Source organism: Lissotriton helveticus, chromosome 11 (assembly GCF_964261635.1).
Source record: "Lissotriton helveticus chromosome 11, aLisHel1.1, whole genome shotgun sequence".
NCBI classification, from domain to species: Eukaryota; Metazoa; Chordata; class Amphibia; order Caudata; family Salamandridae; genus Lissotriton; species Lissotriton helveticus.
This window is the reverse complement of record NC_136072.1, coordinates 112,041,371-112,170,869: the sequence shown is the minus strand read 5'-3', so window position 1 is coordinate 112,170,869 and position 129,499 is coordinate 112,041,371. Positions and strand designations below refer to the sequence as shown.

The window sequence follows — 129,499 nt, the reverse complement described above, 5'->3', positions numbered from 1 at the left end:
AGGTTTGCTAGGTTTCCCTTGGTGTCGGCTGAGCTAGGGCCCAAAATCTACAGCTGAGCACATTGCAAATAAAAAGGATCAGCTTTCAGGGGAAAAATATGATGTGTCCACGTTGTGTTTTGGGCCTATACCTGTTGTGGGTACGAGGCCTACCCACACAAGTGAGGTACCAAGTGTGTGTGGACGTTTGTGGCTCCCCTAAAATTCTAGATCTTTCCATCACAGAAATGTGAGGATTTTTTTTTTTTTACACAGTCAACTGCACATGTCGAGAAGCATGAGAACTCACGTGCAAATGATGATATGACCATGGGACACCTCACACTAGGCATTATCTACCAAACTTGATACTATCCTTGCCATAGTGAAAAACCTAGGCTCATCGCTGGACCTAACATGTACCTCACTGGAATAAAAAATAGAGAAGGTCAAGTCTGACTTTACGCTACTAAGAGCAGACCACTACAAACTAACAGACAAGGTCCAGGTCAACGAGCTCGCACTCTCGAATCTACAACCAAGTACTCGTAGCCACTCTACGGCAATACAGGACCTGCTGGATAAAGACGCAGAAGGGCGCTTGTGACGTAATAATGTACGAGTGGTGGGCCTTCCAGAGGGAGAAGAGTGGCAAGACCCAGTATACTATATTGAGCGTTGGTTAAAGCAGCTATTTCCAGAAGATGCCTTATCGCTACAGTTCCTGGTAGAGGGAGCCCATAAACCACTGCCAGGAGCCAGACCAAATTGCTAAATTACAGAGACGCTGTATTGAGGGAAACACATAAACTGTCAGACATCAGAATACAAAACGCGCAAGTAATACTGTTCCCAGACTATAGCACACTGGTTCAAAGATGGCAAGGGTCTTTTGTTGCAGTGAAGTGCCAGCTTCAAGGACAAGACATTCATTACTCTTTGCTTATCCCGACTCGACTGCAGGTAGCTGCAGAAGGTGCAACTCACTTCTTTGACGTACCCTCAGACGTTTGGGACTGGCTTGCAGAATAGGGCCTATTGTCGGGACCCAAGCCTCCCACCAAGCCCATGCCACCCATGAGAGACCAACACAATTGACACAGAGGCGGGGGTAGAGGCCCTAACTGTGGCATGCTGTCGCTAACGGTCTTGGATATGGAACAGTGTTTGGAGAGACAGGAGGCACTTCACGTGGCCGCAGCGATCCGGTCCATAACCTAGGACTCTGACCATAACGCAAGATCCACCCACACGATGAGTGCCGATGACTCGACCCCCGCAAGATCTAAAGATTCGGACTCACTGAACTTTCCAGATATCACCCCGCAAACATCAGACAACATAATCTGAACATTTAACAACAGCCTGATAGTGATCAAAGCTGTGCATTGTATAAAAGCTGTGATGCTCTATTCTTATGTTTGATCCCTCCAAACACACGTGCTGCAGGGGAAGGTCAGAATTTGATATGGAGGCTAAGTAAGACATTGCGTTCCATTTAATCAGATACAGTGAGCATTTCCATCCATTACTTAGAAGGGATTCCTTATGATCCTAACAGAACAGCGAGGGGGTGACATGGTGTTAAAAGCACGTACCGCGCGATCTCTATAGCGAGACACTGGCAACCATAGTAGTTGCCATGGTTGGACAACTTTGTTTGGAAGAACTCCAGTTGCAAACTTATTCTCATATGGTTATTCAGATTATATGTGACTCCCCAGTCCGTTTTTATTTTCGACACCTGGAGGAGCCCTACACCACCAGCTGGTCCCCTACTGCACACTCACACCCCATATCACATTAGGGGCAACATTGTTGACAGATGGCACCAACAAATGTTATCACATGGAATATTAGGAGGATGCACATGCACGCGTGCAGTTACTCCATATATGCATACCTACAATGCAGATCCACTAATATAGCCCTCATGCAGGAAACACATCTGACCCAGGTAGAAGCTGAGCACCTTCACTGGCGGGGCAGGTATACGGCACGGATTACCCGGCCCGAAGTGAAAGGGGCCTTAATATGGATAAAAGCAAGGGTCCCCTATGTGATGGAGGAAACAGTATTTGACACAGAAGGCAGATATGTATTTACAAAGGACAAACTGAACGGCCACACTCTCCTTATAGGTTCTATATATGCCCCCAACGTGGAACAAACCTAGTTTCTCCATAAACTGACCGAAGACCTGGCCCGATGGAGTGGAATCCCTTGGCTGATTGCGCGCGACTTTAACTCGGCATTGGATGTGGAGTTGGACAGGTCGTTTCCACCCTTGGCATGAACTACCGCCGCATCCAATGCTCAAACACTGGCCAGGTGGTTGGCCCACTGGTCCCTGATTGACATTTGGCGCACACTTAACCAGGATGCGCGCATTTACTCATTCTACTTTCCAGTGCATAGCTTGCATGTCAGATTAGACCGTACAGTGGGGTCACACACCCTTTTCCGTCTCATCAAGAGGATTGACTACCTAGGACACACACATTCCGGCCATAACCCTCAGTTGCTACAACTTCAGTGGGAAACAGGCCCTCCGCCAGTTCCAACCTGGCGCCTTCAACCAGCAACACTTGAAGACCAGGCATTTTGCGCTTCCTTAGGTACTGACTTGAGAAAAATGACGGTTCCACAGGTGATACACTTCTAGAATGGGACGCCTTTAAGGTGACCATAAGGGGGCACTGCCTAGAACTTACATGGAACATACGCATGCAGATAAACAAAGTACTCAATAAAATCGAACGTCAGCTGCTGAACTAATAAACTAGGGCAGCAGCGGGTGCAGGGGACACTCAGAGTTTAGAGGAGCTACGTGCATGCAGAACTATTAGAGGCGCTCGGATGTCATAATTATGGAATGGAATGGAATTAGATTTGTAAAGCGCGTGGCTACCCGTAGGCGTCCCAGCGCTATGAATAGACATTTTGGCAGAGGAGACAGATGTTTTAGGGAAAGAGGAAAGTTTTCAAGAGCTTGCGGAACTTCAGAAGATTGGATTCTATCCGGATATTGAGGGGGAGAGAGTTCCAGAGTTTAGTGGCATTAAAAGAGAAGAGGCGTCCGCCTGTTCGTGCTTTCTTTGTTCTGGGAATGTTTGCAAGGTAAAGGGAATACAACCTTAGTGCCCTGTTGGCTTTGTAGGGGGTGATCAGTCCTCTCAGGATGGGAGGGCCCTTGCCCTGAAGTGATTTGTGCATTTTACACAGGGATTTAAATGTAATTCTTTCCCGTATTGGGAGCCAATGGAGGGATCTAAGGGCAGGTTTGGCTGAGAGTCTTCTTGAGGTTCCTGTCAACAATCTCGCTGCAGAGTTCTGTATCAGCTGTAGTTTGTTTACAACAGTCTCCGGGGCACCTAGAAAGGTTCTGTTGTCAATGAAGGATTTTAGCCATGCGAGGGCTGAACCCGAGACTCCCAGATTGCTGAGGCGTTGGATAAGGATACGGTGATCAACCGTATCGAAGGCAGCGCTTAGGTCCAGGAGGATCACGGCTGCTGATCCTCCTGAGTCCAAGATCTGCCTTGCCTCTTCAACCACCGCTATCAGGGCTGTGTCTGTGCCCTGACCTGGACGGAAACCTGTCTGGGAGCTGGGGAGCAGTTCACCAGCTTCCAGGAAGGCGGACAGTTGCTGGTTGGCGAATTTTTCCGCAATTTTGCTAATTTCTGAAAAGCAGAGAGATGGGTCGGTAGTTGGACATCTCTAAGGGGTCTAGCTGTTTGTTTTTTTAATAGGGCCCTTACTATGGCTCTCTTCCAGCTTGGTGGAATGGTGCCTTGGGAGAAAGAGGCGTTAATTAGGTTGGTAGACAATGGTGTGATGGTTGAGGTCACTAATTTCAGGATATTCAGTGGTGCAGGATCAAGAGGGGAGCCACTTTTTACTGATCCAAGAATTGTGAGGAATCCCTCCCTGGTGATTGGAGAGAAGGAGTCAAGGTGAAGCGAGACATTTGAGACACTGGGAAAAGTGGGTTCTGGAGGCTGGACTGAAATTGGGAGACTTTTTAAGATGATTTGAATTTTTGTTGAGAAAAATTCCGCAAGTTGATTACATCTGAGCCCTGAGGTATCGAAGGAAGGGGGCGGGTCTGGGACTTTAAGAAGTTCTTTAACAATACAGAAGGTCTCTCTAGATGAGTTAGTGGAGGCTCGAATTTTCTTCCGTTCCAGTGAAGACATGGCTTGGGAGTTCGGGCTGGACTGTTCCCATGAGGCACAGGGTCAAGACTGATTTGCATATGGCTGTGTCTGAACTGGGTTGGCAAAGTGAGCTAAAGAACGATGATGGATTCAACCCAGATCTGTGACTGGGGGTGAGCGTCTGTAAAGTTTCAGCGCTCCGTCCATCATCTCCTTGTGTTTGCTTTGTTCGCCCTAAGTTGGCAGGGTATGCCCAGACGTGGGTCCCTTGCTCACTTTGCCACTGGATTCAAGCTAGCCTGGCTGATGACGGCTGTTAGCCAGAAACTGGTCCCAGGATGCTTGTTTCCGTTCCAGTGAAGACACGGCTTGGCAGTTCGGGCTGGACTGTTCTCATGAGGCACAGGGTCAAGACTGATTTGCGTATGGCTGTGTCTGGGGTGGCAAAGTGAGCTAAAGAACAATGATGGATTCAACCCAGATCTGTGACTGGGTGTGAGTGTCTGAAAAGTTTCAGCGCTCTGTCCGTCATCTCCTTGTGTTTGCTTTATTATAAAACATATGCCACATCATTGGTACCGCGCCTACACACACTTTACACTAAGGCCTTCGCCGAGCAGATACTCCCCAATCCATACACAAAGCAAGCTTGGTGTCACTGCTTAAGCCTGATAAAATCCCGCGGACCTGGGCTCCTATAGACTGCTAGCCCACATTGATGCGGACTCTAAGATACTGGCTGACCGGCTGGCGCCTGTGGTCCCGGCCTTAGTGCAGGCGGATCAAAATGGATTTGTGCCCTCACGAAGCACCTTACTTAAGTTGGGGTGCTTTTTTTAGAGTTGCAACATAGTCCGCACCCTGATGCCCGCACTCTGGGTGTCTAATACTAGACCTTGAGAAAGCATTTGACTCCCTGGAATGGAAGTACTTATTCACTGTGCTAACAGGTTACAGGATAGGCTGTACATTTATAACCATGGTACGACTTATGTACACTGAGCCGACGGTGCGAGTAAGAGTAGGGACCATATATATCTGACTCTATATCGATTTGAAGAGGAACCAGGCAAGGGCGCCCGCTATCATCTCTCCTATTCTCACTAGCCATAGAACCACTACCAGAAGCCATCCATACCAGGGCAGGCGGGGGCATCCCACTTGGAGATGGCATACACATGATATCATTGTACGCAGATGATCTACTAATATACATCAGAAACATGCCCTCGATTCCCCCAAGATTGACACAAATTTTAGGGAACATTTCCTCCTTATCGGGACTAAAAGTGAACCCATCCAAATTGTGCTTATACCCCTTTGATAAGAGGTGCCAGTACCCGGTATTTGTCCTTAATAGGGTGCGCGTGAAATGGCAAATAGACACTTTCTGCTATCTAGGAATAAGAATATACAGACAGCCAACTGATTTGCTAGATGGCAACATGGGAAGAGCGCTGACTGCCATTCGCTCACAAATGGCATTCTGGAGAACACTTCCCCTTTCGGTCTCAGGCCGCGTGGCCCTCACTAAAATGGTGATCCTCCCAAGATTTTTATATTATTTTATGAATCTGCCAAAATACATTCCTCCCTTCTTTTTTCTCCTCTAGAGAAATTGGTCAGAAACTTTATCTGGGGCGACTCCCGGCACTGAGTGACGATGGGGAAGCTCTACTTGCCCACGAACTAGGGGGGCCTCGTGGCCCCAAACCTAGAACAGCATTACCTAGCGGCGCAACTGCAATGGGTGAAGAGATGGCTGCTGGGTCGCCAACTCTGCGACACAGCGACTACTCAACCACCCTTCTCTTTTGCTGCCCTGATTAGACTATTCCATCCTTGCGTGGTGATAAAGCCTCCTGGATCATTGCTACTCGGTGTGGCGCATAGATGTTACCGTTGGAGCTTATACATTACCAGGCACATGAGGCCATACGCACCTGCAATACCACTAGAGGGAAAGTCCAGAGTGCACCTGACGATCACGGCAGCCAAACTACGGGGCAGGCGGGAGGTGGGGATACAGGATATTTATATTGGGAGGGTGTCCTCATCCCATATGGCATATTAGTAGAAGATGACGGATTACACCCTGATCAATTCTTACTACACCGCTCGCTACTGGGTCCCTTGCCTCCAAATGGGGGTATTTAATCAATGAACCCCAAACTCACCTCACCATACAGTATTTACACATAATGGGACACGGTGGACACCGAACTTGATGGGTCGCAGCTTCACTGAGACACAGCAGTCACATTGGCACCGCTTCGGTGTCACTGGGAGAAGGACTTGCGGTAACCACTCACAGATCCAGATGTGCCTCCGTATTGGAGAGCCGTATATGCATCCCTAAGAATACACGCCTACACCAAATACAATATAACACACAGAGTGTACTGTAGTAAATAGTCCAAGTAGTCCAGATAGAGGTTGATAGGTTTATTGGAAGAGACAGCTTGAACAACCACCTTCAGCAGAATACCAGTAGAGACTGTTATATTCCACACACAGAGAATGTTACAGTGGGAATGTACAATAACAATTCTAACATGGAATACTACACACCTTCCCCCCTAAAAAAACCCAAAAGAAATGCAGAATAAAAGAAAAGAGAGTTTTCATAAGTCTTTGGAAGCCTGAAGCCGCACTGGCTAAGCCGAAAGGCATTCGGCAATATTGAAACATACCTTCCGGCGTGATAAAGGTTGTTAAAATTTTGGATTCTTCATGCAACACCACTTGGTGATATGCACTAGCTAAATCTAGCGTTGGAAATACAGATGCACCTGAAAAGTGGAGATGAGCTCATGAATATGAGGTAGAGGGTGTCTGTCGATCCAGATTTCCTTGTTTAAACTTCGAAGGTCAACACATAGACGAAGTTCGCAATTGCTTTTAAGGGACAAAACTACTGGCGAAACCCATGGGGAGGATTCAACAGGTTCTATGATTTTCTTATCAACCAGATCGGACAAAATTCCCTTCAATTTGTCACGATAAGCCAATGGGACATTTCTTACTTTATGCCGAATGGGAATGGCTGATTCTTTGAGAATGATACGGTGCTTAAAATTTAGAAAAACTCCTAAATCATCAGTAAAAATAGATGAAAACTTGTTCTTCAATTGAACAATAAAATCATTTTCAGGAGGTACCACATATACTGGGGGAGAAGCATTAGGATCAAGTTTAATGCCCAGATCGTGTTGATGAGGCCAACATAATATGGATGCCCCCTTGGTAGCAACATAAACTTTTCCATTGGTGGTCCTGTCTTTAAATTTAATTTCAGCCCACATGTACCCCTCAATATCGATTTTCTTACCAGTATACCCGCCAGGATGTACATCTGGTGGTAATAATTTCGTAGAGTTCCAATATCGGTTAAATACATTTTTGCCAGTGATAGTGTACCATGCACAGGAATCAATGAGCATAGGTATATCCTTTCCATTGATACCAATAATATCAGTGGGAAAGCCTTTGCATTTTGAATCGCCAACACATAACAAGGTATTGATTTCAGAAGGTTGTTCAGTGTCTTCACATTCTTCATAAGACAAGAAATTTACTTTTTGAGAAGATTTACACATTTTGTTGAAATGACCAGGTTTTTTACATTTTATGCAAACCTTGTTCCAAGCAGGACAACCTCTGTAATTACCTACGTGATCGTTTGCACCACATCTATAGCATATAATTTGGGATTTTTTTACAGAAAATTTATTTTCTCTTCCCGAGAAATCCCTTCTGGGAGGGACAGGAGTTTTCTTAAAATTTGTGAAATTTTTTACCAATGACACTTCAGGGATCACTACCTTACTTTTGGCAACCTGACTTCTGATTTCATTCACAAATAGTTCAGATTGTTCAATACCTTTGGCAATGTTTAACACAGCACTGAGGGAAGACTCAGTACCCATCCAAAGACGTTCTTGGATTTTTTTACTTTTTGTGCGCATCATAATTTGATCTCTCAAGACCTGCTCAAAATTTATGGTTTCAAAAGCACAAGACCCAGCCAAAGTGCGCAATGCGGCTACATAGTTTTCTATAGATTCATCCTCTTTTTGCACTCTGGAATAAAATTTTAATCTTTCCATTACAGTATTGATCTTTCTTCCAAATCTAGTGCTTAATTGCTTTATGACAACTTCAAAAATATTTAAATCGCCAGCGCCAATATTTTCAACAGGAGGTAAGTTTTCTAATTCTTTGAGTCCTGCACCACCTAAACAGTTCTTTAGTAAAGCTAATTTTCTCTTTGGAGAACAACCATCTTCCTCAATAACATCTACGTAAGCCAAAAATGTAGGATACCAAAGATCCCATTCAACTTTAGGATCTCCGGCTGTAGGAAGAAAATGTGCAGGTGAAATAATGTTATTTGACATTTTAGATCAAGAAGATTTAGAATTTCTTTTTAAATGCCAAGGTTTAAAATAATAAAAGTAGTCACCGTAGTCTGTGGAGAAGCACAGGAAGGGCAGCAGAGTATCCAAAGAGAAGTCTTTTCCTTTTTTTTTTTTTTTTTATGTACTAAAGTTTATATGTTTAATAAATAGGTAAATAGTACTGTTAAATGTCGTGATCTCCGATGAAAATGAAGGAAAATAAGCGGCATTTCAAGTTAGTTAACCAGGATACGATCGTAGTTGTTGTCATGGAAACGGGGAGCAACAAAGATGGCCGCTGAAACGCACACGCAAGGACGTGATGCGTATGATGACGCTGTGGAGATGACGCGTGTAGTGACACTTCTTTGCAGATAGGCGTTGGCGAGGCACGGGCAGCAGCGCGCGTTTTAAACTTCGGTGGCACGGGCAGCAGCGTGCGTTCTAAACTTCGGTGAGTTTTTTTTTTTTTTTTTAAATGCAAATCAAGGTTGTAGCGCAATGAGCAATGGTGAAAGGCTGAAACCAAACAATAAGCGCCTTCGCCAGGAAAAGGGGCAGTACGTTAGTAAAATCCAATATTCCTCCGTATAAAATAAGTGAGGAGAGATGAAGAAAAAAAAAATGGGTTTGAAGTTCGGCTCCCGCTGGTGCGATCAAAGCACATAAGCAAAGCAGGCTGCCGCTGGTGCAATCTCCATACACATAATAATGAAACAGAAAATACCTTGGACTTTCTTGATCTGTGAAAGTGAACGCTGTCTCTATCTCTTAACTTCTTCCAAGGAAATCCTTAGGAACGCGAGGTTCTTCTCTAGACCTTTTAGATCATAGATCCCGATCGTCGCCAAATTTATGTAGTAAATAGTCCAAGTAGTCCAGATAGAGGTTGATAGGTTTATTGGAAGAGACATCTTGAACAACCACCTTCAGCAGAATACCAGTAGAGACTGTTATATTCCACACACAGAGAATGTTACAGTGGGAATGTACAATAACAATTCTAACATGGAATACTACATGTACCTCACACCTGCAAAAATTAACCAGTATTTTAGCCGAGTGGACGCCGCCTGTCCCTGTTGTTACCTCATAGACACTAAGCTACGACATGTGCTATGGGGCTGCCTCAACCTGCATAGGTATTGGACAGAGGTGGCAGATACTCTCGCACAATGTACAGACCGCTCCCTTCGATTTGAATGGAAAGTATCCATATTGCATTTGTACCGTAGAAGCCGGCACACAAAGTGAGTTCAAGATTTCTTGATCTGGGTATCGCGGTAGTAAAAAATACTAATCACCCGGAGATGGAAGGCTCTGTATCCCTCACACATACTAGCGTGGAGATGCTCCATGCTGTCATGGGCTAAGGTCGAGAGCATTGCGCTGCACAGGGAAGACACCATGGGTATCCACTCGCGGCAAGTTGGAATGTTGTACTAACCGAGTTACAAAACCTTCACAATATCAATATGGAAGATTCACCTTCAGTGAATGCCACTGATTAGGGGTATACACTAAAAATGATTGCCAAAATGTTGATCTGAGAAAATAGGAAACATATATGAGTGTGCGTTGCCCAACATTGCCCCTTAGATACACATTAGATTCCATTGCATGTGCGACATTACAGAAGGTACACGGGGGGGGGGGGCAAAGAACACTCCGATTCACTATCACACAACTATCTGTTGTGATTTAAGTTGCCCCTGTTACAATAGCACCCGTCTCCCCAGTTCACAAACCGCTACACAGAAAAGACTAGTAGAATCGATATGCAACATACATGCATGTGCTGCAGAGCCTACATAAACACCAATGAAAAATATTCAAGACATAAATACACATAGCAGCCACATGTGCACGCCGGCGTTGGAAATGTGAATCTATTTTGCTTAAATCTGCCTTGATGTACACTTGATTTCACTGTACCCATCAAATGATCACTATTAGCAGGAATATATATTCTGTATGTCTGCCCTGTTTAAGAAAACCTAATAAAAAACAGATTTAAAAAAATATATATTTTTTTTTACAAATCTTGAGGTTTGTGAAGGATTCTGGGTAACTGAACCTGGTGAGAGCCATACAAGTCACCCCTCCTGGTTTTCCAAAATATACGTTTGCTAGGTTTCCCTAAGTGCCAGCTGAGCGAGGCCCCAAATTCACAGCTAAGCATTCGAGCCCAACAGACACTGCCCCAATGTCTTGCTGTAAAGTGGCCTTCATGTCAGCTATGGCAGTCAGTACCTTATCGAGGTGAACATGTATTGATTGATTGGCAGCCCCTGGTTCTTCTACCCCAGGCTTCCCGGTTGTTCAAGGGGGTTCCCACCCCTCTGGTGGCATGCTCCCCTGCTTCGGACTCAGCTTGCCTATTGCAGACTCCCACATCTTTCCAGATCTCGATATAGAGGAGGCACCAATTAATTCCAAACCTCCAGGCTCTGAAGTGGCTCCCAACAACCAAGGGAGTAAGCAGAGGACAGGGGCCAGCACTGTACACCAACTCAGCGTCGGTTCCCACTTTCCTATCAGCGTACTCCTCTATGGTGAGAGGTGTGGCGCCGCGGCCAGGGCGACTGACGCTGGAATCTGGGGACCACGGTTCGATCCCCGGCTCCGGCGGCAGGTTAGCCCAGCACCATGTGACTCTGGGCAATAGCTCGCTTAATCTTCCCGACGGCCCCCCAGCGCCTAGAGACCCTTACGGGTGATTGTGCGCTTTACAAATGTGGACTTTACTTTACTTTACAAATGGTCCAACTTGGTCTTTCACACGGCAATTCAGGTCCACTACTGTCCAGACCAGGTCCAGGGGCCAGGGCTTTAAGTGCGTGGGGGGGGGGGGGTCTGTGGGGGTCTGAGCACCCCCAGTTTTTTTGGGGGGCCTCGAAAGGGGTCTCCAAGGGGCTCTACTTTTGGGCCTCGAAGGTCAAAGGTAGGATGACCAGACGTCCCGGTTTTTGTTTGGTGTTACTAGTGTGGGTAACATGTCCTGCTAGTGAAATACTGCCAATTTCATTTTTCACTATTGAAAGGCTATCTTGCCCATAGGATAACATGGGGAATGCTGTGTAACATGTTTACCTGCATATCTTCCCATAACGGCAAGATAGACAATGGAATCTGGTATCCTTGAACTCAGAATATAATAACACATCTTTTAGTGAAGATGGTTTTTAAATTCTAAGTTTTGAAATAGCACTTTTAGAAAGTGGCTATTTTCCTGTTCAACCTTTCTGTGTGCCTCTGCCTGGTTGTGTATTGACTGTCTGGTTTATGAGTGACAGGGGTTGGGGGTGGCTCCAGGAGGCTAGGTGAGTCAGCACTAGGCTGAATAGCCCCATCTACATGTAGAATGGTGGAGAGGAGTAGCACCTGGGTCTCAATAGGGCTGTGCCTGCCTGCCACAATACTGGCTCCACCTCCCGCGGTGCGTCTGATGGCCCTGGCCCACACTCACAAAGGACGAAGAGGTGCACTGCCAAAGTGAATATCTTCAAGGGTTTTGGGAAATCTTGCAACAGATTTCTAAGTAACATAAATAATTTGTACATGTTTTTTAAAGTGTTTGGTATTTTATGGCTTATACTTAATAAATATACCTTTTTGCCTATTTTATTATCCTTTGCTGGATGCAACTTCATGATTTTCTTAAGCACACAATGCTAGTTATCTTGATTTAGACCACGCCCCAACTCGGATAGGTCACACCCCTTTAAGAAATTTGCCACGCCCCTTTTAGAGCGCACCCAGTTGTTTTCCCCACTTAAAGCCCTGCCAGGGACCCACCGCCACTTTACTGCCCGGCACCGCCTCCACAGACACTAGTGCATCCCCACGCAACCTAAATAAACCACCAGGAAGGAGTCTCACACCGGGCCCCGATGCAGGCCCCGAGTGCAGGCCACATCGCAGTCTCCGCCACTCTGTGACCGGGCAGGGTTCTTTCCAGATCCAACCTGGGGCCAGGTGTTACCCTGCCTCTCTTGCTGGCCGATACTTCCACCCTGCTGTGGTCTCAGGCTACCACTTGTGTGCCAGGCAGGCCCCGCTTTCCTCAGCCTCCACTCTACTCCTCTCCTCAGCTCACCTCCACAGCCTCTCTCAATCTGGTCTGGGCAGGCACTGCTTGCACCGCGGCCCTCCATTCCGGTACTGTTGTCGGGCACTTTACCCTGCTCCTCGTGCAGCCGTCCTCTTCAGCACCCACATAACTGGAACCACACAAGGTCTCCACTAACATTCGGGCAGTTCCCCTGCACTGTGTCCTCACATCTGGGCCCGCCACACCCAAGCGAGCAGGCTCCTATGATCATATCAGTCAGACTCGGAGAGGGGGGCGCTACCTCAGCCTGGCCCATCACTGCCTCAGTCTTCAGTCAGAGGCCTTCCCTACGGTGGACCCCTGCCTCCCAGCCGTCTGCTGCCACTGTTCCTCTGCCCTGCTTCTACAATCTTCGCTTAGGCCCCCACCATGGTAGTATATGTATTCTGGGGCAGGGAGCCTCCGTTCTCTGCCAGACCTCCGGCGTCACTTGCAGAGCGGGGATGCAGGCTCGTAGTGGGAGCCCCCTCCAGGGCTCCAACTTCTGCACAGTGGTCAACACCAGCGACCTCACTGTTACACCTGGCATCTTTGGCATGGTTTCCCCCTATCTTTTTGCCTCTATCTCCTGTATTTTTGATGCTGTGCTGGATTTCGTTTTTGCTGGTTTAGATGCTTTGGACACTCTGCCACTGCTGATCAGTGCCAGAGTGTAAGTGCTCCCTATGTAAATTGTTATTATGATTGGATATACATGATTGGCATATTTGTATCACCATGAAGTCCCTAGTAAAATGCACTGGATGTGCCAGGGCTGGTGATGACAAATGCTACTAGTGGGCCTGCAGCACTGATTGTGCCACCCACATGAGTAGCCCTAAAATGGTGTCTCAGGCCTGCCACCGCAGTGCCTGTGTGCAGTTTGTGAACTGCCATGTCCTCCTGGTCAGGCCTAACCCATCCCTTTTTGTGCACATTGGTCACTCCTATGGAAGGCCCAAGGTACCCTCCTGGGCAGGGTGCAGTGTATGTGAAAGGTAGAGCATGTACTGGTGCAGGTGACATGCTCTGGTAGTGAATTACAGCCATTTTCGTTTTTCACTATTGTAAAGCTATCTTGCTCCATAGGTTACCATGGGGGATGCTGGCTACAGTGGCTACCAGCATTTCTTCCCATAGGAACAAGATAGGCCATAAGAGTCTAGTATCCCTGAACTCAGAATTTAATAACACATCTTTTAGGAAAGGTTGTTTTTGAATCCTGTGTTTGAGAACAGCACTTTTAGAAAGTTGCTGTTCTCTTGTCTGACCTTCCTGTGTGCCTTGGCCTGTTTGTGTATTGGCTGTCTGGTTTGAGAGTGACAGGGGCTGGGGATTCCCCTGGAGGCTGGCTGAGTCAGCCATAGGCTGAATGACTGCATTTGCAACTTGAGTGGTGGGAGGAGATAGCACCTGGGCCTGAATAGGGCTGTGCCTGTCTTCCACAATGCTGGCTCCACCTCCTGCTGGGCGGCTGACGGCCCTGCCCCTCACTCTGAAAGGAAAGGAGAAGCCAGGAAAACAGAGTGCTCAAGAAACACCCAGAACTGGTTCAGACTGGGCTCAGGGCCCACTTGCACAAAGAGAACAAAGACTTTTAGGGGTATAAGTACAGGACCCCTGACAACAGAAAATTAGATCATCCTAGAATCAAGAAGGAACCTCTGCCAAGGAGAAAGCTGAAACTGAAGAAGGAAGATTGTCCAGCTATTGCTCTACTGGATTGCCCTGCTGTTGCTTTGCTGCCAAGGAGAGGGGAAAGACTTTGCTTGGTGCTGTGTCCCCTTGCTTGAAGGAATCTCCAAGGGCCTGAGAAGAGCTGGCTCCCTGTTCTGAAGTCCCAGGAACAAAAGGACTTCACCCCCAGCTTGCCCTGAGCTCTAATGAGAGAGTTCTGTCCTTCCTGGAGTGCTTGGCCCATGTGTGGTGCCTCTGGAAGTTGTACCTGTGTTGGGAAGCTGGAAACTAAGCTTGAGAGACTTTGCTACAGAAAAGTTATCGCATCGCTCGCTGCGGAGCGCATCCCCATGTTGTATAGCTCCTATATATCCTTATATCGTGTTAAGTTAGCATAGGTACATTTCGGATTTAAACGCCATTTTTCCTTTCTTGCAACTTCTGCACACGACCCTTAATTGTTGACTTAGCTTTCAACCTAGTGGTTTGCCGTGGTGTATGTGAGAATAATATGTTATTGCTCTGATATCAGTTTTGTTTAATAAACCATGTCTGCACGGAGAGTGCTGAAGTTTCAGGAGCAACACGATATGGAATTGTTATGAGGTCTGATCTCCACGCCTTCATAGTCATAACACAAGTGCAGCCTTTGCCAACTTGGGCTTGAGGCGGGATTGATATTGCTTTGCACGAGAATTGTTAACACACTTGATGCGGTGCACATGCAGAGAGAGCTGGTGTATGCTGATGTGATTCCTTCATGCTAAGACACTAAGGTATGGGCCCGCCCTAAAACAACCCAAAGAGACCTTCTTAGATAATAATATAATATATGTGTTAGGGAGGGTGAGATATAAGTGTTGTTAACTCTTATTCATTACAGCATGTTAACATGCTGTCACCATTCGCTTTTTATGTCTTAGTAACTATGCTGATAATTTTGCTACTGATAATAAGTATACTTGTATTATCAAAGATGCTGCGCCTGAGAAGACGGCATTAGTAAATAAACATTTCAAATGCACATGTGTCTTCTTTACTCCATGTTCTGGTTTGTAATGATAATATAACGAAAGAGTGTTCATGAGTCCCACGTACCCTGAGGTACTGTAAGTTCATGTTCTGGTTTGTCTAAACATTGGGTGTTTGATATGTCCAATGAGACACTGTAGCTAGCTCGGTAAGGGGTGAGTTGGTTGCTAAGGTAAGTTTTGGGACACCCTAATTTGCCGAGGTTCCACTCCTCTGTGCACAGTTCTGTGTGAGTACAGAAACCCTGCAACATGGCGCCCAACGGTTTCGGTGGTCTTATATCATGACACTCGAGTAGTTTATCGTTCATGCCTTAACCCCTTCACGTCCGTTTCCGGAAAACGGGGTGTCGGTGAAACCTACCTATTTTTTGAAATAGGTCTTTATTCAAGCTTGATTCTTTCTTAAACGGTTTCTTTGAATTACTACCCAGTTGTGCTACAAAGTATTCTTTGTGTTTTCTTATTTCCAATTCTGTAATGGCGGCAGCGGTGGCTATTGCGCAGCATAGTCGCGTAGCGGTACGCAACCATCTTCAGACGTACCAGGTCCCAGTAGATGGGATGGCTGTGATTTTCGTGGTATGTGCAGATCCGGCGTTTCCTTACGAGTTGTTTTACTCTTGGGTTACGTTTCCGGCTGTGGACGCTAATTCTGGTTTGTTCCACTCCTACACCGCCTCAGATGTCCCAGCTGAATATACGCCGTACAGGGCATTGGAAATACCTATTGATCATTGGCAGCATCGAGTTTGGTTTGATGGCGCCCTCCCCCACTCTATGTCCCCTGCGAGGTTAGGTCCACTCTCAATTCCAGGTACTAATTGGCCTGCGTTGGGTGGCTTTACCCCGCACCCGAATCACGGGGCTTGCACCCTGGCTGAAATTCGCAGGCTGCATGTAGTTTCCATTTCCGTGATTCGTGCTTTAGTGCAATACATCGGTCGACATCTTCCTGGTGGTCCCCAGGGGGGTGCGGCCGCTCCCATGGAACGAGGCGGTATGCGTCTCAATCCAGTGATGGTAAATTCGGTTTTTGGTGCGCGTCCTGTTGACAACGATGACTTCCCATTCTGGCTAGCAGAGAAGTTTGATCAACTGGAGGCGGTTTTTCCGAATTCTACTCCTGCTGATAAACATAGAATGTTAACGATTACTCTACCGAAGGATATTACTCCTGAACTTGCTGACTGTGACAGCTGGGGAAAAACGTTTGCGGCAGTTTATACAAGGTGTTTCGGCACCCCGTCTATGACTGCCCTGCCTGAAATCGTTAGACGTGTTCAGAATGATCACGGTCCAGAGGCAGCGGTTGAATTGGGTATGCGCCTGTGTGGTTCTTTTGAGATTGTAAGTGATCTCATTCTCTCCAATGTTAAAGGAGATGCAGTTAACTTTCAGGTGTCGAATGCTTTGGCTGCTCTGCCCGATGCCGACAAACCCCGCCAGTTAGCAAAAATTGTGGTGGCCGCTTATAAAACGATTGGCCGCACAAGTAGGGGTCTGAAATATTTTCCAGTGAAGGAGAAAAAACAACCACAGGGACAATCTGCAGTGACAGATGCCCAGCCCAAGTCCAAGAAACAAAATTGGCCTAAAAAACAGACACAGGGGAAGCAGACAACGCAGACTCAGGGTACTTTTCCTGCAATACAAGCTCCTGCGCCACCCGAAAAAGTTTATGATTTGCGCGACCGCGCGATGATTAAATCGCCTGATCGTTTTCAGGGTTCTGATCAACGCTCTCCTCGTTCCTTTCAGGACACATCGGCCCCGAAGACCGGTGGAGGAGGAGGGGGTGGACGTGGACGTGGTGGCCAACAAGGACGTGGCCAGTCCCGCCAGACGGACGGCGCAGTGAAGCAGGAGGATTCTACGCCTAGGCGTCCGCAGTTTGCGAAAAAGAAAGTCGCAGCCTTAACAGCGCATCGATATGCCACAGATAGTGAGAACGCGGCTTCGGAATCTGACGTGGGCTCTGACCTTGCTGGACAGCGCGGCGGAGATAACCATAGTCTGAGAGGCGCTGCGTCCACTACTGAGGGTGACAGCGACTGATGTCTACGTTGTGATAGAAACAGCGGATACGAGACTTGCTCCCCCTGAAAGACTATATGAAATTGTCCTGTTAATTGAAGGTGACATACAGCGTACCGTTAAAGGTGTATTTTGGGAGAATCTGTCTTCTACATATGATATTTTACTTTCGGAGGCTGACTGGCCCCCACCTTTTGTGCTCGCGGCGCCGCGAGGGGAGGAGGTAATCCTACCCAGTTTCGCGAACACTGTCTCGAAAGAGCATGCGCAGCATTTTGCAGAAGAGTGGGCTCGGGCTCTCGCGCCGGCTCTGTACCGTAACCAATGTGGTTGGGATAAATTGTCGCCTTGCCACGAAATTCCGTTGCGGTCTCAGCCGCAGCCTCAACCTCAATATCCCATTCGGCGTGAAGCAAAATCTTCCGTCGCGGAAATCCTTGAACAATTGGAATATCAGGGAGTTATTTAAACGTGTGTGTCACCGATGAATAATCCCCTTTTTACTGTGAATAAACCTGACGGTTCATATCGTTTGGTTTTGGATTACCGGCATTTAAACTCGCATTGCCGTAACTGTGCAGTACAGAATACCCACGGCTCTGCCCTAGTGGATAGTCTCGTGCGTAAGCGTTTCAAGACAACGCTTGACATATCCAATGGTTTTTATGCCCACAGATTGGACAGCTTTAGCTCCCAATGGACCAGTTTTACAAGCGCTGGAGTCCAAAAGCAATTCCGGCGTCTTCCAATGGGCTACAAGAATAGTCCTGGTGTATTTACCGCTCGAATTGTCTCTATTCTGGAGGCACTCGACCCTGATGCTTTTTCGTATGTGGATGACATATATCTCACAGACGACGATATTTGGGAGCATCTGTGTCGAGTAAATTCTCTTGTTTGCAACTTCGCAGACATGGGTTACAAATTCAACTTTGCAAAATCGCACATTGCTGAACACACAGTGTTGTTTTTGGGCTATGAGCTCAACAATGAAGGTAGAGGTTTGGCTCCTCACTTCTTGGAGAAGTGCGCACAATTGCGCGCACCAACAACTCTGAAAAAATTACAATCCTTACTGGGCTTTTTGAATTTCGGCAGAACATACATTCCGGAATATGCCCAGCGTATCAAGCCTTTGTATGCTTTGATACAACCAACTTTCTCAAAATCATGCTGGCTGCCTGAGCATTCAGCCATTTTGCAATCCTTGCAGGCTGATCTGCTCGCTTCTAAATATTTACTGACTCGTGATAACCACACCAACCTGGTCATAAGAATAATTCCTGGGACGGTGGGTTTCACTTACCTCACTTTTAATGAAGGTGACACAGTACCTATTGCTTACAAGTCACACTTGTACACCTCGGCTGAGATGCGGTTTCCCACCATAGAAAAGGTTTTAACTGCTGTACAGATGGCTATTCTAAAGGAACGAGCTCTGTCACAGGGGAAACGCATGCTAGTGGTAACACCCTGTCCTCATTTGGAGGCAGTCACGAAAGCGAGTGTACCAAATTCAAAAGCTTTGCACCCTCGGTGGATTCAGTGGGCTGCGTCATTGTCATCCTCGGATGTCATGTTTATTTTTGACGCTTCCTTACGGTCGCAGGAGTACTTGCAGTATGAATTCGTTCATCCTGCTCCTCTGGCGATGCGACCTTTGGAGGACTTCCATTGCATCATTTACACTGATGGGTCGGCGCAGGTTGCGCATGGCTCTAAACATGCCTACGTTTCCGCATGCGCCATTGTGGTCGGTGCTATGTTGAATGATGAGTTCATTTCCAGGGAGGTACACACGTTGCCCCTGGGCGATTGCACCGCACAATTGGCAGAGCTTCGTGCTCTCTTACTAGCTTTGGAGTACGCAGATCCAAGTGTTACTACTCTAATTGTAAGTGATTCTTACTACTGTGTCCAGTCTTACAATGATAACTTGTTCTTTTGGATTCAAAATGATTTTCATGATTCCAAGGGTAGCACAATAAAACATAAAATGATCTGGGTTCGAGTGGCAGAGCTTAAGGCTATGTTGCCACTCGTTTATGTGATTCATACTCTCGGTCATCAGCGCGTGGGAGTTCACGCTGTTGGCAACTCGCTTGCTGATGAAGCAGCGAAATCAGCAGTATCTACATACTTAGTTGCAGCAGTTACTAGGTCGAAAACCAAGATTGATAGCGACATCTTGGCAGCGATTGCTGCCTCTGAGAAGGGAAGTAAACATCCTTCGGGATTCCCTTCGAAGTATAAATACCACTTAAGTCCCGAAAAGGTTCCTTTTGTGACAATACCTGATGTTGGGGAACGGCTGATTCCCAACTCTGATCGCAGAACAGACTTGATTACAGCGGCTCATGAAGGTGTGGCGTCTGCGCATGCGGGCGTCTCAGCCACTGTAACGCAACTACAACAACGTTTCTGGTGGCGGGGACTGTACAAACAGACGCGTGATTATGTCCTTCTTTGTGACATATGCCAGCAGATTAAACCTTCAACTGCTACGCGTCCGCCTCAGACTCAGTTGTACATTTCTAATAAACCACTAGGCTGTGTTTATTTAGATCACTGCGGTCCATTTTCATCTGATACTGCGTATAAATACATCTTAGTAGCAGTTGACTCATGCACACGCTTTGTGTGGTTATGGCCACATCGCAGCGCTGATTCCCGGACTGTCATCAGAGATTTGCGTATCTTTATAGGGATTTTTGCCTGTGGTACCTTCCATTCGGATCAGGGTCCGGCTTTCGCCTCTAAGGCGTATAAGGATGCCATGACTTCGATGGGGGTCCAAGTCAAGTTTTCGTCACCCTACAGACCCGAGGGTAATAGTGTAGTTGAACGAATGAACCGTGATTTAAAGCAATCTTTGACAGCCCGAGTTATAGGCACTGGCAGAAATTGGCTGGCTCACCTCTATGGCGTGCAGCGTGCTCTTAATAATCTCCCTAGAAGGTCTCTGGGTGGGCGGACCCCATACGAAATGCTCTTTGGCATCAAGATGTTCGTCCCTGACCTTGACGGTCTAGACTCAGTGGTTCGCGCCACTTCCTTTGACGCAGATGGACATTGCAATGTTTTACAGAATCTACAAAAGACGCGAGACACTCTTGCAAAGGAACATTTGCCCTCCACATCGGATGATGCGTTGCAGATCCCGGTAGTTGGCTGGCTACCCCAAGTTGGTGAACTGGTTCGAGAGAAGATCGACAACAAGAAAGAGTTTGGTCCCTCCTATCGAGCTCCGGTCCCAGTGCTTGGAGTGAAGGGCACAAGAACAGTCATTTTACCACCACTTCCAGGTCGTAAGGAAAACAGGTTTATTTCTATTGACAATGTCAAGATACACAGAGTGGCCGATTCTTCTTAGCATGACACCGGCTGTTTCCTGTCCTTCCATTGTGAGAAATTCAATTATGCCCACTGCTTCTAATAATGAACCTGAGGTGGCCATCGATTTACCTGCTGTTTCCACTCCATTATTGACTACTTTACCAGGAACTGACCTTTATGAGACAGACTATACATACCCCACTGATTTGTCCATGCCTGACCTGCAAGCTCGTTTAGCCACGGAATCCAGATTTTCATTTGACTCTGCTTCCCTTGCCTCGAAAAAACCCTCTAAAATTGCATTATATGCTCGCCTGTTTAAAAAACATTTTTTGATACCTCCTTGGATATACATTTGGCTGGTCCTTTTTTCAGTTTACCTTTTTATGTCAATTGGTTTTGTGTTTTATTTTTTTCGGATTATGAATGGACACTATGTCGAGGAGAGAACTTGCATTACTCATTTGAATGGAACTTTGGCCCCACTTTCCTCTTCACATTCTACACACAGATTAAAAAGAGACTTGACTTTGGTTAACATCACAGCGTGGCCTGTTCTGGATGGAATCGCGTGGGATGCAGTTCGTTTTCAGATTCATGGTCCAACGGAAGTCGTTAATGTCCCTAATGTACTAAGAGTTAATATGGGGGATGTGGTGAAACAAAACATTCGTTCTGATGATTGGGATGTTAATGCTGTGGAAAGTTTGTTTTCTGATTTGAAATATTATGCTGCTTTTGATGCTGAGGATTTATATTTAGAATCTGCTAATTATGGTGAATTGTTCTGTTACCAACATTATGGCAATCACTTCTTACACAAGACATCTTCCCGAAGGGATGCGGTTAATTTTACTCAGTGGGAACATTGCCCAGCACCAACACAAGGGAGTTCAGAAACGTTTCTTAAAAAGTATACTTATTTCACTGACTTTAATCAGTCCAATCCCGAGTCCTTTTATTTTAAATTTCACAAACAGCCACTGTCCAAGGTTCGACTTACAAATACAAAATTGTTGTATTCAAAGGCCTTCCTGGATAAATTAGTTACTGGAGGGTATGAGTTATGGAAGGATACCATAGACCTTAAATCTGTTTGGGGCTCAAAGGCCTGGCAGGTACAAGGCACTGAGGCTTTGCACCGTGCATGTCTCATCCCAAATCATATGTGGTTTTTAAATGAAACCATTTCCCAGACCACGTGCTTTGGATTGGCTACATCTAAAAGGTTAAACACCCCGTCTTTCCCGGAGTTGGAGGAATATGAGAATTGGAGTAATTTTACTAAATTGTCCATTAGGGATATACAGGCTCTGCTTCTGAATTCCTCCTTTAACATTTCCAGTATGACTCCCAAGGGTTGGCTGCTTTGGCACCGTAGTGCTGATTCTTGTCAAAAAAGATTTTTAAATATAACTGACGGGTTTAAGACTGTTAGATCTGATCCCCGTTTTGATTTGAGTCATACTGTCACCTCTTACTCTGTTGGCAAGTTGTGTCAAGCTTGGCTGAAACATTCAACTTTACCTGCGGTTAAGTATCACCTTTCCAAACTGAGTGCAGACGTGGATTTGAATGATTTCATTAAGGGCCCAGCTAGTGGCAGGTCGAAAAGGTGGTTATATGGTGTTTACAATGAAATTTGGAAACTCTCACAGATTGAGGCTGCTTCACGCCTTAGGGCTATTGATCAGGCAAATCTTGAGAAAGTGCTTGCAGTGGTTGACAATAGCATTAACGTGCTTTCCTCTAGAATTTACACATTAGATAATATTGTGTCGTCTGTTGTTGATATTGTGCATGATGAAGTGTCTGTATTATACCATGGTCAAAATCAATTACGTTCAATCATGCAGTTTGCATGGACACTACAGACTCTAAAAATGGGTAAAGTTCCCTGGGGATACATGAACGTTTCCTCTTTATTTGCACCATTTAATTTGACAGACAAACAACGCTTGCTTTCAATGCGTGATGCTTCCTTTTCTATGCTCCATATTGAAAGATTGGAATCTTTACCTTTTTCTGTGGCAGAGACGACTGCTGCTACGTGGCTTATCCACGGTTTAATAACGCTGCCTTTTGCTTTATATAAGTTTTCAAATTGTATGAAATATGTGCCAATAGGTCGTTTTGAACCCTTAGGTAGCGGTTTTCTTCATGAGGTCTGGTCACTCCCATACACATACAGATGTTTCAAGGATGAACAAGAGGTTTATCTAACAGGGGATGAGTGTACTGAGACGCCAGATCATTCTTTAATGTGCAGACATATACAGTTACACGGTTCATGTAACAAGGACCGACCGAATATGGCTTGCGTTTTACATGGCACGCCAGTTCCTGCTATCATCCCCACATTTAAATTGTTAGAGAATGGTAGTTATTTAATGCTCAATAATGAAAACTGCTGTGGTTTAATTAAAGGTATAGCTTTCGTAGTAACGGTTAGTGAGCGAGTTATTTGCTGCAGAAATGTTCTTTATCCTCCCACACGTGAACATAGGGAGTCTTCCATTTGGCCACAGATACCGACCTTGGGAGCAGAATTCAGCGGCATGGCTAGAATAAGAGCTCTATTGTCCCAGAAAGAGGTGGCCTTGAGCTCGGCCCGTGAAACTTTCGTGCTTCACATTGCTAACACCCGCACGGAGGTTCAGGCTCTTTTAAACACTGATTTGCCCTTGCATTTCGGAGCCATGGTCCGTTCTATCTTTAACGCATCCTCCACAACGGGCCTAGCACATTTTTTTAAAGTTGTTAGCGGTGGTCTCGTGACTTCCTTTGAGAAGATTTTTGGAGTCATCCCTGCTTTCTTCCATTCTATTTTTTCATCCTTGTTTGGAGGGTTCCCGTTTTTGCTTGCATTAGCGGCTGGCGCATTGGTGGTTTTCTGCCTTTTTAAATATGGATGCCCTTCCTGTGCAAGACCACGCACAGTTACTACTGACGCGGTTTCGCAACCGCATGCTTGATTATTATGGCACACTGCCGTTGGCGACTCTAAGCACGGCGTTTGGATTATCTTTTCGGTTCTCCTATTTCACCTGTGTCCAGCCTGTATTTCACTGCCTGACCTGTGATTTCCTTTGGGCCATTGATTTGTGTCTCTGCGGACCAATATCTTCTGACGTCGATTTTGATCAACTGATGAGTCCTATCATTGCTCACGAGTTGGTTTGTTCTGACGAAAGGATTATGGCCTTGGCGGTGGCACATGGACTAATGGGTCCCTGGGATGTGTTGTCGGCAGCGCAAAATTTCTTGGAACGGAGTTTTCTTGACAGCCCACCGAGCTGTCCTCTGATGGTTATAGAGGATGCGGTGCTGGAAGATCACGTATGTTCCTTTCATCTTTTAAATTGGATGGCTGAACTGTTTTCGGATGAGGACAGTGACTTCCTCCTGGAGGCTGTTGCAGCTTACTTTTCATATACAGTCTTATCATAGACACTGCCTCAAATTGACATGCTGATTGATAGCATTTCCTTGATTTTATTGACTTTTGGTCAAGACATTTTATTTTTTGCTTGCCTATTGGCTTGAGCCACATTATATTTGTGGGCTATTTTTTGGCATTAATTTTTATAATTGAATTTTTATTCATGCTCGTTTATACATGGATTCTGCTCTCATGTGATGGCACTTCTGTTACCTTATTTAGTCCGTTCTCGGATCATGGGGGGGTGTTGTATAGCTCCTATATATCCTTATATCGTGTTAAGTTAGCATAGGTACATTTCGGATTTAAACGCCATTTTTCCTTTCTTGCAACTTCTGCACACGACCCTTAATTGTTGACTTAGCTTTCAACCTAGTGGTTTGCCGTGGTGTATGTGAGAATAATATGTTATTGCTCTGATATCAGTTTTGTTTAATAAACCATGTCTGCACGGAGAGTGCTGAAGTTTCAGGAGCAACACGATATGGAATTGTTATGAGGTCTGATCTCCACGCCTTCATAGTCATAACACAAGTGCAGCCTTTGCCAACTTGGGCTTGAGGCGGGATTGATATTGCTTTGCACGAGAATTGTTAACACACTTGATGCGGTGCACATGCAGAGAGAGCTGGTGTATGCTGATGTGATTCCTTCATGCTAAGACACTAAGGTATGGGCCCGCCCTAAAACAACCCAAAGAGACCTTCTTAGATAATAATATAATATATGTGTTAGGGAGGGTGAGATATAAGTGTTGTTAACTCTTATTCATTACAGCATGTTAACATGCTGTCACCATTCGCTTTTTATGTCTTAGTAACTATGCTGATAATTTTGCTACTGATAATAAGTATACTTGTATTATCAAAGATGCTGCGCCTGAGAAGACGGCATTAGTAAATAAACATTTCAAATGCACATGTGTCTTCTTTACTCCATGTTCTGGTTTGTAATGATAATATAACGAAAGAGTGTTCATGAGTCCCACGTACCCTGAGGTACTGTAAGTTCATGTTCTGGTTTGTCTAAACATTGGGTGTTTGATATGTCCAATGAGACACTGTAGCTAGCTCGGTAAGGGGTGAGTTGGTTGCTAAGGTAAGTTTTGGGACACCCTAATTTGCCGAGGTTCCACTCCTCTGTGCACAGTTCTGTGTGAGTACAGAAACCCTGCAACACCCAACAGTGCGAGGAAATTCCCGCCGCTACGAAGGTCGAGATCCTCGCAGCGCCTGTTGCCGCTGTCAGAGCCGTCGCATCCTTCGTTTGCGGGACGCACCCGATCAGTGCGGGAAGTCGAACATCGCTGCGAGTGTCCTCGCAGAGCCTGTCATCGCTGGGTGAGATCGCCGCACCGCCTGCTTGCGGACCGCATCAAGTCGCTGCGAGAGTCATCGCCGAAGCCATCGCATCGAGGAGCTGCGAGAGAGAAGATCACCGCTGGTCCGCGCATCGTCGCCCCAGAGATCGTCGTAACTCCAAAGATCGTCGCATCGTACCTTTGCGAGAACAAACTTCCTACGGAACCTACGCACCGGAATCCAGACAAGTGGCCTTTCTCCCCATACAGACCGGATGCGTCGCAACACGCCCGCTGCTGCAGCGGGGCTGTCGCAAACGCCTCCCCAGGGTCTCAGGAGCAACGCATCGCTTGTTTTCCACCGCACCAGCTTCTGCTTTTCGAACTTTGTCGCAACTAAAGGTACTGTGAGCTAAACGTGACGCAACTGTGAACTTTTTCACGCAACTGGATTATTTTTATCGCAACTTAAAGAAGTTTATAGCAAACTTAAGAACTCTTTTGAAACCATATTCTTGAACTGTGTATGTTGGATTTTTGTCGTTTTGGTCTTGTGTAGTTTAGATTAAATACCTTTATTTTTCTAAACTGTTGTGGAGTCAGTTTGTGGTGTTTTCACTGTGTTACTGTGAGTGTTGGTACAAATACTTTACACATTGCCTTCTGATTAGCCTTGACTGCTCGTGCCAAGCTACCTAGAGGGTGAGCAGGGGTTATCTCAGAGGGTCTCCTCCTTACCTTGACTAGACGCAAGGGTCCCTATTTGGACAGTGGTACCTACCTCTGCCAACTAGAGACCCCCAGATCTAACACTCACCATGCAAGAGCCCAGGCCGGCCCCCGAGTCGCAGCCTGGCGTTCCCAGGGCTCCACTGCAGTCAGGCCCGTTGTCATCTTCAATAGGGCTCCTCCAGACCTCTGCTACAGTACCGGGTCTTCCCACCAGCAAATGGGAGTCACAGGGCCACCAGCACCCCATCAACAGGACGCTACATTAGGATTTATGGTGGGCAGGAGCGGAGCTACTTGCTCATACAACCAACATCTTCTGCATCCTAGCCACCCCCCCCCCCAACAGATGCTTCCTTCTTCAGTACTTTTCCCCCAAAATTTAGCTGCCTTTTGCCTAATTTCTCGGTCCCCTCCAGGGGAATCCACAATCCCTTGGTACCTTTAGAATCCTCAAGGTGTTGGAAGAAAAGGAAACAAATTTGGTGTGGTTACCTTATGGGGATCAAATTATACTGGGCCTAAGTGCAAACTACCCCAAATAGCCAATGCACCTTTAGTTAGAAAAGACAACACAAAATACACTTTGGCTGTGTCAGTTACAGAGTGTTGAAGACAAGAGAGAAAATGCAACTGACACTGAGCAATAAATGTCTGGAATACAAAAGGGTCTCTGATAGTTATTTGGAGGGGCTAAACTTATGGCGGTTGATAAGTAGGAATTGTTCGCCACGATAACCTTAGAGTTGCTACTTGTTGAAACCCCTGAGCTTGAGATGAGTGTAGTAGCACCACCAGAAGGGCTGGCATGGCGGCAGCTGTTAACTAACTCAGCTATGTTAGTAAATATGCCCCTTTCTGCCTATCTTTGTCAAGCTTTTCTTGTATCTTTGTTATGACTTTTGCCATAATTTGTAAAGGATTCTCATTGGATTTCATCATCAGGCCTGGTAAGTTGTGAAACTTGAACAAAGGCCTATGATTCACATGACAATCCCACTTCTCCATCTCCCAAAGGGGGAAGGGAAGAGAGAAATGCCAATCGTTTGCTTCTTGAATTTAGCAAGTGGGTAGCAGGCTAGGTATGAATCAGAGTAGGACAATACATAAGATGGTGTGTGGCTTACCGGACTCCATGTTGGAAGGCTCCATAAATCAGGGGCGGCTGCCAGGAAACAGGTGTGGCGGGGGACGGACAAACATTTTTTTTTTTTTAAACCAGTTACTTTTTGCTGGCCGCGGTCTCTCCTCCGCTTTGGTCCCTTCCCACGCCGCCTTCTCCTCAGCTTTGGCAGAAGCAGGACGCCCACATGCTCCCTCCCTTAGGACAATCACAATGCTGCAATGCAGCATTGTGATTGGTCTGAGCACCATGGTTCGGTGCTCAGACGGGGAAAGGGAGCCTAGACATTTCCTCACCAGGCTGTGTAATGCAGCCTGGTGGGGAACATGCAAATTGCGTATGACTGTTTGGGCGGCCCTCTTGGGCTGGGTGAACAGTCATGCATACTTAGGGAGTGCAAAGTGCAAACCACTCCTCCCCCTGTAACCCCAGCCCTGCCCTAACCTGGCCACATAGTGAAAAATAAAATAACTGGGTTTTATCATTTTATTTTTCCTTTCCTCTTGCCTTAGCGGAGGAGCCGCCCCTGCCGTAAAGAGCCCCATATCAACAGTCATAGAGGAATGGAATACCAGGATTTCATGTAAGCCAAATAGTTGTAGAAGTAAGTAAATAAGAAATACGTGGAAACTACCCTGCCTAATCTCACTAACATGAGAAAACTAAGAAGGCAAAAAAGGTGCAGGGAATGGTAACAAACTGCTCAGTTTTGGGACGTGGCAATCAAACACACGAGGACTTATGGTGTTTTAAGGCCCCCTGTATATGCTGAAACATTAAGCCTCAATGTATTAGGAATGTTATTCTAATTGTGTTTGGAGTATAAAGTTCCTCCAATTTGTAAGAAGTAGAGGATGTTATTCTTTCACTGTCTGTGTCTCCAAACCTTCAATGGTAGTGGGTAAACTCTTCCCCTACCGCTCGTTAGGGTTTTCTTTCACCATTGGTTGTTGTGGTTAGCACCCACTATTCCCACGATTGTCCTTTAGAGTATGTTCATATGACAGAAAGGAGAAGTGCATTGAGTGGTGCAATGTGGGGTGATTGAATACATATGCAAACATCTGTGGATTTACAGTTTAAGGTTCCAGCCCACTCATAGTCCTTTTATGGGTCCTCAAGAATCACTATACCTCAGTATTAGCATGAGACATTCTCTTGCCATGTTAAACGTTCAGGCTGTCAGGTAGTCCACAAAGTTTCTTCCTTGGAATGGGGAGTTTGTCAGGTTTCACTTTATGAGGCAGCCTATGGTTGGCTCATACCTTCTCTAGTTACTTTACGGAATGTTGTGGGACATTCAGGATGCATACCTTTGCACTCTGGCGAAGTACTACTCTGCAGCTCCAAAGAGTTCATGTCTTCAGAAGAGGATGGAGGATTCGGGCGCAGCGGGGCTGGGCTCCCCACCGTCAGAGGGAGCAGGAGTTGTTTGCATTCCCTCCCTAAGTGCGCATGACGGCTTGGTCGGCCCTCTGGGGTCGGCCAAACAGTCATGCGCACTTGGCAGGTTCTCCACTAGGCTGTGCTGAACAGCCCAGTGGAGAACGTGTTCCTCATCCCAGGTACTGCCTGAGTGGCCAAACAGGCCGCTCAGCGCAATAACAATGATGCTTCTGCAGCGTTGTGATTGGCTTGCAGAGTCTGGGAGCCTGGGTGCTTCCAGTGCTGGCAAGGACGAAGGAGAGACATGCGGCAAAGAAGAAGGTACGTTTAAAAAAAAAAATCCCTTGCCTGGGTGAGAAATACTGAACCTGCATCACTTGAACCCAGAATGACTCCAAGGGTTAGTTGTCTGGCCTGCTGATCTGAAGCTTCAGAGACATAACAGGATTGCAACCACTTTGCATCTGCACCTGGACTCTGCCATCTGTGAATCTTCCCTGCCAAGTGGTGCCAGCCAAGTCCTGGATCCTTGGAGGTGGGCCTAAGGTGCTACCCAGCAGAACCAATGCATCTTCTCTGCTGAGCGGGGCATAACAGCTGGGCTTTGTGTACTGCCCCTAGACAACCGTACACAATGAGAGCTTAGGTGTGCTTTGATGTGCCATCCTGGCAGGGAGGACCTGGACGCAGCCACACACCTGAACAGGCCGTGTCCTGTCCCCACACAAAGGGCTGCATACCCCCTGTAGCTTGTCTGGAGTAAGGAAGGAGGGACCTCTGTGCAATTCAAAGGCCTGTCTTTGAAGTATCCCCCACTACAAAGGCACCACTGGGTATAAGTTTTGGACCTCAGACACCACCACTTCAGTACCTGTGGATACTCTGCCAGGAAGAAACACTGCTGAGCTGCTGAAGGACTGCCATGCTGTTGGACTGCTGTGCTGGAAGAACTGTTGCCCTGCTGTGCTGACCTGCTGCTAGCTACCCCCCTTGCCTGGGTTAGAGGGACTGGACCTGCATCACTTGAACCCAGAGTGACTCCAAGGGCTAGTTTGCTGGCCTCCTGCTCTGAAACCTCAGGGACATAACAGGCTTCCAATCACCTTGCAGCTGCACCTGGACTCTGCCATCTATGATTTTACCCCAAGTGATGCCAACCCAGACCTGGACCCTTGAAAGTGGGCCTAAGGTGATTCCCAGCAGAATCGATGCATTTTCTCTGCTGAGCGGCGCAGCCTCTAGCCGATTCGATGCATCTACTTGGCTGAACGGTGCATCCGCTAGCAGAACCGACTGATCACTGCTGTTGCATGGGGACCGGTGCAGAAGGTCCACATCACTCTTGCATCTTTAGAACTGATGCATCAGCAGCGGCATGGCGCATCACCTACCCAGGTCCTCGCATCTCTTGTTGATGGCAGCTTGACGTCGAAGCTCCACATCACAGCTACACTGCTCATTGGAGCCAACGCATTACCCCAGCTGCGCGCAGCATCCAGCCACCCAGACTTCACATCAGAAGCCCCGTCGAAGGGATCCTCGACAACTCAACAAGACCTTGCACCACAGTATGGCCGCATCTCGGAACAGACGCATTGCTTTAATTACGTAATGCTTCCTCCCCTCCCATCCTCGCAATCAGGATTTAAGGTACTTGTGTTCAGCTGGCCTAACCTGGTCCCTATCACCGACCCGGGCTCCATCGCGGTCAGCTGAACTTGTGACTTTTTCTCAGTCCGGCACAAACAGAAATCCCTTGTTGGCACTTTGTTCTTTTTGGCAATCTTTTCACTTAAAACTTTAAAACTTAATAGCTTTGGTTTCTCGGATTGCATTTTTGTCGTTTTGATCTTGTTTTATCTGTTAAAATATCATCTACTTTTCCAAACCTGGTGTGGGATCTTTTAGTGTGGTATTTTTACTGTTTGAAGTGTTTACACTAAGTTTAGCCTGACTGCTCTGTGCCAAGCTACCAGAGGGAGAGCACAAGTTAATTTAGGGTTAGCCTGCCTCCAACTCTGACTAGGATTGTGGCTATTGCTTGACCAGGACTCATACTCCACTCAACCAGTAACACAATTTCTAACATCCTCCAGTGTCCACGCTATTGCTATATTAGATTAGGTTTAGAAAGCAACACTTCTTTAGTACACATGAAGCCCAGCTGTACAAGGCGATTTGACAGTATCCAGTGTGTTTCACTGGCTAGCTCTATTCCCTTTTCCCTGCATCTACTGCTGATCAACACAGCAACTGAGACTGGCTTTGGCTTCAGCGAAGTGTGGAAACTGCCATCAGTACCGCTGGATTTGGATTGCAAGGCTAGTGCATTTTAATAGGAACTCTACTACAGGGTAGAGGGTCTGCTATCAAACACTACGAGCATCATTGTCTCCCGTCTGGTAGGTTGGAAAAATCAGTACCGACTTTGCTCCAAGGTACTCACATTTTTCCATAGTGATTATGGGCTCAGGCTAGTGGCTTTCACAGGGCTCCACTACTGTTTCTTCAGTGAATTTGGCTTTGTCTGAAAACCGGACCCTCTCTCTCAAATGGGCATTTGTGCGAACTACTCCTTAGTGACCCTGGAGGACTATGTTTTTGCTAGGTGGTCCCCTGGCCCAGAGAGAAAGAGGGTTAGCAGCAGGAAAATATATATGATATTGTTAAGAGCATAACTGATAAGTTGTAAAAGTCTCACTGTTGGTGTTCAGTGCTGTTGATGAAAAAGAAATATCTGCAGACGATACTAGAACAAATGCCGCCACAAACAACTCTGAAGTATGTATAGTCTACAATTTTACAAGCTGCTTTCTGCACAGCTGATGCGGTGATGTGCAATCTTGCGCTTAAAGCTGGGCTGTAACAGACATCTTGAGAAGAACACATATGTTGAGCTTAACATGCTCACTACCAGTATTGAGTTAAATCCACTTTATAGGCTCATGGGTCTAGTTCACTTCAGAATAAGCTCCAAACGAAGCAAGCAGCTTGTAGCCGAAACAATGAATGTGATACTGCGACCATTCATTAATAAGTTAATCAATCACCAAGTATGAAATCGGTCATGCCTGAAAAAACAATGGACGTGAAATATAAGTGTTCTAGAGAGTGATCCTAGATGTGTTATGGAAAGCAGTTCATAGTTCTGGACCCACTTATTGAAGATGGGTAACTAAAACTGCAGGGATGGCGACATAAACTATAGTGTTCATTTCTCCAACACTACAGGCATTTCTGAAGCGCCAATGAGAAGAGCTTGATTAGGCCTGGCTGGTATGGGTGTTTAAACATTCTTGAAGGTCTCACATGAATCGGTCCTGGTATTGTGCTGCTAGGCCTAGGGTGTTGCACCACATGTGGGTCCTCTTGATGCAGAGGTTTGCAAGAGAGAAGGTTCCATTACCTAAGGCAGACACCTTGGAATACACCATAAAGAGTCTTAAATTCTTAACTTCACCACTAACTGCAACAACTACACCATTGCAGCTCGTCTCCATACACCGCTTAGAATGATGAGGGGGAAGAACCCCCCTTATAAAGGTTCGATCAAGTCATACGGTAAGTGTGAATGTGCTGATGACTCACAACTGTATACAAAATTAGCTCTTGAAGGTCTTTTCAAGTCCTCTTGAATCTAGATGAGGTCACAGCACATTAATTCTTGAATATAAATGTATTATAATGAAAAGATTCCATTGGGAAAAGTTGTTGAAGCATCATAGTTTACCAAACTCTAAAGGTAAACCTTAACTTTGCAATCTGCATTAGGTTGAGTGCCTATCGCCTTTCCAGAAGATTTACCTTTCAAGGATCTCCATCACCACACTCCATAAGCTTGTCTATACCCCCCCACACTTTTTCTTTAATACATCACTCATTGTCCTCCATATTGTCATCTTCCATCATCGACAGCAGTGAACTCCGATTTGTCGAGCGTAGCTAATCAGCTGTGAGGGTATTCAGGTGCTGGGTTCTTGCTGGGATCAGTCGAACAGCAAGGTCTTGAGTCCTTTTCTGAATTCAGGGAGAGGATGCTTTTCGGAGGTGCGTGGGGAGGTCGTTGCAGGACTTGGTGGCAAGGTAGGAGAAGGTGCGTCCTCCACTGTTGCTTCAGCGGATGCATGGAGTGCGAGTGAGGGTGGTGGAGCAGTATTTCTCTTATTCGCCGACTATTCAAAACATGGATTCAGGCCTGGGAATCAAACATGAATCTCAATGGTTGTACCACCTAGAGCACACCAAATGTGAAGTCCTTTATATTCTTCTTCAACAAAGACAAGATAGTATCAGTTTGGTCTCTTGAGAAATGTCAAACCCTTGCTAACCAAAATGAAAATGGATGAATTGTGCAAACCTTGGTCTTCCTTCTAGATGATGGTAATGCTCTGATCAACAAGAAGGAAAAGAGTAGAAGGCGGGCATTTTTTCCAAGCACCTACGATCTGGAACTACATTTGCATAAACATCAAAATTGCACCCAACTTCTTAAGTACAGAATAAAACTATTGTTTTCACCCTTCATATTGTTAGCCTTATCCATCAGTCCACAAAGCTTTATTTGAGACTACAGAAAAGCAATGCGAGGATTTGCACACTTGGGTCCACATGGCAACGGTAACAGGAAAAACAGGTCCACTATTGACTTGAAGTACAAAGGTCAAGAGAAGGATCCTTTTAGCTCACTACTAAGGGCCGAATTTAGAGTTTGACGGACATGGTACACTGTTGCAAACATGATGGAGTACCCTCTCCGCTAAATTCTTGATCCACTTGCCTCATTAAGAAATAGGTGGACCACAAGGCTTCCGTCAGCAGAGCCCCCATTAGCTCTGTCAAAAGAAAGTTTACCCGATGACCTGACGGAGTAGGGGGCCATCGGAGTAATGCTATTATCCATCAGCTCTATTTAGAGTAGATGGGATGGGATTTTATTTCTGTTCAGGGCACCACCATCAAAAACCTGGAGGTAAGTAGGCCTGGGCGGAGTTCTGCTCTGTAGGAAATCCGCAAAGTGCTGCACACCATGGAGTTCTACAAGTGGCGGATTATGGTAAGTCGCGCTCCTTCCACTGATTTTTAGCACCAGTAGTTTATCCTGCGCTGTAAAATCAGCACAAACTGCACTACATGTTTCGCCAGAGGGCGCTGCTTCTTTCTGACGCTCAAGTAGATATTCTACTCGAGCAGCAGATTTCTCAACCTAAGCGGTCGCAACCACCTGCGTTGAGAAATCTCGCCGGGAGGAGGTTTAGCGCACAATTTTTCCTCGCTCACCAACTTACCGTTGCCAAGCCACGCAAGAGAAAAATACTTCGCTTTGCATCACGTCACGGGGTTTTGCAGAGCTCCAAGCGAAGTAGGACAAAACCCCACCAGCAGAGTGGAATTATTCACCCACCCTAGTTATGAGGGATTGAAAAAAACAATAACGACCCCCCCCACTCCCAGGATATGGGCGAGGGGGGGATCATTAGTTTTTTGTTTTTCTGAAACAGACTCCCTTTATGGGAGTTTATTGTTGAGAAAAATAAAGGTTAAATATTTGGTGAACAGCCGTCAAAACAGACGGCTGCAGCCCACCAAACTTTTTGTACCTTGAAGGAAGCTGCTGTGATGGAGGTTCCTTTCAAAGTACAGAGATGACTGCTGGGCAATCATTCATCTCTAAATTTGGCAGAGCACCATCTGGATAGCGACCTTAATGTCCTCCACCATCCCACCAGTTGCTAATCTGTCCATCAAACTCTAAATCAGGCCCTAAATCTTACATAGATCTGGCTGCCTCTACTGTTGTGGAATCCGTGAACGGGCTTTTGGCTAACATTTTTTTTTATCAAACATTTAAAAACCCTGCTCTAGATTCAGAGTTTTAGTCTGCTGATCTACATCTAATGAAAGCTGTAGTTGGAGTTCTCGGGTCCAGCTGCTTTAGAGTGCTATATCTCAGCCATCTCACTCCTATTTTGTCCTCTTCCTGTGTAGGCACTTTTCTCATCTACCTTCCTCTCTCCCGTCACTCTTCCCGCTTCCGAACATTTGCAACTCCTTTTTCATCACCTCATCTTTTATTCTCTTCTCTCCATCTGCAGTTCCATCCTCTTTTTATAGTCCTCCATTGATCTGCCCTCCTCCTACTCACCCACCTCCTCAATCTCCCCTTCCATCTCCTCTGTTCTGCTTCCTCTCAAACTCTTGCCTCCTCCTCAACCTTCTCCGCCTCTAGATCCTTTGCCAACATTTCCTTCTCTATCTTCTCCATCCCCTGCTCCCCATCATCTCTTCCACCTCACATTTCTCGTTTACACAATATCTACTCTTGCCACCATAAAGCCTCCTTGTCCTTTTCCATATTCTGCTTTCCCCATGCCTGCTCCCCCTCTTCTCCTGTGACAAACAAAAAACTATTGCAGGAATTAGAGTACACCAAACATCTTGTGTTTGTATTGTTGCAGTTTTTATTGTCTCATAAAATGCCCTTCATACATTTCATGTGCTTTAAGCTTTTAGATTAGAATGAAAAAAGGTATCCCCTGAGGTCAATTTGTACGTCTGGGTGCATATTGGAACAAACCACAAAATAATGAAAAGGACTCTTATACCAAGCCATTTCCTCATAGTCCATTAAATTGAAGTGATCTTAAAGTTAGAGTCCAGCCCATCTGTAGATTTAACCACTTTTGGCGACATTACCACCATACCACAACTTAGCGCTAAAAGTGAGATGCAGTATTTTCCTCCTCACCTCGTGGAGCCATTATCTGTATCCTAAAGAACCATCAGTGATCTTATGATCCCCTACCACTCACCTTTACAGATTTAAAAGGGTGGTCCTGATGAAGGTGGATACAATTTATAATCTCCACTGAAACGTGCATTGACCTGGTTGCTGTGCAGTCCCAGCTGGCAACACAATTGTGGATATCCTATGAAGTGTTCTCTCTGCGACTTCCAATGTATGTATGTGAAGTGTGAAGTGAAGTGTGTTTGTTAGTGTGGTGTTGTGCGAGAGGTCAGGATGGTTGTGTGGTCGATTCAGGGGATATACCATATGTTCCAATACACATGCATTTTTTACAAACTATGATGATTTTTTTAAACAAACGTGACATGTATGTCCAAACTGAATAATTGTATAATGCATACAATTAGCTGTTTGATCTATATGTTCAGCAGTGGGTAGCCCATAGAGCTTTCATAAGCCTACAGAGAAAGTATATATGTCATGTGGGAGTCCTTTTCATTATCTTGAAGCTTTTAGAAACAGAGGCGGAGTGGGTCATTACACTTTTTAAAAACCTCAAAATAGATTCTTTTGTAGGAGTCTGAAAAGATACAAGCCAATATCAGACTAATAGTGTCAGCAAAATAGGTCTGCAGTTGCCAGTGTCATACTTGACCCAGGGTTTGTCTGTTTGTGAGACTTGTTGTGAATTCAATAAAAAAAGTTAACAAAATATAAGGTATGTACACAATGGTTTTGTAGTTCCTCCATAAATGGACACGCAGAAAAAATACTTGTTTGGGCGTAGAAGCCGCCAAAATAGTTTATTATACAACACACAACTGAATCTGTACAGTAGATGAGATTTTATTGTGACTGGTTTCAAGCATCTGGGTAGGCTTTTGGAGATTGATCGATAAGGTTCTTATCAAGAGTTTCATACTGATACCAGGGCCCGTCCCCTCTTTGACGCATCAGCCGGCGGGCCTCCAACTGGGTCAACCTACAGGAAAAGGAAAAACAGAATTGAATTCAACCAAATGAGTTTACTTCAGCTTCAGTTCACAATTCTGCAAGTTCATTTGAATAACCAATATGAATTGCTGTTATATCAAAGGGTATTATATTTGTATTTTGAAACCTTACAAGTGTACTGCTAATGAGGCATTAATCGGTCCTGCGACCTGCTAGGAAGTTGTTCTTTAGCTGTTGTAAACTGCAAATAGTAACTAGGTGCAGTGTGTAACCAAGGGAAGCAACAACAAGAGTACTATTCACTATACAGCGACCTACCCGATAGCCTTTAGGCTGCATTCATTCCATCCAGGGCAGCAGGGCGCTACATATATCACACATATCTGTTCTGAAACTTAATGCCTAGCTGTGTGCCCAGCCACAGAACAGCCTTTCCAGCCATGCCCCATACAGGCTGCCAATACCGCATTCTCCTGAGGCCGGCTCTAGGGTGGGGCAGGTGGGCCCGGCCCACCCAAGACCCATCCACAAGTAGAAAACAATCCTTTGTTCTTTTACTTAATGAAAAAAATAACAAGGGGGGGGATTGCTATTACTATGCAAGTGCAAATAGAAGGTGTACCTGAGACACCCCATTATATCGAGACCACAAACTGAGACAGTATTTAAGAGATTAAAACTGTTTCCTGACAGAAACTGTGTGAAGGAATTTGCCATTTCAAGAAAAGGGAGTGAAAATGCGCATACAAGCAGGATATGTATCTTAGTAGTGGTTTATTTTATTTCTACTGTGACGGTATTGCTAAATTATGCAGCCTGGGAAAACAAAATTATGCTGCAGGGTTGGCCAAATTATGTGGCGAGAAAAGGCATATTACGCTGGGTAATGCAACACATGTTGTGTTAGTATTACTTCTTTCTTTTTTTTTTTTATTTACTTTAATACTGTCTTGGCAAAGATTACACCTCGTTAGTACCAGTTTAACGCCAAAATATAGCAATAGGCAACTGAAAGGTGATTAGTCAAACTTCGAGAAGTGCTTTCCACTGAACAGCAACATGTCACTGCTTTTTAAGAACTTTTGATGCGTTTAAGCTACAACATTTTTTGTTAAAGTCTGAAATTATACAGCAGCTGTATGGATTATTTGACAAAAGGGGCAAATCCATAATCATGCGGAATACCCAGCAGCCACAGAATTGCATAGTTCAGTGGCCCTGCTTATGGAACCATAGTAAGTAAAAAAAAAAACGATGCCAATGGCATAGTTGTGACTCAGTGGAAAGGTGTGTAAAGTTTCACTAACACAATACTGACACAGAATAAGATGGAGCAGTGCAAATGTCTATTGTACAAAGAAAAGCACTGGCAACAATTGCAGTCAGTACTGGCAGCATGTACTGCCCCTGTCCTGCCTACTCTCAATCTCCTGAGGTGCTCACTCAAGGCAGAGCTCCGTAATATAATTAGAAGGCGCTTGAAGAACAGGCACCCCATTTTGGGACATTGGCGCCTGTGCATTTCTACTGTCCCAACAAATTCTCTCCTTTTGTCACATGAATAGTTAGAAATGGATTATAGTCAGGTTCACAGGAATTCTGCAGCTGAAGCATTTTAAACAAATATGGATTTGCCACAGAATCCATCATCTGCTACATAATTTGCACATTTGAACACACAGCCATCTTAAAACGGATCAAACGTTACGCTGCACAGTGGAAGGCCCTTTGCAAAGGTTTACTCGTCACCTTTCGTCTGCTTATTGCTGTACTTGAGTTTTAAACTGGTACCAATGAGGTAAAACCTTTCTCCAGACAGCCTTAACATGTAAAAATTGACAACATGATAAAATACTACCTCGCGTTACGCTGCAAAATTTAGTTAACCGTGCTGCAAAATTTGGCCCTTCGGTGTTGAATAATTCCAGTGGCCCTGATAATAGCGCTTCTATTACTCTTCGGGTCCTAAACTGATAATAGAAGGGTGCGTGGAGAGAGGGGAAGGTCAAGCAGAGGGACGGAAGGGTGATAGGAAGACAGAGGCAGGAGAAAAATAGTGAGAAGAAAGGATGGAGAGAAGGAGTGCGAGTCAGAAAGAGAGCAGGGTGAAGTGAGGGGGAGGAAGGCATAAGGGCGACATAGAGAGAAGGATGTGGTGGAAATAGAAGGGTTAAGTGCAGCGAGTGTAAGTGGATACACAGTATGAGAATGGCATGGTCCGGAGAGGAAAAATAGGATGGTTATAAGACATTACTACGCCTTACTTCACCACCCATATCTTTACATTGCCGATTTTACAACACATACCACTACCACGCCTTTACATTCACTCACATTACAAACACCTTCACCACGCATTCCACTATCACGCATACTTTTACCACGCTTACTGTTTCTGAAAAATCCTGTCACAGTCTAACACTGCCACCTACTGTTCAAAAATGATACATTAACTCTTAATATATTTAATTAATTGCATTTGTCGTTTACAGGTTTGGTACTATGTAAACATTTTATCATTTTGGGGGGAGAACCCCCTTTTTAATTGGCCTCAAATGCGTGGTTTTGTCTTGCATGTCAACAGTCTTTACAATGTAAAAAAAATGTGTGCAAATGTAATGCGAAGTAAAAACTTCAGAGTAAAGGCTGTTTCGCAAATAGGGGAAGGTGGAGTGAGGAAAGCAGGGCACAAGTCCTAAAAAAAAAAAGAAGTGGGGGGGGGGCTAGCCTAATTAATCAGTATGCAAGTGGCATCACGGCACGTGACATCTCGGCGTGTGACATCACAGTGTGTGACATCACAGGAAGTGGCAACACAAGAAATAACATCAGATCTTAAGCCCTCACATATATGTTTAGCAGGTCTATCATGAGTACATTTGCACACATTTCGAGGATACTTGAAAGCCCCTCCTGATTTTGGCAGAAGATTCACACTTTTGCAAGCTTAACATACACCATAGTTACCTTTTGTCAGCGTAAAGCCTCCTCTACCCATAGTGCTTTAAAAGAAAACACCTCCTCTGGGGTAGTAAGTGCTATATAAATGCTATTTATTTTGTGCAAATACTGGGAAAGATCAACATATCTGATGTTCTTACAGTGCATGCAAATCTCCTAAACAGAGCCTGAACAAAGTGAAAAGCTGCCTCTTAAGTATGTGTGAAGTGCTAAACCTTTGTTTCCCAGCTGCTGCATTTGCTTCTAAGTGTGAGGCTCCTGACTGCTGCCAGCCAGGAGACTCGAACAAACGGAGGCCTGATCACCCCTCAAATTCGGCCTTTGTTATGGGCCCAGCACGTGACAGAAATAAGAGAGCACCATCCTGTCCCGCTTACACGTTGTTGCAGATCGAAAACAGTTAACAACGTGCAGGCGCTGCTGAAAGTGTCCCGGTGTTTGGAAATTCAACCTGGATGAATTCAGCATCTTTGTTAGTGGGGCCCAACTTCTTGGCAGGGTGGACGCGTCCACCCAAGTGAAAAAAGTGGGTGGACGCCGTCCACCCGCGTGTACCCCCGACTCGTACCCTGTGGAGGGTGAGGGGAGAGAAAGGAGGGTGAGGGGAGAGAAACAGGAAGGTGAGTCAAGAAAGAGACAACAAATGAGAGCAGACTTGCACAGCTCTATAAGTCTTCAGTCAACCAATATCAAGTTTGTAGCGTGCTGCCAGGATAACGCCGACTGGCCATTCAGCGTGAGTTAAAGGACTAATACACAGCTCCCCCCACTGGAAGGAGACTCCCGGTGCACAGCTTAAAATAGACAATGCTGTCTTGTATGAATTGTTCAACTAATCCAAAGCGTAATCACAGCAAAGGCTTAGAATAGTTCATCAACGATTTATTCCATACATCCAATATTTCAGAAAATCATAAATCTTTCCAGATGCCTAGAATCGACATCAATTCAAAAGTCGTATGTTACACTTGACATAACTCCCAGCATAATTCCCAATGCATTTCGGGCTGAAATAAAGCCCTTCCTCAGGGGACTGCTCTAGAAACATAAAGGAAAGCAACACAGTATCAGAATCATAGGATACCATCATGTACCCATAGTCATAGCCTCATGCGTGCACCATTAATGCAAACGTCTGACGTGAAGATAATAAAAAAGTGCTCGAAAACATATACATGAGCTAGCATCTCCAAATGTGTGCAACTCATAAAAAATCCCCAGGTGCAACCATACAGTGAATACTCAAATGTGCGCGCCAAAGTTCAAAAGTGCTGGCTATAATCCCCCATCACCGGGAGAATATGGACATTTAACTCGCGCGCTGCATGTGCAACGTTCCAGCAACCATGCAAATAAGCTAAAAAAACACCACGTGGACATGCAGATGAACCAAACCTCAAACCACTATCAAAAGTCCTCGCACGGAGGTACTTACATGCCAAAGAGTACGAAAGCCGACTCTGTCAGTCCAAAGCAGGCAGCCTCGGTAAACGGGGCGGCCGGCAAAGTTAAATACGTGCACCACAAGAATGGACACGGGAGTGTGAAAATAAAGGTAGGACCAAACTCGACATATCACCAGTGAACAAAGCAGGAGCGCCATCTTGAAGTGGTGCAAAACAACCACCACCACGTTTTTTTGAAAAAATTGAAAAAGTAAACCATGCATAAAAGTAACAAACATATCGGACACACGATATATAAAGCAAATACAGTAATATATGTAAAAAAATACTCATTAAAGAAAAAATACAATATATCAGGAAACGTGAAGGCTATGCTCATAGTTCATTCAGATGTAACAAAAAATTCAGATGTAACACAAAAATTCCATACGGTCATTCAGACCGTGCGGCTGCATCGTCGCCATGTAGCGGATCCAGAAGTTCTCTCTCTTAAGCAGTGTATGTTTATTGTTATGTGTGGCTTTCACTTGCTCCAATATCAGAAATTTTAACGGAGCTACTGTGTGTTTCTGTTCAACAAAGTGAGCTGCCACGGATGACTTCATGTTGCCTGTCCTGATATTACTCTTATGTTCCAACAGTCGTGTTTTGACTTTCCTTTCGGTATGTCCCACGATGAGGATCTAAAAGTTTTTCTTTTAGAATTGTTGGTATTTACGTTATATCACAGTTATTTCACTGTGTTTGATGAATGGTTCCATCAATTATGTGGGACAGCCATGGGAAATTGCGCAGCTCCTGCGTATGCTAACCTCTTTATGAAATCGTTCGAGGAGACCAATGTTTTGAATCAACCCTTGTGGCTCACTAAAGGTAAACTCTATCTGAGATTTATCGATGACATTTTTATGCTTTGGGCTGGAACTGAAAGTGAACTCTTAGAATTTTTGAACTCTTGGAACCTGGTGAACAACAGAGTACAGTTTACGTGGAACTTTGATAGAGAATGCATACATTTTCTGGATGTCAAAATCGAAAGAAAATCAGGTATAGTGACCACAACCATCTTTCGCAAACCAACGGATCGCAATTCCACCCTGCACTATCAGAGCTTCCATCAACCCCGATTGAAACAGAATTTACCTCGCTCGCAGTTGATGCGTGTCAAACGCATAGTATCTTCAGAGGATGAATGTCAACAAGAGATGGCAAACATGATCAGCAGGTTTCGTGATCGTGGTTATCCACAGGAGACTTTGGATAAAGCTATGGTATCATGTAACAACATGAAACGTGAAGACCTTTTACAGGTCCGATCTAAAGTAGAAAATACACGGATGGTAGTAGTGTCCAAATATTCTGTTTTGAGTGGTTTATTCAGGCGAATCATTATGAATCATTGGTCATTGCTGAGTTTGGAGCCTGACTTCCAAGGATCTTTTGCTATGCCACCATTATTTGCCTTCACGAGGGGACGGAATCTCAAAGAGATTTTGTCCAAACCTAAGCAACAGGATCATCCTACAATCTACAAAGGTTTGCGACCATGCTACAATTGCAGTAACTGCAACAATTGCATACAGGGGAACGTCACCAATCACCCCATGCGGGGTCACCCGATCAAATTGCGAGTGAATGCTACGTGCAATTCGGCGAATGTAATTTATATGCTGAAATGTCCCTGTGGCAAAAGCTACGTGGGACATACCGAAAGGAAAGTCAAAACACGACTGTTGGAACATAAGAGTAATATCAGGACAGGCAACATGAAGTCATCCGTGGCAGCTCACTTTGTTGAACAGAAACACACAGTAGCTCAGTTAAAATTTCTGATATTGGAGCAAGTGAAAGCCACACATAACAATAAACATACACTGCTTAAGAGAGAGAACTTCTGGATCCGCTACATGGCGACGATGCAGCCGCACGGTCTGAATGACCGTATGGAATTTTTGTGTTACATCTGAATTTTTTGTTACATCTGAATGAACTATGAGCATAGCCTTCACGTTTCCTGATATATTGTATTTTTTCTTTAATGAGTATTTTTTTACATATATTACTGTATTTGCTTTATATATCGTGTGTCCGATATGTTTGTTACTTTTATGCATGGTTTACTTTTTCAATTTTTTCAAAAAAACGTGGTGGTGGTTGTTTTGCACCACTTCAAGATGGCGCTCCTGCTTTGTTCACTGGTGATATGTCGAGTTTGGTCCTACCTTTATTTTCACACTCCCGTGTCCATTCTTGTGGTGCACGTATTTAACTTTGCCGGCCGCCCCGTTTACCGAGGCTGCCTGCTTTGGACTGACAGAGTCGGCTTTCGTACTCTTTGGCATGTAAGTACCTCCGTGCGAGGACTTTTGATAGTGGTTTGAGGTTTGGTTCATCTGCATGTCCACGTGGTGTTTTTTTAGCTTATTTGCATGGTTGCTGGAACGTTGCACATGCAGCGCGCGAGTTAAATGTCCATATTCTCCCGGTGATGGGGGATTATAGCCAGCACTTTTGAACTTTGGCGCGCACATTTGAGTATTCACTGTATGGTTGCACCTGGGGATTTTTTATGAGTTGCACACATTTGGAGATGCTAGCTCATGTATATGTTTTCGAGCACTTTTTTATTATCTTCACGTCAGACGTTTGCATTAATGGTGCACGCATGAGGCTATGACTATGGGTACATGATGGTATCCTATGATTCTGATACTGTGTTGCTTTCCTTTATGTTTCTAGAGCAGTCCCCTGAGGAAGGGCTTTATTTCAGCCCGAAATGCATTGGGAATTATGCTGGGAGTTATGTCAAGTGTAACATACGACTTTTGAATTGATGTCGATTCTAGGCATCTGGAAAGATTTATGATTTTCTGAAATATTGGATGTATGGAATAAATCGTTGATGAACTATTCTAAGCCTTTGCTGTGATTACGCTTTGGATTAGTTGAACAATTCATACAAGACAGCATTGTCTATTTTAAGCTGTGCACCGGGAGTCTCCTTCCAGTGGGGGGAGCTGTGTATGAGTCAAGAAAGAGCACAGGTGGCGAGAGAGTAGGATGACGTGAAGAGAGTGAGTTGTAAGGAAGTATAGAGGGTGAGGTGAGTGAGAGCGCAGGGTGGAGCGGAGCGAAAGGAGGATTAGGTCAGGAGCGAGTAATGTGGGACAGAGAGGAGGGAGAGGTGGAGAGTGCAGAAATGATCATGCCCATGATAGGTTTAAACCTCTAGAAATATACATTCTAAACTAGTAGCCAGAACCCATCAGTAGGTAGCGTATGCTCACACCCGTACAAGACAATCCAGCATGCCTAGACCCAGCTCTCAGACTCCGGGGAGACTATGAGAATCCCACTCACCTTTATGGCCCACCTGTGCTTCCTCGAGGCCCTCCCAGATCCCAAAACCTAGAGCCGGCCCCGATCCTCCGCCTTCCATGAGGCACAAAGGCCCCTCGGAAGGAGATCACTACAGGTTCAAGCAGACCTGACACGATTTGCAGCACTGATAAACAAGTGTGCGGCATAGGAAGAGACCATTTGTGCACCAAATAGGTGTAATACAACACTGTCATGTATATGCATTTACTGCTTTTACGTTTTTGTGTCCTCATGTAACGCAACTGGCGCTATGTAAAGGGCTCTGATACCCGATACCTTTGGGTCAAGTTTGTGCTATATAAAACTGTAAAATAAAATGAATAAATAAAAAGGCCAAAAAAATGTGGACGTGACCATGAAGCCTTTGCACACTAACAGCCATACTGTAGCGAAAATGTATGGTTTTTTTGCTGCTTTTCCTTTTTAGGAATCTGAAAAGACCTGCTGATAGGCATTTCATTTGCCTTGTTTGTGAACCATCTCTGGCTAAAGTAAATGACAGGTTGTTAGTACTACTTTTACAATGTCCTTTGTCGTACTCAGCAACAATATAACAAGACCAAAAAGAGCAGGCAACTCAATGCACAAGCGGGCTCCACTTCACCCATAAGACCCTGTGCTTGGCGTCTGCGCCTGTGAAAATGCTCCCGCGTGCCAGATCACACATGGAGGCGGGTGCACGCGTGCCAAACTCGAGCCCAAGTCACTTTCACCGAAGTGAAGGACTTGGATGGAGCTCGTTACCAGAGTGAACAGTACGTTCTAAATAGGGATGACGGCCCACTCGGCCGCCAATCGTTTGAGAAATTTCGATATTTTCCCCCGCCTCTGGCAAATTATCAGCGCCGCCAGCAACGGGAAGACTGCAGTGCTGATCTATTAAACGGCGATCGTATATTGCAGACACTCACTCGCACCTCTGAATCGCCCCTCTTCTGACTATTCAAATCATCTGCCTGCCCCAGCAGTAGAGGTGCACAGAGCGGTCATCATCATGTAGCGACAGCGCCATCTCCTGGAGCTCGGCCAGCACAACAACATAGCTGTCGGCAAACCGAGGCGGTAGGGCAATTTGCGTACTTTTTTCCGGAGGAAAAGAAGAACCCGTGAGGTATTGGGGAAAAAGTGATGAATCTATTTAACAAAAATGCCTAATTAGGTGTCCATATTCCGATGCAGAAACTCACTGCTCCAATGACACAACAAACTAGAGAAACGCGACGACGTGGGATAACTTTTACTGCACACTTTTAACCGTCTGTTTGCTCAACAGTGTGTTGCGTGTTTAGGTTACAGATGGGCTGAACCCATCCTATTATTTCAGGTTTATTTGGGGTAATGTATGCCTGTGGGTGTGTTTCAGGTCTACCTCAATTTCAGCATTCAACTAGACTACCTCAGGACACTACCACTTCCTCTCGAAGACTCCACACTCTTGAAGTGCTTCGGTCTACCGAATTTTAGCACTCCAGAAGATCACTGGACTCTACCCTACCTCTAGAAACCTCAGCACTCTTTGGACTACCTAATTTCTTTGCTGAGGACTGTTCTACTATGTTGGTCTATCCTGAAACTATGTTGTAAAGCGAGCAGATACCCACGGGTCTGGTCAGCGCTATATAAAACTCAAAAAATAAAATAAATTAATAACCACCATATCACCCAGTTGGCCAGTTCTTGATCGTTATGTGAAAGGATCGAGTCGAGGGTAGCATATGTGTACCTTTTCTCGAGAAGTTAGGCCCCCACAGAAATATGCTGAACCCGCCCCAGTGTTATTTTCTAACACCGCGTCACGGGCGAGGGGGGAGAGGAGGTCTTATCTGATTACAGCTTTGTCCATAACAAACACGGAAGTTAAGGGGACATCAGACCTCCTTTTGTTGGAGTATCCTGGCTGGGAGCAACAAGGAGCCTCACCCCTCGATGCAATGAAGGGGAAACAAAGGCTCACATCTTATCACTTCACAGGCACTTGAGAGAAATGCTTTTGACTTTATTTAGTCCCTGTATATAAGAGATATGCAAACACTGGAAACATTTCAGAGTTATTGGTCACCCCAGTATTTACACAAATAATTTAAATACTGCTATTTTGTTATATTTCTTTTCTTGCTTTAGCACCACTCATCCCAATGCAGGGTGTCAGAGCGCTGTACTTCGCATTTGCAGGTAATACATTGACAATAAATCATGTGTGTACATCAATATAAATGATGTGGTACATAAGACCATGAGGGTTACAAGGTGTACGAGGCACATGTCCTTCATACCTCACTGTGCTAATTTAGAAGGATTACAATTTATGAACTGTAAGTAACAAAGGATCTCTTTCTTTAAAGCAGTAACCCACTTGCCCATTTACTTAAAATAAAAATATGTCATCTGCGTGTTACATAATGTGCTTTGCAGGAGACACATTAACCCTCCATGCTACTTTGATTCAAAACTAGGACTAGGCAAAACACAGAACTCTACACCAAATATATTATCTTCCAAAGTCATTTTACCATTATTATTCTCTGAGATTTGGCTGGCATCCAAAGATCTCGGTAGCAGGTGCCTTAACCCCCATAAGATACTTAAAAATACAGACAGTGCAGCCCATTAACCGCTTCCACGCGGGGCTAATTCCCCCGCGGTGCGGGGTAGGCGCGTGCTGCGGTGCTCGTCACGACTCCGCCCACTCCCATGGAACGACCGCACAGGCGGGGAATTAGCCCCGCATGGCCATTCCACTGCCGTTATGACGAGCTCAGCTCAGCGTCGAAGGGGTTAAGCAGGACAGATTTACTGCCACATTTCTCCTTGTTGCCAATTTCCTTGTGGCAGGTTTTTAAAAAAAATGTATAAGTCGAGGCTCAGATTTTGTGTTGGGGTTTTGTCAATATTTTGGCACAACCCCAGTGCAAAATCTAATTTGTTAAATATTGTAATGCGCTAAAATGTACTCATGATATAGACCTGCTAAACATATGTGAGGTCTTAAGATCTGACCTCACTTCCTGTGAGGCAATGGGTTGTGATGCCACTTCCTGTGATGCCACATTTGGTGTTACGCACCGTGAATTCACTTCCTATGAGGTCATGCCCATTTTGCCCAACTTGGAGTCTTCCGCTTCTTTTTTAGGACTTGATCTCTGGTTAGGTACGTTCTGGATTGAAGGTCAGGACAAGGAAACAACTGTTCAGGTCAGTGGACCCGGGGGAGGGAGGGCTTTCCGGTCAGATTTTCTGTGGGAAGAAAACGTTTTAAAACACCTTGTGGGGTACATCCTGCTCAAGACACTACCCAGGGGCCCTCACATGACTATCATGAGGGGTCCCTGGCTCATGACTAAAAAATTACACTGGGTAGAGCCATTCTTTGGGCACCCCCGGCGAGAGGTGAGCCAAAGAAGCCAAGGCACCCAGGAGAGGTGCCAGGATTCTTTGCAACCGTTGATGATAGAAAGGACTGGAGTGTACAATGGCAGTTGTTCCAAGTTAGGTAACAGAGTAAAGTAGTTCCTCTTCACCCCACACTTCGAGGGCGGGTCTCTCAAACAGGCCTGAGGTGCAGGTTAGCTGAGAAACCACCAGAGCTAAAAGGTTGTACTTGCTGTTCTACAGAAATCTATTGTCACAGGTCATATTGAATAAATAGGGTATCACCGCTCCAGAGAAGGATCGCTGACATATGAGAATTACACCCCTGGTCTGTCCGCCCAAGTAGAATGACATTAGAATAAAGAAAGGATGGATCCTATGGTCACAGAGGGCAAACCGAAGGGGTACAGAAACACTTCACATGACACCAGAAATTACAACACAGCATTCAGAATATGTGCGTTTGCAGGTGGTTGTTGAAGGAGACCAGGCTGGTGTTAAGCGAGAGACTTCCAAGCAAACTGTCCCGCAGTTTGGAGGCCTGACAAGACCAGGGTTTGGTGGGCACGTGCAATGTTTTTGCTTTTGGAAAGTCAACCACTCAATTGAATCACCCTAAGTATTTTACAATTGTCCGCACTGGGAGGGGTTTCTCTAACGAGACCGGCTACGAGGTGACGGAGCGGAGTACATCGGGAGATAAACCTTCTGAAACATTTTACATTGGACTTATATATCAAAATGCACCTCCGACCTCTCATTCAGATGCTGGTGAAAACCGATGACGTCACATTAGTGCCTGACACAACACAACATGCCTGTAGTGAAACACTTGCAGATGAAGAAAAGACAGATGCTGCTAAAGGTTGTTGCAGGATCCACGGTCTATAGAATGAGTTTCCGGTTTCTTCTTTTGCAGGTTTTTAAAGTAATCAAAGCGGCCATTGGTACAGAGAATGTCTAACAAATCTACAATACCCCTGGCGTACTCAATGGGGCCCACTCGGTCGAGGTTCATGATATTTTATGAGTTGTGAGGTCTTGTCCTACTAGGAATTCGGACAAACATTTTGGTTTGCTGCTTCTAGGCTCTGTGACCCCCCCACCAACCCGGCACCCGCACTTTTACCCTAAAGCTTCAAACTGTGCCATTTCCAATGTGATTAGGCTACCATAACTTCAACCATTAGGTAAAATCTTCAAAAAGTAAGTAAATAGGGGTTTATAACATAACTATTTAAAAAGGATGCCATCGAATAATGAGAAATACCAATTTAAAAGCACACAGATTAAATCACTTGCAAAAGCTAGCTTCACTGTATTAAGCCACTTGCAAGAGCTAGCTTCACTTTATATTATTAAATTAGAAAACTACGTACTGCATTAATGTGATTAAAGAAACTAACTTAAAACGGAAACTAATGAAGGGTAAGGATTCCCTCTTTTTAATATAATAGCTATAGAGTTAAGGTGTTCACACATGTTAAGGTTCCCTTTTTTAAATGTAATAATAAACGTGATTAAGTATTTAACATTTCTTAGGTTTCCTTATTTATTATTGGAGTTCAAATAAAACAGTATTTAACATTTGTGGTAGGTCTATTTTTTAAACGAATGAATATTATTAAATATTCCCTTTGGATTGTCGATTTAAGGGAATGTGTTACGAGTCACTCAACCCATTCCTAAAACCGGAAAAAAGCTTGAAGAAAACTAGTTTAAATACTCCGAGTCTAACACTGGATGGCAGAGCAGGCACAGCATGTGAATCCACAAAATAAACTGCAAATAGATGGTTACTGTTTTTTTTTATTTAACATATTTTTATTGGCATTTTAATATCACATTGACAGAGTATGCTTGAAAATAGCATGTTGTATTGTTATATTCTCCATTAGTATATGGTACCGTGATATTCAGTCTCTGCTTAGTCCATTGTTCTAGCAACAGTGGGATGTCGCTTCCAGTGGTCGCCATATAAACAGATGGTTACTGGTCAGCACTAATTCTTAGGGTTAGGGCTCCCTGTTGTTTTGCAAGAGGCTAGTTAATATAATTAGACTTGAGGTTAGGTTTAAGGTTGGTTTAGGGTTTGGATGAAAGGTATGGTGTTCAAGTCAAGAATATTTTAATGTTAAGGTATAACAATAAGGAATGAGAATTCTACTGTAAGGGGGTTGTAGACGTGGTAGGTGGACATGAAGGTATATAGAGTAACTGCGGTCGAAGTAATGGCACGCGATCCTAAGTGTCAATGGGTCGAAAGCAATAGCCTGTTTTGCGAATTTCGTATTGGTGGTTTCCTTAAGCTAGAGCACATAATCACTTTCTTAACACATCTCTGCCTGCACATCACTGTAGTTCAGACGAGGATCACCCAGCCATCAGCAATAAACATTTCCAGCAAATAAAGGCCAACAAGCACTGACAAACACACTAGGTCTCACCTATGAGTCCTATTGACTTTGGCAGAGATTTTTTAGGCATACTGTACAGCAGCGCAGCTGCTTGCAGCATGGCTGAAAAAGTTTTAAAAGCACATTTTGTCATTTTCATCCCTGGCAGAAGCATTTTCATGGAAGTAAAAGTAGATCTACAACATAAAATATGGGTATTGGTGGTATTATCTATACTTTAAATGAGGTAATGAATTAAGACCCTAGATCAAGCTGCAAGAGTAGCAATGAGCCTTCTGTAAAACGGAGTTGCTGAAGTCCCCGATCTGCACCTACTAGCAGAGCAGCGGGCACCAAAAACAGTTGCAGGCTCTGCTGCTTACACTCTTATTTTTGGAGTCTTGGTCCGACTTTTAAATAGTAAAATGGACTGACATCTATGAAGAAGTGGCAGTGATCATTGTGCCAAAGGGGCAGAGGTGTATGAGATGTGGGTACAAAGGGACAGTGACACCAGCAGCGGTAACCATGACGCCATTGACAGATGATATGTCAGTGAGACTGTGAATATGATGTTATTGAGGATCATCAAGAAGACAATACGTTTTTTATGTCATGGGGTTATGACGATGTCAGCAAGGGTGAGTATAATATCATTGAGGGTCATTATAATGCCAATAAGGCTATCATTTCATTGAAGGATATTATGATGCCAGTAAGGATGGCTATGATATCACTGAGGATTATTATAATGCCAGTAAGGGGGACTGGAATATCACTGAGGGATATTATGAAGCCAGTAGGGTGACTATGATGTCACTGAGGGTTATTATGATGCCAGAAAGGGGGACTGAGATATCACTGAGGGTTATTTTAATGCCAGTAAGGGTTACTGTGATATCACTGAGGATTATTATAATGCCAGTAAGGGTGACTATGATAACACGGAGGGATAATATGATGCCAGTAAGGGGGACTGAGCTATCACTGAGGGTTATTATAATGCCAGTAGGGTGACTGAGATATCACTGAGGGTTATTATGAAACCAGTAAGGGCGACTATGATGTCACTGAGGATTATTATAATGCCAGTAAGGTTGACTATGATAACACGGAGGGATATTGTGAAGCCAGTAGGGTGACTATGATGTCACCGAGGGTTAATATGATGCCAGAAAGGGGGACTGAGATATCACTGAGGGTTATTTCAATGCCAGTAAGGGTTACTGTGATATCACTGAGGATTAATATAATGCCAGTAAAGGGGACTATGATGTTGCTGAGGGTTATTATGAAACCAGTAAGGGTGACTATGTTTTCACTGAGGATTATTACGATGTCAGTAAGGGGGACTGAGATATCACTGAGGGTTATTATGAAACCAGTAAGGGTGACTATGATGTCACTGAGGATTATTATGATGTCAGTAAGGGGGACTGAAATATCACTGAGGGTTATGAAACCAGTAAGGGTGACTATGAGGTCACTGAGGACTATTATAATGCCAGTAAGGGGGACTGAGATATCACTGAGGGTTATTATGAAACCAGTAAGGGTGACCATGAGGTCACTGAGGATTATTATAATGCCAGTAAGGGTGACTATGATAACACGGAGGGTTATTATTAAGCCAGTAAGGGTGACTATGATGTCACTGAGGATTATGATGATGTCAGTAAGTGTAATTAGGATGTTACTGAGAGCTACTTTGATGCAAGCGAGGGAGATCATGATACCCGTGAGAGTGACTATGATGCAAGGGAAGGTGCCTATGGTGTGGGGGAGGTGATATGATGCCACTGAGTGAGGTTATGATCCTAGCAAGTGTCATGGCTATACCAGCGATGATGACAAAGAAGTCAGTGAGTGTGATGTTACTAAGAGTAATTGGGATGCACGCAAGGGTGTACTTTGTATCACTGAGGGCTGCTAAGATACCAGCGTTGTGGACTACGGTATCAGTAACAACACTGCAATTCTAGAAAGGGTGCGGTGATGGCACTGCGGGTTAAAATAAAAATATGTATTTGTAAAGCGCAAATTACTCACCCTGACGAGTCTCAAGGTGCTGGGGGCCATCGTGGAAATTAAGTAAGCTATTGCCCAGGATCACATGGTGCTGAGCTGAGCTGCCACCGGAGCAAGGGATCAAACCGTGAACCCTGTGCTCTGAAGTCAGCTGCCCTGGCCGCTGCACCACACCTCTCCTTAGGGTTATGATGATGCGAGTATAAGGTCCCCGAGGGGGACAATGAGGACTTTTGGGTTTGCTGTTATGCCGTCAGGGAGTGTGATTTTATGATATCCGTGAATGCAACATCATGAATGGTTTAATGCCATCACTGACGATTATGACGACACCAACAAGGGGGTTATAATGACAGTGATAAAGACAATGACGTTGGTTAGGGTGAGAAACGTTTTCCGACGGGGAGATGGGATGTCAGTGAGCATAGCTCCAATGTCTGTGAGAGGGGAGAGTGACTTTGAAACCAGTGAGGGTCAAAGTAATGTCAGTGAGGGTGATGCTTGAGAGGGTGAACAATGTCTGTTCTCTGCCAGTGGGTCAATGTTTGACACTACAAACCATCGGTCCATAGGCCGTAATGTGTGATAAGGTTGAAAGCAGGATTGGTGCCCCCTTACCTGAGGTTAGAGAAGCATGGTCGTGTAAGAGGAGTGCTGGTGGGCGAGGTGGGTCCTAAGGTGCGGGAGTGAGGTGAGAGGCAGGGAGGGGTGGGAGATGTGGCAAGATCCGAGTGAGGCCTGGAGTGCCCTCCGCATCTGGACTCACCTCTGGAAATGCAGCCGCTAAATGCAAAAGCTCACGGGAGGGGGTGGTAGCAGGTGGCACAGGGGGCAGTAGACGGGGCTGCTCCACTTGCCTCACCTCCACCTCCAGTTGAAATAATGTCTAGTTGGGGTCCTCGGCAAACAAGTTTGACAGCCGTCTGAGAAGTGCAAGTGCCATCACAGTAGTGAGCAGAACAGGGGAAGCAGGAGGGGCAGAAGTTTTGTGTGAAGGAGAGAGAAGCAGGGAAACAGGGGGAGAGACTGAGTCTGAGGGGTAGGAAGAGGGAGGGGAGCACGAGAACAGCAGAGAGAAGAACTGGGAGAAAATTAAACAACCACCAACAAGCATTGGCAAAGTCAATAGGTCTCATCTCAAGGAATTACTGACACTGCTAATGCAAAATGACTTGGTAGTAGTGGCTGAATCATCACGACAATCTGTAGTTTAAAAAAAAGTAAAACAAAAGCACTTATTTTTGTTTTAAAAACATTTTATGTGCAGTGTGGCTGGGGGAAGGACTGACGCAAGAAGAGGGTGTGGAGAAAAACAGACTAAATGGGGGCATATGGAGCATGGAGGCGGTGGGGAAAGAAGTAGACAGGCGACAAAAAGAAATATAGATGTGGGTGGGCGCTGTACAGAAGCACACAGCAACATGGAATGCAGGGGTTGCACAGAATCACATGGTGCCAGAGCGCGGGAGAGTAGAGAAGAATATAAGGGGGCGAGATAAAACTCAGGCACACTCACGGAGTGCTTCACAAAAAAAGAAAGCACTAGTTCCCGGAAGGAAAGCAAACGCTCGTGGAAGAATACTGGGAGCCAATCAGAGACGTGGCAAACAGGCTATGCTCCACGGGAGGGACAAACCCAAGCAAGATGGGCAAAAACAAAGCAAGTTAACAGAAGGTAAGCAAATGTGGATGACAAAAGGCAAAACCAATGGTAAGCAGTGGGTGGAATGCATTCCTAGGTAAGCCTTCAGGAAGTATCCCAGATGTCTTTCGCAACCAGACAGCAGCGCTGTCTCTTAGGCTCCGATCTAAATATGGAGCTACCTAGCTCAAGCAGCAGAGGACACCATCACCTTGAGATACGAGGCTATGCCTTTCATAGAGGTATAAAAAAGATCATTTAGCAATGTGGCCAAATAATCTTGACACCCTGTTTAATAAAGAGGTAGAGGTCATTACAGTAGCCTACTGCTTCGTTCTAAAGTTAGCATTCACTCTCTAAAAGGACATACTTGATCCAGAATTCTCAAAAACACGGCAACGTCGGCCAAAATCCTACCACCCAGTAAATCAGCACATCTTGCACTAGATTCTTCTCAGTCGGCAAAGGATTAAGGTACCCCAATAGGATTCAAATGTGGGGCTCGGTTTCTGATTTGTTAGATTTAGAGACACTAAAGGGACAATCAAAAAGCTCAATAAAGTTGGATTAACCTAACCTGAGGGTGGGGTGGGGAAAGCCCTTAGTTTCAGAATGTTCTAAATTCGTACTTCCAGGCTAGTAGTTCCATCTTTCATATTCCCGATGAACGTTTCGGAGCAGCTTAAACTTTGAAATGTAGTGTCCGTAGGTACGATCTCTTACCCGCAAAGAACCAAAGTTTTGTGAATGAGTAAGACCGTTTCTCTTTTTTCAAGTAATGCACTTTGGGTCTCACAATAATAAGTTTTGGGTAGAACATACACAAGTAAGAGGCATCTGGAGGGTGTCCATTTTCTTCCTCCAAGCATAGCAAAGGCATATTCTTGCACAGTTAAGAGCCTCTACAGATGAAGATATCAAGCCCACTATCAGGCAGAAAAGTGCACAAATTCGGAACTTCTGCTTCTGGGTGTATTTTGTATAAAAAATGTAAATGTTATTTAAATTGTTATACCAATCTCTTAACACTTCTACTATGCTGCCACCCTTGAGACAGTTAATGCGGCTGCGATGTGGCTAGGCATAGCAAGTCACTACACGTAAAGCCTACTTGAGCAAGCCTCTCTTTCATCCTTGGTTTACTTGCTTTTTATTTACCTATTCTATTTAACCATATAAACATAACACAGTAATACATGTGAAGCGTATCAGATAGACATGTCCAAACCTACAATCGGTAGTGTGCTTTGCTAAATAGTTATACAATCAAAGACAAACACAGATAGTGTATGACATTCTAGAACACCCAACCAACCTCCAAACAATCCTCCGTTTTATGACTGTATACTCCTCTAGTTATTGTAACCTTCATACCATGAAGCAGTTAGGTGTCTTTTGTCCGCAGATGCATTAACGTCTCAGCATCTACATGGGTATCTTAATAGATAAATACTAAAGTACAAGTACATGACATGATATCTGCAGAGAGGGCAGCTTTCCAGTTTTTTAGTATCGTTAATGAAGAATGATGGGAGGTAAGTCTGTCTGATGGAGGTAACAAAAGGGGTTAATTTAGAGTTTGGTGGATGGGGTGCTCCGTCAAAGTGCGGTGGATGTCCTGTCCTCTGTATTACAAGTGCATTATACCCTACGGCAGTTGGAATACGATTGACGGGATATCCTCCACATTTTGACGGAGTATTCCATCCACCACACTCTAAATTAGGTCCTACGTTTTATCAATTTGAGACTAGCAAACCTTTAACTTCAAGCTGACTTTACTTCAGGCTCCCATTCCAAATCTGGGGCCAACCCATTTGTAGTCTTTAGAACTGACTGTGCAAGACAAGTTAATAGTGCTCTATATACTACTGATGGGATAAAGCTGTAAGTAATGCTGCTTAAAGGGGCCTTCAAGTGGAGCGTGTGGGAAACTCTTCCACTTTGCTCTTGCAGCTTTCACTGGTATACTTTAGAAATTCCAAGGGAGCAATGCTGTGGAGCACTTCAATCTGTGCAAACATCTCAAATCTATGGTGATTTCCAACTTCACAAACACAAACTTTCTAAACCCCTTATCGAGACACATCGGCAGCATGGAATAGTGGACCCACACACCTGCCCAACTGTCTGTGTCTTATTAGCCAACATTGCTAATCTGTCTCCACTGTTATTACATTTTAAAGAAGAACCTGCTCAGGATAACAGACCAGACTCCTTTTCTCCTCTTCCTGCCACAACAGAGCAGTGAACTGAAGCTGCGATTCCACATACTTCAGTTTCATGTCTGGCAAGCTTCATCACCATTCATATGACAGTTTAATAATTTTAAATTTACACTATTGGTCTGGGTTTACCCCACACCAGAGTTGCGTACAGTGAGTTGGACTTCTTGAAGAAGCTCCTTGTGAGGTAAAGAGGCAGGATTTGGAATACAGCCTGGGCATAGCTGTCATTTTACATAATGTAATCTGCCCAATAGCCAACAGTGGCAGTGTGATCCATAACTGAATAGGGCCCTCCAGTGAGGTCAACCTTCCATCCAGACTTTGACTCGCTATGAAATTTGGCTATGCCCAGGCATCCGAACATGGCACGTACCCATTCTCCAGACTGGCTACTAACTATCAATTATGTCCTCCTTGCCAATCAGGTCAATCGTTTCATACACTGAATGCTTAATCCAGCATTTTTCTTACCTTAGGTCTGCCTTTTCTGCTTCAATATTAAGCACGTGCATCAATTTTTCATATTCCTTCTCGGGTGGCTCAAATACATAGCGAACAATCCATCTTGTCACAGGATGCTGTCAAAAGAAAGAGGTTTTGTGAGCTGGTAGTCACCTATTGAATGGGAAACGGCCACTACAACGAAGCCGTTTCCACGAAATCCTTAACCACGCATGCAGTACAACGCATGCGTGGTTACCACGAAAGCCTTTACCACGCATACCTTTACTACGAGGTTTGTAGTAAAGGCATATGTGGTAAAGGTAAAAAGTAAAAAAAAGGGGGCTTGGGGGGGGGGTCTCCCCCCCCAAAAAAAACTCACCTGAAGTCACGTCGGGAAATGCTGAAAATCAGCGTTGTTTAAGAGAAATCGGAAAATAAACTTCCGCTTTCTCTTAACGACGTATGACGTCACCACGCAAGTATTCGAGGTAAAGGTTATGCGTGCAAAACTAATTCCGTTGTAACGCATGCGTGGTAAAGGCATGCGTTGCAACGGAATTCGTTGTAACGTCATACATTCCTATTGAATACCCTGATGTTAAATACGTTTAAAACTCTGTCACTGAAAGCCAATAATATGAATTCAATATTTACCCTAATGTGGTGAGTTGCAGTGAGAGTGAGTAGGCTGACCAATACATCAAGTGAAAGATCAATCATTAACAAACAGGGCGTGATCACACCTGAGATAGTCATAGGTCATAGGACAGGTTCTCTTTCAGACGTGCATTGTAAAGTCCACAGAAAATTACATGTTAATGCTCCAGTTTTTAAGCTATTATTGCTTTATTAATGTTGAACTCACCCTTCCATGGTTATTTGAAAAAGAAAATTCATTACTACAACACTGTATTTATGGTTTTCCAGAGAATTTATACCAACGTTTAATTGTCTCAGCCTTCTTATGTATCGTATTTCACTTAAGGCACAGGGCTGATTCTAACTGCAGAATACAGATTCTTCCTAAAGTATACTGACAGGACCCACACATGCTGCCCATTTTTTCCTGAAGTTTATAGAAATAGGACTGAAATCTCATTTTAAATAGAATGCAAGCCAATGAAGTGGTATAAAATGGTCTTATGTGGTTTCTAGTCTTCCAGCCTGAAATCAGAAAAGTTGCTGTTATGAACATTTTGGAATACCCCGGTTGGTTTCGGAACATCGGCATATACAATGGTGTGAGGTATTACAGCAGCTTTACCTAATGTGCTCAGGAAAGAGCTAATATTTCTTCAGAATAGGCAGGAGAGAACTGTGCATCTTAAAGCGACTAATTAATTGGTGTTCTAAGGGACACTGATGTAGTCTGAAATTGTTGTGTTGAAATTTCAACTTTTTTTTCCCATTGGGACTGGCCTGATCGCGACAGAGGTTGGCCCTATCAGTAGCAACATTCTCCGAAATGAAAGCCTCAAAAATCATCACTTGTCTTTAGCTCCCGTTCATTAACTGAAGGTTGGACCTATATCTCCTCTGAAGTGTTATGGGGCAAAAATACAGCTGGAAAAAGCTCAACATTGTGCATCAGAGGTACAGTATTTACTAATTTTAATCAATTTCAAGGCTTCTACTTATTGAACAAGCTGAGATAGGTGCAAGGGGCTCACTCTCCTGTGCTGAGGTTTATAGATGCCCTAAATACTGTTGTTTCAGGATATTGGAAGTACCAATGAGGCCTGGGAATGGTCTTAAGTTGCAATTAGGGAATTCATGTTCATCCTTCCACCTAACAAATCAGCAATTTATATGACTTAATTTTGTACATCTATATTGGTGCTGCTCATAAACAATCGATAGAGCTCGGATGTGTTTTACCCAGAGAATGGTCTAAAAGCGACAGGCTGTTCTCTTTGCCAGTTGAAGATTTCATTTCCCTTTCTTTGTGGATCCCATAAATCGAGTGAGGGGCAGTGCTTCCTTTCCATCACCTAAAATATTTACTTTACTGACACATTTTACGCTCTTCCATACATCGTGCGTAAAGCAAGCAGAGTATCCAAGTTCTTTTTTGGTTTTGTAGTTCCCCAAAATAAGGCACTAATTATAGTGACCCCCACAAAGTTGAAAATGGTTTGGTGCCAAATTGTAGAAACACTTACAAACACTGTTTCAAAATTTGTGAAAACACTGAAAAATGGGCACTATAATTCACCAAAAACAAACATTGGAAACAAGAAACCCTATGATTGCCTGAATGCCTCGGATAAGTCTCCACAACTTAAATGTGAGAAGAATCAGGTACCGCATAGGATTTAATTGGGGTACAAGTACACGTGTGTATTTTTGGCAGGGTGTGGCTTGGATGATAAGAGGAGAACTTCGAGTGACCATAGCAAACAAAAGAATTCCTGTACCCATCTAGGTGCATATCTCACTTGGAAAATGTAGTGCAGAACTCTGTCTTTCTAGTGCTATATATCCTTACTCTGGACCTGCTGGCCCCCCTCTCTGAGGAGGGGTTTGATTTACTGAGCCAAAAAATTAAATCTGGCTCCCCAATGGACCCGCTCAAACCGGTCCAGCTTAAGAGCATGCAGGCCTTATGTCGCACACCTATGCTAGCCCTTATCAACTTATCACTGTCCTCGGGAACCGTGCCCACTAGTTGGAAGCATGCGGTAGTAACACCCATTCTAAAAAAGCCTTCCCTAGACCCGGTCAAACCAGAGAACTATCGCCCCATCTCACTGCTGCCGTGGGCCGCCAAAGCAACTGAGGCCCACGTGAATGGGATCCTGGCTGACCATCTCGCCAAAGCTAATATCTTGGATCCCACCCAAAACGGATTTCGCGCAGGCCACAGCACGGAGACTGCCTTGTTGTTTATGACCGAACATCTGCGTTCCGTGCTGGATAGCGGACGAACAGCGGCACTCTTGTTATTAGACTTGAGTGCCGCGTTCGATACGGTGTCCCACGAGATCCTGTTACGGCGGTTAGAGGAAATTGGCGTTAGGGGTTCCGCTCTTCGCTGGTTCCACTCATTCCTCTCAGATAGATCTTTCCAGGTTGCTATCCCTTCCGGGAAATCCACCTCCTACCCGCTCACACTGGGGGTCCCACAGGGATCATCGTTGAGCCCCACCTTATTTAATATCTACGTTAGACCGCTGGCTGATGTAGTCAAACGCTGGGGCCTGACAATGGTTTCCTATGCGGATGACACACAGCTGGCGGTCACGTTAAGTGGGGACTCAGCTGTGGAGGCCCTCAAGTTCTGCAAGGTGCTTAGTGCGGTGGCCAATTGGATGAATCAGAACTGTCTCCAATTGAACACTATGAAAACAGAGGTCATGGTGTTTGGTAAGCAACCTGGATGGTGGAATGACCACTGGTGGCCTCCCGAGCTAGGAATGATCCCTACTCCTGTTACGGAGATAAAAAACCTCGGAGTCTGGCTGGATCCCTCCCTGAGTTTTATCTGCCATACCGAGAGGGTAGCCGCCACCTGTTTTGGTGTCATTAGAGGCATCAGGCCGGTATTGAAATTTTTTGATGCCCCCACCAGACAGCTTGTGGTTCAGGCCTCAGTGCTATCCAGGATAGATTATGCCAGTGCTCTGCTAGCAGGTACCAACCAGGCGGAACTTAAGCGGCTGCAGCGAGTACAGAACGCCGCTGCAAGAGCGGTGGTCGGCCTGCCTAGGAGATGTTCGGTCTCAAGAACACTGCAGGCGCTCCACTGGCTTCCAGTAGCCAGGAGGATCGAGTTTAAGGTGCTCTGTCTGGCTTTTAAAATTTTAAAAGGTACAGCCCCACCCATACTGGTGAATCTTCTGACCCCATATGTTCCTTCCTGACCCTTGAGATCGATGGGTCAGAATCTGTCTGTGGTCCCACGTTTTCTGTTGAGTAGACTGGCGGCCGCTCCTTCCGAGTGGTAGCCGCAAAACTATGGAACTCCCTCCCTGCGGAAATTCGAGCACTGGAAGATCTACTCCAGTTCAGACGTGCCATTAAAACAATACTTTTTAATAAAAACTTCTGATTTGGCAGCTATTTGCAATGTTGCGTTTACCTCTCTGGGCGCCAGGACGGGGCAGCTGTGCGCGGTACAAAAGTAATTAACATAACATAACATAACATATCTATATATCAGATGTACAATGAAGCAAGGAAGGCTAGACTAAAAATACTGAGGGATGAGGCCTGGGAACAACTCCATCAGGTGTACATCACAAACAATTCTATGGATTTCTGGATGGTAATTAATGCCCCTTTTCTGAAAGCATCCTTCGATCCAAATATATACAGTCACATGGACTAAGAATCTTGGGTGGCCCACTTTACAAAAATATTGCCAGTAACGGCGAGGGAACGCATCTGCCCATGAAAGAAAATATAATAAACACAACCTATATGTTTACTTTCAATTACCAAGAGATTAGAGAATCTCTCTCCCAGTGTTCTTATAAGGCCCCGGGCGGACAGCGATAGATTTTTTGACCGAGCATCTGGATCTTTGGGGCCCAGTTCTAACTATTGTTTTTATTGTGGTAGCCAGTTTGATCCGACCGGAGTCATGGTCAAAATCTATTTTAATACCAATTTTTAAAAAGGGCGATCAATCAGAGCCAAGAAAGTATAGGCCTATCACACTTCTGGACAGCACAGCTAAACTTAGGAGTAGAGTATTACTGAATAGACTTGAGGAATGGGCTACTAATAACAATGTTTTGATCTCAGCCCAATATGGTTGTAAGAAGGGAAAAGGCACACCGGATAATGCCTTAATTTGAGCTTGCTGATTTCTAGGTACACTCTAGCGAAACAAGGCAAGCTCTACTTAGATTTTATGGACTTATCCGCAACTTTTGACTGTGTTGCCCATCATCATTTGTGGAGGATTATGAAGGAGATGGGTATCGACGAATCAGTTATATCTTTTATTAGACAGCTATGAGAAGCCAGGGAAATGTACCAGGTGGTTCACCATTATTAGGAGGTTCGTCAGGGCTGGGTCCTCGCCCCTTTTCTTTTTTCAATTTTCACCAACGGAGTGGAGGCTCCCCTGCTAGAATCAACCCGGATGTCCCAATAATGAATAAGATCTGCATACCCATCCTCCTTTATGCTGACGATACGGTCCTAATTGCACACACTGGGCTGGCACTTCATAGCTTTTAGAGCCATACGTGAATTTATGCAAACATTTGATTTACAAACTAACTAAGCAAAATCTTTTATTTTAGTGACGGGTCACAAGGTGAAGAAAGTACCATCTTTTTATATGGCAGGACGGAAAGTATCACAAAGGGATACGTTATCTTGTTTAGGGGTGACATTTGATAAATGACAACACGGTCCCACATGGTAACTACCAGAGGCCCAATGTTGAAAAAAGTATCATCGCTCTATACTCTTATTGAAAAGCTGGGGTTGATACCACTAGATGTTGTAAAAAAAAGTATACCTGGCAAAGTCTACCACAGTAGCTAGCTAAGGAGCTGGTGTTTGGGGACATACTAACTCTGCAGCTATTCAAACGATAGAAGAAACTGGTGGGTGTCCCTAAAAGCTGCTCAAATTTTAATTGCCAACTGGAGCTGAATGTCCCCTATATATCAGACCCCATATGTCTGGCCCAAATACTCCTATGGCACTCCATTTGGGGAAAGGAATCAGTTAACCTTACCCAACAGTTCATCCTAAATTGCCTTGCATTGGAACATGTACAGAGAATCCATTGGATCATGTACATTAAAAACAGCCTCATTTCTTTGGGTTTAAAAACTATCTTTGGCACACTATGCAATTGTTAGAGCATCAAAAAAAAAAGCTATTAAAACTCGCTTTTTAAATTTTATGGTTAAAAATAAGATTCAAAATTAGTAGTTCCAAACATATGGTGCGAGCTTATCGTGAGGGCCCGATCCCTAATGAGGATCAAGTCATATTTGTTGATGGTGACAAATTTCCCCCATAGATTTATATTAACTAGGTTCGGGCTGTACCTCATACCTTGTATGTTGGGATACCCATCAGGAACTTTTTTTACAGAAGCTCTACCGTTTCGTCCATGCAATGGTGTGTCCCCTCAATCTGATTGACATATATTTTTTTCTGGAAGTTTTATTTGGAAGAACGTAAAAGGTTTATATTGCCAATTATGCGCAAACACAAATTCAGACAATGTTGTCCTGTAATGTTTTTCTTACGTACGCGGTCTGATCCTTTCGTCTGTTATTACGTTGAGTCCTTTTTATGTCTTTCTTTAAAAACTAGGAGATTGCACAATATATCGAAATGAACTATAAGTATTTTAACAGTTTTAAATGATTGTTTTAATTGAATATTTTAACATTTTATTCTGGAAAACTGATGAATTATGTATATTCAAACTTTTATGATCTGTATGAATATGGATCGAATAAAAAACATTCTGATTTCTAGTGATATATGTGGAAGCTCCAAATCAAATAACTAGGAACTTTCAAAGGTGTCTGGCTGCAACCGGGGAAACAGCAAGCAAGTACAAGCATGAAACAGGCACATTAAAGTGCTGCTTCTACAGCCCAAACATTAACTGGGTATATTGTGTGGGTGAAATACAGGTTTACAAAAAACAAACAAATGTCCAAAAGTTACCCGATAGTACTCCCAGTGATCTGGAATATATCCTTCTGGAATCTCTGCCAATTCAGCTTCACCTGGTAGAAAAGACAAAAAACATACAATCATCACTACTGCAGTCATAAAGCACTTGCAATGCACACAAATTACAACCAAGTAGCTTTGGAAAGTTTCACCTTGGATGATTCTGCTATATCCTGGATGTTTGGTTTAATTTCTTACCAGTCATACTGGTTTGTAGTACTAAGCACCCTCCTTATTTTATGTGGAAATCTCATGAGGCAAAACCCCTTAGAATTCTGATCTCCATGTCTTGTTCCCTTGTGACTTGCAGGAACAGTCAGACTAGGCCAGCCTCAGTAATGAAATGCACCCATTCATTAACAGTCTTGAAAACCCATACACAAGACTGCAGTTTATGGTCATGTATTTAGGCAGGTTTAACCACAGACAAACCATCTCTATCATCGCTACAAACCAAATCCACACTCTATATTTTCTACACTAAAAAGTGATGGCTGTGGTTTTTGTCTTACGCTAAACGCCAGTTTCACTTAACTAGTCCAGGAAATCTTTCACAACCACACACATATTGAAACACAGAGTCCAATCAAGCAACAGCGAAAACATTAAAAAAAATAAACAAAAGCTCCATTTTAGGCGGGGGTGGAACTGGAACTCACACAGACCCTGGGGTGGACGGTTCCCCATGACCCACTACGCTTGATCCTGGGTGTGTTTGACGGCCTTGATGGTTCTGCTTCCTAGGAACAGCAGTGGCGGCAGCGAAGTGCGATACAGCGGCACTCTGGTCTCAGGCCACACCCCCTACTATACGGAAATGGAGACGGGGAGTGAATTGGTGTGGGACTCAAAAGGAGCCCCACTTTGAGGCCCGGGGTGGTTTCCCCAGGCTTTTTGGCAAGATATGGGGCAAATGGTTCAATCTACTGCCCTAAGGGGCGCCTCTGTGTCTTGTACAGGAATACCCATATGCAAGTGTTTTTATTCATCCCAAAGAGTGCCTTACAAGTCTCTGTCGTCTCTCTTTCAAATGTATTTTATCCAAATAATGTGCTTGATTTACCTGCAAATGTATTTTGTGATTTGTTCTTTAAAAGCAATAAACTTCATTATCAAAAAAAAACAAAACAATAGCTAGGCTATTTCTCGTACAGATTACAGGGGCATATACGGAAAAACTAAACTGTGCAATGCACACCCACCAGAATTACCCTTCTGGTGCCGAAATCCACAATGAGTCAGGCAGTATGGAGTAGAGCTTTCATAATGCTGGGTGGGCAGCTGTATGACTTGGGATCTTTGATGACATTTGCAGATATTCGAGAGGACCATGGGCTACCGCCAGTTCCTGGAACACATACCCTCACATAGGGCGCCTCACAAATAAACAGAGTCTTACAGATATTACTGGCATGAGGGAGAATTCACCACATGGAAATACATCTATATAAAGCCCTTGGAACAGAGCAGGGACAAGACTTCAGCGTACTTAAGTCCAGCTGGGATAAAGACGAGGAATGAGTCAATAGTACATGTCAGCTGCTCACCATCCTGTGTCAAAGGTCCAGTTAAATCATGAACATCAAACATATCTCCCATCGTTATGATTATATATTATGTTTTTGAGTGTCCCAGGTGAAAGCCTAGCTATAGAAGTGACAAAGACACTTTAAGTTGATTCAGGGAAGTAGGCTGCTGTGTTGGAAACGTTCAATATGTATCAGGGAACCTCGCAGGAGGGGCTGGGAGATGCCAATACTGAAGATTATTTTTTAATTCAGGGATCAGATTGAATACCTGCTTGATATTTGTTTCTAAAGAAAAATGGTAACCACTGCACACAAAAAAAGTATAGAATACTTACCAATGAAGACATTGATGTAGGTTAACAATACCGCTGTTGGTATTCCAGTCAACAAAATGTAGTATTTCTATTGGCACAAAAAAAAAAGCCATGTGTAAAAGTTAGACGCAATTCACTTCTAGTAACATAAACAGTGCCTCTACATTCACACCATTGAAATAAAAGTAACTTGTTTACATGTGGATGGTAGCCTAACACAGTAACATCTTTCACCTAACAATTTGAGCAGTCAAGAAAGTATGTCTCAATTATACAGGGTTTTTAATAAACTTCTTGTACCCAGGATAAACACTGCCATTATGAACAGAAAAACTATCCACACTAAACGAGGTGTTAGGACAGCACTGTCGATCTGAAATATTTAAATATGACAGAATATGGTTGTCGTGTCGCTCACAGAACATTAATCTATTTCACATAGGCTCTCCGAAACCACAGAAAAGAAGTCTGGATTAGCAATTCTCAGATCAATGCAACATGGTGCGTGTCTAATGTTTGGCAGATAAGTGACGGACCCCTCCCATAAGCAATATTGCAAGGGTCTTCAAACTGGGGAGCGGGGTCCCTAGGGGGCTTCGAGTGAGCCGGGCGGAGGAGGTGGGGCAGGCTGTAGCCAAAAGAAGCATTATGCTGATAACTGCTTAGTTGTCAGTGGAAAAACATGAGTGGCAGTAAGCCGCTCTGTAATGGGCCATCACTAGCATCTTTTGACTTTTGTCTCCCGGCTGGAAGAAGGTGTCAAAAGGGAAGGGACTCCAAATATTCTTCAAAACCTCCACCCCCATAATTGTGAAAAATTCGAAGGCGGGGGGCCTAACTATCTCCCCGCCAAACAGTGGGCGGGGAGGAAGAGGGGTCACTAAAAAGCTTGAAGTCCACAGCAATATTGTCTAGTCCTCCAAAAATGCCCTTCTACTACAATATACTAACTTCCATGGGATGCTGAATTTATACAGTTGCCTAGTTCTAAAAAGCAATATGAAAGATGGATAAACAGCAGGTATGGCTATAGACATTCAAACAGAGAAGTATTTTCCTTACTTCAGGAGTTTGACCAAATGCTCAGAGCTACGTGTTATTCCCAGAAAGTACCAATTTAGATGTGGAGCGGTTTAGCTCCTGCTTATGTAATTGGGGGATGGGTAAGATGAACAATTCATTAGTATTTAGAGGTGAGGGACAGAGGAAAAACAATACAAGGATGGGAGTAAAAACACCATCTTCCTCAATGCAAAGCAGATGCATTTTTAAGGCTTAAATTGGCAAATCCTTTACATAATCCAAATGCATACATAAATCTACATTTTTTAAATCAATAATGAAAGTAAAGATATGTTTTAACCCCACATCTAAAATTGGAATATAATAACTACCAAGAAAATTGGGTATACATTTTATTTTTTTAACACATACCAGCAAATTTAGAAATCTTGTGTCGTAGTATTGAGCAGCTTTTACGACAAACAGTCTCTTCCCATGGCTCTCATGTCGAATTGGGACTGCAAAATATAAAAACAACACAAAGCCAAGATCGTTAGGCAATGAAATCATGTGGCCCTACTATTTATGTTGCACATGTAAGAGGTCACAAAGCTGGCTCTAAAAAGGTTTCTCACCGATCAAAGTTATTAACTAAAAAAAACAAGACAAATATCCTTCTGGCACAGGACAACGTTCACATGGATAGTAGCCAGAATCATAGACTTTCCACTGGAGTGCATTGAAAACATACATCTTTTTAAGAGAACATACCTTTTACCACGACTGTCCACAGCGGAAAAGACACGGATAGCTTAACAATCTGTACAACATGGCTAAAAGACACTGGCAAAGCCAGTAGCTGTTGCATAGGCGAGACCTACTAGCGTTGTCAATTCTGGTCTTACATGACCCCCAAACTGCAATACTCCATCAGTTCATAATGACATTGATGAACCCCTGTATTCCGAAAACACCTTAAAATATGGCTATTTTCCTCTTATGTATAGTTTCTTTGCCCAGACTGCTGTTCAGTTTCCTGTCAGGGTCAGGATATCCGCTATAAGTAACTGTGCACTAATGAGCATAACAATCGGCGTTAGCCATACAGCATTGGGCAAACATACTATTAAAACTGTCAGATTTAGTAAGAGACGTGTTATGTGGATTTTGCACCTGGAAGTATTTCACTGACAAATAAGAAGTCAATTTAGGGATACTTTAGATTTAAAACATTAATGAATTAATGTGTTTTTCTTTTTTTCGGAAATCTTTTTCATTAGGTTTTAAACAAACACAAACATGGATTTTGTTCTGCATAGCATTTATGCTTTGCTAATACATAAAAGAGCAGACCATCCCATGAACAATAACACACTTTGGGCCATATGTATCAAGCAAATTCGCATTCGCAAAGGCCGAAATTTCGGCCTTTGCGAATGCAAATTTGCTAAATGGTACGTAATAAGCAAAATATGGTGCAAAATAAGGAATCGCAAATTTTGCGATTCCTTATTTTGCAATTGCATTTAAGGAATCGCAAATTTTGCGATTCCTTAAATGCAATGTATGAGGTAAAAAAAAATTGCAAAATGTCCTTAAGGAATCGCAAATTACCACCAACTTTTAGTTGGTGGTAAGTTGCGAATTCCTTGAAAAATGCACATTTTTGCATTTTTCAAAGTGCCATGTGACGCACATACATGCCTGTAGGGCATGTATGTGCGCCACATGTGCACCCATGCATATTTCAGGGGTGCAACAGGGTGTCCTTTGGACACCACTGCACCCTTAAAATTATTCTCAATTTGCAATTAGCGAATTGCAAATTGGGAATAACTTCCCATTCATTCCTATGGGTCTCCTGGCCCATAGAAATGAATGGGAAAGTATTCCTTCATTGCGATTCGCAATTTGCTAATCGCAATTACGGAATTTTAAGAAATCGCAAAAACAATGCGATTTTGTACATACATACCTATTTGCAATTTTCAAATAGCGATTTCTTAAAAATCGGTATTTGAGAATCGCAAATGGGTATCTTGATACATATGGCCCTTAGTGCATGATGTAACGACTAAAAATCGACGTGTAACCAGCACATTTTGAAAACGTTCTAACCAGTGATCCATACCTTTACAGGCTCTTGTGGGTACCCTCAGGCCTTCTAAATGAATTATTTTGCTCTGGCACAATAGTGCACTCATCCTAAAAAGGGGAGAGGGTGCTCTCCAGTATTTTGCTACTTTTGCCTTTGCAACAAGAAGGCCCACTGCCAACATCAAATCGATTTTTCCTTCCTGGGAGGGAGTCTGTCCCTAAAATGTCCCCATCCTGCCAACACTTAAGTGCGGGGGATGGTTCCTGTAGTTTATTAAACAAACCCGTGCAATGCAAAAGGTCTCGCATTTGTTAGAGTTAGAGCTAGAGCTAACATCACAATGTGTTTACCCATGTAGAGTGGATGTGTGGGGTGTGGAGTGGAATTATGTGGGTTGAATTGGTATTGTTAGTTGCGGAATTGTGCGTGGTGGAATTGTGTAGTGTGGAGCGGATTTGTGTAGTGGATTTATGTGGCAATGATGGTAATTATGTGGTATTGAGTAACAGAATTATGTGGAGTGGGACTGTGAGTCATTGAGTGTAATTATGTGGCATGGTATTTTGTGTTGTGGAGTGGTATGTAGTGGAGTGTAATTATGCGGTGTGCTGTTGAATTTTGTGGCATGATGTGGAATTCTGAGGTATGGATTGGATGTATGTGGTGTGTTGTATAATTGCGCTGTTGAGATGAGTGATGTGGTTTGGTGTTGAATTATGTGGTGTGGAATGGAAATGTGTAGAGTTGAATTTTGTGGTGTGAAACTGTGTGGCGGGTGCAATTATGCGGATTGGAATTATGTGGCATGGTCAGGACTATGTATGTGACGTTGGTTTTATGTGTGGTGTATTTATGTGGTATTGAGTAGAGTCTAACTCCCTGAAAACACACAGTTTGAAATCTATTGTACATAGCAGCTTGTGCACTGGAAATCAATTGCCGCTGGAGCGTGAGCCCCTCATTCGAGAATTGAAATTTTGAAAAGAGAGTGTTATTGAAGTGGAGCCCCTTTGTTTTCACGGTAAAGCAAACAGTGGTCGTGAGTGAACGATGCTCGAGTGTAAAGCGCTGCGGCCAGTCGTGAAGAGAGGGAGCATACTTAAAAAAACAGAGCGCAGCATTCATTTCGAGCGAGTAGACACATAAAGTAATTAAAAAGTATTGAGCAGGCCAGCAGTTAACCAGCATAGCGCATGCAGCAGCTGCAGTGTGCAAAAGTAAAGAAAGGCTTGTGGTTGCTTAAAGAAAAAGCAACTACACCGCGATGCAATGAGTTATTACTAATGAAAATATATAGGCGGGCGCCATGCTGAAAGCTACAGCATTGCGCCCAAAGCAGGACAGCAACAGAGAGTTGGAAAGAGGACACTGTTGCAGGAAAGCATGTTGTGCCTGCAGTAGGAGAAACTCATTAAAGAAAATAGTGCTCACATACTGGATAAAACATACTGTAACAACAAATGTAAAAGGGCCAGTCCTCATGGGAGGTTACAAATAAAGACAAATTAGTACTAAGGAAAGACTAACAAACCTATTAACGAATCAGAAGCCATCATTTACAAAACACAATGACACAAGCCAATGAAAAATATGGGCGGAGCTTCAAGTCCATACTCGAACACAGCATGCCTCGCATGCGCTGCCCAGGGTCGACCTAAAACATGGCGGCTGCCAACTAAGAAAACCTCAAGGTGACCAGTCTGCGGGAAACTCCAGTCTCCATTTTCAAAGCGGTCCATTCCCCACGCCAGCACCGTTAAGTGGCACCTGCACCTGTGCTCAGTCTGAGCAGGCTGGTCGTCTCCCACATCAGAGTTTGAGGCCGGTGATCAACTAAGCGGCTCAACACAGTCGCACCTCTTCAGAGATTCGGAACCACCCTCAGGCTCAGGCCCAGGCTGCATTCTACTCACTAGGCTCAAAGGCACATCCACAACTGGCCCCAAGAGCATGAGAGCTGTGGTGTCATCACAGTGATAAGGGCCACATAGGGAGGGCTGGGGAAACGAGAGCTCAGGCAAGTCACATTCATCGCATCAGTGAGCTCACGCCCACAGGGCCATCCTCTCAATAGGCTTCCCATTGCAGTGACAAAGCATCTGTCGACCCACCTTCTCCAGCCATCTGAGGCTTTACAGTAAAGATGATGTCAAGGCTCAATGGCTTTTTAGATGTTTAATGATGGAATTAAAACCCTGGTATACGTTATGAGCAGAGCATCCACACATCTGCTCCAGCTTCTCCCTCAATCCCCACATTCTATCTTAAATTACTATAAGAACTTCCAAGTACGGACACTACCACTGTAGAGTTAAACCATAGGAGCACAGCATTTACTGTAATGGAGGCTAGATTTTTTCTCTAATGCACACCACCAGAAAACAGTACAAAAACTTGAAATAATCACAAAATAAAATAAAAAAATAAGCAAAAATGGGACTGCACTGCCCTGTGATTATTTACAAATAAAAACAAGTAGTTATTTCCACAGGTAGAAACATTTCCAATAAAGGTTGCCCATTGCAAGGGTTTAGTTGAACATAACCAATAAAAGTGGAATAAAGTGGGTGGAAGGAGGAGCAATGCTTACTCACACAGATGATCTTCCAATCTTTTAGCCTTATTTACTACTCTCTTCAATCTTCTTCCATTTCATCCTACAGCTATAAGTCTAGCTTCATTTTGCAACAACTCCATATTGTCACTTTGGTCAGGTACATTGGAACACGATTGGTATTTAGCTGTTAACAAGTTATCACAATTACCACTCTCAAATCAACCAATCACGATTATTCCTCTTTCCTGTAGACCGACCACCAGCAAACTCAACATTAACATGCCCCCTTCTATAAATTGAAAGGCAACTCAAACCCCAAACATTCCCATCACTTAAGAGTGCTGAGCTACAAAATACCTTCTTATACAGTAACGGTTTTGAAAATGTACTGTCGCCTTTCTTTATCATGGCATTTTTCTTTACCTGTTGTTTGTCATCATTATTTTTCTTACAAACAGCTTGTGCACATACCAGTCTTTCCTTTCACATAGCAGGTGACAAATTGACTTTCTTGAACTTCTACATCCAACCCAAATTGTCTCTCGAAAGGTATCATTCCCCTCATCAGATCACGTAGGCTATGACTTGTTGACTCGCACAGAGTAAGGTGCCTTTTATTACTCTATTGAAAGGTTGCACAGCACCATTACCTCCAGGGTGGTAGACTGTAGTCGTCTTATGTGTAACACCATTACATTTTAGGAATGCTTTAAACAAATCAGATTTAAATTGAAATCAGTTGTGGCCCAAAACGACCTTAGGTAAACCTTCCTTCAAAAATACACCATCTAGAAATCTTACTAGAGCAGCAGTCAGCTTTGGGGACAAACTCAATGTCAAATTTACAGAAATGTTCAAAGATCCCGATTAGATACTTCGATTCCTCCTTTTCAAGAATGGGTTCAGTAAGTAATGTCTATGCTTCTCCTTTCCCAAAAGTGCTCTAGGACTACTTATGGGACATTACAATTGTAGCCTCATTGTAATGTGTTTTATCAGTCTCATTGCAACGGGTGCATGGGTTCTCACCTTCCTTTCCATAGCCAAATCCACACCAAGCCACAAATGCAAGTTTTTCATCCTGCTTTCAGCCTTAACAATGTCAAGATGCCCTTCATGACAAATGTCTACAATCCTACTGTTAATTGCTTTTGGTGGAATCATCCAGCCGCCCTCATAATTTTACCTTCCACTTCAGAAAGTTCATGCCTTACCTATACCTTCCCGAAGTATATTCCCATCCTGGTTTAATCATGACTGACTTCTTGTAGTGCAGGGTCTTCTTCCTGACCATCCAACCATTCATGATTAGAATTACATTAATTTACTTCTGCCACACACACCTTTTCCCATTCATCAATTGCTGCATGGTTCAAGGGTACCACATATTAGTAACTTAACAATTTAATAGATAATCGAGCTAAATGAGGACACACATTATACAACCGCTTTTTGACTTGAACTTTGATGAGGTTTATGATCACTTCTAAAAGTTACTGTTGAACCTCAAATGTAACTGCCTAAAATGTTCTAGACCCCATACACATGCAAGTGCATCACGTTTTATTACAGAATATTTTTCTTCTGCAGAGGGTCATAGAGTGCGAGGCAAAAATTATTACATTCTCCTTTCCCAACTCACTAATATGCTCCTATTCCTTTCCCACTGCATCTACGATATCAATACTTTTCAATTTAGGGTCAAACCCTTGTAACGGCGGAGCCTGGCAAACCCCTTTCTTTCCTTGGTATGCATCTTGACACTCTTGCCCATTCAAACATATTAACTTTCGAAACGTGTCTAATAGGATATCTCTTGCTAGAAAATGTACTTACAAATTTTGAATAAAATTGGGCCAGAACCAGTAATGCTCTTACTTTGTCTATGTTTTTTGGGGGAGGCACATTCCTTTTAGTTTGTACTAGTTCTGCTTTAGGTTTAATTCCTCTCTTATTCACCACATGACCTATTAAGTATAAAGGATTTTATTTTAACCTCAGGGTTGTTAAGTCTTAACCCGGTTGTTGCCAATTTTTACTTATGTGATTTTTTTTTAATGTGTTTTGTAGATGGATATCTTTTATGATTATATTTTACAATTGAATAACATCTTTTATTCATTCATTATTAACTTTCAAAGGTTGTCTAATAGGATATCTAATTTGTTCCTATTCCTTTCCCACTGCATCTATGATAACAATACTTTTCAGTTTACGGTCTAACCCTTGTAACGGCGGAGCCTGGCTAACCCCATTCTTTCCTTGGTATGCATCTTGACACTCTTGACCATTCAAACATATTATTAACTTTCGAAACTTTTCTAATAGGATATCTTTTGCTATACATATTACTTACAATTTTGAATAAAATTCAGCCAGACCTGGAAATGCTCTTACGTTGTCCTTGTTTTTTGAGGAAGGCTCATTCCTTATAGTTTCTACTAGTTCTGCTTTAGGTTTAATTCATTCCTCATTCACCACTTGGCCCAAGTACGCAACCGCTTTTCTTGCAGTCTTACACTTGCTATACTGAGCAGCAAGACCCTTCTTACTCAATTTCTAAAACCTGTTCAAGTTTCAAATCATGCTCCTTTTTAGTTTTGACCTTATTTGGGATGTCTTCAAAATAAAAAATGTAGTCTTCCTGCCCTTGAATATTTCACAAATTAATCTCTGAAACACTCCTGCAGCAAACATAAATACACATGGTCCTCTAACATAGTGAAAACAACCAAATGGAGGAATAAAAGCAGTAAGTCTGCTGCTAGTAGAGTGCAGTTGAAACTGATGATAGGCAGCAGTAAGATCAATAGTCGTGAACCACTCAACTCCTTTGGCTACGGTCAGCATTTCATTAATTTTAAGTAGTGGAAACTTATCAACTAGAAAGTTCTTATTCAAATCTCTTAAGTCTATATCAAATCAAATCAACAAATCAACAAATTTGTATAGCCCGCTACTCACCCATTAGGGTCTCAAGGCGCTGGGAGGAGGGGGAGTCGCTACTGCTCGAACAGCCAGGTCTTGAGTTGTTTCCTGAAGGAGAGATGGTCCTGGGTCAGCCGTAGGTGGGTGGGGAGGGAGTTCCATGTCTTGGCCGCCAGGTAGGAGAAGGATCTTCCTCCGGCGGTGGCTTTGCGGATTCGTGGGACGGTGGCGAGGCTGGCGGATCGGAGCTGGCGGGTGGGTGTGTAGAATGTGAGGCGGCTGTTGAGGTATTTGGGGCCCATGTGGTGGAGAGCCTTGTGTGCTTGGGTGAGGAGTCTGAACGTGATCCTCTTGCTGACGGGGAGCCAGTGCAGGTCTTTCAGATGGGCAGAGATGTGGCTGTGACAGGGGATGTTCAGGATGAGTCGTGCCGCGGCGTTCTGTATGCGCTGGAGTCTTTTCTGGAGTTTGGCTGTGGTTCCAGCGTAGAGGGTGTTCCCGTAGTCCAGACGGCTGGTGACGAGGGCCTGGGTGACCGTCTTCCTGGTTTCGGTGGGGATCCACCGGAAGATCTTTCGGAGCATGCGCAGGGTGTTGAAACAGGTTGACGAGACGGCGTTGGCTTGCTTGGTCATCGTGAGGGAGGAGTCCAGGATGAAGCCCAGGTTGCGTGCATGATCAGTTGGCTTGGGGGCGGTGTCCAGGGCAGGGGGCCACCAGGAGTCATCCCATGCAGAGGGGGATGGTCCCAGGATGAGGACTTCCGTCTTGTCTGAGTTCAGTTTCAGACGGCTGAGCTTCATCCATTCTGCGACGTGTTTCATTCCTTCCTGGAGGCTGGCTCTGGCGGTGGCGGGGTCGTTGGTGAGGGAGAGAATCAGCTGGGTGTCGTCAGCGTAGGAGATGATGTTTAGGTTGTGTTGGCGTGCGATGGCTGAGAGGGGGCTCATGTAGACGTTGAAGAGGGTGGGGCTGAGCTAGGATCCTTGCAGAACGCCGCAGATGACTTTGGTGGCCGCGGATCGGAACGGGGGGAGGCGGACTCTCTGGGTTCTTCCGGCGAGGAACGAGATGATCCACTCCAAAGCCGTTCCTTGGATTCAATATATGTAGTACAATTTTTCCATTGGAAAGTCGTGCTAAAATCAAAGGTGCAACATCAGTCAGAAGATTCCATTAACTCAATAATACCAGCTGACTGTAGTTTTTGTAACTCTTCAGGGACTTCACTCCTAATGTTCATAAATACACCCTTTGCTTTATGAAGACAAGGTGTAGCATCCTCCTAAAATGATCTTATGTTGGAAGCCTTGTAGCTTCCCAATTGTTCCTAAAAAACGCCAGGAAACAATTTCATGAGTCGTTCATCCACTTTGTCCTGTAATAGCAGGACCTGTTTGGGACTATTTGGGTCTAAAAAAATTATATCCATATCGCCATGATACTTCCGTCCCAATACTAATGAACCTTCTTTAGATATGTACATTTTACATTCAGCTTCTCTATCTTTAAAGTCAAATATCAATAGTTTCTCCCATAAAGCTCTTAGTTGAGATATCTGTGGGTTCTAAATAGTCACCAATCTTTTCAATTCATTTTTCCTCATATACAGTCTTGCAGATTATAGTGTGTGGTGAGATGGAATCAGCAACAGTGGACATTTTACAGTCCCAAAAAACATTCCACATGAAGTTTTTTCATCAAGCGCTGAACCCTTGATACATGTACATCTATCATACTTTGAGTCACTATTCTCATCCAGGAATTTAAACAGTATTGTCTTTCCTTTTAAGGAATACTTTATAAAATGTTCTCCTATCACAGCCCGAACATTTTTTATTGTGAGCCATACACTTCCTGTCATTAACAAAATGACCTGAGTTACCACATTTATAACATATTCCTGAAGACGAGCTGGTGTTCATCTTCCTCTTAGTGTTGGGCAACTCCATGTTCCTAGTTTTCCAAGTTCTGTAGTTTCCACATTAGCAACCATTTCTTTTTCCTCCCTAACTTTTTCTTCTGATAGTACTGCCTTGGAGCATCTACCAGTTAATACTGCTCTCTTTACAAGGTCAATTATTTCTTGAAGAGAAGATTCCACCCAAGCCCAGAGGTTAATCTTTTATACTAGAATTTGAGCATGCACTACTATATGGCCTTGAATAAGTTCATCATGTAGTGTTTCAAAACAAAAAGTTAAAGCAAGGTTTGTTTTTAATGCAGACACAAACTCTTCAATTGATTCATCCTTGCTTTCTTTGCTATGATAAAATTTAAATCTATCAATTCCTATACACACTCTTGGTGTAAAATAACAGTCAAGGCCTTCCAAAGCATTTATGAATAAATTTCCTTGACCTGGCTGTCTAATCGTCTTTTAAATGGGAATATATATTTTAAGACCTCCAGGTCCTAAACAATGTGGCAAAATCTTTTTCTTTTTTCTGGTGTGAAATCATCATTTGTCGAAATATAGTTTAAATCATGGGTACTCATAGTACGGCCCGCGGGTAGGGTGACCAACTGGCATTGGTGCAAATTCAGGACGGTGAGTGTAAAAATTCAGGACAAAGGGTCAAAATTCAGGACACAAATTCAGGACAGGAGGTAAAAATTCAGGACAAAACTTCAGGACAATAGGTACGTTTTACAGACACATCAGAGGTCGCGCAATAGTATATAAGTAAGCCCAACCATTTCCAAACATATTCAACCGTTTGCAAACCTATCCATCATGTATCCTTCCATCTATCATTTCACTCATCCATCCCTTCATCCATCCCCTCATCCATCCTTTCACTCATCTCCATTATCCATCCATCCATCCACCCTTTCACCCTATCCATCTGTACACTTATCCACCCACTCTTCATCCCATCCATCCATTCACTCATCCATTCAGCCATTTACCCTTTCACCAATCCAGCCATCCTTTCACTTACTAATCCTTCCACCCATCCACTATTTTAGTCATCCATCCATCCTCCCTTTCTCTCTCCATCGACCCTTTCACTTAGCCATCCGTCCTTCCATCCATCCATCCACCCACCCATCCATCCATCCATCTATTCATCCACTCATGAATCCATCCATTGACCCTATCACTCATCCATCTATCATTTCACTCCTTCACACATCTATTCATCCTTTTGTCCATCTACCCTCCCTTTCACTCACTCATCCATCCTTACATCCACCCTTTCACTCATACGTCCATTAATTCACCCTTGCACTTATCAATCCATCAATCCATCCATCATTTCACTCATCCCCCCAACCATCCACCCACCCACCATCCACTCATCCATCCTTTCACCCACCCACTATCCAATCCACTGATCCATCCATTCACCCACCCACTATCCACCCACCCACTCATCCATCCATCCATCCTTTCACCCACCGACTCTCCATCCATCCATCCTTTCACCCACCCATCATCCATCCATCCATCCGTCCTTTTTTCCCCTCATCATCCATCCATCCTTCCCCTCATCATCCATCCTTCCCCTCATCATCCATCCATCCTTTTCCCTCATCATCCATCCATCCTTTTCCCTCATCATCCATCCATCCATCCATCCTTCCCCTCATCATCCATCCATCCTTTCACCCACCCCCTCATCATCCATCCATTCACCCACCTCATCATCCATCCATCCATCCTTCCCCTCATCATCCATCCATCCATCCATCCTTCCCCTCATCATCCATCCATCCTTTCACCCACCCCCTCATCATCCATCCATTCACCCACCCTCTCATCATCCATCCATCCATCCCCTCATCATCCATCCATCCTTCCTCTCATCATCCATCCATCCATCCATCCTTCCCCTCTATCCATCCCCTCATCCATCCATCCATCCATCCCCTCATCCATCCATCCATTCCCCATCCATCCATCCCCTCACCCATCCATCCATCCCCTCACCCATCCATCCCCTCATCCATCCATCCATCCCCTCACCCATCCATCCCCTCACCCATCCATCCCCTCACCCATCCATCCTTCCCCTCATCCATCCATCCTTCCCTTCATCCATCCATCCTTCCATTCATCCATCCATCCCCTCACCCATCCATCCCATCCCTTTATCCTTCCCCCTCATTCACCCTTGCACTTATCAATCCATCAATCCATCCATCATTTCACTCATCCCCCCAACCATCCACCCACCCACCATCCACTCATCCATCCTTTCACCCACCCACTATCCAATCCACTGATCCATCCATTCACCCACCCACTATCCACCCACCCACTCATCCATCCATCCATCCTTTCACCCACCCACACATCATCCATCCATCCTTTCACCCACCGACTCTCCATCCATCCATCCATCCTTTCACCCACCCATCATCCATCCATCCATCCATCCATCCGTCCTTCCTTCCCCTCATCATCCATCCATCCTTCCCCTCATCATCCATCCTTCCCCTCATCATCCATCCATCCATCCTTTCCCCCCATCCTTTTCCCTCATCATCCATCCATCCTTTTCCCTCATCATCCATCCATCCATCCTTCCCCCTCATCATCCATCCATCCATCCATCCTTCCCCTCATCATCCATCCATCCTTTCACCCACCCCCTCATCATCCATCCATTCACCCACCTCATCATCCATCCATCCATCCATCCATCCCCTCATCATCCATCCATCCTTCCTCTCATCATCCATCCATCCATCCATCCTTCCCCTCTATCCATCCCCTCATCCATCCATCCATCCCCTCATCCATCCATCCATCCATCCATCCCCCATCCATCCATCCCCTCACCCATCCATCCATCCATCCCCTCACCCATCCATCCCCTCATCCATCCATCCATCCCCTCACCCATCCATCCCCTCACCCATCCATCCCCTCACCCATCCATCCTTCCCCTCATCCATCCATCCATCCTTCCCCTCATCCATCCATCCTTCCCCTCATCCATCCATCCTTCCATTCATCCATCCATCCCCTCACCCATCCATCCCATCCCTTTATCCTTCCCCCTCATCCATCCATCCATCCTTCTCATCCATCCATCCTTCCCATCCATCCTTCCCATCCATCCATCCATCCCCTCATCCATCCATCCATCCATCCCCTCATCCATCCATCTTTCCCCTCCATCCATCCATCCATCTCATCCATCATCCTTCCCCTCATCCATCTTTCCCCTCATCCAGCTACCCTTCCACCCATACATCCAGCTATTTACATTTTCAATCCATCCTTCCCCTCACTCATCAATCCATCCATCCTCTCTCATTATCCATGTATTCAATCTTTCATTCATCCTTTCACCCTTTCACTAATTCATCCAGCCATTCACCCATCCCTTCACTTACTTACTCGCCCACCTTTCCATATTAATTTTGAGCTGAGCCCTTTTGAGAAGAGGCCCATCAAGAACTTCACCCTCGCTGCAGGACTGGGACAGAAGCCACCCAGGGCGGAGACAGGATCCACCACAGGGGGGGACAAGAGCCATCACAGGTGGGGGGGTGGACTGGAGCCACCACATGGGGGGACAGGAGCCATCACTGAGGGGAGGGCAGGAGCCATCACAGGAGAGGGAACAGGATCCACCAGCGTGGGCACAGGGGTGGGCATGCAGTATTCTAGTATCATCTTGGGCTCCTCGCCACCTCCTGCACAAGACAACGAGAAGACAGGCTCTCTGTCCAAAATGCCATCCCACACTGTGATGTACAGTACTTACAGGAGATACTCTAAGAGAACTGATTGTCCTCCATACTTTGTTAATCAGTGTGGGTGCGATTGTGCCATTTCTTTATCTTCTTACATTATAGACTGCATGTTTGAAGAACCGAAGTTTGCTTACAATTTAGTGACAGTAATTACACTCCGTGAAGAGAACCATGTGCTGCCTCGGTGTAATCAGGGGTGTAATCTGGCCGAGTCTCGGATGTTTGGGGCCCTGGGTAGAAATGGAATGTGTGAGCCCCCTCTAAATAGCAGAGACATGACACATTCTGGGCTGTTTGCATGTGAATAGATGTCGCTGCTCCTGAACCTGCAGCCCCTCCCTCTCAGTCACCTTCGAAGCACCTCTTAACAGGTCATCAAGGGCTAGAGGTGTGAGGGTCGCCATCCCGCTGTGCCTCTCCAGTGCTGCCGAGTATCTGAGGAGCTTTGGTGCAGCATCAGAGTGAAGAAGGGAGGGGGGTGCAAGCTGTGCCGGCTTTAGGGTGGGGCAACCGGTGCCCTGTTAAAATGACGGACAAATGGCGTCCGTTAAAGATTCCTTCACGGACAACGGACAGACGGCCGAAATTACGGACTGTCCGTGAAATTTACGGACGGTTGGTCACCCTACCCGCGGCCGTCAGCGGCCCGGCAAGCCTTCCCTGGCGGCCCGCAGACCTTGCAGACAATTTACCCATGTTAAAAAGAAAAATAATTACATTGTCTGCAAACACTGGGGGCTCGAGACTCTGTTGCTCTGTAGGGGGCCGGGCATTCCGATGGTCAGAGTGGAGCTGCAGGGGCGCTAAGAGGTGAAAGACAAAAGCCTCATTAACATACAAATGGTCTTCTGGGCTGTTTGCATGTGAATAGATGTCCTGTGAAGTCTTCGTGCGGCTGTGTGTGTGTGTGCCCTGAAGCTGTCTCAGCCCGGGCACAGACAGGCAGGGAGAGATGAAGAGGTGACAGAGGGAGGTAGAGCATGGAAGACAGAGGGAGTGAGAGAAAGGGAGGGAGACAGAGGGAGAGCAAGGGAGGGAGGGAAAAGGAGGGAGAGGGAGGGAGAGCGATGGAGGGAGGGAAAGGGAGACAGAGGGAGAGCGAGGGAGAGAGGGAAAGGAGGGAGGGAAAGGGAGACAGACAAGAGGGAGAGCGAGTGAGGGAGGGAAAGGGACGCAGACAGAGGGAGAGCGAGGGAGGGAGGGAGGGAAAGGGAGGGAGAGCGAGGGAGGGAGAGAAAGGGAGGCAGACGGAGGGAGAGAAAGGGAGGCAGACAGAGGGAGAGCGAGGGAAGGAGGGAAAGGGAGGCAGACAGAGGGAGAGCAAGTGAAGGAAGGCAGGAGGAAAAGGGAGGCAGACAGAGGGAGAGCGAGGGAGGGAGGAAAAGGGAGACAGACAGAGGGAGGGAGAGCGAGGGAGGAAGGGAAAGGGAGGCAGAGAGTGGGAGAGCGATGGAGAGAGGGAAAGGGAGGCAGAGAGAGGGAGAGCGAAAGGGGGGCAGACAGAGGGAGAGCGAGGGAGGAAAACGGAGGGCGAGGGAGGGAGGGCGAGGGAGGGAAAGGGAGGCAGGGAGAGCGAGGGAGGGAGTGAAAGGGAGGCGGAGAGAGGGAGAGCGAGGGAGAGAGTGAAAGGGAGGCAGAGAGAGGGAGTGCGAGGGAGAGAGAGAGAAAGGGAGACAGGCAGAGGGAGAGCGAGGGAGGGAGGGAAAGGGAAGCAGACAGAGGGAGAGCGAAGGAAGGAAAGGAGGGAGGAAAAGGGAGGCAGACAGAGGGAGAGTGAGGGAGGGCGGGAAAGGGAGACAGAGAGAGAGACAGAAAGGGAGAAGGAGGGAGACAGACTGAGACAGACAGACAGACAGAGGGAGGGAGACAGACAGATGGAGACAAACAGAGGGAGGGAGACAGACAGCTGGAGACAGATAGAGGGCGACAGACAGAGGGAGGAGGGAGGCAGAGGGAGGAGGGATACAGAGGAAGGGAGACAAAGAGAGGGAGACAGACAGAGGGCGACAAAGAGAGGGAAGGAGATAGAGAAAGCGAGAGGTAGGGAGACAGTGAAAGGTAGAGGGAGGGAGACAAGGAGAGAGAGGGAGGGAGACAGAGGGAGGGAGAGGGAGGGAGACAGAGAAGGGGAGAGGGAGGGAGACAGAGAAAGGGAGACAGAGGGTTACAAACAGAGGGAGGGAGGAGGGTGACAGCCAGAGGGAGAAGGAAGGGAGGAGGGTGACAGACAGAGGGAGGGAGGAGGGTGACAGAGGGAAGGAGGAGAGGGGGTGACAAAGGGAGGGAGGAGGGAGGGGGGTGACAGAGGGAGTGAGGAGGGCCACAGAGTGAAGAGGGCGACAGAGTGGGAGAGGGAAGGAGATAGAGGGAGACAGAGAGGGAGAGGGAAGGAGAGAGAGGGAAGGAGAGAGGGAGACAGAGAGGGAGAGGAAAGGAGAGAGGGAGACAGAGAGGGAGACAGAGAGGGAGTGAGACAGTCAGAGTGAGTGAGACAGAGTGAGTCGGGGAGAGAGAGAAGGGAGAGAGACAGTCTGAGTGAGACAGAGGGAGAAATAGGGAGGGAGAGAGAGGTTGAGAGAGAGGTTGAGAGAGGGAGATAGAGGGCGAGAGAGATGTGTGTATGCCGGGTCTGGTGGCTCAGTGGACGAAGGCGTCCGCTGCAGGGACCTGTGTTTAACAACATGGTCACCGTTTTTTTGTTGCTCTAGCCCCGCCCCCTCCTCCACTGAACCCGCCCCCACCGGTGCGGCCCTCGGACATAAACCACACTGTAAATTTGGCCCGAGAGAAAGTTTGTGAGTACCCATGGTTTAAATAAAACTCACAACATTCCTCCCATTAAAAAGTTAGTTCGCCTGATACTGGGAGAAAAGCTTGTGGTGGAGTGAGATTACAGGAAAAGGGATGACATTTGCACAATGTATAAAGCTGTAATATGAAATAAACAAGAAGTGTTTTAAAAAGTTTTTTGTTTTACTCTCGCACCTACTGATACGTTGCGTATTATCACGTGCATCCTCATCGCCAAATTTGTAAATATGCTGAACTTTTTTTTAGAAGTTTATTGGAGGAAGTTAAACCCTAGTACATATCATGAGCCGAGTACCCACACATCTGCTCCAGCTTCTCCCTCATTCCCCCACATCGTATCTATCTTAGATCACTGTAAGAACTTCCAAGTAGGGAACATCCTGAGGTACAATTAAAATAAAGAAACAAAATATTTACTGTCATGGACGCTGGCTTTCTGCTCCTATGCATCCCACCAGAAAACAGCATACCAACTTGTTTTAATGCAAAGCATCATCAAATACTCACAACAGAAAAATAGAAAATAAGTGGAACACTGGGCAGTATTACCCTGTGTTATTTCCAAATAAGTGACATCAGTGCGGACTTTTAGAAGAAGGTGCTCTACTATTGTTGCAGATGTATCAGAAGAGGGGCTTTAATGCGAAAAATAAATCTTTTCATTTAAGTGAATTTACAGGTACGAAGAATTTTTTTATAATTGTTTTCTTCCAATTAAAATAGTCATTCGTTTTATTAATTTATTCTTACAAAATCATTTTATAACCAACTTCCAAGAGTAGGAAGTAACATACTTCCAGTTTAAAACTGTATTTGGAGCCCTGACCATTTTTGGCTGAACCATTCTCCTTGACCATATAGTCCTTGGTCAGAGGAGTTTGCACACTTTGTGGTTATTTGCCATGGGGACAGTTGGGTCCATCCAAAGTTACTGACATATTCAGGTAATAAGTCACTCAATTCACCATCCGCTGTCATCGTTTCAACTAGCTACAGGGCCATATTTCTTCATTCCAGGTCTCCCCTAGATTACATGTCCTGTGAACTCTCGACAATTAGTGCAGATTTTCTGTACATTCCTTCCCAGAGGTGAACCATGTTTGCATACTGCACGTATTTCACCACTCAGACCCTCTGTCACTCATTGAGGTCTCACATATCGTTTCCATTTTTGTCTTTTCAGCTCTGTCAATGACCCTTTTTCATCTGTGAGTACTTTTTATGTATGTTGCACCCTACGCTGCTTTCTCAATTCGTCCTTTACATGTGGTCTTACTCATTTCTTCAACTTTGTATGTATTGGGAAAGGTTATGCCAAGAGTCCTGATGATTATCTTGGTAATTGATTAATGGGCCGTGCTATTATTGTTAACAGATCCACACACTGATCACCTTGTCACATACATGTGTGTATTATTCATGAGAGCACCGAGCATGTTTTCACGTACACCCACTGCACCATCATTTATGTTTGTTGAAAAAGCTTTTTTGATTATTATTAAAATGTACCATTTGAATGGAAAACATTAATTACTGTGCATGTCTAGGGACCATTTTTCATGTTATACAATGTTCGCCTAAGGTCCCCGGCGACTACCGGTATCCCTTTTTCTTGAAAAAGGCATAAATGTGGTATCTCCATGCACCCACTTCTGAACACACCTGAACATGTGGAAAACAACAAAATGACTTAAACTGCTTTCTGAGATTACTAAGAGGACCTTAGAAGATGTGACCTCCTCTCCCTCTTCTACCCACAGCAAAGAAGTGGTTTCCAAAGATCTTAAGGCAAACTTTCAGTTAAAGCAACACTGACACAACACGCTACAAGAGGCTTTTTTCTGCAACTGGCCAGCTGATCGGTGATAACTGGACCTGGGCTTGACCCTTCCATTGGCCCCTTAAGCTGTGTTGACACGAAAACCCTTCAAACTATCAGTTAGCCAGTCCACAACTAGGAACACAGCGACCCGGGAGCTATACAAACAGCGCGCACATCGCGTATCCTTTCGTTTGCATCATATAGGGGCTGAGAGTCAACCCTCTCCTTTCCCTTCGCTTCGATATAATATTTTTACCGAGATGGTAGATGAGAGTTACTCGCTCCACTACTTATTTCACTGTGAGAAGCTCCGGGGATTCTAGTTGATTCAGATATACACCACAGAGTGTTCATCCTGATTTCTATATTATCATTCGAATTGGTCAAGGGCCCCACCGGGTCGGAAGTATCATCGGCAGAGCGACCTTTTGCATAGATACAGCCATTCAGAGCCCTGAAGATTCGCGAGAGCGATGAAACACGTGTCGGATGGCTGCTGTATATCACATGAAAATTAAAGAACGGATGATTACCTATTCTTTTCTTTTTTTAAACGATTGTTTATTCTGCAGCTTTACCTGTATTTCTTGCCACATGTTACACTATCTACTTAGTTTTGCAAAACTTGATGTGTGTACATAGGGTTGTTTTGTCTTTAATCCTTGTGTTTCACCAGCCAGCTGGTTTGACCGATGAGTGGTTATTTGGTTTTTCCACTCACCCAGTTGCACCACCTAATTTGTTCTTTTGTGCTCATACTATTGGTAGTGCGCTCGCAGCTTTGCTGACACTAAAAACCTTCTTGTAGTATTCACGAAAATCCTTCAAACTATCAGTTAGCCAGTCCTTGACACTTTGCCAAAATAGGCCAGGCAAAGTAGTAACAACGAAGTAGCCTGCAAAAAACATAACAATGGAAGGGTGCACTGGGACAACAGAGTATAGTAATGAAAATGAAATAGAAGAGGGGCTATGATCCAAAAAGCTTAAAAGTGACCAAGGGAGCATGATGAATGGAAACCAGCATACATCTCTTCTAAATGTCTTTATTTTTTTGGTGCTAACTTATCTAGGCGCCTGCGTGCATACACTGTTCCATTATGGAAACAATAGAGGTATGGTAGACTTCTATAGCGTTTTAACGGCTAATAGAAAATGGAATTTATCTGAACGCTTTTCTGAAGAGTCGCATGTCCAAAAGTGTTGTACATGGAAAAAGATGTGTAATAATGTTTAGGTGCAGAAAACTAAAATTACACAAAGCACCACCCTGAACTTTAATGAGAAGTGCTTGAGTCAACTCATGTGTCACTTCAACTCCACTGCACATTAGGTCACATGCAAAGTACCACAAGGACCACTGTTACTGCTACTCGTTTAACATGTATATTATACATTGATGGAGCACTACCGCTCCTGCCCCCTAATCGTCCATTGCCACAAGGTCGAAAAGGATCTCTAACTTAAAGTAAAAGGCTGATCAAACTAATGGGGTTGAGCTGCCTCACCAGGATTCAAGCATGGATGGAAAACAGTAAAACTGAATGTCTCACGAACTGAAATTTTGATGCTAGGCCCAGCATACCTTCTAGTTAACACTTGCTTTTAGTGCGGTAGGAGATGCCGCAGAGTGGTTAAGGACGACAACCTCAGCATGAATCAGCAAGTGGGAGCAGAGGTCAAAACATCACTCCGTCAAATGAAACCCCTGAGAAAGATTCTCCATATTACTCGTAACCAATTTCGCCACAGGGCTGCATGGTCCCTACCGATTCAAGACTTAACTTGACTAATGCAGTCCCAGATCATGTAATACACCTGCAGTGGGCATTTGTCACTTGCTAAGGAACTGCCAGTAGATAGGAATATTGTAGGACTGGGCCACTGACAGATGTGTCCAGTGCACTGAGCTCCAAGTAAAAAAAAAAAAAAAATCCTGCCAACGAGAAATATCCCTTTTCTACTACCAAAAATAAGATGAAAAATGCAGTCACGCTGATGACAAAAGCAAAAAGCACTAGCTAAAACATTTTTTTAATACATAAAAAGAAGTCTCAGCCTGAAGGGCCATATTTGAAATAATTGTCTGAGAGAGGTTGAGGAGTGGGCTATCACTAATGAACAGACCACCGAGATGATCTAGAGCAATGGCAGCTTGAAGAAAAACCTCAAGGACCGGAACATTTTCTTACAACCACTGCACTAACCAGAGGATTTTTTTTTCATCTTTCCTGATTCTGATGAGTTGGCTATAATCACTGTTAGACTGGATAAGGGTTTCCCTACTTTTTGTCAAAAGTCAACCGTCCTGGGACAGTTAATTCCGAAAGCTGAAATGCTTCAGCTGAAGTGTCACTCAGGGAGCCTCCTGTGCTGTGAAAGAAGTGTAAATGTACATAACTAGTCATTCCACAAACGTAAAGGGCGTCTGGAAGCTGGTAGTGCCTTTAATTGATGGATTCACTCAAAGCCTCCTGGTGACACACATTTATTATTTTTGAGAGGATTTGTAAGGGAGCTACCAGATGTGAAGTGTGTGCTTTTAAAAGACTGTTACCCGCCCAAAAAATTCTTCCTGATGACACATATTCATTATTTGTGAGGGGTATTGTACGGGAGCTGCCAGCCTTGCTGGTAAGTGTGTACTTTTAAAAGATAGTTATAAAAAAATCTACACTATGTACAGCCTTCAAAAAAAATCTATATTTTGGAAAAATACTTACCTTAAACCTTTCTGCGCATTCTGTTGCAGCTTATCTTATACTGTGTGTAATGCAATTTTAAAATAACATAACGTATTTGTAAAGCACACGTCACAAAGAAGGGTATCTTGGCGCTAAATAAGAGATGTGTATTGTTACCCAACTCAACGGTACTCATTAATAAATAATAATGACTTAATTGCTCATAGTGCTTTCTGTCACAGACTGGGAACTTGTAGTACTAAACATACACAAGTCACTATTCTCCACTACACCAACCAAGATTTAACTAATAGAAGTTACATAATTAAGGCTCCCCGTTTTCCGTTTTTACAGATAGAGAGAAAAACATCTATTTCCTAGTCTGTATTTATTTTTAAATGTGGATAAAAATGGAAATTGGGTGCTTTTTGAGTGATTCTTAATGCTCTCTGTCATGAATGCCAGGCCAACATCTGTGTGGATTGATAGGTAAGGGGGTAAAAAAGAAAGGAATTTTAGTAAACAGGCTTAAAAAGCAGTAGATATGCACAAGGCTGATACTGAAATGTGCATATTTTCATTTAAGTGTTTATATCACTGAAACCTGGCAGGCATGCAAGCATGAGTGCATATTAATCAATTAAATAAATGTGGAAATATACCAGTTTCAGCTTTATTTTTTTCACAATACCCATAATAAATATGGATAAATACAGATAAAGTTGACAAAAAATAAATATGGATAAATACAGACGGAAATGTAAAAAAAAAAAAAATACCATAACACCAGGAGCCCTATTCCTAATGTACGGTGGTGCATTTCCCATTAACATATTATTTTATTTAAGCTGTGTGTTATTTTATATATAGTCACTAGAACGTGAAAGACCGAAAAGTTACTGAATATTTTGTTTTTAGCCACGCCCACACACACTCTGCCCCTACCCCGTCCCCTTGCGTGCAGCACAGTTCTGAAACTGGTTTTAAATTTCACTATCACTGATTCCTTTACTCTCTCGTTTTTCAATAGAGTATACAACTAGGAGTGATCACTCTTACCAGCATATTCACTTTTTAACTTAAATTTATCTAAACATCAGATCAACCCCATTACAGAGGAAAGCATTCATTCAATTGATCTAAAACGTCTAAAACGGACAAATGATACAAGTGCTCCAAAACAAAGTAAAGGGGCTAATAACAGCAAGGGTTAACGAGGGCCTTAACAAGATACAAGTTTGGGAACATTTTACAACAAAATGATTTACGTTAATGTCTGGGAAACAACAAAAGGTCTTAAAAAATTAAAATAAACTAACGGAAGAGGTCGGACACCTGACACGTGATCTAAAGAAAGCCATCAGGAGACTTAAGAACAACATACCTCGATCAAACAGCTTGGACAACGTACGTCAGTTGAGGAAAGAGTTGAAAAAAAGTTATGGGAAGATAAGAGAAATAGCAATGATGAATTCTGCTCAAAATTACTTTATAGTGCTAGAAAAACCAACTCCAATATCTTCTGGGAAATGATAAATAATCTGAAGAGGCCAGTGAACACACTAAGCTCAAATATACAAGAACATGCGTGGGCTAAATTTCTAACAAACAAGTTTACAGAAATCAGAATTCCAGAACATTCATCTCAGAAGCACCAGGAGGCGCGATATCACCAAGATCTAGTGGCGGCAAATGAAAGAGTTGAAAATATTGCACAAGGAAAAGCTGAAACTATCACACAAGGAGAAGATGGTATGTGCAATATAACAGTAATGACTGATTTAGGTGCCTATTCCACTGATGAAATCGCTAGGCAATATGGCAAACACAGCAACTGTTATCTCAAAGCAAAAACAGAACTGCGCTTCTACTCAGCAGATGAAATAACATGTATAATACGAAAAGGCAGAGGTGATGGTGCCCCAGGACCTAATGGCATTCCCCTAAGCAATCTTTAAGTATGATCCATCCTCCTGGAGTGAACACCTTTACATACTGTTTAGAGAAACAGGGCAACTAAATTATATTCCATCTAATTGGCAAGGATCGATAAAGACACCGATCTACAAGGGAGGAGACTGAGCAAGTCTGTCGAACTCCAGGCTAATTGCCCTACTAGACATAGAAACAAAGTACTACCCCTCACTTATCCTGGAAGATCTGGGGGAATGGTCAAACAACCTTAACCTGATTCCTGTTAAGCAAACAGGTATCAAGAAAGGTATTGGGATGATTACCAATATCCTAGCTCTCTCATTAATAGCAAACAAATGCAAGCGGAGGAAACAACAACAGCACATTTGCTTTATAGATTTTAAAAGCAGCATTAGACAGCAGGGACGACAGCTGTTATAGAAAAAACTGAGAGCCTGGAAAATCCCGAAAGAATTTTAAGAGGAATACTGCAATTATATTCCCAAACATGGATAAGAATAAAGTTGGGCGATGGCTCTAGACTATTCAGGACGCTGATCACAAACAAATAAGCCTAAAACAAGGTTGCGTATTGGCACGCCGCACCTTTTTAACCTATTTATGTCTGACCTGGCAAAAAGGCTCGATCAGATTAACTCACATCCCCAACAATTGGGAAAGCTTCCATTATCACATCTCACGTACGCGGACGATGTGGTGCTAATGAGCCTAACCAAAACCGGTCTTCGAAGAGCTCTTAAGGAAATCACAGTATATATCTCATTCAATAAACTAGAAATTCAGACACTAAAAACCAAAACTATGCTTATCAGTAATCATCGAAGAATTAAGCAGATATATGGCTTGAAGGCCACCAGCTAGAGGAAGTAACTAGCTATAAATATCTGGTGTTCTACATGGACAATAGACAAAACCATCTAGAGGAAAAAAGCTACATGTCTCAGAGAACTAGTGCACCAAAATGTGCCTTGTAAACTCTGGTAAAAAAACTGAAGGGGACGTCATACAAACCTCTGCTCGCAGTGATGTCGGCCAAAATGCTTAAAACTATAACGTATGACAGTATTGCCCTATACGGCAAAGACTCTAATCTTCTAAACAAATTACTAGTCTTCACCTATAAGAAATGTTTCCAGATACATCAATCCGCTTCACCAGCCCAGCTAAGACTCGAATTTGGCCTGTTAAATTAAACAAAAGGGAGAATGTATGCAACAATAATGCCCTGGAATCAACTTAAACAGAACACGGCTAACTCCCCACTTAATAATGCCCTTTGGACAGAACTGGATGAAGATAAAACATTTTTTATAAAAATCGCCATACAACCAATATCTTTATACCTCTCTACTAACTACTTGCACTGCGGAGTTGTGGAACAACAATCTCCTGTATCTGTCCTTAAGCAAGCAATAAACAAAACAGCAACATTTCATTCCATGCAAGATCATGCAGACTCTGCGGTAGCAACAAAGAGGACTTCATTCATATAATTGCTCAAACTTCACACAGCATGAGTCACTTTACTTAGAAAAGCTCTAATCCATAGAGGAATAAGGACATGCAGAGCTGCTATAATAACAGAACTAGACCCCTCCGATTCTCAATTGAACTGCAAATGTATTAAATTTCTTAACTCCTATGAAAAGGCCCTAAACATTGAAATATAAACTTGAGTTAGAAGGTGGAAATCATAAATCCTCAAAGGACATGCAAGTAACTTAAAAATCTTAAACTGAAAAACAGGCCCGCACATTGAACTTTTATCGGCATTACTGATAGCGGAAACCTTCTGATATAGATAGAAATTAACTGTTCAGATTATAATCGACACAATATGCTTATCATTTCTTGCAACAAATTGAGTGTGACTAGCCAAAAATGTTTTTAAAAATATTTATATGCAACAAACTGATAATGTAAATTAATAATGTTTTAAAAATTGGCAGATTTACTGATTCATTTTAGGTGCAATTTTGTTACGGTTAAACAATAAATGTACTTACTTACTCACTGGTTTTAAAGCACTTCGACCACTGAGTATTACTGCATTCTCGATCTGCCTATTACGCCAATCTGTTGATGCATTGCAAAAGGCTACCAAAAACTGGATATTGCCTAACATTGATTTATTGTTTGTAAATGCAAATCAGAACTCACAAACAGCTGCATACTCTGGATAGTGTCCGTAGCACCAACCGCTCTTGAATCATGAAACTTCAACAAGCAGTATAATACAGGAGCCCAGATTAACAACTTGAAACATTTTAAACACAAAAAAACACTCCTTAAAATACCTCTTAATGAAGGAACAGAATAAGAAACCTTACAAGTACAATTTTAAAATGTCCTTACAACAAATCTAAATTCAAGTTCTAATAAGGTAAGCCGCCTTCACCGTAAATACCGCCCCATGAAATCACCCTTGGTAGGGAACCAAACTGCAGGTTAGAAAACAAACACAAACCAGCTTGTTTAGAGAATCCTCATCGCAAATTTGATCGATTTTGAGCTACACAATGTATTTTTTGTTTATTTAATGCATTTCTATAAAGCGCTGACTTTACCCAAAAGTGTCAGGTCGCTGTACAATAGAACCAGTTAAGTTACATGAGAGAAATGTTACAAAATAGAACGTTACAAAAATAGCAGGACACAATATCAAACACAGCCAACAAGCAGATGTAGGGAAAACATAGAAGGCAAGAACACAATATCAAAAACAGCAAGCAAGGGTTAGGAATGTACAAGAAAATATTACAAATTTACAATGTCTAACGAACTTCCTAGGGGGGTCTGAGAATGAAGGTATTTGTTCTGAAAGTGTCTTTGGAATAGAAGAGATTTGAGGTCGGCTTTGAAGATCCGGATAGAGATGGTGCAATGGAGAAAGCGAGTTCCAGAATCTCACCACATAACCTGAGAACGATTGAGCCATTGATTTTTCCCCTTTTGAATGCGGGGGGCTCAAGCAGAAAATGTTCTGCATTCCGAAAAGGTCTAAAGCTTCCAGACATTTTAGTTTATTCGCCAGATAGCAAGGGGAAGAAGTGTGCAAGGTATCAATTTACCCATTTAATTAATGGGTAAAAAATAATAAATTATGTAAATACAGATATATATATATATATATATATATATATATATATATATATATATATATATATATATATATATAATAACAAAAAAAAGTATCTATTGGGGATATTCTAACATGAATTATGTAAATACAGAAAGCATCTCTTCAGACTCACTTCCGAACTAGAGTTGAAGGGTATGTTGATATTACTATTGTACTGTCCAGGGCGTGTGTGCTGAATAATTTAAATCGTAGTACATTCACCCCAAACCACAGCTCCTGTCGAGCGACAAAAGGTGTTATTCTAAAGTGTCGGTGGGCGGGCACGACCCTAATGAATCCTGTCCCCACAAGGTCACATGCCGGTGAAGCAGGTCAATGTGCGAGGAAGCAATAGTACCCCTATTCCTCAAATTCTCATACCGATAGGTATCTTGGATCCACTCCGACCCAGCAGATTTCCCCGGGGTACAGCATTTTTCAGGGGGTTTAGCCTCGTAGCAACCCCCAGAGCTGCCCTAAGCAGGCTCATCCCCGCCATCTTTGTTCAGTGACAGATGCGCGGAGTTCTGGGTAGACGGTAAACTGCATTGAAGTGACTCGGACTCGCCATCTTTGTTGATAAAAGAAAGTGGTTTTGGAGAAAGTCCTACCACTACTTCCATGCCTCCCTCAAACTAGACGTTCCATCGCCGCCATCTTTATTCGGGGCGACGATCAAACAGTCCATCTTGAAAGTGTGTGACCAACAGTATCAGATACGTTTTTTAGGGTAAACTTTCATGAAATGCTCTCGGCAGATAACATTTGGACATCCGCCGGTGTTTTTGTGTCTCTGTTTCCTTCACCTCAGCACTTCCTTGTTTCACCCGGAGGTTGTAATGTAACTGTTGACGGAAGTGGTTTCTAAGCGGATGGAATTGTGGGTGCCGGTGCAATGCTCACACCCCCCAAAATGGCGGCGACCTCAGCGGGTATGGCAGGGACGCTGTGCAAGCGGTTGACGGCTGTCCTGCGGGGCTGGGGAGCTAGAGCTCGTGGACCGTGCGTCGATCCTGGGTAGGAGAACATAACATTCAACTATACTGAAGGCATGTCTGTAGTGGTTACGGATATTAAATACACTTAAATCTACACGCTGTGGTCTTTGTGGATTATTACGACCATCGGTCTTCTACAATGTCATAACAGCGCAACCACTGAGAGGCAATGTGCACCCTTACTTCAATCAGTTTATCATAATGCTGAGAGTGAACCTACCACTCTGTACCAGCGCCTCCCTGCCTTGTCGCTCACTTACTACCGTTAGATGCTACTAGTTTTCTCTCCCTGCCTGATTGCTTCTTACGAACACAATGACTATCCCCGGACTTCCACTATTGATAACTTCATTTAGTGGGTTATGGTGAGATACTATTAACACATTCTGTGAGATGCTGAGTCGGAACACTGGAAATAAAATATTGCTGGTGTGTGTATGCCTTCTAAGTTAATTGAAATATTGAACAGGACCGTGAGAGATTATATAAACCGAAGCAAGCAACTGTTAATTGCCTGTTTTTCCACTGCCCGCCCTGCTTCAAAAGAGTTGGCAAGCTTCTTGATCCTTCTGTTTCACCCTACCCTTTCTTCCTGTCAGGGCGGTCTGGAATAAAAAAAAATTGGGGAATCAGGTCGCTGCTTTCACTGTACTGCTGTCATTGACCCCTGCTATCGGAACTCTGAGATGTCGACTTTGTACAGGTGAAGGAGGTCAGAAGCGTCAGAACAATGCTAAACAAAATAACACTCCAAAGCAATGCGTTAAGGGATAGTTGAAAAATATATATGATTTGAACTCGCGGTGACCTTACTTTGAACCGCATTATTATTGCTTTTTAGGTCTCGCCTCACCCAGCGCTTGCCTCGCGAGACGTTAAGTAAGGGCTTCAAAAAAATGCTACCGCCGGCTGCAGCTTGCAGTGCATGTGCACTTGAGCAGAGGCGCTTTGATCGTGATCACTTTCACGTCGCGCGTTCACCACTCCCATTATACTCTCTTGTTTTTCCAGATGCGGTTTCCGGTTTTGTTTCTTGCAGTATTTTATCCTAACAATGGTTCTAAGTGTACAAGATTTTTTTTTTTTAAAACATAACACAAACATATTCCCACAATAAATAATTAAATCAAACAACCATGCACACCAAGAAGAAAGATTCTAAATTCGGCCCACATACAAAGATTTCTAAAAAAAAACATACACAATGTATTCATTTCAAAATCTTTATTTCGGTTAAGATGTAACCATAAAAGACATACATGCAATATTTAAAACAGAACCAAGTTATCCATTCCGGCCCATTTTCCCACAATTTATTTTAGACCAATTGAAATTCATTCAAAGAGATTTGCGATTATAAAACAATAAATACATTTGTAGATTTAAAACCATAGTGCAATTCATCATTCTTAATAAGATATTTACAGTCCCAGATTAAAAATTGATATTTAATTGGAACGTAGTTTATATATGAATTATTACTCCCTTTTTACTAATAATAGAAAAATGAATAAAAGGACCAAATTTTTATGACAATTGCATTATATAAAACTAACTAGAAGGCATTACAGCTTAAGACCCTGTCTCTTTCGTACTATTGCCACAGAAAAGAGGTATCTGCTCATGCTAAAAACCATTGGTTGTATTGTTTCGGTTCTAAGAATTCTTTCCGCCTCACAATAGGGCCTAAATCCCAGGAGGCGGCAGATAGGTTTTATCCACTTTCTCCTCAGGTATGTATATGCAGGACAGAAGAATAATAAATGTGCTTCATCCTCTCTGGCATTGCTGTTACATAATTCACATCTAGCCAGGTCATCCTTCCCTACATTACCCTCATGACATACCCATCACGCGGTGTTAGCTTTGATTTGCAATATGCCATATCGAAACTTTAAATAAAGTGATTTGGCTAGGCCTGGTAGAATCTCATCCATAAAGGGTTCGAATCTACTCTCTGTCTTCATTCCCAGATACTTGAGAGTTAAGACCCCCAGGTCCGGGTTGTGTAGTTTTGAATTTAAGACAAACGCCCAGTATCAAGTTTCAAGTTTATTGTTTGATTAATTAAAATCATTACAATACCCCCCTACATAAAATAAATGAACTTCATCTAGACAAACAGCTGAGAGTGACGTTATGCAAGCAATTATAATTGCATCTGTGCTCTGATTCCCGTACATTTCGAGTGTGTAAAATTGTATTATTATAAAAATCATTCTAAAACTAATTATCAATCAAGTTACAGCAGAAATGATTAAAAATTGTGTACCATCAAATAAAAGTATGGGGATACGTTACATGCAATATCAATTAGAGATCTTCCACTTGCAATAAGCAGCTGTTCACTAGTCTCATGAATTTGACTCCTCGGCAAGACAAGATACTTGATGAGCCCTCCAGCCATCTTATTACTGCTTGTCTGCTTAAACGAATGTTCTGGTTGACAAAAATCGCTTTTAGATATTGTCTCCTATGGGTTAGCATGGCTGGACAGGCACACAGCAAATGGGCCAAGGTTTCCTTTTGGAATCCGCATAAGCGACAACGTTCTGAGTTAAAATCTGTCGCCCATGAGGGGGATAAATCCTTGGCGACGTGCACCCCCATCCTGAACTTTAGAAAGCACGTCTTTAAAAAGGAACTGAAATGGGCAAATAAATAGGCTTGTGGCTTTAGAGACCTGTATGAATTCATGACTGTCCATCCATGCCGTCTCTTTGTGAGCGCAAGTTTATCTTCCAATAAAGATTTCTTTTTACTTGCGGCGTTCACGGTTTTATTAAAGGATGCTCGATCCATCTTGTTATCCCAAACTGGTTGAAGTTCCAAAGTGGCCAAGGATGTGCTCAGATAACTCCCCCAAGGATTTGGGGATTCTTGCTTGTACTGCAACCTTACTTCATCCCAGCAGAGTCTATTTAGAGTATCCTCTTCGGATAACCGGAGGGTGTGGCAGAATTTAATGAAGTTGCTCATAGCTCTGTATTTAAGATCCATAAGCCCAAATTCCAGTCGTACCTGGGCGGGCGAGGCAGATTTTGGCAAGTCAAAAACTGATTTGTAGATTTTTGACTGCAATTCATTCAGGAAATGCGAATCTTTGCCACACCAGGGGACAAGACCGTATGACAAACTTGGTTGGATTTGGGCAGCCATTACTTTTAACAAGTGCAAATGATTAGGGCAGTCCAATTTTCTGCGCAAGGATCTGTAAGCATAGATCAGGGACTGAGACTTTGCTTTGAGGGACATTTTGTGTTCTTTGTGACTTGTGCCCTGCCCGATTGTCACGCCCAGGTATTTGTATGCACTTTTTTCTTCCACGTGGGCCCCCTTTACCCTCCATTTGAACTTTAATTTCCTTCTGTCAACCAGACGAACAATTTTTGTTTTGTCTTTGTTTATCTCTAGCTGTTCCGAGTCCAGATAGGATGCCAAGTTGTTTATTGATCTTTGTAATCCCACTGGGGTTTGGCTTAACAAGACTATGTCGTCTGCATATTGGAGAATTGCGACTGGCTTACTAGCCAGTTTTGGGGGGTGACAATCTGGGTTATCAATGTGCCGGGCAATGTCCGATAAATACAGATTAAAAAGGCTTGGGGCCAAGACGCAGCCTTGTTTCAGACCATTTTGTGTAGGAATGCTTCCGGTAGTACTCGACCCGTTTCCCAGCTTGACTCTTGCCCAGGTGTCAGTGTGCAGAGTTATGATAGCGGTGAGGAGTGCAGTTGGTATGCCCCATCTTTTAAGTTTGTTCCATAAATGGTTCCTGCTCACTCTGTCAAATGCCGATTTAATATCCACGAAACAGGCTAAGAGGCGGATTTTCCTTCTTTGCGCCTGTTCTGTCAAGAGAGCTAGGGTTGCAAGGTTCGATTGAGTGCCCATGCCTTGCCTGATTCCTGTTTGGAAGTTGGGGATGATGTTTTGTTCCTCCATCCAACATTGCAGGTGGTTCAATAAACACGAGGCGTATAATTTGGCTTCCACGTCAATCAAGGAGGTTAATCTGTAATTTGCTGGGTTACCATGATCTCCCTTTTTAGGTCTCGCCTAGACGAAAGCAAAAAGCGAAGCTTTTTGCTGTCTAGGGAGACTACTTATGTCGCCACTTTCCAGGGATTCCGGGGAATGAGGACAGCAGACTGTCACGAGCGTCTCCTGCCGGAGATTCTACCTCGTGAGCGCGCACGTCGTCACTGACGCATGCGCACAAACAAAGGCATCCACACACTGCATATACACACACGCACCCCCCCTTAAACATACACACGCGCACACAGACAGACAGACGCACGCACAAACACACTCAAACAGACACACACACACGCGTACACCCCACCCCCACTCACCCCTCCTCTCACTCAACTTACCTGTTCTGGCGGTGCACGGCGGCGGCTCCTTCTCCCGGGTGGCGGTAGCGCTTTGCGGGGCTCTCTCACCACATGAGAGCCCCACCTTCCCCATGCGCCCGGCCGCTCTTCACCCGGTCCCCCATCTCGGGACCGGGACTCAATGCGGAGCCTTCGTGGCTCCTCGGGCAGCTCTCTCTGTCTCTCGGCGCGATGGGGCGGGACTTCCGGTTGGGGCCGCGCTGGCATTGGCCGGCTTCCCAACCGCTTCCGGGTCGTCGCGGGCAGCGCGGCGGCCCATCACAGCCATGTTATTGCACGTCGACCACTTCTTTCACTTGATTAGCCTTTAGAGAAATAACAAAAAAGTTCTCTGTAGTGTACTCGAGGGACACATAGTTATTCGAGCAGTGTGTGGGTAGAGCTCATTCCTCTTCCTAGACCTATCTTAATTGTGATGCCGATATTTCTTCGACAGTCTGTGTATTTCTGTCACTTCCGCAGTATTCAATGTCTTTCTGTATCTGTACACGAGAGAAATTCGATGTATTGTTTGTATTTATTTTTAGATCCGCGATGCTCTGATCTTTGTCCCTGCTGCCAACTTCCTGTTCCTTGACTAGTTTTATAATGACAGAATCTTGCCCTGTTCAAATGGAATGACCCTTTCTGAAGGTCAGCCTGACTGAGAAGTAATCATGCTCTCAGGAGGGTTCTCTTGACCTCCACAATGGCATCACACTCCTCTGATGTATTTATCAAACCCCAACGGGCAGAGGTAGTGTTGCGTTACGGGGTGCTCTTGTAGTTCCCAGGGAGGGACGCGACTGATTCTAGAGTCATGCTGACGAGCGTGGGCAGCCCAAGAAACACAACTTTTTACAGACATTTCCATGCACTTTTCTGTTTGTTAACTCTTCTTATCTATTACATGTTGGGTGCAGCGCAGTGCATGCATGTATAGAAAATAGGGCATTGCTTATTTCCACTTTCAGAGGGAACTCATTTACACTCTAATGCTCAAAATGGCCACATTATCTTTCTTTCTTTGTCTTTGCTCTTCTTTTTTCTTCTCTTACTACTTAAATTCTCTTGCTTTTTCTCTTCCCTGTCTTTTGCTCCCGGTCACATTTCCTCCTTCCCGTCTACTTTCACTTGTTCATCCTTTCTTTTGTGGTCATGGATGTGCAGGCTTTCATGTGCTCTTCTCCATTATCAGACCTTCTTCTTTCATGATCTCTTTTGCACTGTTTTCTCTTGCACACTTCAGTGTTGCCCAGCATCCGTGCGTACTGTCTCTTGCTCCTTCTTTTGTATTGTTACACCCTCAAGTCTTTAATTCTTCTCTTCGAGTCTTCCCTCTGCTTTCTTTCCTGTCCCACCAATTTCTTCCTTTCTTTCCCCCTGCTCAAGCTTCTCTTTCCCTTATTGTTGACCCCTGTTCTTTTCTCTCCCTAGTCCCCTTTTTGGTGCATCTTGCTCTCCCACCCTCTTTATCTCGCCCATCATCAACACCTTGCCAATTTTTGCATCTTTCTCTCCCTGTCTCATGTTCTCTTACTGGCGTTCTTTGCCTGAAAGGTCAGAGCTGGAATTCCCCCACCTCCCCTCTGTTGACTCCTGTTCATTTATATGAGGGATGTCTTAGGCAGGTCCAGGAGGACCGAAACCATGTCAGACTTTAAACAAGCATTTGCAATGCAGTATGTCTCACATTTACGCAGATTTAAGCTATTGGCATTTTAAACAACAATACGTTTTATTTATGCTTTAAAAACCAAAACATAAATAAAAGGCATTGTCATTTACAATGCCAATAGCTCAAACTAGTTAATGCGAGACCTGTTGCATTGCAAATGCTTGTTATATATGGGGTGGATGACAGTCCCCCTCCATGAAGCTGGGATGTTAGAATTTACATAAATCTCGTTGAACACTGGTGTTAGGATTTCAGACCATAGCTCTGAGTTATTCCTGAAGACTGCATTTGGAATGCCGTTTGGCCCCGCTGCTCCCTCAGACTTTAATTTCTTTATTAGGATTTTTAGGTCTTTCTCATTTGTCAGAGGAGTTTGCTCTTCGAAGACGGAGTTTAAATGGGCTGAATTAGCCGTTGGTGTCGTATGACTCGATCCGGATTGTGCCTCATTTTGTTCATGATCTTGCCACTGGGGTTGTTGTTCTAAGTCCCTCCTGGGTTGTTTGAACAAGGACTTTACATGGTCTGACCAGATTTCTGCACCGATTCCTGCCTGCTGGTGAAGTGTTGGACCCACTGTTAACGAATTAATGAACTCCCAGAAATCGCTGCTGCTGGGTTTTTTGCTGGCTATTAGTAGTTGCTGCCAGATCGATTCTTTATACTCTATTTTTGCTTTCTCCAACTTCTTTCTATAAGCACTGCTTAGTGTCTGAAGCTTTGTTTTTTCCTGTTTTAGATCCTTTTCTCCCTCTCGGGATAGACGTCTCACTTCTCTCGCGATCTCTCTTTTGCGCATTTTCAGATCATGATTAAACTATGGGTCCCTTTTGGCTGTTTTTAAAGACCTGTGTGGCTTGATAACCGGGAAGGTTTGGAGTAAGAACTCGACCGTTTGCTCCCAATGTTTTACGTGAACCCGTTCTTGGGCCTTACCATGGGTTTCAATAAATGACTTTAGTTTTTTCTCAATAAGTTCTGGAGCCTCTCCTCGCCATTTTACTTTGCGCAAATTAAATGTTTCTGAGTGTTGCAAGATGGCGTTATTCCTCTGAGCGAAGACTGTTCTATTCTTAAGATTCAGTATTAACGGCAGATGATCACTTTCAGCTTGTGTAATTATTCTGAAACTAGCTATTTCTGAGAGCTGTTTAGAACTCATTATGATAAAGTCTATTGGCGAAACGACTTTTCCACTCAGGTATGTTACTGCTTTAGGCGAATCCCACGGGGAGTTACCATTCATAATTTTTAGATCTAGTGCTGCTAGTTTGCGAACAAATTCCGACGCACCATTCGATACTTTACAGTTTCTTTCCCGATTGGGTGCCAAAAGGTTGGTGTTGAAATCGCCAGCAATCACCAGTTGGGCGTTTGAATGGCTTTTCTGTAATGTTTTCAGCAGTTTTATTAAAGTTATGTATTTTCCATTTTGCTTCTTTCTCTCAGGGTGGATGTAGACATTTATTAGGAGGAGAATTATAGTCTGGTCCTTGCCGGTTACCTTGGTCACTTGGATCCAGTTTACCCCTGTAGCTATATCTTCGGTTTCCCACTTCAATTTTTGAGTTATGAAGGTTGATAGGCCCCCTTTCGGATGGCCATACTTTGAGTGTCTTTCTGCCAGGCAGTGATGTTCAATGAAACCAGGTATTGAGGTTGCCCCGGTGTTCCAGGTTTCCTGAAGCATGATTATTTGTTGTTGATTTAGGAAGGTTACTGTATCTTGATCTTGGCCCATATCCCTGAAGCCGTGCACATTCCAAGAACAAAGCGAGATGTTGATTAATTCCTTATTTTCCCTTGCCGTTTCCGATGTTTCTGTTCCTTTGTTAGGGATACTTATCATTCAGTGTTTTTGCGATCCAGGCCCAGTCCTTGAGGTCCTGAGGACTTTCCCCTGTTGTGCCTGAACTGTCGCTTTTAGGGTGCATATTGTTTCGCACTGATGTCATTGGTGAAATAGAACGTGCTCCGCGTAGACATGTGTCCTGATGTCTTTGAGGGCTTTGTTCTTCTTTTGGGTTGTTTAAGAAGGGATACGGGTACCTTGGGCGTTGCACTGCTGAAGCCTGATTCCCCATGTCTCAAATCTTCCCCTCAGAGCTATAATGTTGTCTACCAGGTCCTTGGACGCCCAGGTTGTTAGGGACTCCTCTACCCCCCTTCGCGGTGTTTCCTTAAATTCCACTAAGATGAGATCATGTGAACGGATTCCTTTTAGTTCGGGGATTTCCTGGAACACTCTCAAAAGGTTTCCCCTGTTGAGCGTGTCCTGGGTTCCTTTCGATGAATATTCCGGGATAAAAGACTACTTCAGTTCACACGGATCTATTTCTTCTTGCCTTTCAGAAAGCTGTGGGACGCTGACGTTTCTTCCCCCTAACCCTGTGAGAATTTGCTGGGGTTCTTTACTGCCTCCCTGTTCGTACTCTGCAGGATTTTTAGCTTTCACCTCTAATTTTGCAGTTGGAGGGCCCGTATGTTTTTGGGTCAACGTCTTTTTCTGTGGGTCCGCTTACTCCTGGACTAAGAGCTTGCAGTGACGATCCTTCCCCCTTAAAATTATGGCAATTGATTTCAGTGGGATTTGAGGGATAGTTGACTGTGTTCCCTCTGGACTATTTTGCTTGAGTTCCGCTTGGTTGGGCCCCTCTTGCGACTCTGCTTCTTGCCGTACCGAATGTTGACTATTTTGTACTTTGTCTCCCCTCAGGCTGCTTTGTCCTAACAATTGCAGGTTTTCCATGTGTACTACTTCTTCAAATTCATTTTCATCTTGTTTTGTATTCTTCTGTTGCTGCACTAGCAGAGTTCCTTGACCACTCGCCTTATCTATGCGAACTGGGCTTCTGTCTCTATGTTTGTTTTGAGACTCAGAAAAGGATTTTGCCGTGTGCCTAAGGTCTTGGCTGTCTGCGAGGGAGGACTGTGAAAGGTGAGCTTGGTTCCTTTCTACACTTTCTGCCTCAGGTAAAGGTCGGGGTATTACTTTCAATTCTGGATTCAAATTTGTTGTAAACAGTGGAAAATATTTAACCGGGGCTATGTTTTGTTGTTTGTTATATTTCAGCCTGGCCTTCCTTGCGCGCTTTCTTTCCCGTTTTGTGATTTTAACTTCCGCCTTTGTTTTTGGGTGTGGTGACGCAATTTGATCTTCGCGTTTGATTGGGTTTATCTTAAGATCTGACTTTGATTGAGCGTCGATTTTGTTTTTTGCTTCTTCATTGTTGGCTTTAGATATGTGGGAAGTTTGCTCTTGCGCAATTGGTTTTTGAAGTGATTCTTGGTACTGATGTTTTAATGACTGTTTAGCTGCCCCTAAAACATCTTTTAAAATTTCCGGTAATGTAGCCAATTTCTCTATTATCGGGCTACAGTGGCAATTGGCTTGTTGATTATTTGTGTCACTCTGCTTGTCTAGAGTTTCTTTTTTTATTAATAACACTGTTAATGCGTCCAATTTTTTATTTATTCTGGCAATATGACTAGCCATCAAGTTTATTAGATCAATTTGAACGTCCATTTTGTCAGATTGGAAGTTTAATACCTTTATTGATTGTTCCAAGGTTTGAATCAGATTGTCAGCCCATTTCGTGTTATGGCCATCATCATTGTGTTGTGTCTGTGCTGGCGAACTGGGGTTTTACCCATTTCCAGAAGGGATAGTTATTGCTGAAGACAGGATTCGTTTTTTCTTTGTTATAGGACTATGGCCGTCCTCCTGTGATTCTGTTATATTGACATACTGAATTCTTTGAGAGTTCAGAGGCGTTGATGAAACCAAAATGGCTCTTCTTTGCGGAGTTATGTTCTTTGGGTTCGGGGTGAATTGCTCCCTATCCTGTCCCTTCCCTTCTAGAGACTCCAAGATTTCGATTAGGTTTGCCTCGCTTGTGTTGTAAATCGATTTGCTGATCCGCAATTCCTTTGCTGCTACACTTGCTGCTGATTTTATTAGATCTATTTTTTCCTCCTTAGTCCATTTTGTATTAGCGCGGCACTGTTCCTTGTTTCCTTGGAGGAATTCACCAACATTTCGACTTACTATTGGTGAAGGATCGTTTTCTTCCTGTATTTGGCCTTCAATAAGGGGATAGGATTTTTCACAGTCTCTACTTGTCCCCATAAGAGCCTCTAGGGCCTCTAGGACCTCTAGATCCGAGGGTTCCACGGTGTCTCCAATGTTACTTATATTTGATTTTACTGTGGATTCTATTTGTGCTTCAGGTACGTCTCCAGGTTTAGTTTTGGGAGTTAGTCCCGTCCTTTCAATAGCTGCCTGGTGCACCTGGGCTATTACTGGTATCAAATTCCTGCCGTCTATATGTACCAGCCGCGTCTCTAGAGGTTGTACTTGTGATGATGCACTGTCTAACGTGGCCGTAGCGGCACTGAGAGAAGGTTGTATTTTGGACGGCTGCATTGGGGATGGCAATAACGAAGATTCCCCCTGGGGGGCGTACATAGCCGCCAAGGGGTCTTTTAAGAAAAAGAACTTGTGTATCTCTGTTTGGTGACTCGATTTGGGATTTGTCTTTGTTAGTGGGGTTGGAACTGAAACCAGCCTATCCCTGTGACCCACTCCGTTTTCCCCGAAGTGGGTTTGTGAAACCTCCTCCTCTTGTTCTTTTAAGTTTGTTTTTTTATTTTTGTTTCCTTGTTTCCTTCGCGATCTTACTATGGCCACTTGACGGATAGTGCCTGATCGCATCTGTGCTGGCACCCAGCACTGTGTTTCTTTGCACGTACCCTGGTGCACGTACCCAGGTGCTGGCGGCCAGAAAGCAGTTCCTTAACTTCCACTAATACTGGGACTTAACAATCTCTTTCACGGCTGTATTTCTGTTAGAACAGCCCTGCGCTTGGTAGCGCCGTGGCTTGGGGCTTGAGGGTGGCTGCTGATGGGCAAATTGCTCTCTCACCTTTGGTCTGGTTGATCCTGCTGGAGATGCTGGTGCTCCTCCGCCGCTTTAATGTGGCTGGTTGACGACGTAATGGTGTTGATGATGCTGGTTTTGGGGCCCAGGGGAAAGGGCGAGGGCAACGGCAATTCTTAATGTTCGCCTCTCTCCGCTTGCCGCCCGTCCGCCGTCCGTTCCTCACAATGTTGAGTTGCACGCGATTGCCACCTAACCATGTATCATTCTAGGTTTCCTCAGATCTCCAATGAACAGCCAGCATAAAATCAAAATACTCCAAGCCTTTTTCTTTGCAGCTTCACTCTTGTGGAAATGTTATAACAGGAATGAAGATAGTTCAGATAATCACTTGACCTTCAGTATTCCTTGCGTGCTCCTTGTGTATGAAGTGTTATCGTTATTAGCACCAATATGCACTTTCCACAGAAGTTGAAATAGTATTGAGAAGAATGCGCTCCAGCGCCACAATGATTAACAGTAACAAGCGCTACTGCGCACCTTACGCACTTTGATCTTTTTCCAGACCGAAATCGGCAAACGGTTCCAGCGCTGACTTGCGCGAGGAGGAACCCGGATTGCCGGAAGTATTCTGGGCCGAGCTTGGCTTTCCCTGCCCGCGAGCAGCGAGAGTCAAAGCAAAATAAATGACACCAGCGCGGAAAAGCGCTCTGCTTTGGCGTTCTCACAGGCTTTCCTTTCTCGTGAATAAAACAACGTAGCAATGTAACAAATCCAAATCCAACAAAATGGAGAATAGCACTCCCCTCAACTCACCGGCTGCTCTACTCTGCCCTAGCGGGCCGCCGAGGCCGCGAGGTCCGCATGGAAGGTCAGGTACGGTTTGGTGGGGTTATAGTGAAGAAATGGTACGGACTGCCGACTGCCAATTGCCGTCACTGCGCTGCCGTTCTGCCAGTTTTTGCAGCTCCTTGCCGCAGTCTCGGACTGCTGACTGCCAATTGCCGTCACTGCGCCGCCGTTCTGCCGTTCTGCCAGTTTTTGCAGCTCCTTGCCGCAGTCTGAGGCTGTTCTTTACCGCAGCCGTGGTCAGAGGCTGTTATGGCTTTTCGGGCGGACCGGCACACCAACGCTGCAGCGGTCTGCTCTCTGCTCAGCTCTGCTCTACTCTCTGCTCTCTGAGGACCTGTCACGAGTTATTAATTGTGGAGAAGATGTTGTACACAAAATCCTTCCCGTGAACACTTTCTCCTGTTCACTTTTGCTGGGGCTCTCAGCAGAGGCGTCCTTCTCGCTTCGGCGGTGGGCAGGTGAGACAGATGTCAGATGTCAGGCGCACCCGGCGCATGTACTCACTCTCCCAAGGGTGTGGAGAATGTCCAAACCCCCAGGCACTACGGCTCAATGGTTTTCTTTAGCGGAGCAGGAACGGTGGCGTTCTCAATCGGCTCTTCTCCTGGCACATGCTCCGCGCTTGCTCTCTGCTGCTCGGAAAACCAGCCCAGTATCGTTCCTTTAGCAATTTTTTGCAGCTCAAAGTAAGACCCTCAGGATCCACCCAGTAATGGCTCAGCCCTAGCTTAAACAACTACTCCTCGATATGGTTTAACCATACCAACTTCGTGGTGTTTTTTATTTTCATAATTTCTTTCAGGGCTTCTCTAGTCTACTAATTCATCTGTTCACCACAAGCGAACCCAATACAACAGGGGTCGTAAAGCCGCATGGTCATCAGCACGATGAATATCCAGGTCCATCGCTAGGATATTCCTGAGAAAGGTGTTCTCTTGTACCATAAAGGCGTGTTTGGCTACATGGCCCCATAACTCTGCCCCATAAAGTGAGGCCGATTGTGCTTATACAACTTCAACGCTGGAGTGACAGATTTCTAGTAACTAATCTTGTGGCGCCTTATTATTGGTGCCACATTTTGTGAGAGGATCATTTTGCTTTTATCTATCTGGGTTTTTCAGTTTAGTTTAGCATCTATTGTAATACCTAAGTAATTCAAATTCAGGACATGTTAAATCGATTCCGCGTTAACAGTTAATGTCTTTTTAAAAGTTCTATGGGGATTAACCGCCATGACTTGGTTTATGACGAGTTGATCTCCAATCCTTTAGCTTCACAGTAAGACCGAAATGTATCTAATAAGTTTTGCAGTCCTTTGGGTGTCTGTGCAATTAAAATGGTATCATCTACGAATAACGCGGGCACATGGAGACCACCCAACTTGGGAGAGTCATGCTCGCAGCCCAAGAGGGTGTCTGGTATGTCATTAACATACAAGGAGAACCGTGTTGGTGCCAGCACGCATCCTTGCCTGACACCTCTATTTATATTAATACGATCTGACAGTTCTCCGTTTGGGCCTCATCTCACCCTGGCATAGTTAGCCTCATGCAATCTGTCCCAAAATTTCCCCATGAACACCCTGATCCCTCAGTCTTGACCAGAGTAAGTTTCTAGGGATCAGGTCAAAGGCTGCCTTAAGGTCAACAAAGGCCACATACAAGTGTGCCCCCTTAATTTTAATGTGTTTCCAGATGATGCATAAGAATCTGAACACCTGGTTGATTGTACTAATCCGTTCTCTAAAACCTGCTTGGTACTTGGTTACGGTATTAGTCCCCTCAATCCAAGAACTGAGCCTATTTAAAACCTGCCTCGCAAATACTTTCTGTAGAATGTCAATTAGACTAATTGGTCTATAGTTGGCCGGATTCATACGATCCCCCTTTTTGAAAATTGTTACGATTTCAGCGCCCCGCCATGTATCGGGAATAGGGGCACCCTTGGCAATATCATTACAAAGGCAGTTAACATATGGGGCCCACAACATGTTTTCATGCTTCCATAGGTTCCTCGGGGTCCAGTCCGGGTGCCTTTCCCGGTTTCATCGCTTTAATGGCTTCAATAGTTTATGCCAAACTAAAAGACAGGTGTGTAACACTCAGGTTCAGTCCTGGGTCGTCAGTAATAAATGTAAATTCAGGATTACTAGGGGAGTATAACTTTGAAAAATAGGAGACCCAAACATTTGCTTCAAGGAACCTATCCCTACTGGGGGTTCCACCTCCGGAGCCTTTAGCAATCAGGCCCCAGAATAAGGTCTGATCATTTGCCTTACACGCTTCCCATAATTCTGACCAGTTTATTTTCCTCCCAGCGTTTCTTTGCCTTAGCTGTTAAGCTCTTATAACACCTAATTTTCTCCCTCAGCGCTTGTACATCGTTGTTCTTTGCAGCCATTATAAGTTCCTTTTTGGCATTTCGGCAGCTTTTATCATACAATGTGTCCCCTTTCGCTGAGTTTAGCTGACCCCTTTTTATTCGCTTATTATTTTTGGTCAGCAGTTCCCCCAGTCCTAAAGAGATGTTTCCATGGATTTGCATAATGGGGATTTCCTGTACTGTGGAGTTAATATACGGGCAAAACTGATCAACATAGAGTTCGTAGATTTTTTTAACAATAGTATAATTTCCCATTACTACTGGCCACTTCAATGCTCTACGGTTGTATGAAGTCAAGGGTTCAATATCCGTATGTTTAGGACCATCTCTCCCCGTAGGCAACAGATTAAATAATGACTTGTTGAGCTTCAAAGTTAGCGGGTAGTGGTCACTTTCAACACGATTCTCCACTACAAAATCATTTACCTCCGGCCAGAGGGAAATTGACACCATAACATAATCAATGTGGCTATTACAGCTACCCCTCTTAAAGGTTGGCTGGCTTGGGCTGTCTGATGGAAGACGCCCATTACAAGCTCGTAAGCCGTGCGTAGTGGTCAGACGCAGTAACTGTGCTGTCGCCACTGAGCATGGCGCCGCCCGACAGGTCTCTATTCCCGGAATATTATTGGCGCTGTCCTTGTTCAAGGATATTTTCTAGGCATGTTATCGGCTCAACACAATGTATTCAATATAAAAGTATCGTGAGGCTCAGACATATAAGCTGGTACATATAACAATTGGTGAACAAACACAACCAGACAAGTGGCATACAAAAAGAGGTTACATAAAAGGTGTTCCAGAACAACACTGGAACTACAACAAACAAAACAATGTGTCCTTCATAAATTACGGTCACAATTGTGTCGATGACGTTTCGACCTTTGTCATTAGTACACGGTCATCTTCAGGACAAATAATTAACTGAGCGTCCCACCAGACAATTTCAAATTACAGGAGAACAAGCACGGGAATATTCGATGCTTGTATAATTAAAATTATGTGTGTGCAAAGGGGAGGACGCTTAGCAATTCAGCTCCCGTCATTTATTTTCTCCCATAACTGCTGGAAATGGGTCTAGTAGCACTAACCACGAGACGAGAATTCCCTTTCTTTACATTTCCAGGAAACACCCAAACAAACACAGATTGATTTCGGGCAGCAACTTAATTGCTAATTTCTCCTCCCTTCCTCTGTGAATACCAAAATGGTAGTAAGTTTAGGGTTTTGTCTTAAGTTAGTTATGTGAATCTGGCCCAAGATAATTTCGGGGTTGAGCCTGGCACCTTTCCTGACAAAGCAGTCATCCTCTAGGGGTACACCTATTCCTTTCACGTGGCATTGTAATTCATAACTCGTTCTTTAAAAATGTTAAAGAGTCGAGTGTGTCATAATTTGAAATCTAATTTGTGGACTGACACATTTTTATGCTAAATGCATTTTTGAAACTTTTGGAGACATGAAGCCAGTGTAACAGAAAGTGCACTACCTCAATTTTGACCTTTGCGTTTCACACCTTTATTTCTATTGTTTCAATTGGGATCGTAGTTGCAGTGCCGCTATTACCTGAACAGGAAGGTACAGGTTCTTAAGTAAGAAATCCCCATCTTTTCTCAAATTCACAGACTTCTGTTGAAACGAGTGATGGAGTTTTGCAAAGGAATGCACACATATAGTTTCCATGGTGATTGGGGCATTCAATTTGTGTAAATGCAGTTGGCATAGTGAGTTGTATCTGTTTCTGGTAGAATTCTAGTTCATTGCCAATAGTATGCACAAATGGTCCGATTGCAATTCCCAGGTGAGTAGTACATGCACCGAGTGGTATGTAGGTTTGTGCAAGTTTAGAAAATTATTGTGTGGGAAGTTGTTCATGTAGTTAGTGAAAATGTTGTTCCTTAGTGGAAACCAGTGTACATCTAATGCTCAATGCTTAGTAGACTACCGTTCTTCATGTAGTGAATTCCCGATATGTAGATTGGTCATTTGAGACTGGATTGTTCATCCTGCTTGCGATGGAGCATGCTTTGGTTTTGGAGGGCATGGTAGTTTAGTGTCATAAGCATGTTTTCGTTTTACTGCTTCCTGGACTGTTTGGCTGTTGGGATGGCGGACTATGCTGATGTGGCAATTCTTATTTTTCAGTTCCATTTTCTGGTGATTCTGATATAGTCTGGTGATGTGAAAGGGATGTGTTTTATATTTTGTGCTGTCGGTGATTATTCTGAGGATGGAACATGTTTTATCTTGCCCTGAGTGGTTATACCGTGCAGTTCATTTTATGTCTATGTTCGTGATGAGATCACATGGAATGTGCTGTCAATGATTGGCACAGAACTGCCTATGGGTCATTTGGCAATAGATGTATATACAGGAAAACATGTTTTGCTTGTATCCCGAGAGATGATTGATTTAGCGGTTTCTCCATGGATCCTAAAGTTCTTTTTCTTTCAGTCCCATAGCTCCTTGCTTCAAGGTCTGTGTTAGAGGGTAGATCAAGATGGCAGATTTTTATGGGAATTTCATAGGGGCGTTCTCTTTGCTACTAGAGCATGTCTCTAAAACTTGCAGGAGTCTAAAGATCTCAAAGAGGAGAGGATAACAATGCTGACCAACTCGAAGAGAAGGGTTAAAAACCAAGGGAACACCAGCAGTAGAGACATACACAACCAGCTCTGACTGTGGATTTGAGGTGTAGAGGGTTGACCATACCTTCAAGGGTGGGTAGAAAAACAACCTCATTCATCATCTGCCACTTTGTGAGTGATTGCCAAGCCTCTTTCAGAAGATAGTATATACCATTTTCTCCATTCTCCCGTCCCAAAGTCTATACTAATTGTTGAGGAAACAAAAAGCAATTACAGCAATTTTTATGACTATTTCGACAACAACCACTTTAGCACAAAGCTGTATTCAATTTGGCGCCCAAATGCCATATACCATAAAACTGGATGAACCGAACACAGATGCTGACTGCACCTTGATTATTGGTTTTGTTCCATAATGGTGATAGGTGGTGATGACAATGCAGAGGACATTCACGAGACCATCTACCCGTGGATGCAGATGAGGAATATGACAACAAAAGGGAGGCATTCCTTCTTGACTGTGCATAAGGTCTAATCTCTTGATAAATGTGCCTCTTCTGTTTTCACTTAAATGTATGATGCAAAATGTAATATCCCTGCAGGCAACAAAATGCTAATGTAATTCTGTGGGGATTATGTTGACACTCCTTTAGCATCTAAAGTTGATATAACCGGGATCCCAGTTTTCCAGGATCCTAATGCCCGACAATAGGTATTTTTGTAATCCATTTACCAATGGCTTTCCAAGTTCTTAAAAAGAAAAAAGAGAGGACTTTTGATTCTGACCCCATTTTTTTTATTGCTCTATCTTCTTTTCTTCAAACTATTTCTGCTGATTCTTCGATGATGGCAGCTGTGAAGTGATGATTGTCCTTGTAGTAGGACTGCTACAAGAGCCAACTTGATGAACAAAACAATACGTCATTTAAAGAAAAAAAGTTCCGCAATAGAAGGAAACTGATTCTGCGGATGACATGATGTGTCCATTTTAGAATGATTGATATGGTCCAGTAGGGCACAGTAAACAAATTAATTGAATTGTTCTTTCATGAATATCGTTTAGAGGCAGGCGTTTTTTTTTGTTTGATGTAAAAGAAACGTCCAACCCTGAATGAATGTCTTAGTAACAAGATACATTACTGATAACATTTCACTTGGATGGGGTGTGGCTGCATTCAATACCCATAAACCAGAGGTCCAATAAAGGGATTTGGATTTACCGTTCACTAAACTTGAGTGGCTTTTTGTTTTGCAATACCCTATTATCTTATTTGTCCCAGGTGTATCTGGGGCCCCACACCAAGAAGTCACAGGAGGCAATACAGTGTTGCAGGGTCTTGGTATACAGGCTGAGTACCTGAGCCGCCAGCCAAAGCAACCATTAGGCCCATGGCAATAAGGCCTTCCAGGCAGCCGCCAGGGCTATCACTGGAGTAGCAGGTCCCACAGTGCCAGGAGGGTCGATGTGGTCCTAATCTGGGCCTCACTAGAGCAAGTGGGCTCATCTCTCATGCCACTGTTCTCGGCGTCTCTGCAGTGTGATCCAGGTCCTCAACGGCTCCCAGGGGCTCCACCACAAGACACTGCGCCAGCCAGGCAGTTTAGGCGCACTCGGCGGAGTCCACGTGTGTGCCCGCAGTGGCAGAAGACAGCACGGCAGGCCCTACAGGTGACACTAGTGCGGCAGGAGGGGCCCGCGGATGTCGCTATAAATGATTTATATATAGGGTAAAGGAACAGCATCAAGATACAGCTTTGGCTCCCCCCACCCCGGTCCAGAGTAAAGTGTTCAGTGTGTTCCTCATTAGGCCTGAACCTGACTGAAGGGGTTAAGTTTGAATGATGATCGCACAGCAGAGTAACTATACTGACCTCGACGCGGGCGCTACATATTATCCCGAAGTTTCTCTCTATTTACCCATCTCAAAAGTAGAATTGAAATCCATATTAGCCAGATGTATGGCAAGTTGCTCGGCAGCAGTGTTAATAATAAGATACAGATTAAGACATTGATCAACCATCCCAAGGCCAGGCCAAAAGCCATATTGAACATCAGATAGTACTTCATGATCCCTGGCCCTGGACGGTAAACTATTGGAGAACGACCACCTGAGAACCTTAATCACAGACCTTATTAAGAGACAGGCCGATAGCATCTGAGATTGGCATGATTTCCCTTTTTGGAAACTGGCACTATCACAGAGGTAGACCATATTTTGGGTATCGGCTGCTTGATGGGCGCATTAATATATAGCAAAATCAAGGGGCCCCAAATTATTTTACTGGAAAATACTGGGGGAAAAAAATATCCAAAGTTACCCTATCAGGTGCAGTGGCCTTACTGAGAGGGAGCTTTCGAATAACATCATGAACCCCTTGCCAGGAAAAATTAATACATAATGAACAGGGAGTTCTCATGAAACTAGGACAGAATTGGGCTAGACCTTTTAAATCCATGTATGACGCATTCAAATCACATATAATCAAATTCATGAGTCCCCCCCAGAGGTGTATGAGTGTATTATCATTACTGAACAAAGTTAAAAAAAAAATTTTTTTAAATTGATGAACACATGGCAATAGCATAAATGCTGACCAACGTTGACAGTTACTAAAGGGCGAAGGTTATGTGCTGAAATTTTAATGTAGCTAGAGGTATACACAATTCACATTAAATATGTTGATCTGCCATTCAATCCCTATTCCTTTTTCTTATCTTTGTCTGTTACTCAATTTCTAATGTGTAGGATATCTGTATTAGACAAGATAAAGATGAGGCCACACTAGTATTTTTGAAATAAAGTAATAAGAGGAAGAGGGATATATACATAAAATGGATCAATTGTGACTATCCACAAACACAGACTAACTTTTAAAAGGCCAGAATAGTTACTCAACAATTTTACTTTTTGTACCCAAGTCCTTTGACGTTTCTCAAATCTTAGGAATCTAAGAAATGTACTCTGTTCCAAACCTTGTGCGACAGGTAAATAAATGAATGTTTGCTTGCAGAATTGAGACTATATTTTAAGATGAGGGGTTTCATTAGTAGTGTTGTCTAATGATTAACGCATGGTTTGGAGCCAAGTAGTTCTTACTAGAGTCTCACCACAGTTACTTGCCAAATAGATATCGTGGGCAAATTACTTTAATCTCCCTGACACCTTATGAGTGTGCCCTTCAATGCTTTACAGAATTTGCTTTACCATCACAGGCATTATTTATTTGGGAAACCTCACTACAGTTTGAATATATGTGTAGTGTAAAGAAAAAAAGTATTTGTGTTTTTTTGTAGACCAAGCTTTTGTGGTATGCAACGGAACCCATCACAGTTAACACCCTTCATCCAGTGCAGAACCCTTCAAACATCTCAGTCGCGGAAAGGGCTTGAAGAGTTTTTTGATGACCCAAAGAACTGGGGAGAGGCTACCGTCAAATCTGGTGAGGAGCACATATTTTCTTGTAAGTTATTTTAGCCTTGCATGTAGCTATCCTGGGTTGTGTGAAATCAGCTGGGCACCTCATTTGACTGCCACTTGCACATCACCGTCATGACGTACAGGCTCCCCATGTGGACCTTAAAACAGCAAAGCATGGAGTTTGGTTTTACTTCTACAGGGGTTGTCTTGAATCAAAGAAGAATGTTGCGACCATGGCACAGTCTGGACTCTTCATTTTTTCCTGCCATTTTAGCAGCTATCATAGATGTGATTATGTGCAGAATTGAGGCAGCTTTTGTGAGACTCTTGTGCCAGACTTTAAACAAGCATGCAGAGTGCCAGCTCCTGTTACTTTACAGCTACCTCTAAATACTACTTTTCCATTAAAAGGAGCAGCTTTGTGTCCCACTTCCATGTAACACTTTATTTTTTTTTATTTGCTGCATTAGGTGATGCATGGAGTACAGCTCAGCTAAGAGCCAAAAGCAGTGAAGATTTGCATAAACTTTGGTAAGTGCACAGTATGGATACTCAGTTTGAAATGTTTTCTTAATAAACTGCTAACATGTTTTTGTGTACATGTTTTCTCTCTAGGTATGTTTTACTGAAAGAAAAAAACATGCTTCTCACATTGGAACAGGAATCCAAGAGACAAAGGGTTGCTATGCCAAGTCCAGAACGGCTAGAAAAGGTGATGGCTGCATTTTTATACTGTTTCCTCTTTATTTTTCTTTGATATATATTTTGTCCCTATCAACAATATATGCTTATGTTCTTATTACAATGCTCCATCGTGCAGGTAGGATAATTCCCATTAGTATTAAAAAAAAGGCACGCATATTTTTGAGAGCACTGCTAGACCCTGTAAATGCAAAATGAGAAAGCATCCATTTTCAAATAATGAAAAGGCTTTGTGTTTCTTTGTGCAGAGGACTAAATGACAGTTGTGGGGTCCTACACATGTCTTTGCAAATACTGCATTCATGCTTCTAAGAAAAGCTTGCTCCCCTTGCATGTTATGCTGAAAAAATGTGTATTGAATATTTTAACTAAACACTTTTGGAAGGTAATCGGCAAGTCACTATCCAAACATGGTATATCAGTTCTAGTGCACTATGTGAAAAGAAACAGCTGTGCATTATATTCATGTTCTGGTGGAATAGCACAATGTTGCATGACAATTTATCCCAGCTAATTCTCCATATGTATTATACCATGAAAGAAGGGGAAAAGATAACAAAAAAATATATAATATCTTGCTTCCACCGTGGGTTCCAATAAAACTAACACCACCGTATACTTTTCCGCTTGTTCTGCAGTTATCCTTAAATGTCTTCCCATCTCCACAGTCCACCATGCTGCTGTTTTTCATGTTTCTTGTTTCTCTTCCACAGTTTCATACCCACTGCCCTTCCTCTACTAAATCCCTTTCCTCCACTTTTCTCTGGTTCCTTCTATTAATGATGTTGGGTCTTGTTATAAAAAAGCACCCGCACCTCTAGTTGGTTCCACCACTTGATGTCCTTTCCTCTCTTGTGGTGCTGGGTTGCGAAGATGGAAATGTAGTAAGACGTGTCTCCCTTCCCTCAAACCTGTCTGTCTAAAATAAAAAATGGATACCGTCCCCTACAGCCTGGAAACCGGGAATAAACTGCCGAACATTGACACAGGCCCATTAAGGTTAACATGATGCCGGATGAACAGTGAAAATGATATATGCCACTGCTTAAGACACTCCCACGGGGACTCCTGGGTGAAACAACAAAGAGTTCCTTCTTCCCCAGTGAGAGGTGCTTTTGCATGTCTTGACAGTAAACGCGCAAACCCAAATTTTCACTGTGGAAAGGCTTGGTCACCCACTTGGTGAGTACAAGATTACACGCTTACCCCTCATCTGTGCTAACTTCTGAACAGTGCGACCAAAGCAGGCACTCCAAGGTATCAAACAGCTTGTTACATTAAGCTTCGACTTGTATCTCAAGTCGGAATTATTGTAACTTTCTGCAGGGTGCAGCTTTTGCTAAGCTGCCACCTTTTTGCATTGAAAATTCTTTTGCACACATGTATCCTGTTCCAGGAGGCCACTTTCTGCCCCCTTGGAGAGACGTACTAACGACTCTCAGGAAGAAGATCAATGAGGGATTGCAGGCCAGGGAAGTGTTACCTCCCTCTTGTAGGAAGCCACGTAGGTATTAGCCTCAAAAGGCATCCTTCAAAGGAGAAGCCACATTTGAAAGGCAAATGTGTCACACTAGGGAGAAGGGCTGCCCCATTATTTAGGTAGACAGGCTGGCATGGGGAGCAGAGCGGAGAAATCAGTTGCCACACCGGTTTCCCCAGGTCTTGTAGCCCCGAGGTAGCCACACCCCAGGTGTGGGCTAGGGAGGTCAGAAAACCAAGAGAGGGTTCTCACCATCTTGAGAGTGGGCAAAACGGTGCATCCTGCGATAGGCAGATGCCACACTCCACAGGAAGTGGCCACCAGGTGGGAGTCCATTGGCTACCACCCGCATCCTGCCCTGAGTGCATTTTCCAAGCATAAAAGGGGCACCCCTGGTACCCAGACCTCCTGATCTCTGCTGACTTGGAAGAAGGACTGCCCTGCTGCACCAAGGGACCAGCAAAGAGAGGCTGCACAGTCAAAGACTGCACCTGCTGGCTAGCAAAGAGAGGGGCTGTGCGTGCTATGTCCTGCTGAAGGAGAAGCTGTCTCCAGAGATCAGTCTAGCCAAGAGACTCCAAGGGCCAGCTGACAGGCCTCCTGTTCGCAGAAGAGGAACATAACAGCTGAAGAAGCTTGTTGGGGCAAGTTGGTAGCCCAAAGTCTTCAAGCCACTACCACAGCTGCTGTGCAGCACCTGGGACCAATACCCGACACACAAATTTACAACCAAGGTGGCTGAGCCCAGGAGTGTTGTGGGAGAGCTGCTGAGACCCTCAGAAGGCAAGTAATTGACCTAGGAAGGATTGGCTTGTGACCGCGATGCTGGGCGACTGGTAGTCCAGTAGCGACTGGACTTTGGTCAGACCGGAGAGCACCTTGTGGGACATTGACCCTGCAACCTGGACACTCACTCCATCTTCGTTGACCCTGGAGTACCTGCAGGAAGAACACTTTGCATCCACAGGAGCATCTTCAGCATTCATCATCACTTTTATCAGGACCACTCCATAGGAATCCATTGCAATCCAGATAAAGTGTCTGGAACTGCTTGAAGACTGCGTCTTCTGTGGAGGTAACTGTTCTTGAGGACCTTGCTGGTCACCTTAACTAGCTCTCTGCCAGAGTTGGTCACCCCAAGTACTTCTACCCAACCGCTTAGGAGAAGACAGTCAAGTTAAGCTTGATAACGGGCGTTGACAACGTGTGAAATGTAATCATCTATTAAACATGTAGCCAGGTTTTAGTTTCTTTATGAAAAGATGCATTATAAGTTCACCCAAGTAGAACGGACACAGATTATGACCATCTCCACTTGGGGAGCTGTATGAAGTTGTGCATTCAGCACAACCATGAGAAGCACATCAGAGACTACAGTGCAGCATGACCTCTGATAATGAATTCTGCTCATAATGTTAGAGCCAGTAGTTGAGGAATACATAATGAGACGTCCCAGTGAACTAGGGGATTTATTTTATTTTTAGGAATATGTATTGTGCACTTGCCCAATACATAGAGCAGGAACACGTGCTAAGGTGAAGAAGTACATAAGCATATATTGAGTTTTATCTAATCTCAGGTGCAATGCATACAGACTTGTCATGAAAGATATTTTAATAGTCATTTTCCCACCTCTCCTGTGCTCTGCTGGTTATGGGGTGAATATCAATGGAAGATAGGATAAAAGCAATTAGATGGATAAATGGAGAGTTGAATGTGTGTGTGTTGTGCTATATATTCACACCATCTTTCTCTTTTACAGAAATGACCAGACTGAAACAAAAATATAAACTCTGATCTAATCTTTTGAATGAGAGCAGCTACAGAGGTTAGGTAGAGCATGTTGTGTTGCATTGGATATGGTGTAGGGTCTGGCTGTTTTTATGTCTGTCTCTGATGTTTATGGAGCACAGTTGAGGTTATGCATGATGTTACATTTCCAGGTGGATGATTCTATAGAAAGATTAGACACCGTACTTCAGGAGCGAGAAACCGCTTTACGGCTCTTACAGACTGGCCAAGAAAAGGCAAGACCAGGGGACTGGAGGCGGGACTGCTTTGGAATAACTACATGGTATGTATGCGAGGTGTTTGGGATAGTACTGCATCACCCATACCACAATCTATGTTGTTATGTTATTTTCTTTAGAGCGAAGCCTCATTATACATTTAAGAATCGAAAGACTGTTATGCTGTGTGAAGGGTTTCTCTTCCAGTAATTGTGAATGGGCTTTTCACAGTTCTGAGCTTATTTATTTTTGAGTGGTTTGTGGACCATTTACATTGAAAGAAACATTTTGTCAAACAGAGGCCTGATCTGTGCATCCTTTTTTAAATACACTTTCTTCAGTTCTTTTCTTTTTCCTTGTGCTTACCGAGAGTTAATGCTGATGAATGGCATTCTGCCTTCAGAAGTAGTTGATTGAATAACTATTTTATCCAGGTCCTGGCAGTGACCTCTTTTAATATTAAGGAACTCAGGCTACCTCAAAGAATAAAGTGGGGCATTCAGCCTAGCAACATCAGATGAAATAGGAGGCAAGGACATGGCGGTGTCTGGCTCTATCACCTGTGTAAATTGTGGGCCAAACGCTACCATCTTTATTTCTGTACCCGTTTTTATTGGCGTGACGCAACATTAAACCAGTAGATTCAAATGCCCCGCAAAACATGTAGTGCTAGCGGTATCACATGATATACCTGGCTGTCTGTCGAATGGAATCCGTTGGGTATTTTAACTGCAAAACACTAGCTGGAGTATTTTGAACCCGAGCCACCACAGCAATTAAAAAAATCAACATCTTTTATCTCGCACAAATGCTTCATAAATATCTCATGCTGTTCGCTTGGGTAGTGTTGCACTATGATGCCTCCTTACACCATAGTTTTGACACCTGTGTATGAGGAAAAAGAAGGCATCTGCATTTCACCTTTTGGTTGTAGTCCGGGTAATCACAATTCTGACTTTTTGTCACATAGGCACAGTACACACTCTAGTCTGAACTATTATGCCAACAGTGTACAATATTTACGACAAATAATATTTCCAAATTAAATGATCACAATGAATCCACATTTAGGGCGCTCTGCATTGTTCTCCGCAGTAAATATTCCATTTAATATGAGTCTGAGGTATGCCAGGGCTTGGATGGAATCGGATTGATTGTGGGTTATTGACACACACAGCTTGAGTGTTGGTACATATTTCTGCACTGATTTATTACTTAGTTCCCTACCAGTCTCCTTGCTTTATCTTATCTGACCACTACTAATATTGGGCTATTAATTAATCTATCTTATTGTATAATAAGGAAACTTATTTTTTTTCCATGGTGGGATAGCATGAAATGTAACAACCTGTGGCATGGTGAAGAACACCTGAAAAGGGTATACTAATAAGATCCACATGCCTTCCATAAAACCTGTTAAATATTCCGCCCACTATATTTCTCATAATTTCACAAGTAGGCTGTGCATCTCAGCTTAATACTACAAAACAATATGATGCTTTTTCACCTGCCAGATCCATATCAAAGTATGTATGAGTGGGACTTGGCATCAAAATCAAACGGCTCGCTATCTCTAAATTATGTGCAGTCCTGCGTGATGCCAATAGTCTTGCTATTAGTAACATATCTCTTTCCATCAGTTGCATACATAGAACCTCTGCCAGCTTTTCATAAATTCCTATTGTCTTATGTCTTCCTTATCCCACTCTACATTTGGAGTGAATGTTAACTACCACTGTGAGCGTGCTCTCTATTATTAGATTAGTAAATTCTCCATAGGTTCAAACAGACACAATGCAAGCATTTAAAGCACAAATTAGCTTACCACAAGCGCCCAACATCCTTCAGCATCGGTGACTGTACTGCTAAAACTTTTTTTTGCTGTTGTGAGAACTGAGAGATTCTCTAGTTATTATCAGTGTTTGGGTTTTACTAACTGCTCTGCAGCCCACTCAGTGGCCATTGGTGCAGTTAGTTGAGGCATGCTGACGGGCCTCTTTTAGGCTCTCCAGCTGGACCTTTTATCGTAAAAAGCCTTCCACATAAATACAATCTTGGAGTATTCCATCACATCATAGATGGATAGGGTATATGTAGATCTAGTGGTTTCAGTTGTCTCGAAATGGATTGTATTTTGACTCCCCTTACATTTTTAGGATTGAATTTGAGCCATTGCGAACACCTAGCAGACACTAGATTCTTCGTTTTGTCCAATCCAGTCTGTATTTGCCACGCTATCCCTTATGCATGTAATTTAGGCTGAGTAAAGGTCCAACATCAGGAAAAGTGGAACCTACCCTTGCAGAATGGTTTCTGCCTGGCACAAAGTTCGCCCCTTTAGGGCCCTCTGTGTCTCTTGGATGGAATGGAGGTTTTAGAAGAAGGATCTCCTCCTTCCACTGAAAAATGCATTTAATATCTCATGGAATTTCTCGCACTTTAAGGAATTTGAAATTCTAGTAGCACAGCTGCAACTTTCTAATTCCTCTTCTAAAACTTGCTGGCTAAATTTGAGGATTTTCAGTCATATTAAGGATAAAGAAGTATTGACATTAAGCCCACAGACACCATGAATAAAAGTTCTATTTTAGCAAATGGTTGTTTCCTTTCAGTTTAGACCTTTTGCCATAGAAAAGATCTCTAGATTCTAAACCACTAGCATTTAGAGGATCTTCTAACAATTCACAACATAAAGAACATAGATATGTTGGTAGACATCCATTCCTGTTTCCAAACCCAGATGCCAGGAGATCTGAAAGACTATGATCTTGGTATTGCAATTGATTCCAGACCCTTGGGTCCCCTAAATAAGCAGCTGTTGCACATCCCAGGACAAATTGGTTCTAAATATCGGGGAAGATTAGGCTTTTCAGCCTTTCACATGTGGCTAACGGTCCTACTGATATTCCAGTATCTCCACAAGTCTTCTCTACAATGTTATTGAATTGAAAGTGCATTTATATACCGCTTACTACACCTGACAAGGCGTTCAATCACTTTACGGCAAGTAGCATGCTACCCAGTAACCTATGTTGTAGGGATTCTGCTCTGGAACAGAACTATGCTTGGAGCATCAGTATGTAGGGACTGAGTCACCATACCGCCTCAATGTCCATGAGTTCGGGTCCGACTAGCTACAGTGCTTCATTTGCCTTCCTAACCTTACTAGAGAAACAAGTGAATTGGCACTCCCAGAACACAGCCCTCGCCTACCTCTCCGAGATCGCGGTAACAAGACACACTCTTTTTGCTCTCTCACTCGTACATGTCCACAATGAGATAAACAAGAGACACAAAGTTTCAAATATTTATTCAAACTATCGTGCTCCGAAATGCAGTATATGTGTCACAATTAGAAAACAAATGCATAATAAAAATACTGTTAGCATGGTTAATAATATGTATACCATGAAAATCGCTGTAATCTTATAGGACTGAGTGACCTAACCCCCCCCCCCCTCCTCCGTTAGTAAAGCTAAATGGTTATATGAAAGATCTTTGGGATGATTACCTGCAAGGCCCCATACCATAGCACACATAGAGGGATGCTCTACATCTCAGCGGACGCAGTACTCTTGTCTCAGAACTCTCGTTCCATGTGCCTGTTTGTGGCTCATATACTCATCTATATGATAGTACGTGGGTCCATAAACAGCTGCATTCTTGTGACATGTCTACATGCTAGTGCTGGGCCAGAAAGAATAACAAGGTACATTATTGTTTGACCTTGTTGACTAAATCCCAGGAAACAAACAGAACACAAAAACATATGCAGGTTCCGTGTGAAAGTACAATGTGGCACAAAGGCAAGCGTGTTTATATCGTAATGTGTGCAAAGGAAAATGAGGACTACATCGTGTACATTTAGGCTAACATAGGGGAAAACTATAAAGGGCCATGCAGGAAACACATGTCACCTAAAGTTAGTGGTCAGTCTATTGGTTTTTAGGGGTTACTCTTGAATGCTAAAGGAAAACATTCCATTTATTCACTCCTATTTCTTTGTGGCACGTTAGTGACTTAGTTGTGATCATTAGAGGGGGCTATGTGAGCAGCAAATGCATGCTGGAACAGACCATATTATGGTTTTAAACAAGGAGCTTAAAACAGGCAAGCACAACATTTAGATCAGTCTATATACTGAAGATTCAGGCAGCAAGCTGAGGTGCATTTAGAATAAAGAAGACAAAGTAAAAGTTTCTTTGAACGTCAATTTTTGATGCTGGATTTTAAGGACTAGCAGGTGGAGATTTCTTGCATGCAATCTGTGGATGTAAATCTGTTGAAAGAAACTATTTATCAAATACTGCTTTAAAGGAATGTGACTTTTACAAGTTTTGTGGAGCCATTCTAAGAGGTGGCACAGATATTTCCAGCACTGAAAAATGAAGCCAAGTGTTTTTTAAGGCTCATTTTCAAGTGACTCAAGCAGTGCAGCATTTAAGCACATCCCATTACTATCGCTCCACTGTATGTAATGCAATCAATACTTTCAAACCCAGAGAGACCCCTATTGTGTACCTACTACATCTATATATTCAATACTATAAAGTATTGCTACAGTTTTTGCAAATCATCTTACATCAGACATAAAGTACACATATAATAGAAAACATATGTTATATAAAAACCCACCAACTTAAAAATAGACCAAGATAGTTGATAAACACAGAACAGGCACCATGTCCTGCATAATGGATGTATCCGTGTTAACCTTGGCCCTCCAGAATCCACCTTGCCTCAATGTGAACACCTAGCTCTGAACATGATTCTCCAGGCTTTAGATGAATGTAATTCTGTTCTGCTGCCAATAGACTATTGTGATTTTTATTTAGGACATCGCTCCATACATGACATTTAAAAAAAAGAGCATCCACATGCCAACACAAACTCTGTATCTTTATTTAAACATGCTTAAATAAGAGGGTGCTGTGTGTCTGACTTTATGAAATAGGAACATGGGCTTTGTTTCCTGGTGACTATGAATAAACGGCTAAGATGTAGTAATTTTTTTGGAAGTGTTCAGCTCGGTCTCTAATCTCTGGGACATTTCACAGCTTACCTACAGTTTAGTTACTGTGTTTTCATTAATGTTCTGTCTGTAGTGCTCCCTCCTATCCACTGTTTGAGTTGATATTCAGCCATGCATGGTGAGTCGGTGCAAGTTTGTTGATAGCACTATGTAGGGTAGGCAAAAATATATCCTGCCTATCTGATCCACCTGTTACTGTGGGTAATTGAAAACGAAGAGTGTATATGGCATATTTGGTAACTTCATTGTCTGTATCCTAGAGGGACTGCAAAACGAGAGCCTTGCCACCTTGTGTAGTTATCTTTCTTTAGGGTGAGAATTCGTTGTCTGGAGTTAAAATGTCACTGAGAGGTAATGTCAAGGATGGTAGAACACTAACACCAAACGTCTACTGATTTACAGGTACAAATTCAGTGAATGGCCAATACCGTGGTTCATGAACACAAGATACAAGCAAAAAAAATTCTATGCTTTACCATATGTGGACCGTTTCACAAGGTAGGTTCTGTGGAAAGTTTTATGTGACGGAATGCTAGTCTCACTTTATTGATGGATTACATTTTTGGGTGTCTTGTTTCATGGTTGGGGTATATAATTATGTAACAGAAATTTGTAGAAACTATATTGGCAGAAGGCTACTTGAGAGTGTGTGAGAAGTTGCAAAATGGTTCTGAAGTGGATCAAGGAGGGGAAGGTAGAGTCAAGTTAATGAAGATTTGGAGTCTTGGCTGAAAGAGGTAAGTCTTTGGTTTCTGTAGAATTTAGTGAAGAGCATTCTGCCTATGATGTGCTTGCACAACAAGCCTTCTGCCACCAAAGCACATTTTCCTGAATCTGGGAACAGTATGCCAATTGCCAGTCACTAATCTCAAAAGTTTTCAATGGGTTATGGTCCAAATGTAAGACATGTAGGACCCCTTTGGCAGTTTGTCTTGTGAGTTCTACACATTACATTGATTTGGATTTGAGCTGTGACAGAAAGTCAGACAAGAAATGTGATAACTGGTATTGTCGTAACCACTGAGTTTGTATAATGTTCTAGCTATATTGTTTTCCATTTTTATGGTTTCTGTTGTGCAAAATCTACTAGGCGTATGGAGATGTGTTGCTATGGTCAAGCCTTAGGAAATTGAGTGCTCAAATTGTGATGATTTGCGTCTGTCATGTGAAAATGGTTAATGTTCAGATTATTAGGTGATATATCCTAGGTTAATAATTGTATTGCCAAAATTCTATCAAAAAATGTCTTCTATGTGCAACGTTGCCTAAGCTTAGAAGGCTTGAGCAAAAATATTTTTACGAGCTCTTCCTGTTGCTATAGGCAGAGTGATTGTCATATAGGGATTGGTGTTCAAGCTGAACAACAAGAATATGTCATATAGAGAATGATGTTAAAGCAGAAAAGCAAGACAAATAAGACTGACTCAGAAACTACACTGTGTGCAGACTCGGTGTGCAGAAGGGGCACATACACAGAACCCATGTAAATAAGCATTAAATGATAAAACAATGTAAAACGTTAAAAAAATGCACCAAACCCTGTAAATTAGGGATGTCCCTTAACCTTGTGCAAATGGAAGACTCCTGGTGGCAATGGTCTCTAAGTGCGATTTCATGTAACATACAAAGCATTTTAGAGAACAGCCTATGGTTATGTCCGAAGGCTTTGAAGAAAGGTAAGCATGGTAGTTTAAAAAGCTGACCCAGTCTTCGCATGTGGTGTTTATGTAAGAAGCTGGCTCTGTATATGGTATACCACTACGTGGTTATATCATGCACATAGTCCAGAGATTCCCCCAGAAGTGTACAGAGCTCAATGTAAACCCAAAGTGCTCTATCTGTAGTAGTGTGGGAAAGCAGCCTTAGGCCTAACAAGGAGGAGTGTAAGACATTTGTTATGCATACCGTGACTAATAAATGACACACAACTCAAAAAGGAAACCTACAACAATTTTAGAAAAATAGGCTTCTTTCAAGATTTATTTTAAGATCAAGTTGTATGCAAAAAGTTAGTACGTTTTTCAGGAAAAATACTTTACACTCTAAAAAGTGGACACAGTGCAATTTTCAGGCTGTGCAATGTTAACCTAAGGGGAAAAAACAAGAATGCAGTTTTTCAGGTAAGTACACAACTTACAAATCCCAGGATTTAGGGTCAACTCCAGGCAAGGTTCAAGAATGCACCACCTGCGGGCTGCCGGATGCAGAGGTCAAATTCGGAGTCAGGCACCCAATGTTAACCACTAGAGACTGAGGATGATTGAAGATGCGTGGCTCACAGGCGAGTAAAGCAGAGTCAAGGGTCAGTCAGTCAAAGCATTGTTTATTTAGAGCATAGGTCCTTAAACATGTACAGACACTTAAAAACTTGATTTAAAAAAAAAAAAACATCTTCGGCTAAGAGCTATACAATATCCGTATAAAACACCAAATCCAATATAAGAATCTTCTTAAATATAAAAATATATTCTATATAACAATTATTTAGATTCCAGATAACAATTATAAAACTGGAGTAACACAATATCAGTAATAAAACATCCATTCTGCATGTTTTGAATAAAAGTTTTTAACTTCAAGCATGAACTTCCCTATTGCACATGCTACATCCAATGAGTGTATTTCAGTTAACAGGTCGATTGCCTGTGTACGATTCTTAACCTCATATTTTAGGAAGATTGGTCGTAACCACAGTTTACTGCATCAAGAACATTTAGACAATCTAATAAGATGTGCAAAATATCGCATTTAATTCCTAGGTTAGAGGTACATTTCCCATCCTAGTCAATCATGGCCCTTTTAATTCTATCATCCTCATAACATGGATTTATCCCAATCCTTATTTTTAGTAATTCTCACAAGCAACGCTTGGGAGGTATATCCATATATGGGAACTATTGACCCTCTTGCCAAGATTTTATCATAAATCATACAGAACTTTTCTAGGTCAAGTATTGCCTATCCTGGTCCTGTGATATTATTTACCCTTTTGTCCTAAGTTCCTTCTTACCTATGGTAGCATGAAGGTTCTGCTGGCCAACATCAGCCCTCAAAATAACTACATACCATAGCAACCGTTTCTCTGACCCCTTTTGCCCATTTCATTTCACTATGTAGGATCTCACGTTTACTCCAAGAAGACACTTTTTGCCCCTCTTCATCGACCAGGCGTTGCCAAATTCCTAATAGTACCATGCTTGCCATTTTCTCCCAAGAAACTATTCCGTGTTCTAGTCTTATTGCCTGGATCATTGAGTATCTTGGTTGGAACAAATTTATTTTTTACACATTTGCCTTCTTCCCCATTCCACTTCCTCTTACCACGTAGGAATAGCAATTCATCCCCATATAAGAACTTAGGTCGTACCATAGCCGTGTAAGCCTTGAGAACTGGTCTATCAGTCATTTCTCCATAGTAGTATTGAATTTCCTTAGCCCACTAACCGAGGATAGAACCCACAGTTTTAATGCATCCAAAAGTACTTTCCACATCATAGATTTCTCAAACCAAATTCCTAGGTATTTGTACTCCTTAACTATCTCCAATTGTATGGAGCCAAGGAACCAGTTGAAAATCTTCCTCGTTTTACCGAAGCACAAGATTTTCCAGGTTTACTGTTAATCTCTTCCGACTACAGTACTCGCCAAACACTTTAAGCTTTCTTTACAGATCTATCGAGTTTGGTCCACAATCACCAAACCGTCTGCATAAAGTAAGCATGCAACATGCTTCCCATCTATGTTTGGACTGGCACCCCGCACCGTTCTCAGAGTGGCTGGCAGATCCACTATAAATAAGGAAAAGAATAATGGGGCCAAGACACACCCCTGCCTTAACCCATTTTCAATTGGTATCTTTTGTGAAATGTATTCCTTCTGTATCCAAAACAACCTGGGCCCAATTTTGAGTATGTAACCTTTGTATTATAGACAGAAGACCCATCAGAATATCCAAGTCACCTAGCATTTTCCAAGCCTTTCTCGGTCTACCAGGTCAAATGTTGCCCGGAAGTCTACGAAACAGCAGAACAGATTACTCCCCTGTTCCATCTACTTCTGAGCCATTGCCCATAACACAAAGCAGTGATCAATTGTAGAGTGACCCTCCCTGAAGCCACCCTGCTCTGGAGGCACAATTTGAGTTTCCTCATCCCACTCCTTAAGTTCTTCCAAGATTACACCTTTTCACTGATATCCAATAGATTAATTAACCTATATTTTTGGGGATTCATTATATCTCCTTGTTTATGGATAGGTCTGATGATTGCCCCTCTCCAATTTATCGGCATATTCCCCAAATCAAGGATACAATTGAACATTTTGGTGAAAAAATCTGCCCACCAGTCTGGTCTAGTTCATATAATTGCTGCCGGGAGATTATCTGGGCCCGCCGCCCGGGTTAGTGTTAATTTAGATATGATTCTTCTCACATTACATACTGTGAAATGAGATCTAATATCTTCCACCTCTGTCCATAATGTATCTCTTGACTTAATAGACCGACACCCTTTTCCATATAACTCTCCCATGTGACTCTCCCAGGCGTCTTCCGTCACCACACAGTTCATAGCTCCCTGTTCCCTACCAGAGCCATTATTAGACTAATTTCCAAAACATTTTTGCATTTCTGGTTTCTATAGCTTCCAATAATCTTCCCCAGCAATTCGCAATATATGGTCTTTTTTTGCTCTCTATTAACATTTTTATATAGTTTTGCTTTCTTTCTGTAGGCTATTGAACTTGTATAAATCCTAATTTAATCTCAGATGTCTTTCCTTTTTTCTTATATTCAATTTTAATTTTCTACATTCCTCGTTGAACCAGTTCTTGTTTTTACACTGAGTCCCACCCCCCTTTCTATGGTTCCTACGGCTATGACTTTTTAGGTCCACTCTTATATATTGCACTACTTCAAAAATAACACTTTCAAACCATCCCATATTATCAGAATGAGGGATGCTCTCTAGTGTCTGGGCCTGCTGGAACACCGCTAACTTTCACAAACACTGCTCTGTTAGATGAGTAGAAAGCCTTCTGGGGTAGTCCACATTTAGAGGGATAATTGTGTCTCTTAAGTTATTTTTACCCCCCTATAATATTGAGTGTTAGCGGACAGTGACCACTTCCTACTCTTTCCTTACCTCAAAGGCTGTTATAAGTTCGAAGTCCCAAGCATGGATAAATATATCATCTATAGGGCATAGTTGATTGCCTATCCTGAATGTCCGATTTGCTGGGCGATCTACTTCCATCCTACCGTTTATACAGACCACGCCCAATGAGCCTGGAAAATTCCCTAAGGCAATATCTCGTGGTATATATCCCCTTCTAGGAAAGCAAGCGGATGTGATCTTATAAGCTGCCAGTAACTCTTTACACCATTTGTCGACTCCACATGGATCTAATTTATGGTTAAAGTCTCCCAGCAGTACGAACAGATCTCTATGGTGTACCTCGATTATACCTTGCACATCTTTTTCAAAAATGTCCAGGTCTGATTTATACATTCTATTTCCAATCCCCTGCATATAAACTTTAACTATAACAATGCCTTAATACTCTGGGGTAGGATGCAAAAGAATCACTCTAACTGCCACTCTCACTGTTTTTGCTTAGCCAACGTGTTTCACTCTGCAACACGAATTGGCATTCTCAAGGCAGAGTATAAATACTCAGCAGTGATGCAGCCCACACATTTTCATTATGGATCAAGGTATAAACAGAGATACAAGTCACAGTATAACATTGAATAATCATGCCAGTCATAAAAGGGTTCTCATAAAAGCAAATTAAGAAAAGAAACCAATTGCTCTTCGCTTGCCCAACTTTGGCTGCTTCGTGAGTTTGTGGCTTATAGTGTGTTTACATCCTTATAAAATGGTATGCATTTGAATTATGCCTTCGTGCCCCTCCTTTTAACATTATCTAACCCCTCCGTAGATATCAATACAAAGTAAATCCCTCTTGGGGTTCTCTGTAAGGAGGCCCTGGAATGGCATGCCCTCAGGCATCATTACCAGTTCATAGTAATCAACAGACAGCCTTAAGAAAGGCCAGAGTTATAGATCCTCTGCTTTTATTTGTCCTCACATTTAACTCCTGGGTGTGACTAGAGATCCACATAGAAAGACTGCATGATTCCAACACAGCTGTAACACCGGGACATTCGTGAAAGGTGTAAATCTGACAGTTCCTCTTGTTTCACTTCATCCAGTCCGATTTTATGCTCATAGCCAGGTGCCAAATGCTTCTGTCACTTATTATGTACTGGACTTATGTCTGTTGTTATCTCATACCTTTATCATCCGAAGCGGTTAGTACCACATTTTTGTATACATTATGCAACTGTCGGATGTTGAATCTTTTTCTTCCCCCTCCTCATTTCCTCTGTATTGTTTTTCATTATAAAAACAAATAAAATTGACATGAACACAAAAAAAAAACTATTATAGGCATGGCAGTGTGAGATCGATTCTAGCCAACAGGCAACAGACTGTGTAAAGAAATGACCCCATAAATGCTGACTGTTTTTTCTCTTTTTCAGATTACGTATAGAAAAAACATTACGGATTAAATCAAGGGAGGAACGAGCAAAAAAGGAAGAAAGGCTTGCCTTGGAAAAAAAGTTTCCACATCTCGCCAACTCCCAAAATTAACCTGGAAGTCCGTTCATCTTCCATCTTTTTGCTGTGAAAATTGAGACTGGACAAAATATAGTAGATATTCTGCTAAATGTCTTTGAATATTAAAATCCTGTAATTTGATTTCTTGTTCAAAGCCTGACTTTGTCATTTTATGACTATCCTGTCGTCTGGTATTCTTGTTCTTGAGGAATTTGGTGATGTGCGTAGAGACAGGGATGTACTCTGTTTTTCTTTCAATAGAAAATACATCATTCCCACTATGTAAATACTAACAGGCTTTTATCAGCAGAATCCAAATGTTTCCATTGCCAGCACTAGCCAATAAAACAAAGTTTCTTAGGTTCATGGCTCAGGATTTCTGTGGGGACCGCCGGATGCTTCAGTGGTGTTCCTGGTTCTAGCGAATCAGTCATAATTTAAAGGGATTGTTTTTGAGTTTGATGGTACTCGAATATCCTCTGATTTCTGGAGGAAGTGTTATATCGCCAGAGGATTAATTGAAAGCTAAGTCATTTGCTTAAGTTCATAAGTGTTTATTTAGAAACTATGTTTAATAGTTCAATGACCTCAAAGTAGATTGACATCCTCTAGGAATAAATGATTCCAGAAACTCCACCATGTCTCCTTTTGTTTCATTGAAAGGTTCCAGCCATGGCATGTTATAATACTATTACAACATTCCACTCCATGAGGGAGGAATGTCTAAATTTAAAACAAAGGCCTCACAGGCGATAGAGGTGTTTGACACCCCACAGCTCCAAATCCTTTGTTGCACAGCTCTTGCTGTCAATGATCAACAATTACAGCCATGGCTGTTACACAAACACTTTTGAACAAACAAACTGTGAAAGGAGGGTCAATCCAGCCTCTGGTTCTCCATGGGCTCAGCCTTTCTATTTTTCTCGTTCAGCCAAGCCAGGGAGCTGAACAGAATTTCCCTTCCCTGCTTCTGAGGCTTCAGTGACCCGGTGAGCTATGGGAGAAGTGGGGGGCTACTGTGTGCCCAGGTCCACATCCTTTGAGTTTCCAT

The 129,499-nt window shown here is 43.6% G+C and overlaps 2 protein-coding genes across 2 annotated transcripts; one reads left to right on the top strand and one right to left on the bottom strand.

Annotated features, from left to right (window-relative positions):
* Nucleotides 1-36,211: 36,211 nt before the first annotated feature.
* Nucleotides 36,212-91,977, bottom strand: NDUFB5 (NADH:ubiquinone oxidoreductase subunit B5). The gene is made up of 6 exons (XM_078668051.1): nucleotides 91,808-91,977; nucleotides 66,188-66,273; nucleotides 64,775-64,841; nucleotides 62,902-62,963; nucleotides 56,278-56,384; nucleotides 36,212-36,423 (listed from the first exon to the last, which is right to left on the bottom strand). Exons 1-6 carry the CDS (start codon nucleotides 91,923-91,925, stop codon nucleotides 36,303-36,305), a joined length of 561 nt encoding a protein of 186 aa, XP_078524177.1. The 5' UTR covers nucleotides 91,926-91,977; the 3' UTR covers nucleotides 36,212-36,302.
* Nucleotides 91,978-92,289: 312 nt separating this feature from the next.
* On the top strand, nucleotides 92,290-128,589 carry MRPL47 (mitochondrial ribosomal protein L47). Its single transcript, XM_078668050.1, has 7 exons — nucleotides 92,290-92,443; nucleotides 112,479-112,624; nucleotides 113,073-113,133; nucleotides 113,218-113,314; nucleotides 116,728-116,858; nucleotides 122,228-122,323; nucleotides 128,370-128,589. Exons 1-7 carry the CDS (start codon nucleotides 92,322-92,324, stop codon nucleotides 128,479-128,481), a joined length of 765 nt encoding a protein of 254 aa, XP_078524176.1. The 5' UTR covers nucleotides 92,290-92,321; the 3' UTR covers nucleotides 128,482-128,589.
* The last annotated feature ends 910 nt before the right edge of the window (nucleotides 128,590-129,499 follow it).

What these genes read in the sequence shown, in the direction of transcription:
- NDUFB5 (XM_078668051.1), bottom strand. Translation starts at nt 91,925, where the DNA reads ATGGCGGGGATGAGCCTGCTTAGGGCAGCTCTGGGGGTTGCTACGAGG. An exon ending in CTACATCAATGTCTTCATTG is followed by an intron (nt 62,964 to 64,774) that starts GTAAGTATTCTA and finishes CTTTTCTACCAG; the next exon opens with GTGAAGCTGAATTGGCAGAG. An exon ending in ATCACTGGGAGTACTATCGG is followed by an intron (nt 56,385 to 62,901) that starts GTAACTTTTGGA and finishes TTCTTTTGACAG; the next exon opens with CATCCTGTGACAAGATGGAT.
- MRPL47 (XM_078668050.1), top strand. Translation starts at nt 92,322, where the DNA reads ATGCTCACACCCCCCAAAATGGCGGCGACCTCAGCGGGTATGGCAGGG. An exon ending in GTCCAGAACGGCTAGAAAAG is followed by an intron (nt 113,315 to 116,727) that starts GTGATGGCTGCA and finishes TTACATTTCCAG; the next exon opens with GTGGATGATTCTATAGAAAG. An exon ending in TGCTTTGGAATAACTACATG is followed by an intron (nt 116,859 to 122,227) that starts GTATGTATGCGA and finishes ACTGATTTACAG; the next exon opens with GTACAAATTCAGTGAATGGC.